Below are 121,896 nucleotides of genomic sequence, written 5' to 3'. Positions count from 1 at the left end.
AAGCTAGACTATCAGATTACTTTGTGATCTCTTAACAAGATTTGTGTGGTTTAATTGGAAAGATCACAAATAAAAATAAAAACATAATTGCAACATTGGATGGCCCAACCATAGTTCAGAGGAATGGTACCAGTCCTTAATGGAAGCAGCTTTGATATCATTAGGTATTCGTTGTGGGGGAGGGGGAGAGCACTTATTACTGAGTGTGAACAACCATGACTTTCATCCAAAATGGTAGTGACCCTCTGGTCAGATGCTAACAGTGAAGAGTTACAGAGCGCAGATCCCACACTATGCATTATAGTTGATTGTTAGCCTCCCAGAAGGCACCAAGATCATGCTTGTAGACTAATGCTGATGTGTATCAGTAAAGGAGTTTAAAATAGTCATAGTCATAGTCATACTTCATTGATCCCGTGGGAAACTGGGTTTCGTTACAGTTGCGCCAACCAAGAATAGAGTATAAACTTAAAAACCCGAACTTAAAAACCTGACTGGGTACAGTCTTAATCCAGTCAGGCTGCTCTCATGCCAGGATTGACCTGAAGTCCCCACAAATTAAAAGAAGTTCCTAAATTTAGATGGTTCCTTTCTCCTGTTCCAAAGTGCTTAAAGCCAGTAAGGTATCATTTGCCTAAACTCCAGCAGGCTGGATCTAATGACCTACTTCCTTGCTGTGAAGTCCATGCAAGCGTTCTTTACCAGAAAAAGTACTTGGAATGGGTTAATTGCACTTTCTGCTGGGTTACTGGAAGTTTGATATCATGTGGGGTAACCATAGAACTCTGGGAGTCAGCAATCTTACAATATAATGGTTTCACTGCTGGCAAACTCAATGCTCATGTACAAGTCTAAAATTCCTCAGATAAAACTTGAAAAAAAAAACTGGAGAGACCCAATGGGTCAGGCATCTGAAATCAAAACGAAAATAATCCTAATAGGCAGTACATCTTTTTCTTCCAGTAGACTTAACAATTGTTTAAACCACACAGTTTACTGATGACTTACAATAAGTATATTTAGCTCCAGCAAGAGAATAATGGAATTTTGACAGACTCCTTGCTGGGACCGCCCTAAGATTTCAAAACATTGGCTTCATGCACTAAACGGTAGATCACTTCTGGGAAATAATTCCATAAATGGTACAGAAAATTTCTATAGTTAAGTGGCGAAAGCCATGGCCTCTAGCTTTAACAACACTTCTCTGACCCTCACCCCAATGAAACGGACTCCACCATTTCAATAATCCAGTAATACTTCATTAGGAGTTTGAAGAGATTTGGTATGTCAACAAATACATTCAAGAACTTCTGTAGATGCACCGTGGAGAGCATTCTGACAGGCTGCATCACTGTCTGGTATGGCGGGGGGGTGGGGGCCTACTGCACGGGACCAAAAGAAGGTGCAGAAGGTTGTAAATTTAGTCGACTCCATCTTAAGTACTAGCCTACAAAGTACCCAGGACATCTTCAAAAAGTTGTGTCTCAGAAAAGCAGCATCCATCATTAAGGACCTCCAGCACCCAGGGCATGCCCTTTTGTCACTGTTACCATCAGGTAGGAGATACAGAGCCTGAAGACACACACCCAGCGATTCAGGAACAGCTTCTTCCCCTCTGCCGATTCCTAAATGGACGTTGAACTCTTGGACACTACCTCACTTTATTAATATATAGTATTTCTGTTTCTTGCACAATTCTGTTCAATATACATATACTGTAATTGATTTTGTTATTTATTTATTATTATTTTTTTTTTTTTTGGTTTTTTTCTTCTATATTATGTATTGCATTGAACCACTCCTGCTAAGTGAACATATTTTACGTCTCATGCCGGTGATAATAAACCTGATTCTGAATTTTTTAATTTCAAAGATAGATTTTATTCATAATAAATAAATAAATAAACAAACAAACAAACAAACAGGGACACACACACACACACACACACACTATACAAGGTGGTTATGGTTCCATCAGAAGCTCTGATCTACAGTTCAAACTACTGGTCTTTGCAAGCTGTGGGTTTTCGGACCAACTGTGAGGCCCAGTGCTTCACTAGATGAAGATGTGTGCCCTCGGGGCTGGGAGGGCAGAAGTTGGGGAGTGACCTGTTTCCTTGCCGATTTCGGCAACTGAACCATGGTGGAAACTGAAGCATCGAGACAGCAGGCGGTGTGTTTGCTCATTGCCACCTGCTGTCGAAGGAAGGCCCCTGTACTTGATCGATCCCCCTCTCTTTCAATTGAGACGCGGGACTTGGAGAGCGATGTGGAAGATCGTAACATCGGAACAGCAAGTTGTTGGTCTGTGCTCTCTTTGTTGTAGGAGCGACCATTCTCCCTGTCGCTGCAGAGAGAGAACCTGTCTGAGATACCAAAGTGCTGGTTTGTAGACTGTAGTTTGATGTACTCTGGATCAACGGACACTTTGGTGCTTCTGCTTCTGCTGGCATGGTGGGTGGTGGGCAGGTGTGGGCGGGGGCTTCTGCTGGCACGGTGGGTGGTGGGGGGGTTGTTGATGCTTTTGCCGCTGCTTGTGCAGACGAACTGGGGTATCAATGCTTCTATCATTTTGTGGGGTTTCTTTGTTTCGTGGATGTCTGTGAAGAAGATGAATTTCAGGCTGTATACATACTCTGATATTAAATGTACTTCAAAACGGTGCAAAAACATTTTACATTCATTACTTTCAGTAGGATAAATTTAAAAAGAATAAAATGAAGTTCAAAGTAAATTTATTATCAAAGTACATATATGCCACCATATACAACCTTGAGATTCATTTTCTTGCAGGCATTCAGAGTAGAACAAAGAAATACAATAGAATCAATGAAAAAGCACACACAAAGACTGACAAGCATTCAATGTGCAAAAGAAGACAAACTACACAAAAACAAAACAACCAAAACAATAATAAATAGATGGATAGATATATCATATTGAGAACATGAGTTGTTGAGTCCTTAAAAGTGAGTCCCTAGGTTGTTTTCAGCGATCATTTCAATGCTGAGTTGAGTGAAGTTATCCACACTGGTTCAGGAGCCTGATTGATGAAGAGTAATAACTGTTCCTGAACCTGGTGGTGTGGTTCACAAGGAACACGAAACAAACATAGCACTATTGCCGTTTACGTGGCCCCCTGAGACGATGTCCATGTGCAGTAGCGGAAAGAGTCGTCGCTAGGGGTTCCCAACCTTTTTTTACAGTGTCACGTGTCCAGCAACAATGAATATATAATTGAGTCAAGTTTTATAAACAAACTTAAAAATTTATTAAACTCTGCTCAACAATAGCGAAAGGTATTCAAATGACTAACTTAACCGGAAGTTAACTGCCATACAGCAACTCTGGAACAGTTCTTAAATTCGAACACAGTCCAAGTAATTTATACAGTCAATAAGGAGAGACTTCTCTAGAAATGGATTTCTTCGAAGATATGATGTTACTGCTCATCCCGTCCAAAGGCTTCACGACAAAGGAAATAAAACGGCTTAAAGGAACTGACCTTTTCTTGGAGAGTGAACATTGCAAAAAACTTTCCTGATCGTACAGGGGTTATCTCAGATGCAGGTCATTATTTCTAAACGAAGTTTCAATAAGGTTGATCCTGTATATAAACTGCTGAACGGCACCAACTTTAATCGATCCTTCGGGTTCCCGTCCTTTAGTAAGGTCTTCACTCTCCAATACTAGAATGTAAAAGGTAAATCAAAGGTACACCAAACAAAACTGGTAGCGATTGGCGAAACTGCCAGCACAACAATTCTGTACCTTACAATAGGAAGTAAAACTCCACTTTAAAACAAAACTGCGTCATGGGACGACTACGCAGCATAACAGAGTAACTGATGAATTAAACAACGAATCAACTGAAAAATTTCGTCACAACAGGGGTTTCCCTTTATAGCTGTTGGGAACATGTCTCCGCGTGACCTCACACTGACGGGAAAATCACATCACCCCACCATCACAAGACCGTTACATCATTCTCACAAGATACTCAATTACATCATGGTCATAAGACAGTCACAAGATACTCACGAGGTATGTAACAACAACATGGACCAATAGCATTAAGCAAGGGGTCTCTGGACCCCGGGATGAGGACCCCTGATCTAGACCGTGGTCCTTTCCCACAGAGCCTTCGCACTGGCTGCACCAAATTTCAGTGCATCCCTCAACACAGCCTGGAATATGCCAGCCTGCAGCATTCCTCTACAGACATCTTACTGTGCTGGAAGACCAACTCATTTTGGGCAAACTTCACCACACTGATGACCTTCCAGCAACACTTGATGTCTGTGTTGGTGTCTGTCCGTGGGAATTTTTTTGTTTTGCAGCCTCTGAAGATGAATTAGGACGCGGAGCCTTGAAACTGCCCACACTCTCTTCACAAATCCACAGCTTACAAGCAGGTAGGTGATCATTTTTTTCCCGACCACAACTACCTCAAGGACTGCAAACATTGATATCTGCAGAGGAAACCACCAGCCAAGTGATATCTTTGTTCATGTTGGCCAGATCTGACGATGCAGCATTCTGCCAGATAATTTGTGCTGTTTCCTCAGTAAACAAGCCCACAGAACCCATAGTGAGCCTCTCCCACAATGTCTGTAGTACATTCCGTGCTGACTACTGTCTGATGGGCTTGTGGTCAAAGATGTTCACTGGAAGTACTCTTCCACAAAGGATCTCTAGTGCAACAACGTCCAGCCGACTGGCACGTTGCACAGTAATTGAGCCAGGCTTATCTTCTGCAACACCAGGGACGCCTTAGCCCTGATTCTCTGGGTACTTGTCCAGCATGACCCGTTGGACTAGCTCCATTTGGACTCCTAAGTAAACTGGAAGCTGTCTCAGATGATTACTAAGGCAGGGTAGTGGAGGAAATGCCACACCTTCAGCAAGAACAGCAGCCTCAGAGCACTTCACAGCTGATAACCACGTTCTACCTAGTTATTGATAGAGAACACCATTTCCACAGACCCAATTTTTGATTTGCTCCAGCCAAATCCTGTTACATGCCTCAGACTTGCCGGGCCAGAACCCCAGCACCTAACGCTGAAGAGTACATCAGATCAGCCAGGCAGGTTATCAAAGAGCATGGACTTGCTCTTATTGTGGTTGCCTCTGGCCTCCAATGCCAGCTCAAAATAATTAAATAGAAAGAGAATGATGCTGTATTACTTTAAAGTCATCTTTCAGTACTCTGCAGCTTTGCTGACTACAGGCCATGTTAAAGTACATGTGAGCTGGTAAAGCAGTGCTAAAGTCAACTAACAGGGCGGCTTAGAACAATTATTGCCTGTACTTCTCCTTGGTACAAGGAAGTGTATCTGTGCAGCTTTTTCCTGTGAAGTTGTAAATAACGTACAAGATTAAAGTGCAAAATCAAGTCAGGCTTGAAAGGGCTTAGGTGAAAGTGAAAACTGTATCAATTATTTTGGACATTCTGGGACAAGAATAAAATATGAGAACTTTGTGGTCTCTCTCCCTCTCTCCCAAGGACCACCTCTCCCTTGACAATTCTTGTTCCCTCTAGCCTCCTGATTTCCATTCCTGTATGCAAAAAAAAAACACAATCCAGGAGATTTTGCTGGGTCATTAGAACTGATCCTCCTCCCTAATCCAGCTGTCTTTTTGATTTGCCTTTAAACAAATTCATGCTTGTTCTTACTGTGCCTGCTCCTGGGACCTTGTCAATTTTGCCTGATTTCATAGAAACCCAGCTGAATCCATACCAGATTTATTATATTTTCTTAAGAACAATCACAAAGAGAATTGGGAAAGTTAGTTGTAAAGAGGACAGAAAAAGTTTGTTGTAAAGAGGCCCTTCTTGTGACTGCGATCCAACGCTTAAAAGTATGCAGACAAGGTCAAGAGTTTCAGTTTTTGTTTAGAACAAACATCAGAATAGGGAGGAAAAATGTTCCAATTGACCTTGACCGAGGACTGATTGTCGGTGCCAGATGGGGTGGTTTGAATATCTCAGAACCTGCTGATCTCCTGGGTTTTTCATGCAAACAGTCTCAATAGCTAACAGAGAATAGTTCAAAAAAAAAACCAAAAATATGCAGTGAGCACTAGTTCTGTGGTTAAAATGCCTTATTAATGAAAGAGGTTGGAGGAAAGCGGGCAGACTAGTTCAAGCTGACAGACAGGCGACAGTAACTCGAATAACCATGCGTCACAACAGTGATGTGCAGAAAGGCATCTCTGAACGTACAACACATTGAATCTTGAAGTGGATGGGCTACAGCAGCAGAAGACCACGAGCATACAAACTCAGTGGCCACTTCATGAGGTACAGGAGGTGATCAGGCAAAGATTAAAACAGAATATAATTTGGGAAAATGTGACTTTGCCCATTGAATAAAAACGCCTTCAATCTGAATGGTAAGAGATTGCCCAACTCTGAGATGCAGAGAGATATGTGTGGCTTTGTACATGATTTGAAAACGATGAATATAAAGTTACTGCAATTGGAAAATTGCAGGTTAAGAGGAAAGGTTGGACAGACTGAGCTTGTAGCTATTGGGGTTTTGAAAAATGAGAGGAGACACTTGTTTGAAATGTATCAGTGTCTTGGTAGGGCAGGTGTTTCCTCCTGTGGATGAATTTAGAACAAGGAGTCAGAATTTAAAAATAAATGGTCACCTATTTAAGCTAGATCATTTAAAACTGATTCTCAAGCATCATGAGTCTATGGAAGCCTGTTATCAAAGGATGGTGGAATCTTTGAATGTTCTTAAGACAGATTCTGTTACGTAAACGTGGAGCAAGAATGACAACAGAGTAATATGATGAAATGTTTTCTCCGAGTCACGTTAGTAAAGGTGCAAGGCGGGCGTGCCAAACCAAGCCCAAGATATAAAACACATGCACATGAAAGCCCATGCCAGAAGAGAGAGCCCCCTGCGCGTAGGAGACACAGTCGATTCACCATGCGATCAATGGGCCACTTGCGCTATTCTCGTAATCAGTCTCATATGGTTCAGGTTCCAGAAAAGCAGGTGGGTGAATGGTTACAACTGGTAGGTCAGTATGCAAGTTGTGTTTTCAAACAGAAATGCTTGTATCTCAAATCTCTTCACAATGACCAAGTAAACTTGTGGCATTGGAGAGGCAGTTCACGAGGATGATTCCAGGAATGAAGGGGTTAACATATGAGGAACTTTTGGCAGCTTTGGGCTTGCACTCACTGGAATGTAGAAGAATGCAGAGGGATCTCATTGAAACCTACAGAAAGTTAAAAGGACCAGATAGGGTGGAAGTGAAGAGGATGTTTCCTATCCTGTGGGCATCCGGAAGTAGAGGGCACAGCCTCAAATCTGAGGGGCGACCTTTTAGAACAGAGGTAAGGAGGAATGTTTTTAGCCAGAGTGTAGTGAATCCACGGAATGCTCTGCCACAGACTGCGGCGGAGGCCAAGTTGTGGGTACATTTAAGGTGGAAGTTGATCGTTTCCTGATCAGTCAGGGCATCAAAGGATATAGCGAGAAGGCAGGTGTATGGGATTGAATGGGATCTGGGATCAGCCATGATGGAATGGCGGAGCAGACTCGATGGGCTGAATGGCCTAATTCTGCTCCTATGTCTTCTGGTCTTAATATTATTCTCAGAGGAAGAATCAAGGCCAATATGGGTAGAATGTGGTTCTGCGTGAATAGGCGCTGGGGAAATTCATGACAATATTGTTAGGCCAAAGGAACTATAGTTATGAGGAAATATTTATCAGGTTGAGTTATTATCTTAGGATCAAAAAAGATTAAGGATAAATTTAATCTGCAAATAACATTGTAAGAAGCTACACAGGGTGAGACTATCTCCTCATAAAATGTCGAGCTCCGCATTTTATAAAGGTCTAAGGCTGCATGAAGTGTTGGTTAGAACTAATTTTTTTGTCGATTCAGTGGAAATAGTGATTCTGAGCAGCACACACAAAATGCTGGAGGAACCGCTGATTCTGTTGAGTTCATGTACTGTGTCTGGTGTGACCTCCTGTATATCAGTGAGACCGTTTCGCTGAGCGTCTATGCTCTGTCTGTCAAGCGGGATCTCCCAGTGGCCATTCGCATTCCGATATGTCCATCCATGGCCTCCTCTACTGTTGTGATGAGGCCGCACTCAGGTTTGAGGAACAACACCTTGTATTTCGTCTGGGTAGCCTCCAACCTGATGGCATGAACATCGATTTCCTAAACTTCCGGTAATGCCTCCCACCCCCCCATTCCTCCCACCTCCTTCTCCACTTCCCATCCCCTTTTCCCTCTCTCACCTTATCTCCTTGCCTGCCCATCACTTCCCTCTGGTGCTCCTCCCCGTTTTCTTTCTTCCATGGCCTGCTGTCTTCTCCTATCAGATTCCCCTTCTCCAGCCTGGCATCTCTATCACCAATCAACTTCCCAGCTCTTTACTTCATCCCTCCCCCTCCAGGTTTCACTCATCACTTTGTGTTTTTCTCTCTCCCCTCCCCCCCACTTTTTAAATCTACTCATCTTTTTCTCTCCAGTCCTGCCGAAGGGTCTCGGCCCAAAACGTCAACTGTACCTTTTTCCACAGGTGCTGCCTGGCCTGCTGAGTTCCTCCAGCATTTTGTGTGGGTTGCTCGAATTCCCAAAGTCTGCAGATTTTCCTGTGGCTTTGTGGCAATGTTTCTGAATCAGTTTGAAACAGCAGTTTCAGTGTTTCTCATTTCTGACTTTCTTGTTCTCCATTGCCTTGTGATCAAAACCAAGTTAACGTGTCCCGTGGTATGGTGGGTTATAAAAACTGAGATATGAAAGAGCGAGACACACACACACACACACACACAGACTGTGGACCCAGACGGAGGGAGAGCAAGTGGCACAAACCAGGGAGTAGACAAAGTGACCACAGCAGCCCAGCTTGAACACTTTTTAGTTTGGCTTTTTAGTACTTATTAGCACAGGAACTTCGCTGACGTGGAGGCAGAGACCATATGGCCCAGGTGATCTGTGAACACGTGGAAACACTGCTGCTTTCTCCTGAAAATGCAAACTGAGTGCTCGGTACATTGGCAACCTTTTACAGACCAATTCGCAATGTTTTACACACCAGTTTAAATGCTCAGGCACCTGTGCGTGCCTTTCTCTGTAATTCTTCTCCAAGGTGGAGAGGTTTGTGCGTTCCTGAGATCCCAAAAGTGATGCCGTCTGGCACTCAGCTCCTGGTAGGGTCACCCACGGCGGCAAGGTCAAGGGAGATGTTCCAGACAAACAGCCATCCAACCAAGTTCTCACACATATGTGGATCCCCGTTCAGCCTCTACAGCCACCTAAGGATCTAATAGACAACTCTTCAAGAAAATATCATACTCGACTCAAGTGATCGACTTCAACTAATTCTTCTGAATCTAATTTCTCTCACTTTCATATTGGAATCAATTCAAAGGGCGAGCTTGGCAATTATAGTGTGTTCCCATCTAGCCTGCAACTGGGAATAAAAGTTTCAATGTACTATGGCTTTTTTCCAGTACCATCAGCTGCTGCTGGATTGTAATCGACTCAGTGAATAAGGTTCTATATCCTCATGGGTTTTAGAGAAGAAGGAAATGCGTGTGCAAACTGGGGAATAGCGAAACATACACATGTAGCTAATTGAAGGAACCAGCACTTGCAACATCACTCTACGGGCAATTTGTGGAAGTGAACGGTCCATGTGACATTGTCGGAATAAAAATAGCTAGCACAATGTATGACTAGTATACAAATGAATTAGCGGCAAGTGTGTAAAATATTCAAGTTTGCATAATTATGCGTCATCTTTATGCTTCCTCTCTGGAGATTTTCCCCTCCTGCTGTTGCCTCAAATTTAAGTGAGATAACCATAGGTGCAAATTTATAGTCATTGAGTCACACAGCATGGAAAAAGCCCTTTGGCACGTTATCAAAATGTCTATCTGCACCTCCTTCTGAGTGCTGTAGCTTGTGTTTTTTTCCCTTTCCCTGCCCATTGGGTGTGTGTTAGTCTTTTTATAATGGGTCCTTTCAGATTTCTCACTTTGTAGCTTCCTGTAAGGAGACTAATCTCAAGGTTGTATAATTTATACACACTTTGAACTTTGGTCCATATCCCTCTAATCAGGGGCCCCAACCTTTTTTATGCCATGGACCAATCCCATTAAACATGAGGTCTGTGGACCCCGGGCTGGGAACCCCTGTTCTAAATCTTTCCCATCCACTTGTCCAAATGTCCTTTAAACATTATTGTACCACCTCTACACTTCCTCTGGCATCTCATTCTGTGCCCCTCCACCCACTATGTGAAAATGCTGTATCTCAGATCTCTTTTAAATCCTCCTCCTCTCACCTTAACTCCATGCTCTCTAATTATTGGCCCCTTCCCCACTGTGAGCCCCTCAGGACGACACCTACAAGGTCACCCCTCAGCCTCCTATGCTCAAGGGAATTTGTCCCAGCCTATCCAGCGTCTCCTTATATCTCAGTCCTCAAGTTCCAGTAACACCCTCATGAATCTTTTCTGCACCCTTTCCAGTTTAATGATATCCACCCTGTCACAATGTGCACTGGCAGTATTGGAACCCAAGTTCGGAGGAAAGACAGACTCCGACGTAGAGACGGTGACCAGAGTTTCTTCGTAATAATTCCAGAAGAACATCGGTGGCTTGGCTGAGCGACACCACGAGCAGTAACATTCTCAAAACTGGGACCTGCAATCAGTGCTAATCAGGCGTCTGCTTGCATCTTACCCTGGGGTGCTCTCATCAGTTACCTGATGAGGGTACTGTAGCCTTTGGCCAGGACCAGATGTCGTCAAGTGGTGCCCAACCTTCATAGAGTGTTTTGACCCTTAATGACTGCACTCTCTAGTTGGTGGGCAGCAGGGGTGACCAAGTCACTACCCACTTGCTCCTGACTTCCAGCTCAACTCCTCTCACCTGCTCCATGTCCAGCAAGAGGCTCTTTCGGCTCCCTCCCCCACCCTGCGAGCTGCTCGGTTCTTGTTCTTCTCATCAAGGCCCAGTGCAGACAGCAACCTCCATGCCAACCTTGCTGGGAACCCTCTACAGCCGATCTCCACGGGGAATAGCCACGTCAGCCATCCTTCGTCCCTGCACTCCTGCACTAAGGACTGGTACTTCAGGGCCTTCCTCTCATGAGCCTTCTTGCATCCTTCCTCCCAAGGTACCGTCAGCTCCAGCAGGATGATTTTCTTGTCTTTGGTGGACCACAGTCGACATCCGGTCAAAGTGTGGTTTGCACCATGACCGGGATCCGCAGCTTCCTCCCCACATCAACCTCATCTCCCATTTGCAGCATAACACGGAATCCCCGAGCCTGTCAAAATAAAATTAACAAGCGTAAACGTAAAGCAGCAGGAGACTGCATTACAAAGAGCAAGTTGCTGGAGAAAAACACAGGGAACTCTAAACGATTAACAACTCTCAGTAAATAACAATTAACAAATTCGGTCAAGTGCACTAAAAACTATTCGGCCCAACACTCTCCGGCACCCAACACGGAACCAAAGAGCTCATTCCAACCCCAAGGCCTCTCTATTCCACAACGCTCTCCAGGATCCTACCAGGTACTGTGCAACTCTTGACTTAGTTTAATTTTCAATCCCACTTGTCTGAGTTATATTTCATTTACCACACAATGGCTCATTTACCACGCAATGGCCCATTTCCCTATTTCATCCAGATCCTGATATAATCTTCGATGTCCGTCCTCACTTTCCACTGCACCACAATTTTCAGCGTCATCTGCAAACTTACTGTTTAACAACGTTGTCATCCAAAAGAGATTGAGATTGAGATTTATTTACCACCCGTACACTGGGACACATTGAAATGCATCGAATGTTTGCGCTAACGAGGAGTGTCACCACGCATTGCAGCCCCGACAGAGCATGCCCACAGTGTTCCGTAGAACACAGCCAGCAACAACAGCAAAACCCACCACTGTCTGTGAGGAGTTTGCATGTTCTGCCCGTGACAGCGTGGGTTTCCTCCGGGCACTCTGGTTTCCTCTCACAGTCCACAGACACACTGGTTGGTGAGCGAATTAGTCATTGCAAATTGTCCCATGATCAGACTAGGGTTAAACTGGGGGTCGCTCGGCAGCTGGAAGGGCCTGTTCCTTGATGTATCTCAATAAATAAATAAAAACAAGCCCCTTTCCCACCCGCTCTCACACACAGATACCCCCACTGGATGATCCCCAAGAAGATCCTCTCTGACTACTGCCATGATGTTCCTAGTCAAAGACTCAACTCCCTCACCCTCTCTTACCTCCAATTCTACCATGTCAGTAGCACCTATGCCCCAGGGGATTGAGCTGTCATTCCGCCCCTCCCTCAACCAGGTTCCTGTTATGCCTGTCACATCACAGTGCTCTGTCCTAATCCATGTCCTGAAATCATCTGATCTATCTGTCAGGCTTCTGGACTTAAACTAAATGTGGTTTTCACCGTCACACCTCCCTTGTTTTGTCTTCTTCCTGCCTGTCCTGTTTCCTGAACCTGTTTGCTTTCACATTCATACTTGTTTCAACTTGCCTATCGGTCACATCACTGACTTCTGCCCCACTCCTTTGCCAGACTAGTTTAACCATCCCAAGCAGTACCAGTAAATCTTCCTCCCATGATACTGGCCTCCCACTCGTTCAGGTGCAAATCATCCCTCTAGTACAGGCAAATTGCTGAACTGGTAACTAGGTTTATTGTTGTCACACGAACCGAGGTACAGGGAAAACTTGTCTTGCACGCTGCTCACGCAGGTACTTTATTACAACAGTACATTGAGGTCATAAAAGTTAAAACATTAACAGAGTGCAAAGTGTGTTAACAAACAAGATAAAAATCTGCAGATGCTGGAAATCCGAGCAACACACACACGGTGTAGGAGGAACTCAGCACACCTGGCAACATCTAGGGAAAAGAGTACAATCAACGCTTGGGGCCAAGACCCTTTGGCAGGACTGGAGAAAAAATGCTGAGGAGTAGATTTAAAAGGTGTGGGGGGGGCGGGGGGGAGAGCTGCGAGAGGAGTGCAAGGTGATAGATGAAACCTGAAGGGGAGGGAAGTTGATTGGTGAAAAGAGATACAGGGCTGGGGAAGTGGGAGTCTGATGGGAGGCCACGGAAGAAAGAAAAGGGGGGAGGAGCACCAGAAGGAGGAGATGAGACGAGGGAGGGAAAGGGAATGGGGAATCGTGAAGTTGGGGGGTGGGGAGGAGGGCATTACCGGAAGTTTGAGAAACCAACGTTGAGGCTATCCAGATGGAATATAAGGTGTTGTTCCTCCAGCCTTAGTGTGGCCTCATCATGACAGTGGAGTAGGCCACGGATAGACATACCAGAATGGGAATGAGAAGTGGAATAAAAATGGGCGGCCATTAGGAGATCCCAGTTTTTCTCGCGGACGGAGAGTAGGTGCTCAGCGAAGCAGTCTCCCGATCTATGTCAGGTATCACTGATGTACAAGAGGCCACACCGGGAGTACCAGACACAGATTATGAACCCAACAGACTAACAGGTGAAGTGTCGCCTCACCTGGAAGGACTGTTTGGGGCCCTGAATGGTAGCGGGGAGGAGGTGTAGGAGCAGGTGTAGCACTTGTTCCACTTGCAAGTATCAGTGCCAGGAGGGAGATCAGTGGGGAGGGATGAATGGACAAGGGAGTTGTGTCGGGAGCAATCCCTGTGGAAGGCAGAAAGTGGGGGAGGGGAAGATGTGCTTGGTGGTGGGATCCCGTTGGTGATGGCGGAAGTTGCGGAGAATTATGCACTGGATGTGGAGGCTGGTGGGATAGCAGGTGAGGACAAGGGAATCCTATCCCTAGTAGGGTGTCAGGAGGATGGGGTGAGAGCAGATGGGATCCCAGCACCAAGCACTTCGTCTACCTACCTCCCTACATTTGTTCTGCAGGACTGCCCTTCTTCCCTGATGACAGGTACCACAGTGCACAACTACCTCTGGCTGCTCAGCCTCGGCCTGAGGATATCCTGCAACCTCATATCCAGGAGGCAACATGCCAACCTGGAGTCTTGTTAGCAACCAGAAAGTCTCATGTCCGTCCGATAACTATTGAGTCTCCTGTCATTACATCTTACCTTGTCTCTACCCTCCCTGCTGTGCATCAGAGCCAGTCGTTAAACAACAGACTTGGTTGCTGCTGCTTCTCATAGTCATTAGTCTAAATCTCATGAGGGAAATGAACAGTTTTAGGCCCAGTATCTCAGAAAGGATGTGCTGGCACTGGAGACTGTGAAGATGAGGTTCACAAGAGTGATCCAGGGAGTGAAAAGGTTAATGTATGATGAGCATTTGATGGCTCTGCATCTTTACTCACTGGAATTTGGCAGAATGAGGGGAGGTATCATTCGAATCTATTGAATAGTGAAAGGCCTAGGCAAGGTGGACATGGTGAGGATGTTTCCAATAGTGGGAGAGTCTAGGACCAGAGGGCAGAGGCTCAGAATACAAAGGTGTCCCTTTAGAACAGAGATGAGCAGGAATTTCTTTAGCCAGAATATGTTGAATCTGTGGAATTTATTGCCACAGATGGCTATGGAGGTCAAATCACTGGATATGTTTAAAGCAGAGGTTAATAGGTTCATGATTATCAAAGACATTAAAGGTTATGGGAAGTAGGAGAATGAATTGAAAGGAAAAATACACTCAGTGGCCACTTTATTAGGTACAGCTGTACACCTGCTCGTTAATGCAAACATCTAATCAGCCAATCACGTGGCAGCAACTCAATGTGTAAAAGCATGCAAACATGGTTAAGAGGTTCAGATGTTGTTCCGTCCGAATATCAAAATGGGGAAGAAATGTGGTCTAAGTGACTTTGACCGTGGAATGATTGTTGGCGCCAGACGGGGTGGTTTGAATACCTCAGAAGCTGCTGATCTCCTGGGATTTTCACGCACAACAGACTGGAATTTACAGAGAACGATGCAAAAAACAAAGAACACACACAGACCCAAAAACATCTAATGAGAGGCAGTTCTGTGGGCAAAAGTGCCCTGTTAATGAGTGAGGTCAGAGGAGAATGGCCAGACTGGTTCAAGCTGACAGGAAGGTGGCAATAACTCAAATAACCACGCTTTACAACAGTGGTGTGCAGAAGAGCATTTCTAAAAGCACACTTATTGAACCTTGAAGTAGATGGGTTACAACAGCAGAAACTGACAAACATACAGTCAGTGGCCACTTTATTAGGTACCGGAGCTACTGAATGTAAATCAACCAATCAGCAGAGCTGGCTCAATGGGCTGAATGGACTAATTCTGCTCCTATGGTCCACTGTCTTATGGAAAGCACCCCCTGCCTACTCACTCTGCCTTTTGCCTGCTCTCTGCACCCACACCTCACTGAAGCTCCATCTATGATGCTCATTGTATCGTGGATGTGACTGAATGAGCACAACTGTTGCATGACAGTGATATTTCCAGCTAAATTCGGCTGTCTACTCCCCACCCTGATTAAAGGTAAAGAGACGTGGCTATCTCAAGTTACTTGGGATTATTGTCATACTCAGGAGCATGGTGAGTAAGAGAGATAAAGGAGATTAATTATACATCAGTTAAACAAGACAGTGGAGAAAAGAACTGCAGACATAATATTGGTGCAAAAAGAAACAAGCCCATTGAAGGACAAGTCCTTGGTGGGGCAAGATGTGGTCTGTAGTGTTCCGTTGCTGGGGTAGGGTTAGTGTTCTGTAGGTCAGTCCAAAAACCTGATTGTAGGAACAAAGCTGTAACTGCACCTGGGGTTGTAGGACTTTTGGCTTCTGTACCTCCTGCCCAGTGGTAGCACCAAGAAGAGGGCATGGAATGGGTGAGAAGAGACTTGACCCCTGAAATTCCACAAGCCTCTACTGATATCTCCCTTCTTCCAGTGTCAAACTGGGGATCAACTGTAAAAGAGCAGTTGTGGGGCTGTGGAAGGTGACTGGCCTCATTGGGTTTTCACATGGAGGGCCGGGGAAAAGAAAGTGAAGAATATGTGGCCATGTATTTTTCAGAGGCTTGACAGGACAGTTTTGGTATTTCTGATGCTTGGGTAGGCGTTGCTGCAGTTGTCACCTCCATCCTCTCACAAATTCCAAGTGTTCCTCGCCTACAATTGACCACAAAATGTGCAGCCACCTTGCTTTCTTATAACACCTTGTGATTAGCGTGCTTGCAACCAGAGTTGGTCTTGCAGTTTTTGCAGAGGCAATTAGCTAGCAAGTGAAAAATAAAACTCTGCAGACATTGAAAATCCAAAAGTGCTGTAAACTTTGAACAGGACAGGCAACATCTGTGGAAAGAGAAACAGGACTGCATTTCTCTTCATCTGAATGTTTTCACCTGAAATATTAACTCTGCCTCGAACTGGTAATGCTGCCCAGCTACAGGGTGTTTTATTTTAATTTGGGGTTTTATTGAGAATCAGTGGGTGAATGGTGTGTAGTCTGTCTGACTTAAGGCAATGTTAATAATATCATTGCAGAAGACCATAACCATCGTGCAGAGAAAGAGGAAATAAAATCACACATCATGCTAACAATAGCATTCCAAACCAGTCTGAGTCCTTAGATCCACTCCCCAAAGGAGCCAGAGCAGTAGGCCCAAGCCTCAATCCCAGTTCATCATATTAGCCAGACAAAACACCCCGAAACCTGCGGAGACAACACCCACCGGAGAGAGGAATGAACATCACAGGGGAGCGAGCGAAATCAGCCTGATCCTTGCCTCCAGTCCCATCTGGCTGGCGTTTAAATTGTATAAGCACCAGGTAGTGCCTCACTCAAGGACCTGGGCCCCAGCACAGCAGAACGTGTGGGCCACACAGCACAAGGCCGGTCTCGATCTCACCAAATCGGCTTGGTGCTTGGAGCGATCCAACCCGTCTTGAGCATGTTGTGTTCCAGCTTTGCAACACACCAGCATGGCTCACCCTTCGAATCAGCTTTGCCTCCCCTTGCATCTTCATTGTTTGCAGTGATAGCTGACCACAATTCACTTCAGGAAAGGTGTAAGCAGTAATGTTTTTAGTCATATCTCTTGCCTTCTGAACTACCAGTGAGCTGTCACACAATTTCAGTAACGCTATCTTAAACTGGGAGATGAACTAGTAGACATGAAGTGCACATACGTGGTATCAGCGTGTTCAGGAATCTCACTGCCTGGGGGATGAAGCAGTTAGTCAGCCTCACAGTTCTTGTTCTCATACTGTGGTACCTTCTGCCCGATGGTAGGAAGTGAAGGAGATGTAGGATGGATGGGAGGTATCCTTGACAATGCTGAGGGCTGTGCGAATGCAGCACTTTTGGTGAATGTCCTGGATGTATGCTATAGATTCATAGATACCGCATGGAAGCACACCCTTCAACTCACCATTCACGCTAACCACCGAGCATCCATTTTTACACTAATCCCGCCCTAACTCATTTTATTCTTTTGACTTTCCCTTCAACTCTCTTCCCTTACATAGATTTTACCAATGAATCTACTAGCCTGCACACTTTTTTGAAATACGTAATCCGCAAGATCCCTGGCAAACTCCACACAGACAGCAACTAAGGTCAGGTCCAAGGCCAGCGACATGATTCCATCCTTAATGCTCACTTATTCAAACTGCGAATCAATTAATCATATGGCCTATGTTGTATGAATTGTCTCTTCTGTGAGAACAATTCAACCTTTTAGAAAAAGCAGTTTATGTACTTAGAGTTGACTAGCAAATGATTCATAAAAAGACAGCAGTCTACTGGAAGAAAATGTTAACCAGTGATTTAATTGGAATTGCTTTGATGTTTTAATTCCCACACCCCAGATCATAGGCTGAAAATTTCCAACAGTGGTGCATGAGGGTCACAATTAATTAAATCAGTCATGAGCTACATATTCCCCATTAATACTTCACTTGTCAAACCTATAAGTTTGTGTTGACACTCAAGAAGAGCTCTCAGGCCACTTAAGGCTCAGTAATAGCAAAACCAAAGTTCAAAGTAACTTTATTGTCATGTATGACACCATATCAAACCCCAAGATTCATTTTCTTGCAGGCATACAATAAATCTTCTTCAGTTAGAGAGTCATGAGAGTGTGGAACAAGCTGCCAGCACAAGTGTTGCGTGTGATTTCAACGTTCAATGAAAGTCTGGATAGGTACATGGATAGTAGGGATATAGAGGGCTCTGGTCCTGATGCAGGTCGATGGGAGTAGGCAGTTTAAATAGTTTCAGCATAGACTGGATGGGCCAAAGGGCCAATTTCTGTGCTGTACCTTTCTATGACTCTAAATCCATGTTAGAGTAATAACCATAATAGAATCAATGAAAGATCACACCTATTCTGGCATTCAACTAGTGTGCAAAAGACAACAATTATACAAATACAAAAAGAAATAATAATAATAATAATAAATAAATAAGCAATAAAAATCAAGAACATGAGATGAAGTGTCCTTGAAAACGCTTTAACTGAAAATAAAAGCTACTCCTAAGTGTTTCAATTCAGAGACGGGATTTACCTCCAGCATCTTCCTTCAATTAGGGAGTCATTTAATTTAAGGAGACAGGAAGGAATTGTTTATTATTCTTTTTAATGACTGCATTCCTGAATTTCCTTTACCCCTGTGGCCAGAGTCACTGCAGATGGGAGGACAGACACCAGCCCTGAATATTGGCCACTGGGAGCATTTTTAGCAGTCTGATGGGACATATCATCCAATGATTTCCCCCCGCCCCCACATCTCACAGTCTCCAGATGGGATGGTGGGGGAGCAGCGTGGCCTCAGTCGTAGCGTGGACCAGGCCTTAAGCCACATTGACCCTGCTCTGCAGCCGCCAGGAGAGTGGCGTCAAAGCCAGTGTGCTCCTCCAGGGGGACGGTGAGGCAGAGCATTCAGGGTGGAGTCAGAGCAGCCCCCCGGTGTTCACTCAGCAGAAGACAAGCTCTATTTGTGGTTGACTGCAGATTCTGGCAGCAAACAAAGGACTCAGGGCCTGAAGCCTGTTTTACAGCCAGGAGGAGCGGTATAGGGCCGCATCCGGGCTGGAGTCGGGCTGCCCCCACGGTGTTCGCTTGGCTGAAGACAAACTCTTTTGTGCTCGACTGAAGTTTGCAATGGAGCAAAGGGTCTGGACGATATACGTGTATGTTTTGTGTGGTTGTAGTTTTACAAATATTCTATATGGGCTTGTATGTGCGATGACTGGACCTCAAGCAGCGGTTTCAGCTGAGGGAGCACGACGAGGATGTTGTAGGTGGTGTGGCATGGTGAGGATGTTGGGGGTGGGTGGTGTGGCACGGTGAGGATATTGGGGGTGGATGGTGTGGCACGGTGAGGATGTTGGGGGTGGTGTGGCATGGTGAGGATGTTGTGGGTGGTGTGGCACGGTGAGGATGTTGGAGGTGGGTGGTGTGGCACGGCGAGGATGTTGGGGGTGGTGTGGCACGGCGAGGATCTTGGGGGTGGGTGGTGTGGCACGGTGAGGATGTTGGGGGTGGTGTGGCACGGTGAGGATGTTGGAGGTGGGTGGTGTGGCACGGCGAGGATGTTGGGGGTGGTGTGGCACGGTGAGGATGTTGGAGGTGGGTGGTGTGGCACGGTGAGGATGTTGGGGGCGGTGTGGCACGGTGAGGATGTTGGGGGTGGTGTGGCACAGTGAGGATGTTCTGGGCGGTGTGGCACGGTGAGGATGTTGGGGGTGGTGTGGCACAGTGAGGATGTTGGGGGTGGGTGGTGTGGCACGGTGAGGATGTTGGGGGTGGTGTGGCACGGTGAGGATGTTGGGGGTGGGTGGTGTGGCACGGCGAGGATGTTGGGGGTGGGTGGTGTGGCACGGTAAGGATGTTGGGGCAGTGTGGCACGACGAGGATGTTGGGTGTGGTGTGGCACGGTGAGGATGTTGGGGGTGGTGTGGCACGGTGAGGATGTTGGGGGTGGTGTGGCACGACGAGGATGTTGGGGGTGGGTGGTGTGGCACGGTGATGATGTTGTGGGTGGTGTGGCACGGCGAGGATGTCGGGGGTGATGTGGCATGGTGAGGATGTTGGGGGTGGTGTGGCACAGTGAGGATGTTGGGGGTGGGTGGTGTGGCACGGTGAGGATGTTGGGGGTGGTGTGGCACGGTGACGATGTTGGGGGTGGGTGGTGTGGCATGGCGAGGTTGTTGGGGGCAGTGTGGCACGGTGAGGATGTTGGGGGTGGTGTGGCACGACGAGGATGTTGGGGGTGGTGTGGCACGGTGAGGATGTTGGGGGTGGTGTGGCACGGCGATGATGTTGTGGGTGGTGTGGCACGGCGAGGATGTCGGGGTTGATGTGGCACGGTGAGGATGTTGGGGGTGGTGTGGCACGGTGAGGATGTTGGGGGTGGGTGGTGTGGCACGGTGAGGATGTTGGGGGTGGTGTGGCACAGTGAGGATGTTGGGGGTGGTGTGGCACGGTGAGGGTGTTGGGGGTGGGTGGTGTGGCATGGCGAGGTTGTTGGGGGCAGTGTGGCACGGTGAGGATGTTGGGGGTGGTGTGGCACGTTGAGGATGTTAGGGGTGGTGTGGCACGACGAGGATGTTGGGGGTGGTGTGGCACGGTGAGGATGTTGGGGGTGGGTGGTGTGGCACGGTGAGGATGTTTTGTGTGGTGTGGCACGGTGAGGATGTTGGGGGTGGGTGGTGTGGCACGGTGAGGATGTTGGGGGTGGTGTGGCATGGTGAGGATGTTGGGGGTGGGTGGTGTGGCACGGTGAGGATGTTGTGGGTGGTGTGGCATAGTGAGGATGTTGGGGGTGGGTGGTGTGGCACGGTGAGGATGTTGGGGGTGGTGTGGCACGGTGAGGATGTTAGGGGTGGTGTGGCACGACGAGGATGTTGGGGGTGGTGTGGCACGGTGAGGATGTTGGGGGTGGGTGGTGTGGCACGGTGAGGATGTTTTGTGTGGTGTGGCACGGTGAGGATGTTGGGGGTGGTGTGGCACGGTGAGGATGTTGGGGTGTGGTGTGGCATGGTGAGGATGTTGGGGGTGGGTGGTGTGGCACGGTGAGGATGTTGTGGGTGGTGTGGCATAGTGAGGATGTTGGGGGTGGGTGGTGTGGCACAGTGAGGATGTTGTGTGTGGTGTGGCACGGTGAGGATGTTGGGGGTGGTGTGGCACGGTGAGGATGTTGGGGGTGGGTGGTGTGGCACGGTGAGGATGTTGGAGGTGGGTGGTGTGGCACGGTGAGGATGTTGGGGGTGGTGTGGCACAGTGAGGATGTTGTGGGCGGTGTGGCACGGTGAGGATGTTGGGGGTGGGTGGTGTGGCACGGTGAGGATGTTGGGGGTGGTGTGGCACGGTGAGGATGTTGGGGGTGGTGTGGCACGGCGAGGATGTTGGGGTTGGGTGGTGTGGCACAGTGAGGATGTTGGGGGTGGTGTGGCATGGTGAGGATGTTGGGGGTGGGTGGTGTGGCACGGTGAGGATGTTGGGGGTGGTGTGGCACGGCGAGGATGTTGGGGGTGGTGTGGCACGGCGAGGATGTTGGGGTGTGGTGTGGCATGGTGAGGATGTTGGGGGTGGGTGGTGTGGCACGGTGAGGATGTTGTGGGTGGTGTGGCATAGTGAGGATGTTGGGGGTGGGTGGTGTGGCACAGTGAGGATGTTGGGGGTGGGTGGTGTGGCACAGTGAGGATGTTGTGTGTGGTGTGGCACGGTGAGGATGTTGGGGGTGGTGTGGCATAGTGAGGATGTTGGGGGTGGGTGGTGTGGCACAGTGAGGATGTTGTGTGTGGTGTGGCACGGTGAGGATGTTGGGGTGTGGTGTGGCATGGTGAGGATGTTGGGGGTGGGTGGTGTGGCACAGTGAGGATGTTGTGGGTGGTGTGGCATAGTGAGGAGGTTGGGGGTGGGTGGTGTGGCACAGTGAGGATGTTGTGTGTGGTGTGGCACGGTGAGGATGTTGTGTGTGGTGTGGCACGACGAGGATGTTGGGGGTGGTGTGGCACGGTGAGGATGTTGGGGGTGGTGTGGCACGGTGATGATGTTGTGGGTGGTGTGGCACGGCGAGGATGTCGGGGTTGACGTGGCACGGTGAGGATGTTGGGGGTGGTGTGGCACGGTGAGGATGTTGGGGGTGGGTGGTGTGGCACGGTGAGGATGTTGGGGGTGGTGTGGCACAGTGAGGATGTTGGGGGTGGTGTGGCACGGTGAGGATGTTGGGGGTGGGTGGTGTGGCATGGCGAGGTCGTTGGGGGCAGTGTGGCACGGTGAGGATGTTGGGGATGGTGTGGCACGGTGAGGATGTTAGGGGTGGTGTGGCACGACGAGGATGTTGGGGGTGGTGTGGCACGGTGAGGATGTTGGGGGTGGGTGGTGTGGCATGGTGAGGATATTTTGTGTGGTGTGGCACGGTGAGGATGTTGGGGGTGGTGTGGCACAGTGAGGATGTTGGGGTGTGGTGTGGCATGGTGAGGATGTTGGGGGTGGGTGGTGTGGCACGGTGAGGATGTTGTGGGTGGTGTGGCATAGTGAGGATATTGGGGGTGGGCGGTGTGGCACAGTGAGGATGTTGTGTGTGGTGTGGCACGGTGAGGATGTTGTGTGTGGTGTGGCACGGTGAGGATGTTAGGGGTGGTGTGGCACGGTGAGGATGTTGGGGGTGGTGTGGCACAGTGAGGATGTTGGGGTGTGGTGTGGCATGGTGAGGATGTTGGGGGTGGGTGGTGTGGCACAGTGAGGATGTTGTGGGTGGTGTGGCATAGTGAGGATGTTGGGGGTGGGTGGTGTGGCACAGTGAGGATGTTGTGTGTGGTGTGGCACGGTGAAGATGTTGGGTGTGATGTGGCACGGTGAGGATGTTGGGGGTGGGTGGTGTGGCACGGTGAGGATGTTGGAGGTGGGTGGTGTGGCACGGTGAGGATGTTGGGGATGGTGTGGCACAGTGAGGATGTTGTGGGCGGTGTGGCACGGTGAGGATGTTGGGGGTGGGTGGTGTGGCACGGTGAGGATGTTGGGGGTGGTGTGGCACGGCGAGGATGTTGGGGTTGGGTGGTGTGGCACGGTGAGGATGTTGTGGGCGGTGTGGCACGGTGAGGATGTTGGGGGTGGGTGGTGTGGCACGGTGAGGATGTTGGGGGTGGTGTGGCATAGTGAGGATGTTGGGGGTGGGTGGTGTGGCACAGTGAGGATGTTGTGTGTGGTGTGGCACGGTGAGGATGTTGGGGTGTGGTGTGGCATGGTGAGGATGTTGGGGGTGGGTGGTGTGGCACAGTGAGGATGTTGTGGGTGGTGTGGCATAGTGAGGAGGTTGGGGGTGGGTGGTGTGGCACAGTGAGGATGTTGTGTGTGGTGTGGCACGGTGAGGATGTTGTGTGTGGTGTGGCACGACGAGGATGTTGGGGGTGGTGTGGCACGGTGAGGATGTTGGGGGTGGTGTGGCACGGTGATGATGTTGTGGGTGGTGTGGCACGGCGAGGATGTCGGGGTTGACGTGGCACGGTGAGGATGTTGGGGGTGGTGTGGCACGGTGAGGATGTTGGGGGTGGGTGGTGTGGCACGGTGAGGATGTTGGGGGTGGTGTGGCACAGTGAGGATGTTGGGGGTGGTGTGGCACGGTGAGGATGTTGGGGGTGGGTGGTGTGGCATGGCGAGGTTGTTGGGGGCAGTGTGGCACGGTGAGGATGTTGGGGATGGTGTGGCACGGTGAGGATGTTAGGGGTGGTGTGGCACGACGAGGATGTTGGGGGTGGTGTGGCACGGTGAGGATGTTGGGGGTGGGTGGTGTGGCATGGTGAGGATATTTTGTGTGGTGTGGCACGGTGAGGATGTTGGGGGTGGTGTGGCACGGTGAGGATGTTGGGGTGTGGTGTGGCATGGTGAGGATGTTGGGGGTGGGTGGTGTGGCACGGTGAGGATGTTGTGGGTGGTGTGGCATAGTGAGGATGTTGGGGGTGGGTGGTGTGGCACAGTGAGGATGTTGTGTGTGGTGTGGCACGGTGAGGATGTTGTGTGTGGTGTGGCACGGTGAGGATGTTAGGGGTGGTGTGGCACGGTGAGGATGTTGGGGGTGGGTGGTGTGGCACGGTGAGGATGTTTTGTGTGGTGTGGCACGGTGAGGATGTTGGGGGTGGTGTGGCACAGTGAGGATGTTGGGGGTGGTGTGGCACGGTGAGGATGTTGGGGGTGGGTGGTGTGGCACGGTGAGGATGTTGGGGGTGGGTGGTGTGGCACGGTGAGGATGTTGGGGGTGGTGTGGCACGGTGAGGATGTTAGGGGTGGTGTGGCACGGTGAGGATGTTGGGGGTGGGTGGTGTGGCACGGTGAGGATGTTAGGGGTGGTGTGGCACGGTGAGGATGTTGGGGGTGGTGTGGCACGGTGAGGATGTTGGGGGTGGGTGGTGTGGCACGGTGAGGATGTTGGGGGTGGTGTGGCACGGTGAGGATGTTGGGGGTGGGTGGTGTGGCACAGTGAGGATGTTGTGGGTGGTGTGGCACAGTGAGGATGTTGGGGGTGGGTGGTGTGGCACGGTGAGGATGTTGTGGGTGGTGTGGCACGGTGAGGATGTTGGGGGTGGGTGGTGTGGCACGGTGAGGATGTTGGGGGTGGGTGGTGTGGCACGGTGAGGATGTTGGGGGTGGTGTGGCACGGTGAGGATGTTAGGGGTGGTGTGGCACGGTGAGGATGTTGGGGGTGGGTGGTGTGGCACGGTGAGGATGTTAGGGGTGGTGTGGCACGGTGAGGATGTTGGGGGTGGTGTGGCACGGTGAGGATGTTGGGGGTGGGTGGTGTGGCACAGTGAGGATGTTGTGGGCGGTGTGGCACGGTGAGGATGTTGGGGGTGGGTGGTGTGGCACGGTGAGGATGTTTTGTGTGGTGTGGCACGGTGAGGATGTTGGGGGTGGTGTGGCACGGTGAGGATGTTGGGGTGTGGTGTGGCACGGTGAGGATGTTGGGGGTGGGTGGTGTGGCACGGTGAGGATGTTGGGGGTGGTGTGGCATAGTGAGGATGTTGGGGGTGGGTGGTGTGGCACAGTGAGGATGTTGTGTGTGGTGTGGCACGGTGAAGATGTTGGGTGTGGTGTGGCACGGTGAGGATGTTGGGTGTGGTGTGGCACGGTGAGGATGTTGGGGGTGGGTGGTGTGGCACGGTGAGGATGTCGGGGGTGGTGTGGCACGGCGAGGATGTTGGGGGTGGTGTGGCACGGCGAGGATGTTGGGGTGTGGTGTGGCATGGTGAGGATGTTGGGGGTGGGTGGTGTGGCACGGTGAGGATGTTGGGGGTGGGTGGTGTGGCACAGTGAGGATGTTGTGTGTGGTGTGGCACGGTGAGGATGTTGGGGGTGGTGTGGCACGGTGAGGATGTTGTGGGTGGTGTGGCACAGTGAGGATGTTGGGGGTGGGTGGTGTGGCACAGTGAGGATGTTGGGGGTGGTGTGGCATAGTGAGGATGTTGGGGGTGGGTGGTGTGGCACAGTGAGGATGTTGTGTGTGGTGTGGCACGGTGAGGATGTTGGGGGTGGTGTGGCACGGTGAGGATGTTGGGGGTGGTGTGGCACGGTGAGGATGTTGGGGGTGGGTGGTGTGGCACGGTGAGGATGTTGGAGGTGGGTGGTGTGGCACGGTGAGGATGTTGGGGGTGGTGTGGCACAGTGAGGATGTTGTGGGCGGTGTGGCACGGTGAGGATGTTGGGGGTGGGTGGTGTGGCACGGTGAGGATGTTGGGGGTGGTGTGGCACGGTGAGGATGTTGGGGGTGGTGTGGCACGGCGAGGATGTTGGGGTTGGGTGGTGTGGCACAGTGAGGATGTTGGGGGTGGTGTGGCACGGTGAGGATGTTGGGGGTGGGTGGTGTGGCACGGTGAGGATGTTGGGGGTGGTGTGGCACGGCGAGGATGTTGGGGGTGGTGTGGCACGGCGAGGATGTTGGGGGTGGGTGGTGTGGCACGGTGAGGATGTTGGGGGCGGTGTGGCACGACGAGGATGTTGTGGGTGGTGTGGCACGGTGAGGATGTTGGGGGTGGTGTGGCACGGTGAGGATGTTGGGGGCGGTGTGGCACGGTGAGAATGTTGGGGGCAGTGTGGCACGGTGAGGATGTTGGGGGTGGTGTGGCACGGCGGGGATGTTGGGGGGTGTGTGGCACGGCGAGGATGTTGGGGGTGGGTGATGTAGCACGGTGAGGATGTTGGGGGTGGTGTGGCACGGCGAGGATGTTGGGGGCAGTGTGGCACGACGAGGATGTTGGGGGCGGTGTGGCACGGTGAAGATGTTGGGTGTGATGTGGCACGGTGAGGATGTTGGGGGTGGTGTGGCACGGTGAGGATGTTGGAGGTGAGTGGTGTGGCATGGTGAGGATGTTGGGGGTGGTGTGGCATGGCGAGGATGTTGGGGGCGGTGTGGCACAGTGAGGATGTTGGGGGTGGTGTGGCACGGTGAGGATGTTGGGGGTGGTGTGGCATGGCGAGGATGTTGGGGGCGGTGTGGCACAGTGAGGATGTTGTGGGCGGTGTGGCACGGTGAGGATGTTGGGGGTGGGTGGTGTGGCACGGTGAGGATGTTGGGGGTGGTGTGGCACGGTGAGGATGTTGGGGGTGGTGTGGCACGGCGAGGATGTTGGGGTTGGGTGGTGTGGCACAGTGAGGATGTTGGGGGTGGTGTGGCATGGTGAGGATGTTGGGGGTGGGTGGTGTGGCACGGTGAGGATGTTGGGGGTGGTGTGGCACGGCGGGAATGTTGGGGGGTGTGTGGCACGGCGAGGATGTTGGGGGTGGGTGATGTGGCACGGTGAGGATGTTGGGGGTGGTGTGGCACGGCGAGGATGTTGGGGGCAGTGTGGCACGACGAGGATGTTGGGGGCGGTGTGGCACGGTGAAGATGTTGGGTGTGATGTGGCACGTTGAGGATGTTGAGGGTGGTGTGGCACGGTGAGGATGTTGGAGGTGGGTGGTGTGGCATGGTGAGGATGTTGGGGGTGGTGTGGCACGGCGAGGATGTTGGGGGCGGTGTGGCACAGTGAGGATGTTGGGGGTGGTGTGGCACGGTGAAGATGTTGGGGGTGGGTGGTGTGGCACGGTGAGGATGTTGTGGGTGTGTGGCACGGTGAGGATGTTGGGGGTGGGTGGTGTGGCACGGTGAGGATGTTGGGGGTGGTGTGGCACAGTGAGGATGTTGTGGGCGGTGTGGCACGGTGAGGATGTTGGGGGTGGGTGGTGTGGCACGGTGAGGATGTTGGGGGTGGTGTGGCACGGTGAGGATGTTGGGGGTGGTGTGGCACGGCGAGGATGTTGGGGTTGGGTGGTGTGGCACGGTGAGGATGTTGGGTGTGGTGTGGCACGGTGAGGATGTTGGGGGTGGTGTGGCACAGTGAGGATGTTGGGGGTGGTGTGGCATGGTGAGGATGTTGGGGGTGGGTGGTGTGGCACGGTGAGGATGTTGGGGGTGGTGTGGCACGGCGAGGATGTTGGGGGTGGTGTGGCACGGCGAGGATGTTGGGGTGTGGTGTGGCATGGTGAGGATGTTGGGGGTGGGTGGTGTGGCACGGTGAGGATGTTGTGGGTGGTGTGGCATAGTGAGGATGTTGGGGGTGGGTGGTGTGGCACAGTGAGGATGTTGTGTGTGGTGTGGCACGTTGAGGATGTTGGGGGTGGTGTGGCATAGTGAGGATGTTGGGGGTGGGTGGTGTGGCATAGTGAGGATGTTGGGGGTGGTGTGGCACGGTGAGGATGTTGTGTGTGGTGTGGCACGGTGAGGATGTTGGGGGTGGTGTGGTACGGTGAGGATGTTGGGGGGTAGTGTGGCATGGTGAGGATGTTGGGGGTGGGTGGTGTGGCACGGTGAGGATGTTGGGGGTGGTGTGGCACGGCGAGGATGTTGGGGGTGGTGTGGTACGGCGAGGATGTTGGGGGTGGGTGGTGTGGCACGGTGAGGATGTTGGGGGCGGTGTGGCACGACGAGGATGTTGTGGGTGGTGTGGCACGGTGACGATGTTGGGGGTGGTGTGGCACGGTGAGGATGTTGTGGGTGTGTGGCACGGTGAGGATGTTGGGGGTGGTGTGGCACGGTGAGAATGTTGGGGGCAGTGTGGCACGGTGAGGATGTTGGGGGCAGTGTGGCACGGTGAGGATGTTGGGGGTGGTGTGGCACGGTGGGGATGTTGGGGGGTGTGTGGCACGGCGAGGATGTTGGGGGTGGGTGATGTGGCACGGTGAGGATGTTGGGGGTGGTGTGGCACGGTGAGGATGTTGGGGGCAGTGTGGCACGACGAGGATGTTGGGGGCGGTGTGGCACGGTGAAGATGTTGGGTGTGATGTGGCACGGTGAGGATGTTGGGGGTGGTGTGGCACGGTGAGGATGTTGGAGGTGGGTGGTGTGGCATGGTGAGGATGTTGGGGGTGGTGTGGCACGGCGAGGATGTTGGGGGCGGTGTGGCACGGTGAGGATGTTGGGGGCGGTGTGGCACGGTGAAGATGTTGGGTGTGATGTGGCACGGTGAGGATGTTGGGGGTGGTGTGGCACGGTGAGGATGTTGGAGGTGGGTGGTGTGGCATGGTGAGGATGTTGGGGGTGGTGTGGCACGGCGAGGATGTTGGGGGCGGTGTGGCACGGTGAGGATGTTGGGTGTGATGCGGCACGGTGAGGATGTTGGGGGTGGTGTGGCACGGCGAGGATGTTCGGGGCAGTGTGGCACGGTGAGGATGTTGGGGGTGGTGTGGCACGGTGAGGATGTTGGAGGTGGGTGGTGTGGCACGGTGAGGATGTTGGGGGTGGTGTGGCATGGCAAGGATGTTGTGGGTGGTGTGGCACGGCGAGGATGTTCTGGGTGGGTGGTGTTCAGGGCATCCAGGCTGGAGGAGACGTGATCTACTGTGGTCAATTGTAGATTGATGGTACGAGTTTTTAAATCTTAGATTGTGTAATTTGTGCTTGCAATCTTGTGCGTGCTTTCTGTGACAGGTGGTACTGCATTTTGCATTTTGACTCTGGAGTCACTATTTCGTTTGGCTGTATTCATGAGTATTCATGTATGGGTGAATGACAATTCAACTTGAATTGAATTGAATTGAATCAGTACTTGCTGGCCAGACAGACTGAGCTGGCCGAAGGATCAGTTTCTGTACTTCACGATTCTATCCCGCTGTACTAAATGTAGATGTGAAGTGACCAGAATCAGAAGTTGCATTCAAAGTTCAAAGTATATTTATTGTCAGAGTACATATCTGTTACCATAGACAACCCTGAGAATCCTTTTCTTGCAGGCAGTCACAGTAAATACAAGAAACACAATAGAATCAATGAAAGACCGCTCCCAACAAGATGGACAAGCAACCAATGTGCAAGCGACAACAAAGTGTGCAAACAGTAAAGAGAGAAAGGAAAAATAACAAACAAACAAATAAATAATTAATTAAATAAGCAATTATTTCATTTTCACTCCTGGCCATTTCTGGCATCTCCAAGCCTGAATGCTTGAAACTGCAGTGAGTTAAACAGTACTGAATTATCTTACTGCTTATGTCTCACCAACTATCAGGGACAAAAGGTCACTGATATTTGAACACAAACACACGTAGCTGATGCTATTTAACAATTGTTGACTCTAAGCACAGCCTAGTGCCTAATGGCCACGCAGATGCACGTGACTGACGCTAGTTAGAACCTGTTCGGCAACAGTCTCCTGTCTCGTTTAAGCAGCATAGAGTTTCAAATGGCGAAGGGAACCCCAGGAGTTTCCTCAATTAGTTTTTCTTCTTTAAGGTTTGTCCTAAATAACTGATGGCCCAATTAACTGGAATCCACTGTATATGTGTTGTCACTCCCACTACACTTTAATGTGAACGGTTTCAGTCTAACTCTGCCATTACTTGATCCTGAGGGGTTTAATAATGAGTTACAGCCTCTCAAATGATTGGTAAGAAACATTGGAGTGGTGAGAGTGGTTCTGCTGATCAAGTCTTTCCTGTACGTTCAGAATATCGCTCTGAATGCACGCTGCCTTGGTGACAACTGCGTTGAGCAGGAGAGAGTCACCCATCTCTTGCAGGTTTGCTAAGAGGATGTGGAGAAAAGCTACCAGGGTCCTTGGCTCAGTTCACCCTGAGCTGCTGTGTAACAGAGGACTCTCCGATCTACAGTATTTTCCCAGGAGGACACATCAACACAGATATTGCCCTGCTGGAACTCGGCCACAAATGGTCTTTGGTCTGTGTGAAGTGTGTAGGTTTTCCAGCACAGCGAGATATCTGTAAGGAGAGGCTGCCAACGAGCTCACTCCAGGCTGCAGGAGTGCATGCTGAAGTGCGCACTGAAGCTTGGTGCAAAGTTCGGTGGGGACCGACTGCATTCCAGAGCCGTTCTGCTGCTGAACGTTGAGGAGCAGTACCTAGTGGGCAAACATTGTAATGATATCACCCCAGGATCCACACGACCTACTGGCAAATATTGCGACATGAATATGTGTGAACGCCACTGGAATGTATGAGCCAAATTGCATTAAGTATGTAAGGAATTTTGCATTGAGTTAATTCTTTTTGTATAAATACTTTCCAGTGAATAAAATCTATTCAAGAAAAACATAAAGGCAGTATTGAATTGATGGTATTATGCAAACAATGACGTGATCCAACTGTATTCACTGTGCATGTTTTAAATACATTTTGGGAAAATATAACACCGTTCCTGTTAAGGCCTGTATTGAGATGGGTAAGAGAGAGGGAAGTGGTCAATGTTTTAAATACATTTTGGGAAAATACAACACCATTCCTGTTAGGGCCCGTACTGAGATGGGTAACAGAGAGGGAAGTGGTCAATGTTTTAAATACATTTTGGGAAAATACAACACCATTCCTGTTAGGGCCCGTACTGAGATGGGTAACAGAGAGGGAAGTGGTCAATGTTTTAAAGCCGGGCTTCCCAACCCGGTGGTCCACGGACCCTTTGGTTAATGGTGGGGGTTCAAAACATTAAAAAAAGTTGGCAACCCCTGTTTTAAAGGAAAACTAGGTGAATTACAAAGTACAAATTAACCACAGGTTGCATGACTAATAACTTACAGTCATTTTTCCATCTCTTTCCTCCACTCTTGCTCCCCTCTTACCTCTTCTCTTCTCCTCTCCTGCCTATCACGTCCTCATGGTGACCCTCGTCCTTCCCTTTCCTCAATGGTCCACTCTCTTATCCTATCAGATTCCTTCTTTTTCAGCCCTTTACATTTTCCACCTATCACCTCTCAGCTTCTTAACTTATAACCCCCCCCCCTCTCCCCCAGCTACCTAGTTTCACCTATCACCTTCGAGCTTGTACCCTTTCCCCTTTCCAACCTTCTTATTCTGGTTTATTTCCCTTTCTTATCCAGTCCTAATGAGGAGTCTCAGCCTGAAATGTCGACTGTTTCTTCATTTCCATTGATGCCGCTGACCTGCTGAGTTCCTGCAGTATTTTATATGTGTTACTTTGCATGACTAAGTTCATGGCATGCAGTGGCAAGTCTAAGCTATAATCAATATTGAGCAGTAGGAATTTGAATGTAAAGACATTTCACTCCCTGGCAATAACAAGAACAAGTGGGAGAATTACTGAATGTGATCATAATCTATTATCATGCATTCTATTTGTTGTAAAAGTTGGTTGTTTGCGGAGACTCTGTTACTAATGCAGAAAATTCTTTTCCCTCTTGACCTAGGTCTTTGTCCTTTCTGTTTGAGAGAAATACAAGCCTTCATCGTACATTTATAGGATGAGGCCAGATTTCAGTAAACCAGCTCATGTTTCTCTTCAGCTTGCCTCACAAGCAAGTTTAACCAGTCTCACTGACAAAACATCCTTTCTCCACTGCGTGACAGAATTAAATTCCATAATTTAATGTATCTGTTCCCCTAACTCACTTCCGGATTGTTACCTCAGTCCTTGGTTTGAAGGAAGCTTGCACCAACGGTAACGAGCTGTGAACTCTGCACAAACAGGACCCAAATGCTGCTCCATCTTGCACACTGAAGCAGGCCTTTGCAGGAAAAGCTGTGCTTTGCTCTGGTGTTACTTGAACCAGACCTGACCTTACCATGGCAACCGAGGAATCTGAGACATTTTCTCTCCTAAACTATAATCTTCTTAAAGAGGTTATTAGTGATGCCTTGAGCAAACAGTCTGAGGTTTTATACCCAGGTCACAACCCCTCAGAATACAATAGTAGGGTGGTCTGTGACTGTGGCCTTTTCTCACTGAGCTGCCACTGTCTGTGCACCGAGCTTCAGTGGGAAGGACTGACTCTTATAGCGTGGGTAGCTCCAGGCTCCAACTAAAACCAAAGCAGGCCACACCCTAATCACATTGTGCTGCTATTTATAATTACAATTCAAGCCTGGAACTTATTTTCAAACTGATGTCTACAGTCAACATACTGCACAGATATAGGGGTAGCACTGTAGTGTAGTGGTTAGCACAATATTTTACAGTACTGGTGATCCAGGTTAAATTCCCGCCACTGTCTATAAGGAGTTTGCACGTTCCGTGTGGGTTTCCTCTGGGTGATCCGGTTTCCTCCCACAGTCCAAAGGTGTACTGGTTGGTAGGTTAATTGGTCATTGTAAATTGTCCTGTGGTTAGGCTAGGGTTAAATTGGAGGTTGTTGAGTGCCAGGGTTCAAAGGGCCGGAAGAGCTGTGTTGTAATGTGAGCATTATTGAAAGTAAGATAATACTATCAGGAAGCTGTTTTTAAAGAGGGTCTGGTTCTGGGGTTGGCGGGGTTTTTATTTCCATTCTTTTAACTTCCGGTGTGCTTTTGTATATAGTGTTCCTGCCATACTGTACGGGTTGTGAAAGCCTCTGTATATAAATATCAGTTTTGCCATTCGAGATAAAGTTGTTCCTTTTTCAAAGTAGAAGTTACCACAGGCTGTATCTCAACAAATGAACACATAAACATTAATTTAAAAAAAGCCACTCCCTGTTACTGTTGAATACACCCAGAGATTAAGAAGTTTGGGCTGAGCAAAAGAGAAACAGCAGGATTTGCTTACATGCTTTCATTTGCAGCGTGGCTCGATTTGATTGGTGGAAGGGAAAGCTTTATTCAGAGATCATTTTAGCTTGTTAACTTATCCCAGTGGCCAATCTACTGGAAGTATTGACAGTTTTATTAAAAATGCTGCTATTCCCAACTGGAAAGGCAGTGCTCGAATTCAACTGTCCTTTGAGACAGCCGTTACCAGGAAACGATTCTTATCAGGCAACACAGCCTAATGACTCTCATGCTTTTACTCTGGGACTTTCCAGCACTTTCTGTTTTGTAATTTTAGTTCAGGGAGATACCATGCTGATCTGACTTTTTTAAATTGAAAAGCACGTAATTAGTACATTTTACTGACAAACATAAGAAGCAGGTTAAGTCCATTCAGCCCATCAACCCTGTTCTTACCAATCAGTAAGATGATGGCTCTTTCACCCCCACTGTCTTTTTCTTGAACTAATCCCATATCCCTCTATTTCTTACTCTTGAGCAAAACAAAACTTTATCTCCATTTTTAATGTATTTTGCAACCAGGCTACATTTCTTTATCAAAGGTATTTGTATTTTCCTCTGCAAGTCCAAATACAACACACCTTCTCATTCTTCTTTATCGCTTCTGCCAGTGATGTCCGCATGATATCCAAAAATTCTCAAGATGCTCAATTATCTGTTGATTCAACTATGCATTCATTTTACTCAGGGTTGTGAAGAAAGAGGTTCTCCTTTCCTAAGTGGTAAGTATCTGAGCTCACATTCAAAACAATCATCGGCCACAGTGCTAACGAAGAAACACTGAAAGACTCCTGCAACAGGATCTCCTTGGTAATGAACCCTCCCAATCATCTGCCAGTTCTGCCCTCTCCCTCTCCCTCTCCCCCTGGCCTGGTGAATCAATGCTCTTTGTACTGCTTTCCCGGAGGAAGCATTGATTCCATATTCTGCTGTCACACTTACTCAGTAAACTCATCATGTTCTCAGTCTAGTGTTGTGACTGGGATCTGAGTTTAGATCCGTGAGCGTGCACTGGTCAGAGTGTCCTGTTCTGGTACCAGTTCCCTTCAGAACATTGTATGCCACTTTGCCTTGCACACAGGCAGAACAATGACTGTGTAGTGAAGGGGCTTTGTCAGAGTTCGAGCTGGCTCCAGTGCTGTATCTGTCTCTTGTGTGGAATGGGAATCACACAGAATTGCTTGTCTAAAAGCACAGATGGCCCGTGAAGACACAGATACTGGGGGGGTTGCAATAATCCCAATTATAATCAAAAGAAGGTAACGTCCTGCCACTTTTTCAACTGTGGAAGTTTAATCACAAAGACAACATCAATAGTTTCTTGCCTAGTTCAAAACAGTATGCTGTTTGGGTCAATTTTACTTCATTGTTCAAAGTTTGAAGTACATTTATTATCAAAGTACAGTATGCATGCAATAATACATATGTTCAGACACTGATCTTTATTATTTTTCTCCTCTACTGTTTAACTAATAGTAAACCAACACTGTTTTGCCTCAGATGGTACTTTTTTAGCAAATTTAACGGCATTCATGATGCCAAAGTACTAACAATGATGCCATTAAGAGCTGAGAATTTATGTTTGCAATTTCAAGCAACATTGTAATGGTTGTGTGAGATGGTCCTATCCTCACTGGAGGGTCAAAGGATGAGTCAGTACTAAAGTGACACAAGGTGGACAAACAAAACAAGGTACACAATTCAGTGAACAACAATGAGGATTGCTGATATTTAAAAAGATAAAAGACAGGAAGGTGATGGTAAATAAGTATTTGGGACTTTGAACTTGATCCTTGGGCACTGAAGGATTCACAGTGGGGTTGTGGGTAGATGGTGTTGGAGATGGAGATAAGAAACATTCCATTCAAATTTGCAGATAAGAGTCAACCAATCCGATAGCCCATATTCAAATAACGCAACACCAGAGAAGCTTCCAGAACTTTTCAGAATATAAAGAATTCTAACCATTAGGGGACACACTGAACAACTGCATATACATACTGTGACCACTAGGAAACGTACTAAACAGTTACATGTATAAATAGTGATATAAAATATAAAGAGGCAATTAATTGTTAAACTGCAAAGAACATAACAATTAAACAGTCTAATCCAACAAGAATGAGAATGGGAGGTGATGGGGGTAGAGAGGATTGGGGGGGGGGGGGAATTCCAGGAAGACGTAGCCACTATCAGAGATGCAAAGGTTAAGGAATGATTCAGAGTATGCAGAATTCTTTAAGGCTTGTTTGTCGAGACCTGATTAGAAAGACAAAGTCCAAAGTAAATCCGTTTTCAAACTATGCATATGTTACCATATACTACGTTGTGATTCATTCTCTGACAGACTTTTCTAGGAAAAATAAAAAACACCGTAGAATTTATGAAAAACTATACATAAAGACTGACAAAAAAGAAGACAAATTGTGCAAATAAGATAAATAATACTAAGAACATGAGTTGTAGAGTTCTTGACGGTAAGTTTGTAGGCCATAGAATCAGGTCCGTGTTGTGCTGAGTTATTCACCCTGGTTCAAGAGCCTGATGGTTAAAGAATAACAACTGTTCCTGAACCTGGTGGTGTGGGACCAAAGGCTCCTGTAGCTGTTTCCTGATGGTGGTAGTGAGGAGAGAGCATGGCCTGCCTGGAAAGTGGAAGTCTTTGATGATGGATGCAGCTTTCCTGTGGCAGTGCTCCACATGAATGTACTCAGTGGTGGGGAGGGTTTTCCCTGTGATGGACTGGAGTGACTCAACCACTTTCTGCAGTCTTTTCCAGTCCTGGGCATTGGAGTTTCCACACCAGGCCAAGATACAGCCAGATCGGAGGCTCTCCGCTGTAAATCTACAGAGGTTTGTGATAAATATTGGTGACATGCCAAATCTAGGAAGGGAGTTGAACACAAGGATGAGATTATCACTTGAGGAGTTGCTGGACTGGACCGATGGCCATGCTGAGGAATGAAATGTGAAAGAGACTCGGTGTGACTTTGGATCCAGTTGGGTGAGTGTCAGAAAAGCATCAGGCAATCAGCACTCTTCACAATGTTTTGCCACTTGACCTGATCATGTTTTAAGAATTTAACTTTATAACAAGAGAGCTATAAACAGTGGTGAACTCAAGTACAGAGTAGGATCTAGAATTAACTCAGACTCAAAGTAAACAAGACCGTAAGACCATAAAATATAGGAGCAGAAGTAGACCATTCGGCCATTGAGTCTGCTCCACCGTTCAATCATGGGCTGATCCAATTCTTTCAGTCATCCCCACTCCCCTGCTTTCACCCCATACCCTTTGATGCCCTGGCTAATCAAGAACCTATCTATCTCTGCCTTAAACGTACCCAGTGAATTGGCCTCCACAGCCACTCGTGGCAACATATTTTACAGATTTACCACACTCTGACTAAAGTAATTTCTCCGCATCTCAGTTCTAAAAGGACATCCTTCAATCCTGAAGTCATGCCCTCTTGTCCTAGAATCCCCTACCATGGGAAAAAACTTTGCTATATCTAATCCGCTCGGGCCTTTTAACATTCAGAATGTTTCTGTGTGATCCCCCCTCATTCTCTTGAACTCCAGGGAATATAGCCTAAGAGCTGTCAGACGTTCCTCATATGGTAACCCTTTCATTCCTGGAATCATTTTCGTGAATCTTCTCTGAACACTCTCCAATGACAGCTTATCCTTTCTAAAATAAGGAGCCCAAAACTGCACACAATACTCCAAGTGTGGTCTCATGAGTGCCTTATAGAGCCTCAACATCACATCCCTGCTCTTATATTCTATACCTCTAGAAATGAATGCCAACATTGCATTCGCCTTCTTCACAACCGACTCAACCTGGAGGTTAGCCTTTACGGTATCTTGCACAAGGACTCCTTTGCATCTCTGCATTTTGAATTCTCTCTCCATCTAAATAATGGTCTGCCCGTTTATTTCTTCCACCAAAGTGCATGACCATACAGTTTCCAACATTGTGTTTCATTTGCCACTTCTTTGCCCATTCCCCTAAACTATCTAAGTCTCTCTGCAGGCTCTCTGTTTCCTCAACACTACCCACTCCTCCACCTATCTTTGTATCATCGGCAAATTTAGCCACAAATCCATTAATACCATCATCCAAATCATTGATATACATCGTACAAGCAGAGGTCCCAACATTGACCCCTGTGGAACTCCACTGGTAATCGGCAGCCAGCCATGATAGGATCTCCTTATTCCCACTGTTTTCTGCCGTTCAGCCAATGCTCCACCCATGCTAGTAACTTCCCTGCAATTCCATGGGTTCTTTTCTTGCTAAGCAGCCTCATGTGCAACACCTTGTCAAAGGCCTTCTGAAAATCCAAGTACACCACATCTACTGCATCTCTTTTGTCTACCCTGCTTGTAATTTCCTCAAAGAATTGCAGTAGGTTTGTCAGGCAGGATTTTCCTTTCAGGAAACCATGCTGGCTTTGGCCTACCTTGTCATATGCCTCCAGGTACTCCATAATCTCATCCCCAACAATCAATTCTAACAACTTCCCAACCACGATGTCAGGCTAACAGGTTTATAGCTTCCTTTCTGCTGCCTTCCACCCTTCTTAAATAATAGAGTAATATTTGCAATTTTCCAGTAATCTGATACAATGCCAGAATCTATCAATTCTTGAAAGATCATCGTTAATGCCTCCACAATCTCTCCAGCTACTTCCTTCAGAACCCAAGGGTGCATTCCAGCAGGTCCAGGAGATTTATTCACCCTCAGACCATTAAGCTTCCTGATCACCTTCTCAGTCGTAATTTTCATTGCAAAGACTTCACGTCCCTGACACTCTCGAATGTCCAGTATACTGCAGATGTCTTCTACTGTGAAGGCATGCAAAATACGCATTCAGTTCCTCTGCCATCTCTGCATCTCTCATTACAAATATCTCCAGTGTCATTTTGTATTGGTTCTATATCGACCCCCGACTCTCTTTTACCCTTGATATACTTAAAAAAGCCTTCAGTATCTTCTTTGAGATTAGTCGCCAGCTTCCTCTCATAATTCATCTTTTCCTTCTGATTGACCTTCTTAGTTTCCTTCTGCAAGTTTTTAAAAGCTCCCCAATCCTTCACCTTCTCACTAGCTCTGGCTTCCTTGTATGCCCTCTCTTTTACTTTTACTTTACCTTCTTCCCTTTGAAAATTTCTTCTTATTTGGAATATATCTGCCTTGCACTTCCCTCATTTTCACAGAAACTCCAGCCATTGCTGCTTTGCTGTCTTTCCTGCAAATCTCCCTTTCCAGTCAACTTTGGCCAGTTCCCCTCTCATGTCATTGTAATTACCTTTATTCCACTGAAATACCGACAGATTGGATTTTATTTTTTCCCTCTCAAATTTCAATGTGAACGTGACCATATTGTGATCACTGTTCCCTAAGGGTTCCTTACCCTTAAGCTCTCTTATCATCTCCAGATCATTGCACAACACCCAATCCAGCACAGCTGACCCCCGGATGGGCTCAACAACAAACTGTTCTAAAAAGCCATCCCTTACATTCTACAAATTCTCCTTCTTGAGGTCCAGTACTGACCTAGTTTTCCCAATCCACTTTCATGTTAAAATCCTCAACGATTATCATGACATTGCCTTTCTGACACACCTTTTCTATCTCCTGCTATAATTTGCAATCCACATCCCGGCTGTTGTTTGGAGGCCTGTATACAACTGCCGTTAGGGTCCTTTTACCCTTGCCATTTCTTAACTCAACCATAGAGACTCTACACCTTCCAATCCTATGTCATCTCTTTCTAATGATTTAATATTATTTTTTATACACAGAGCCATGCCGCCCCCTCTGCCTACTAACCTATCTTTCTGATACACCGTATGTCCTTGGATGTTCAGCTCCCAATGGCAGCCATCCTTTAGCCAAGTTTCAGAGATGGCCACAACGTCATATTTGCCAATCTGTAGCTGAATTTCAAGATCGTCCATTTTATTCCTCATGCTTCCTTAAGACAACACAAACATAATCCAAATGTGAACTCACAAACAGTAGTACTAGCAATGGAACTCCTAAGGCTGATTTATACTTCTGCGTCAAATCAACATAACCTACGCAAGTGGCCTACGCGCGTTGTGAGCATTTATACTTGTGTGTTGGTGTGTCTGCGTCATTCTGCAATTCACCACCAAACCGCGAGTTGGCAGTGGGGTTTCTACGCCACTACGTTGAGTTTCTTCGTGTTGAAACAAAATGGCGACCGAAACTGAGCGCATCGTGTTGGAGTTGGAGCTTACAAATGTCAAACAAGAGTTACTTTTATTGAAATTACAGTGACGCAGAAAAGAGAGAAGACGTCGGAGGAGATGGTGTGTTCAACCATAGAACAGATTGAGACAGAATTTGAATTTGTTGTACTTGTCCACTCACTGGGAGACATGGATGAGGAAATGCATTTTAAATATTTTCGGATGTCAGTAGGTAAATTTGATGATTTGGTTCATCGTCTCCAACCATCTATTTCGCGGCAATGTACGCACAGTATGCTTATAGACATTACTCAGAGACTGGAAATCACCCTTCAAGTTCTAGCTTCAGGTGCAAGTCAACAGGCTGTAGCAGCTAGCTACAAAATGACGTCCAGCACAGTGTCCTCCATAATTTCGGAGATCTGTACAGCTTTGGCTGCAATGCTTTCCACAGAGTTCCTTTCCCGCCCTTCAGTCGCCCAATGGGAAGCTACTGCAGCTGATTTTTGGCGACTGTGGAACTTTCCGAACTGTGTGGGCAGTATAGACGGAAAACACGTGAACATCAAGGCACCGCCGCACGCCGGGAGCGACTACTACAACTACAAGGGCGCACACTCCATTGTCCTGATGGCTGTCTGTGACACCAGGTAAAGGTTTACCATGGTGGATGTAGGGGGATATGGACGGGAAAGTGACGGGGGCTTCTTCAGGGAGAGCAGGTTTGGTTCTGTGCTGCTTGAACACAAACTGAACCTGCCCCCACCAGCCAATCTACCAGGAGCAGGAGTCAAAATCCCGCATGTAATTGTTGGTGATGCTGCGTTCCCCCTACACAACAATCTCACGCGACCCTTTCCAAGTATGTCAGAGACATTAAATTCCATGAAAATTAATTTCATTTAATTTTAAGTAATCCTGCTTACTTTGTGTGATTTACTGTATATATATTTCCCTAAGTGTTTGTAGTGATCACAGCTACATTGGCACACAATAATTTCCCATTTATTGATACTCTGAGTTTTATCTTTTACATTTTGCTAAATAGGGATGAATATGACCATGGAAAAGCAGATGTGTAACTACCGTCACTCCAGGGCCAGGCGGGTGGTCGAGAACACATTTGGCATTTTGGTGGCAAGGTGGAGAATCCTCGGTCGCCCACTAGAATTCCTGTCTGACAAAGCAGTGAACACTGTCAAAGCTTGTATCGCTCTACACAACCTCCCGGCCTACACTGATGAAGCCAACACTCTTGTGAGCAGGTACATCCCTGCTCATTTTGCAGACTCAGACGCTGCAGGGTCACCTCAGCCAGGCGAGTGGCGAAGAGTAGTGTCAGGGGACACAGATCTTTTGGAACCTCCAGGTCCTCATTACCTTTCGAGGCGCCGCTCCACCAGAGCTGCCCTTGGTGAACAGAATGACCTGATAGCCTTCTCTCCATCACCACATGGATTTTTGCCATGGCAGAACAAAACAGGGTGTCGTGGCCAACTTAATCAGTAAATTGTAAGGACATAAAATAAATGAACCTATAAATAATACGTAGCTGTTCGAATAAAAAAAAAGACCTGTTATAAAGTCAAGTTATAAACACAAAATAATCTGCAGAAGCTGTGATGAAAGCAACACTTTCAGTACACTGGATGAACTCTTTAGGTCGGGCAGCACCAGTTAGAAACGATGACTCATCATTTCTAACTGATGCTGCCCGACCCGCTGAGTTCATCCACTGTACTGAAAGTCAAGTTGTTATTTATTTGCAGTACGGTGCACATTATACAAGGTGCAAAGTGTTACATGAAAAAAAGACAACATAATAGATTATGCAATTGTTTATTGTTTCTGCTGCTGCCTCTCAAATAGCATTTTGTAGACAGCGAACGTTGTCTGTGCCCTGTGCTCCTCCGGCAGCCTCCGCATGCTTGCACAAACCTGGAGACCTCATCATTTTCGTTCAGCAGTCTTTGTTCCAGTCCCACCCTACGTTCATCCAACTGGGCGAACTGCTGCTGAAACCAGTCATCATGTCATTTCCTCTTCTTCCTCTGTGCTATCCTTGGGCTGGGGGTCAGAGGAGATGGGTGGGGCAACGGAGGAGCTGCCTCACTATTTGATGATGATTCAGCACGTGAAGATGGAATGTCTGGTGGTTAGTTTTCCTCAGCAACTGAGGAGGTGGACAATAGACAATAGGCAATAGGTGCAGGAGTAGGCCATTCGGCCCTTCGAGCCAGCACCACCATTCACTGTGATCATGGCTGATCATCCGCAATCAGTATCCAGTTCCTGCCTTATCCCCATAACCTTTGATTCCGCTATCTTTAAGAGCTCCATCCATCTCTTCCTTGAAAGCATCCAGAGACTTGGCCTCCACAGCCTCTTGGGGCAGAGCATTCCATATATCCACCACTCTCTGGGTGAAAAAGTTTTTTTTCAACTCCGTTCTAAATGGCCTACCCCTAATTCTTAAACTGTGGCCTCTGGTTCTGGACTCACCCATCAGCGGGAACATGCTTCCTGCCTGCAGCATGTCCAATCCCTTAATAATCTTATATGTTTCAATAAAATCCCCTCTCAGCCTTCTAAATTCCAGAGTATACAAGCCCAGTTGCTCCAATCTTTCGACATATGACAGTCCCGCCATCCCGGGAATTAACCTTGTGAACCTACGCTGCACTCCCCCAATAGCAAGAATGTCCTTCCTCAAATTTGGACACCAAAACTGCACACAGTACTCCAGGTGTGGTCTCACCAGGGCCCTGTACAGCTGCCGAAAGACCTCTTTGCTCTTATACTCAACTCCCCTTGTTATGAAGGCCAGCATGCCATTAGCTTTCTTCACTGCCTGCTGTGACAACCCTGAGGCTGAATCATTTCCATCCTGTGATTATGAAAGAAATTGCAAATAGTTTAAGTTAGTCTTTGTTATTATACATACAGGTAATATATGCATTCAGTGTCTGTACACAGATTGGCAGAGCTATGAAAATGAGAAAACGGCATATGCCTACATTGGCAAAACACTGGCTATTGCGTTTGCTTTATGAGCAAGCCAGATACAATTAAAGCCATTACATTTCTCTCTCACGGAAGAATTATCTTTGTGCAAATCAATGTGCTGTGTTTACAACTAGGCAGTACTGCTCGCTTGCTAGCTAGCCTAAACACAACAACAGAAAGGTTTATGATACAAAGAACATGTTATATTTACCTTGTTGTCATCATAATTTGACTCTGTTTCCCGGTGCTCAATATGTGGTGCCAGCCAAGAAAGAGGCAAATAAAACACAGGTGTTTTTTTTTTCCGCCTGGGTCCCTGCTCCTCTTGGAGAGTTTTTTCCGGGCGCACACGTACCTGCCCCTCAAGTTTTTCCATCTCTTTGTGCATTCCGTGACGTCCAGACCCACGTTTTTGGAAATTTCATTCCACAAATTTGTTGCCATTTGGCAGTCTTTATAGTGTGGCGACAAGGAGTCGTCCAAATGTACATATTTATGGATTTCCTCCATTAACCTCTCCTCGAATTCCAAACTTATGTTCGTCTTCTCTCTTCTCTCTCAATTCTGAAATGGGGGAGAAGAATACGCAACTGGAAATGCGTAGGAGGAAATGCGATGCTACCAAGCGAACCAATCACAGTTGCTGTGGTCTGCGTCGCCGCGACGCGTAGTTACATTTTCAGAGAGGTGCGTGTCAGGCTACGGCATAGGGATCCGCATAGGCTCTGCGTAGGGTTCGCGGCTGCGCCATACGTACGGCGTCAATTTGACGCAGAAGTATAAATCAGCCTTTACAGTTGAGCACTGAGTGCTCAGCACGGGGCCTTTAATCCAGCCTTTCCATGAAGGAACGTGACAGGCAATAATTGATAGTCTGAGTCTTAAAGGGACAGCATCAGCTAACCACACTCTAGGGAATTGGAGGGCCGAAACTTGGATCCCTGCCACTGCTCAATCAGGACCATGACAAACTTGTCTTGAGTCACATACCTACTTTTTTTTAATTTACAAAATAATCCTTATTTATAATAATAAAAAAATTACAAGAATATATTGTACAATGCCTTTTCATTCTTTACATTCATAGTCAATGCTTACAGTATTGCTCTATTAGACCATAAGACACAGGAGCAGAATTAGGCCATTCAGCCCATCGAATCCACTCCGCCATTCCATCCCAGATCCCACTCAACCCCATACACTTGCCTACTCACCATATCCTTTGATGCCATGACTGATCAGGAAACAACTTTCCCCTTAAATATACTCATGGACTTGTCCTCCACCGCAGTCTGTGGCACAGCATTCCACAGATTCACTTCCCTCTGGCTGAAAAAGAACTCTCCTTATCTCTGACTGGAGCAAAGTGTGGTTGAGTGCCTTGCTCAAGGACTCAACACACTGCCTCAGCTGAGGCTCGAACTCACGACCTTCAGATTGCTAGTCCAATGCCCTAACAACTTGGCCATGCACCACACAAAGAGCAGAGTGGCAGTTACAATCTTCCAGTCCTCCGGGACCATGCCAGAATCAAATCTATGACATTCATAGCACAGTTGCCTCTCTCCCTGGCTGCCTGGGATGGTATAGTAATTACTACAGTAATTGAAAGGCTTCCTTTCTCAACCTGGCCCCTCCCTCTCCAGTAGCAGTAAAACCCCACACCATGACCTTCCACACCAAGCCCTTGCGGTGGCTGCACTGAGCTTCAGTGTGTCCCTCAGCCCCTACTGCTGCAGGCTGGAACATGCCAGTCGGGCAGATCAAATAGCTGATGATTTGCCAGCAGCACTTGATGGCTGCTTGTGTGTTTGTGTGTCTGGAATCATCTGGCAGATCACAGAATCCTTTGTCACGCAGCTGCTTGGGGTAAATCGTGATGCAGACCCTTACAGCTTTCTCCACACTCTTTCTGGAAGCCTACAGTTCACAAAGAGATGAGCTACCATTACCCAGTGAACGCCCCCAGCCCATCAGCCCGGAGAGAGACAGCCCTCTTGAATAAACACAGTGCTGGGAACTCATTAAAGAAGAGAAAATCTGCAGATGCTGGAAATCCAAGCAATCAGCAGGCCAGGCTGCATCTATGGAAAAAAGTACAGTCGATGTTTTGGACCAAGATCCTCTGGCAGGACCAGAGAGAAAAAGATGAGGATAAAGGGCGGGGAAGGAGAGAGAGAAACACAGTATTAGATTAAACTGAAAGTTCCTCTACCATTTTGTGTGTGTTGCTGGTGAGCATGCACAGCCAATATCCACAACAGCACCATCTGCTGGATGTTTGCTGCACCATAGCTCTGGCAATTTTCCTGGTGACCCCTTAAACAACTAATCTCCCAGTGGCCACACATTTTAATTCCACATCCCATTCCCATTCTGACATGTCTATCCACGGCCTCCTCTACTGTAAAGATGAAGCCACACTCAGGTTGGAGAAACAACACCTTATATTCCGTATGGGTAGCCTCCAACCTAGTGGCATGAACATTGACTTCACTAACTTCCACTAATGCCCCATCTCCCCCTCGTACCCCATCCGTTATTTATTTGTATACACACATTCTTTCTCTCACTCTCCTTTTTCTCCCTCTGTCGCTCTCACTATACCCCTTGCCCATCCTCTGTGCCTTTCCACCCTGTGCGTCTATGGCTTGATCCCGCGAACAGCCGTCCAAAACTTCCCACCAACTTGTGGAAGACGCACCGCTTCCAGGGTCTCGTTACCTCGGGGTGTCGTGTGTGTTGCCTTAGTGAACCTGTCCCTTTTTATCCCCCTGCTGGAGTATCGCCTGTCCATCACTTCAAACAGTTCAGGGTTCAAAAGGGGAGCCAATCTTGACAGCTCTCCTTCCCCTTCATTAACATCTCCAAATGCTGCTCCATTGTTTTCCTTATCTCTCTTTCTCCTGAAGACAGGTGGCAGACCAACTTCTGATCCCACTGGTGCCAGCCCAGGCCAGCTAACATCTTAATTTATGTGTATTCTCGTCACAATATCAATGGTGCTGAGGTGGAGATGTCTGACAGCTTCGAGTTCCGAGATGCAGATATCATCAACAATTTGTCCTGGTCCAGCAACTTCAGCGCTACAGCCAGGAAAGCTCACCAGTTGTTGCAGTTCCTCGGAAGGGTAAGGAAAATTCAGCATCTCCCAACGGTGGAAAGTAACTCCACCGTGGACGGTGCCAAGCCCGGCTGCAAAATGAGGAGGGTTGCTTATGGGCCTGCAACCCCAGACCGTAAAAACCCAGAGCTACACAAACCACAATGGGAGGGGAGGATCGTAACCTCAGCAATCCCAGACTGTAAAAACCCAGAGCTACACAAACCACAACGGGAGGGGAAGGACCGTCACCTCAGAGTTGTGTGGTGAAAGCAGAAGACTCTGGTGAGTTGCTGATGGTGGCCTATGCCCCAGTAGCAGTGATGGGATAAGAAGGCAACTATAGAAAGCATCCCAGCCAGAGGCAACTCAACAGGGTGTGGCAGCTGCTCTGCCCAAGATCGCAAGAAATTGCAACGTTGTGAGCACAGCTCAGTCCATCACTCAAACCAGCCTCCCCTCTTGTGACACTGTCTGCAATACCCAGTGGCTCAGGAAAGCAGCCAACATAACCAAGGACCCCTCACACCCTGCTCTTTACCCTAGCAACACACATCAAAGTTGCTGGTGAATGCAGCAGGCCAGGCAGCATCTGTAGGAAGAGGTACAGTCGACGTTTCAGGCCGAGACCCTTCGTCAGGACTAACTGAAGGAAGAGTGAGTAAGGGATTTGAAAGTTGGAGTGGGAGGGGGAGATCCAAAATGATAGGAGAAGACAGGAGGGGGAGAGATGGAGCCAAGAGCTGGACAGGTGATAGGCAAAAGGGGATACGAGAGGATCATGGGACAGGAGGTCCGGGAAGAAAGACAAGGAGGGCAGGGGGGACCCAGAGGATGGGCAAGAGGTATATTCAGAGGGACAGAGGGAGAAAAAGGAGAGTGAGAGAAAGAATGTGTGCATAAAAATAAGTAACAGATGGGGTACGAGGGGGAGGTGGGGCCTTAGCGGAAGTTAGAGAAGTCGATGTTCATGCCATCAGGTTGGAGGCTACCCAGACGGAATATAAGGTGTTGTTCCTCCAACCTGAGTGTGGCTTCATCTTTACAGTAGAGGAGGCCGTGGATAGACATGTCAGAATGGGAATGGGATGTGGAATTAAAATGTGTGGCCACTGGGAGATCCTGCTTTCTCTGGCGGACAGAGCGTAGATGTTCAGCAAAGCAGTCTCCCAGTCTGCGTTGGGCCTCGCCAATATATAAAAGGCCACATCGGGAGCACCGGACGCAGTATATCACTCCAGTTGACTCACAGGTGAAGTGTTGCCTCACCTGGAAGGACTGTTTGGGGCCCTGAATGGTGGTAAGGGAGGAAGTGTAAGGGCATGTGTAGCATTTGTTCCGCTTACACGGATAAGTGCCAGGAGGGAGATCAGTGGGGAGGGATGGGGGGGACGAATGGACAAGGGAGTTGTGTAGGGAGCGATCCCTGCGGAATGCAGAGGGGGGTGGGAGGGAAAGATGTGCTTAGTGGTGGGATCCCCCTCCCCCTCCAACTTTCAAATCCCTTACTCACTCTTCCTTCAGTTAGTCCTGACAAAGGGTCTCAGCCTGAAACGTCGACTGCACCTCTTCCTACAGATGCTGCCTGGCCTGCTGCGTTCACCAGCAACTTTGATGTGTGTTGCTTGAATTTCCAGCATCTGCAGAATTCCTGTTGTCTGCTCTTTACCCTGTTGGGCAGAAGATTCAAAAGCCTGAAAGCCCATGCCACAATCTCGAAAAGAGATTGTATCCCACTGTTATATGACTCTGAACAGACCTCTGATACAATAAAGACGAACTGTTGATCTCCCATTATGATTCACCTTGGTCCTCACACTTCATGTTGTTTGCCTGAATATCGCTTGCTCTGTAAAAGTTACATTATATTCTGCAGATATAAGAGAATGCAGATGCTGGAATCTGGAGCAACACATACAGTACTGTGCAAAAGTCTTTGGCTCATATATACTGTATATAACTAGCGTGCCTAAACACACTTGCATATTACTGTAGTAATATTATGTATTGCACTGTACTGCTGCCGCAAAACAAATTTCATGACATATGTGAGTGATACTAAACCTGATTCTGATATGGGTCTCTATTGTGGACTGAGAATGGGAAGGGGGCAGGGAGAGGGGAATCACAGTTGGGAAAAGGGGAGGGGAGAGGGGAGGGAGCAGGAAGCAGCAGAGAGACATTCTGTAATGATCAATAAATCAATTGTTTGGAATCAATTGTTCAGCATTATCAGGGCAGGGCAGGGTGTGTCTACTCCCACACCACCCCACCCGTGGCACTCCCTCTCTGCTACCTGACCCACATCCCTTGCGTGGCACTCCACCCTCACCACTCCCATCATCCTTTGCTCCTGTCTGATTTACAAACTCGCTCTCCGCTCCACGTTGACAGTTACAGTACTTTCTTCCTTTTTCAATCTTTTTATTAATTTTCAAATTCATAAACATAACAACAGTATTAGTACAAAGAGAATGGGATTACATTATTGGTAATTAGCATATGTGAATATAAACTACAGATAACACAAGTATACCAAGCCTCCCAAGCTCTTAATATAAATAAACACGATAAAAAGAAAAATGGAAGAAAAATCAGGAAAAAAACCCAAATTAGAAAAAAATATAAACTGAACGAAACAAAACTTGACAATTACAGTAGTGCGTAAAAGTCTTAGGCACTCTAGTTAAAAACAAAGAACGAAAGACATTCGGACAATATTCAATATCTGTTTACCAGCTGGATGTATTTATGTATGGCATGATCTGCCTTTTTTGGTAAGAATCCAAATGCTGTTCACCGTGTCTCCGCACACAATGACAGAAAACAAACACTCAAACCACAAGCCTCAAGTCTACCCTGCATCTCAACGGCTGAAGTTGAGGGAACCTTGTTGCTGATGTCGAATAGGTTCTTACTCATTCTGCAATGTCAGGGAGAACGTACAAATTTGCTTACAGATGGCGGCAGAATTAAACCCGGACCACGGTCGCTGTAAATAGCATTACGCTGACCACTACCATGACACCCCACCTGTAGAGATGGCATGGAGAATGTTCTTGGTACATGTGACAACAGTAACTCAGATTTGAGAAAGATTGTGCATAATCCCTCGTGACTGAGCCAATGTTGAGAAGGGGGCCCTCCTTTTCCCTTTCAAACTAGAATTCCTGAATTTATTCGGAATCTTCTCGAGGTGCAGACTGATGAAAAGTTGTCACCCCAATGACGAGCTGTGCATTAGCATTTTCAAAGGTTTCTGGAAATGAATCCAGACGTGGAACTCACTTTGCACCTTTTTGGTGGATTTGTAAGACTTGTTACTGGTCAGACTACAGAGGAAACAGTTAAATTCTAACACGTGAGGGGTGACCTCATTGAAACCGATCGAATGCTGAAAGGGCCTCATTAGCATGGATGTGCAGAGGATGTTTCCGATGTTGGGGAGGTCTAAACCTCCAGATGGAGGGGCATCCTTTTGGAACCAAGATGAGGAGGAATTTCTTTAGCCAAAGAAGTGAGTCTGTGGAATTCCTTGCCACAGTTGGCTGAGGGGGGCAAGCCATTGGGTACATTTAAGGCAGAGGTTGACAGATACTTGTTTAGTCAGGGCATGAAAGGATACGGGGAGAAGAACAGGAGCGGAGAGGGAAAATTGATCAGCCATGATGAAATGGAGGAGCAGATTAGATGGGCCAAATGGCCTAATGTCTGATGGTCTTCTGGTCTTGCGTGGTTGGTCACACTCCATCCTGTTTTGTTGGCTGAATAGCGATCAGAGAATTTCCTGTGACTAGCATTTGTTTTAAAAAGTTTATTTGAAGCATCCTAGTTTCTCTTGCCCCACTGAGAAAGAAATGTGTGAATGCATTGAAGCCAAGTTCACAGTACAGCTGCCTGACCCTTAATCTGGGAGGGAGGAGAAGATGGCGGTGCAACGCAGCGTGCGCGGCTGTTCCAAATGATATCGTATGTGTTAACTAGGGGGCCATGCACAATCCTGATTTGATGGAGACAGCCATGAGAAGCACGGAGGAACACCTGGAGAAACTTCTGAAATGCCCGCTTTGCTGCCGCTGCTACTGTGCGATCAAGAATCTCCGGAGACGTAGGCCCCAAATCCTCGGCTTTGCCTATTGCCTGTTGCCGGGGCCGGGGTCGAAGCGCTCGGCAGAGATGGTGCTCGGTGCTCGGTGTCGGAGAGCTGGTCAGAGGCTTGGAGTTTTCGGATGGTCTCGGAGTCGGACTGTGGTCGGATGCTTCCAGGATGCTGCATCGGCAAGTTTGCGGCGCTGGAGGTTCACCGTCTGCATGAGATGATGGGACTTTCGAGAGGCTTTGAGACTTTGAGCAGCCCATGGTCTGTTCTTTATCAAATTACGGTATTGCTTTGAACTGTTGTAACTATGTTTTATAATTATGTGGTTTTTCTCAGTTTTTAATTCGGTTTGTCATGTGTTTCTGTGATATCATTCTGGAAAAACATTGTATCATTTCTTAATGCATGCATTACTAAATGTCAATAAAAGATGACTGCACGTCCTCATAATCTAATCTAATCTAATCTCAGTTTATGCACCTCAGCTACAAGGATGGTTAGTGCAGTCAAAGAAATAGCAAGCATTTATTGTGCTATTGCGCAGTGAAATTTCTGCTGTAGCATGTGGTGGGCGGAACCTCACTGTGACTTAGACAGCAGTTTCAGGACAATCTTTGCAGTGGCTTTAAGAGGAAGAACCCTCTGTATTGCATCAATTACATTTCCTTCCTTTTGGTAGACGCTCACAACTGTCAGATTGTGACCTATTCTCGGGATTCAAATTTACTTGTCGCGTTGACATTGAAACTCAGCGAGAAATGCATTGTTTACGTTAACAACCAGCACGCCCGAGAGGTGCGCTGGGGGCAGCCTGCTGTGCCAACCCAGTATGCCCACAGCGCTCACCAGAACAACACAGAACATCACAAGCAATAGAACTACAGCAAAAGACAAGCCCCATTTCTCCCTCCCTCCCAGGCACATACGTAGTCCTTTAACCCCAGGTCAGGCCTCCAGATCCATCCTCCAGCAGACCTGGACTCGATGCTGCGGACACTGGGCTTCAACCTCCCCCAGTTCACCCCTCGGGTGTGTTGGTTATTACTGCAGACAATGCATTTCTCTCTGAGTTCCAATGTCAATGTGACAAGTAAACTTGGATCCTGAGAGAACATCAGAATCTAACAGTTGTGAGCGTCTCTCAGAAAGGAAGGAAATGTAATTGCTTCAATACAATGGGTTCTTCCTTTTGAGACCACTGTAAACATCGTCCTGAGATTGCTCTCTGAGTCACAGTGAGTTTCTGCCCATCACGGTACAGCAGAAATTTTTTCACTGCACGATAACAACAATAAACTGCATGCTGTTTCTATGACTGTACAAAATTCTCCTTTGAATTTGTCCTCGGCCTCGATCCCAGGGCATGCTGGTCATTGAACACCAGGCCTCCAAAGGCAGGAATCGGAACACTTGTCCTCAAACTCAGGTCTCCATATTTCAAAATGAGGTAAATGTGTACCCCATCCACAGGTTTTGGTACTTCAGCAGGGGAGTCGTTCTCTCCAGGGGTCTTGCAACTTCTCAGGCGTTCACTTCTCCTGTGATGTGGTTTCTGAGGCAACAGACCTTTTGTGACTAGAGTTGTGGTGAGAGAGGATCAAAGAATGTGCTATAGCAGTGGTCCCCAACCACCGGGCCGCGAGGAAACAATATGAGTCAGTTGCACCTTTCCTCATTCCCTGTCACACACTGTTAACTTGAACATAGGGTTGCCAGCTGTTCCGTATTTGCCGGGACATCCCGTATATTGGGCTAAATTAGGGGCCGAGGACAATTCCAATTTGATGGAGACAGACGTGAAAGCACAGAGGAACATCTGGAGAAATTTCTGAAACGCCTGTTCGCTGCCACTGTTACTGAGCGATCGAGAATCTTCCGAGGGAAGGCCTCAAAATCCCCGGCTTTGCCTGCTGCTGGTGACCGAGACAGAGGTCGAATCGTTCAGATAGAGATGGTGCTCGGTACTTGGTGTCGGAGGGCTGATCGGAGGCTCGAAGTTTTCAGGCAACTCAGAGTCGGACTGTGGTTGGGCATGGCAGGGAGAGTTTTCTTCCTCCTCCTGTCTGTGTGAGATGTGGGACTTCCGAGAAACTTTGAACTCTTTTAATGTGCCATGGCCTGTTCTTCATCAAGTTATGGTATTGTTGCACTGTTGTAACTATATGTTATAATTATGTGGTTTTGTTGATCTTTTCAGTCTTGGTCTGTCTTGTGTTTTGTGATATCACACTGGAGGAATATGGTATCATTTCTCAATGCATGCATTACTAAATGACAATAAAAGAGGACCTTGTGTCCTTATAATCTAATCTAAATCACCTGTGTCCCGTATTTCCCCCGCTAAGGTAGAGCGTTCCTGTGAAACTTTTCGTGCCGATATGGCGTGAAGCGAAGAAGCAATTACCATTAATTTATATGGAAAAAATTTTTGAGAGTTTCCAGACCCAAAAAATAACCTACCAAATCACACATAAAACCTAAAATAATTCTAACATGTAGTAAAAGCATTAATGATATGATAAATACACAGCCTATATAAAGTAGAAATAATGTAGGTACAGTGTAGTCAGGAAAATTAAGCCAAAGCTGATTTGTGGAAAAAAAATCGGCACATACACGCATGCACACGTCACATATGCGAATGTCACGATGCGCACACAGGAGCCCGCGCAAGGCTTCATGGTCATGGTAGCCTCTCTTGGGGTAAACACAAGTGTCTCGTCAACACACACAAAAAATGCTGGTGAACGTAGCAGGCCCGGCAGCATCTATAGGAAGAGGTACAGTCGACGTTTCGGGCTGGGACCCTTTGTCAGGATTTGACTGCTACTTTTGTCCCTTATTTGGGAGTGAGAAAGTTGGCAACCCTAACTGTAAAAGACATGTTGAGGTGAGTTTAACCCTACTTAAACACCGACCACCCCCCCCCCCCCCCCCACCGGTCGGCCGGTCCACAAGAATATTGTCAATATTAAACCGGTCCGCGGTGCAAAAAAGGTGGGGGACTTCTGTGCTATAGGCTAGAGTCAGGGGTGCTGTTAACGGGGACTGGGTGTCAAAGTCAATGTCGAATTCATTGTCATATGCACAAGTACATGAATGCACGGCTGTAATGGAAAACATAGTTGTAGCACCTTCACAGTCACATCGCCCTAGAAACACAACATACATAGAAAGAGCATATATTAAACATAAACCATACAAAATTATACAAGAAAGGACATAATTAGAAAAGAAAATAAATAAATGATGTTCCAAGTATTGCTATACAGGGTAATGATTCAGGTTGTACTGGTTGGTTCAAGAATTAAGTGGTTGAAGATGTTAAGTTGTATTGTGGGGTTAGGGCATACAGCAAATATTCCTTTCACCCGTAACCAATCTTCAGACATGAATGTGGATTGGAGATTGAATTTAAAATGCAGCCCTCAACGATAGTTTTCCTAGAGCTGCAGACTGGAGTTGATTGAAACCCAGACAACAATAACTAACATTCATTCTGGGTGTCTGGAGTGTGAATGCAAAGAAGTATGCAAAAACTGTATGTAATTCAAAGGAAGCATTGTAGATACGTTGTAACTAGAGAATTGTCCTGCTGTTACCTTTGATCTTTAGCATATAAAAATGTCATGTAATATTGGGTTGGGAGGCCTCTTCCTGCAAGAGTGTCTCAATTTGATGCCTGCTGCTCATTTTTGTTGAATAAAACACTTCTATATCCACTATCAGGGTCTGTCCAGTGACTTTGTTCATGTCACAACAAAGACAAGTCACTGTCCTTTAACCTGGTAGTGTGGGTACCTCCTGCCTCATGGTAGTTGCAAGAATACAGCGTGGCCTGGATGGTGAAGATTTTTGATGATCGATGTTGCCTTCTTGAGACAGTACCTTGGTGGAGAAAGAATGTGGCAGAGAAGCATTGGCTTAGGTCCAATCCCCTCTGCAGCTTCTCACGCCCCTGTGCATATGAATTGCCGCAACAGACCATAATGGGAATCAGTCAAGATACCTTCGGCAGTGTATCAGTAGAAGTTTCTTTGAGTGTTTAGTGACATGACAAACCTCCTTAATATAAGAAAGATGTTGGTGTCCTTCCTTATGATAACATATATCCACTGTGACCAGGTCAGGTAACTGATACGTTAACATTCAGGAATTTAAAGCTGCTGACTCTCTCCACCACTGAACTATGAATGTAGACAGGCTTAAGCACACCCTCCTTCCCCTTCCTGAAGTCGACATACACTCCTTCAGTTTTGCTGTTGTCGAGGAGAGGTTTTTGTTGCAGCAGTACTCAACCAGGTGTCTGATTTCAGTCCCGTACACTGTCTCATCCCCACCGGTGATTTGTCCAACAACACTGACAACAATTGTGTTGTCAGTGAACATGTACGTTGTGCAAAAGTCCTAGGCACATATATATATTTGTGCCAGGGGTGGGGTTTGGCACGTGTGCAGACACACTCAGACCTGAGACACCAGGCAAGGTCATTGATTCCAAACAACTGGTTTATTGATCATTAGAGAATGCCTCTCTGGTGCTTCCTGCTCCCTCCCCCTTTTCTCACCCGTAATTCTTCTCAACCTGCCCCCTTCCCACCCTCAGTCCACAATAGAGACCCATATCAGAATCAGGTTTATCATCACTCACATACATCATTAAATCTGTTTTTTTGCAGCAGCAGCATTACAGCGTGATACATTAAATTACTACAGTACTGTGCAAAAGTTTTATGTGCCTAAGACCTTTGCACAGTACTTTATGCAGACATCCCACCTCTCCCTGAAGTTCCGGGAGTCTCCCGTATATTAATAGTGGCTCCCTAATGCCACAAATTATATAAAGTGTCCCAGAAATCAATTTTTCGAGAGAGAGAGAGAGGGAGAGTGAGTGCAAGAGAGCGAGAACGAGCGAGAGAGAGAGAGCGAGCGCGCGTGAGAGAGAGAGCGAGAGCGAGCGCGCATGCGCGAAAGAGAGAACGAAAGAGTGAGAGCGACCGCGAGAGAGAGAGAGAGAGAGAACGAGGGAGAGAGAGAGCTAGTGAGAGAGAGAGAGAGCGAGCTAGCGAGCGCCATGGGAGAGTGTTCCAAAAAAGAAAATATGAAACGTACGTCACCCCAGACTACACTAAAGTGTACCCCTGCCTAATAGGGGTCAAAATAATGACAGTGTTGCTCACTGCACTGTTTGCAACAGTGACTTTTCTATTGCCCATGGTGGGTTAAGACTGTAAAAGATGTGTTGAGGTGAGCTTAACAGGTGTCATTCATTCATTAGCATAGCTAACATTATTTAAACTAGCTGGCTAGCTGCTAAGGAGCTACTCTATTGCAGACATCTCACCTCTCCCGGAAGTTCTGGTAGTTCTCCTGCAAATTGATGGTGCTACCTCCCTGAAATGAGTTTTTGCAGGGTGGGATATCCGTGGATGTGACATTCAACCTAGGTTTAGCCACATTTTCATGTGCGTATAGGGAGTAGAGGAGGGATCTTTTGCATCCTTGCTAAGTTCTCTACCGGTTCCATCTCTCAGTAGGATGGATCTTGGGTGATTGGTTTTGGGTTGAGGCCACAGCATCTGGTGTTTGCTGGGTTATCTTTTCATAGCTGCCAGCTGCTCTTTATCGAATGATGTTGCAGTCAGACTTTGTAGGTTGTCACTCTGCATTTCAGGTTATCTTTATCAAACCAGTTTTGGTACTTATTGATTGAGAAATCAAATGATATTTATCGTACACCAGGGCACTGCAGGCCCTTCTGGGTCCTGTTGGTTGACAGACATCAGGTTGCCCGTGAGGAGTTACTGAAATGGGTTCCTGTGCAGGGCCCCTGAAATTGTCAATATTGATTTTCTTGTGGAAAAATCTAGAACTATGCATGTCTTCTCAAACAATAAGGTGCCGGCCATTTAAGTTCAAGTTCAAGATTAAATGTCATTCGACAATGCACAGGGATACAGCTAAATGAAACAGTGTTCCTCCGGGAAAAAAGGTGCAAAACACCGCACACAACACTTATAGAACATAGAGTTATGAAAGCAGAAAAACATACAGTTACAAAACAAAACAAAAAAATAATCTAGCCCAAGTCCCTGAGTGTCATGGTCTGTAGACTGATAGATGTTGTCCTGAAGCCATGTTTCTGCAAGGACAGCCAGAGCAGTTCCTCATATCATGCAATGCACCAGCAGACAAATGTAATCCAGTTTGTCTCCCACCGAGCAAACACCAATGGAAGGGGCCAACCTCCAGCCCGACATGGAACCCAGAGGCACACAGCCGACTCCGGCGTCTCCTTCCTCGATGGCCGCAACAGGCGAACCCGCAACATGGAGCCCTGGTCCGTGCAACCAACAGAGGCAACGCTGTTCCCCCTGGCCAGCAGTCTTGCAAATGAACCAGTGAATCGGACTCACAGTATTCCACATTACCAATATCCAGCAGGGTCTTGTGATCACACAAAGACTCCAAGACAATCACAGAGGCGGTGTGTTGGCTACAACATGGTGCGCAACAAGTCCAGCTCCATCGCTATCTAGCAACTCGCTAGTGGGGTAGACCTGGAGTACTCGACGTTCTTGGTAAACAGCTGTGTGTTGTGAGCGTGGAAACGACGTAAAGGAAGAACAACTTTGTTTGGACCCAGACGGGCTGCTGCAGCCATGCACTCTGGAGGATGGGACTTGGTGAATTTTTTTTCTCTCAGAGAGTTATGAACAATGAATAAACTGCGGTGGAACTATAGTCTTAGAATATTATTAAGGCTGACACAGAGAGCTACTTGATAAGTAGTGGTACGATGACTAGGGTTGGGTACGATGTTCTCCAAAGGAGTTGTCTATTGACTTGATAAGCAAAGGGGGTGGAAGATTAACAAGGGAAGAAAAAAATTCTTAGTTTCAGTTGCAAGTGAATCAATCATGATCTTACCAAATGCCTGAGGGGCCAAACGGTTAGTCCTTGTCCTAATTTTTAGATTTTTTTACATTGTATATAGTGAGGTGGCAGGGTGGGGATAGGTCTCCAGCAAAGGAGGTGTAAAGTGCTCTTTCCCTCCGCCAGCCTGCGGATCTCCCTTGGGCGAGGTGGAGCACCTGCTTAGCCCCCCAGTCAGGGTCACGTGAAGTCATCCATGGGAGCAGGTGGTGGATGGTCGTGTGAGCAGCTGGTGCAGATCACAAGTCCTGGTTATGCGACCACTGACGTCAGGCAGAAAATCTCTAAAGATTATTGATATTGGCTGGGGTCACTCATCTTGGAAAGACACTGCCCAGAAGAAGGCAATAGCAAACCACTTATTTATTTATTGAAATTTATTTCCGGCTCTTTGAGCTGCACAGCCCAGCAATCCCCAACTTAACCCTATTCCAATCATGGGACAACTTACAACGACCCATTAACCTACTAACCGGTATGTCTTTGGACTGGGAAGGAAGGAGGCAAATGCCACAGTAAGGAGGTGGGGGGAGGGGAAGGAGTACAAGCTGGCAGATGATAGGTGAAACTAAGTGGATGGGGGCGGGGTGATGAACTGAGAAGCTGGGAGGTGATAGGTGGGAAAGGTAAAGGACTGAAGAAGAAGGAATCTGATAGGCGAGTGAAGCATGGGTGAAAGGGAAGGAGAGGGGGCACCAGGGGGAGGTGATAGACAGGTAAGGTTGCCAACTGTCCCGTATTAGCCGGGACATCCCGTATATTGGGCTAAATCGGTTTGTCCCATACGGGAGCACCCTGGTCCCGTATTTCCCCCGCTAAGGTCGAGCGTTCCTATGGAACCATTCATAAGCCGAAATTGCGTAAAGTGCAGAAGCAATTACTATTAATTTATATGGGAAAAATTTTTGAGCGTTCCCAGACGCAAAAAAATAACCTACCAAATAACACATAAAACCTAAAATAACACTAATATATAGTAAAAGCAGGATAATAAATACACAGCCTATATAAAGTAGAAATAATGTATGTACAGTGTATCAGAATCGGTAAGATTAAGCCAAAACCTATTTGTAGAAAAAAAATCGGCACGTACACGCATGCACACGTCACGCATGCGCACACACGTGCCCGCGCAAGGCTTCATGGTCATGGTAGTCTTTCTCGGGGTAAACACGTGTCCCGTATTTGACTGCTACTTTTATCCTTTATTTGGGAGTGAGAAAGTTGGCAACCCTATAGACAGGTGAGGAGAAGACGAGGGGAGTCAGAGTGAGAAAATGAAGAAGAGGGAAGGGGGAGGGGAAAAATTTACCGGAATGACAGATCCTTCTAGTTTTCTCTAACTGGGCCCCACGTAAGTTTATAGTTACATCTCTCTTTAGCCTTCTCTGTGCCAAGAAAGCAACCTAAGATCTTGTAGTCCTGAGTTGGGTCTTAACCAGAAACGTGTGTGTGTGTGTCTCTCTCTCTTAAGATTTTGCCGACTGTCCTCAAAGTTACTGGAACAATATGCAGTGACCTCGCTGTGGTTGACAATGTGTTAGCGTGGTTTTGGTATAACCCCTGATCCTATGTTCCATTTTGCATTTTTAACCACATTTGTCCAACAACCTTATAGATTTGTTGACGTACACTCAGTGCACCCTCTTTGGTTCCACCTGTCTCACCATTCTCTGATGTGTTGTGTTTTCCCCTGCCATGTTTTACCTCACACCTCTCCACGTTAAATTCCTTTTGTCACTGTCCATTTCATCCACACCATCCTGAAACCTGATACTTTCCTCCTACCTGCCTACAACCATCGGCAATCTGCATCATCCCACCTCCGGCATCACGTGTTACAAAAGGCAAGGGACTGGAACCGAGCTCTATCGATTCCAGTCACAAAAATGCGACTTTTAAAAATTAAAGATGAGCTTTATTTGTCACGTGTACATCGAAACATTGAAATGTGTCATGTTACGTCAACGATCGACATAGTCTGAGGGGGCAGCCCACAAGTGTGGCCATACTCCGGAGCCAATGTAGCATGCCCACGGTTTACTATCCCTAATCCTAACGCTAACACAGACATCTTTGGGAACACGGGAGAAAACCAGGGCTCCATGTGGACATGGGGAAGTGTACAAACTCCTTATAGACTGAGGCGGGAATTGAACCCCCGACCGGTGATCACCGGTGCTGTAAAGCGTTGTGCTAACCTCTACACTACCGTGCTGACCTGTACCACATGCCAACCGTTCCCCTCCACACCACTGAGAGGATTTACGATCCCTTTTGTCACTCTCCTTTGGATGGCATGGCCTTTCACATTTCTGGCTGATGTGCCATGTGGCACCTTGCTAAAATCCACGTCATTCAGAAGCATTGCCCACATTGACTCTTAGAGTTGTACAGCACAGAAATGGGCCATTCGGCCCACTCATTCGGTGCCAACCTTTCTCTTCATCCCTCCAAGAGGACCACAACTTTGTCGCAGTTTGCAGGCTTGCATACCTCAATGACCCAGAGTCAGGACTTTATGCTTTGGCCCTTGGTAGGGTCAGCCATGCCAAACAGGTCAAAAGGCAGAGGCCAGACTAAGAGTGGTCCATCGGTCTTCCGGATTGGTGGTGGGAGGGGTGGTTTAACAATCCTGACTGGTAAGAAATTGTTACGGAAACAGCAATAAAGGATCCTTATGTATCTGTGAAACATGTTATCATGTTATTCCTGAGTCTCCACCTGGGACTTACATGGCTGACAGTGGTGAAGACTGAAAGGAAGCTACTGGCATGATGGAGGAAGCCAAGACCGAGTTCAGAAAGAAGGCCAACTCCAGCATCAAGACAGCACTTCATTGGACCCCTGAAGGGTGGAGGAAATGTGGGAGACCAAAGACAACTTGGTGCTGCACAGTAGAGGCAGAAATGAGGACCCTGAACCACACCTGGGGCCCAATACACAAGATGGCCAAGGATAGCCAGAGATGAAGGACCCTCATTGCTGCCATAAGCAAACTGCAGCACACCAGGTAGTAAGTAAGTTTCTGATCATCTACTACGCTGTCGGATTAGACTGTTTGCTATTTCCTTTGTGCCTCACAAATAAATGTGTCACAACCACAGACTCGCTGTGTGCTCTACACACTCCCACAGATGGCAGGGTCCGCAATCGTGCTCATGAATATTCACGTCCAGCTAATTACTGTTACATTATGGCAGTATTTAAGTCCCTTCTTTTTGTTGTAGTCTTCTCGTGAATTCGGCAAAAGCACATTCATGCTCCTTGCTTGTCTTTGTCCTTGTGTGGGAAAGACTGACACTGGAAAAGAGCGCTATTCATTTAGTCTTGGGAAATTGCTTTCAGCTGCTGTGTTGGCATTCAAATTTCAGTTTGAGAGTTTTAATTAACGGCCCTGTTGGCCTAGCATTTATTGTTTCCCTTTTCCTTTAAATTCTGCAGCAGTTCTCATTAAAGTCAGTGAACTATTGACCCACTTCAGTCTCTCTCTCTCTCTCTCTCTCTCTCTCCACCCACCATATCCAAACTTTTTGACAATTATCTGCTTGTATTTAGTATATCTAATATACATTTAACTGCTGATGTTTAGTAAGTCCATTAGTGGTTGCAATTCTTTACATTTGGGAAAGATCTTGATGGTTCTCTGGTGTTGCATGATTTCAATCTGATTGGTTGACTCTTATCTGCAAATTTGAACAGAGTGTTTCTTATCTATGGGTATAAAGAACTGTCCAAGCAGCGGTCCCATCTTTTGCTTCCTCTGTCCCATCTACTACTGACCTCTGTCACTACCTATTTTCCAATTTTCATCGTTCTTTTAACGCTTAATAAAACAATTGTGAAGCAATAAGTTTCTTGTCTCTATCCTGACTTCCAAAAGAACCTTGGATTACAAACATCAGAATTCTACAATACTAACCGCACTTGCCCACATTCAGACAGACACAATTACCTGTTAGCCTCCAACCTGATGGCATGAACACGGATTTCTCAAGCTTCCGGTAATGCCCCCGTCTCCATTCCTCATCCCCTTTTCCCTCTCTCACCCCATCTCCCTGGCCACTCATCACCTCCCTCTAGTGCTCCTTCCCCCCGTTTCTTTCTTCCGTGACATTCCGTCTCTTCGCCAATCAACTTCCCAGCTCTTTACCTCATCCCTCCCTCTTCAAGCTTCACCTATCACCTTGTGTTTCTCTCCCCACCCCGCCCATCTTTTAAATCTACTCCTCAGCTTTTTTTTTTCTCTAGTTCTGCCGAAACGTCAACTGTACTTTTTCCCATAGATGCTGCCTGGCCTGCTGAGTTCCTCCAGCATTTTGTGTGTGTTGCTCAGACTGACTCCTTCTACTCATTACCTACTTAAGCGTCTGCTAAATGCCTTTTAAATGTCCAGTGGAAAAATCGTAGGCAATTTTGGAAGGAATAATAGAAGAGCAGATCATTACTTAAATGGTGAAAGATTACAGCATGCTGTTGTGCAGAGGGACTTGGGAGAGCTTGTTCATGAATCACAAAAAGTTGTCTTGCAGGTACAACAGGTTGTTAAGAAGGTAAACGGAATGTTGGCCTTCATTGCTAGAGGGATTGAATTCAGGAGCAGGGAGATCATGCTGCAACTATACAGGGTACTGGTGAGGCCGCACCTGGAGTACTGTGTGCAGTTCTGGTCTCCATACTTGAGGAAGGATATTCTGGCTTTGGAGGCAGTGCAGAGGAGGTTCATCGGGATGATTCCAGAGATGAAGACGTTAACCTATGAGGAGAGATTGAGTTGCCTAGGACTATACTCTTTTGAATTCAGAAGAATGAGAGGGAATGTTATAGAAACATACAAAATTTTGAAAGAGATAGGTAAGATAGTAGGAAAGTTGTTTCCATTGGTAGGTGAGACTAGCACGAAGGGACATTGCCTCAAGATTCAGGGGAGAAGATTTAGGACGGAGATGAGGAGAAACTGTTTTTCCCAGAGAGTGATGAATCTGTGGAATTCTTTAACCAGGGAAGCAGTTGAGGCTTCTTCACTAAATATATTTAAGATACAGTTAGATAGGTTTTTACATAGTAGGGGAATTAAGGGTTATGGGGAAAAGGCAGGTAGATGGAGCTGAGTTTACGGACAGATCAGCCATGATCTTATTGCATGGAGGGGCAGGCTCAATGGGCCGGATGGCCTACTCCTGCTCCTATTTCTTATGTTCTTATGTAGGCACATATATATAGCTAGGGTGCCTAAGACTTTTGTACAGTACAGTAGTAATTTTATGTATTGCACAAAACCACTGCCACAACAAAAACAAATTTCATGACGTATGTGAGTGATGATAAACCTGATTCTGATATGGGTCTCTATTGTGGACTGAGAGTGGGAAGGAGGCAGGGAGAGGAGAATCACAGTTGGGAGAAGGGAGAGGGAGTGGGAACAGAGACATTCTGTAATGATCAATAAACCAATTGGTTGGAATCAACTGACTTGTTATCCCGCACATCCTGCACGCCTGGCATTCCTTCTCTACCACCTCCTGCAGCACTTCCCCCTCGCCATTCCCAACATCCGTTGCTCCCACCTGATTTGTAAATGCGCTCTCCACTCCTCGCTGACAAATACAGTGCTGTGGAAAAGTCTTAGGCACCCTAGCTATATACTTTTGTACTTCAATACCTCAGACTTTTGTATATTACTGAAAGAATTGTATTTGATTCCATCACCTCCTCTGGCAGTATATTTGAGAAAGCAAAAACTCTGTGTAAAAAAAAATCCACCCTTCTGATTCCCTTTACAACTCCTTTGTCTCACTTTATACTTATAACCTTTGGTTTTGGATTTCCTTGTCAAGAGAAAAGGATTTTGCCTAAGGACACTCATAATCTCCCACAAATCTATCACAGCTCAGCCTGTTCTGCACCAGGGTAAGCAACAACTGAACCAGTCCCTCCCGACAACTCAGGTTCTCCAATCCAGACAACCTCCCGGTGAATCTCCTCTGCACCCCTCTCCTGTTCTATCATATCCTTCTGAGAGTGTAGCAATCAGAACTGTATATCATATCACAATAAATATTATACATATGGAGGCCACTTTATTAGGAACAATTGTACTCCTGTTATTAACGCAAATATCTAATCAGACAATCATGTGGCAGCAACCCAATGAACAAAAGCATGCAGACATGGTCACGAGGTTCAGACCAAACACCAGAATGGGGAAGAAATGTGATCCAGATGACTTCAGAATCAGATTTAATGTCACCGGCATACATTGTGAAATTTGTTAACTTTGTGACAACAGTACAATGCAATACATGATAAACAAATATAGAGAAAAATCTGAGTTACCTTAAGTATGTGAATGTCTATTAAATAGTTAAGTTAAAGTAAGCAGGGCAAAAAGACAGAAATAGAAAAAGGAAGTGAGGTAGTGTTCATGGGTTCAATGTCAATTTAGAAATCAGATGGCAAAGGGAAGGAAGCCGTTTCTGCATTGCTGAGTGCGTGCCTTCAGGTTTCTGTACCTCCTTCCCAATGGTAACAGTGTGAAGAGGCACGTCCTGGGTGGTGGGGGTACTTAAAAATGAACACTGCCCTCCTAAGACCCTGCCCCTTGAAGGTTTCTTGGGTACTACAGAGGCCAGCACTATGATGGAGCTGACTAATTTTACAAGTTTCTGCAACTTCCATCTTGTGCAGTAGCTCCTCCCCCACACCAGATGGTGATGCAGCCGGTCAGAATGCTCTCCACAGCACACTTGTAGAAGTTTTTGAGTGTTTTAGTTGACAAACCAAATCTCCACAAACTCCAAAAGAAATATATCCACTGCCTTGCCTTCTTTATAGCTGCATCAATATATTGTGTCCAGGTTAGGTCCTCAGAGATATTGACACCCTGGGACTTGAAACTGCTCACTCTCTCCACTTACAACCCCGTATAAGGATTAGTGTGTGTTCCTCGTCTTATACTTCCTGAAGTCCACAATCAGCTCTTTGATGTTGCTGACATTGTGTGTAAGGTTATTGCTGCAACACCACTCAACTAACTGATATATCTCACTTCTGTATGCCCTTTCCTCGCCATGTGAAACTCACTTGATTGTTGGTGCCAGACAGGGTGGTTGGAGTATCTCAGAAACTGCTGATCTCTTGGGAAAGTCATACACAACGGTCTCTAGAGTTTACAGAGAATGGTGTGAAAAGGAAACAAAATAAAAATCCAGTGAGTGGCAGTTCTGTGATTGAAAACACCTTGTTAATGAGAAAGGCCAGAGGAAAGTGGCCAGACTGGTTCAAGCTGACAGGAAGACAACAGTAAAATGCATTCATCAGGGTGCTCTTCATTGACTACAGTTTGGCATTCAGTACCATTGTCCCCTCAAAACTAATGCATAAGCTTCAAGACCTTGGCCTCGATACCTCCTTGTGCAATTGGACCCTCGATTTCCTCGCTTGCACACTCCAGTCAGCTCGAATTGTCAACATTTCCACAATCTCCAACAGCACAGGTGCACCACAAGGTGATGTGTGGTGGAGAGTATATTGACAGACTGCATGACAGCCTAGGATGGAAACACCAATGCCCTTGCGTGGAAAATTTTACAGAAAGTAATGGAAACAGCCCAGTCCATCAGGGGTAAAACCCTCCCCACCATTGAGCACATCTACACAGAGTGTTGTCACAGGAAAGCACCATCTATCACCAAGGACCCCCACCACCCCAGGTCAGGCTCTCTTCTTGCTGCTGCCATCAGGAAGAAAGTACAGGAGCCTCAGGACTCATACCACCAGGTTCAGGAACAATTATTACCCCTCAACCATCAGGCTCTTGAACCAGAGGGAGTAACTTCACTTTGCTTCATTTGCCCCATCACTGAAATGATCCCAGTACATATTGACTCATTTTCAAGGACTCATCTCATGTTCTCAATAATTTTTGCTCATTTATTTATTATTATTATGTTCTCTCTTTCACATTTGCACTGTTCGTTGTCTTTTGCACACTCGTTATTTGTCCTTCCTGTTGGGTCTGGTCATTCTTTGATTCTATTTGTGTTTCCTGAGTTTACTGTGTATGGCCGCAAGGAAACAAATCTTGGGGTTGTACCTTGATAATAAATCTACTTTTAACGTTGAATGCCCAAAATTTCAATAGCTTCCTGAAAACTAAAAATAAAACTGCAGATGCCAGAAATCTAAAATAACAACTCGAAATGCTTAAAATATACATCAGGTCAAGCTGTCTCTGTGAGATGAGAAACAGAGTGAACGTTTCAAGTCTGGCAAAGAGAATTAATCTTGTTTAGTAATCTCAGTATTTTCGGTGTTTACATTGCTCACTTTCTGCCAATGGCGCTGTAAATGTGAGATGGAGTGCCACTGTCTGGCATCTAGGGGTACTGCAAATACTTTGAAATCGCTGCAAACTGCATTCTTCTGTGGGATATTTAAAAGTCACTGACAGACTTATTGACAGGCAACGGGCTGGTTTAGGAGGTGATTGGGAAATATTTGTTAAGATAAACATGGAGAGGGAGGAAGTATTAAGAGTTCATGATTTGTCGCAGGAGATAAATGGACAAGCCTTTCCCAGTTCAGGGAGGAAAAAGCAGAGGCCCTGAGCATCATATCTCAGTCCCTGATCACAGTTCAAAGTAAGTTTATTATCAATAAGTCAAGGGCTCATATGACAGGAAAGCTGCAAGATCCAAGAAAGACAGGAAATGGGGGTATCATTCAACATCTACACAGAACTCTGTCACAAGAAAGATTCATTTTCTTACAGTAAAACCGGAAAATAAAGAAATAAAATAGAATCAATCAAAAACTACGCACAAAGTCTGACAAACAACCAATGTGCAAAAGAGAACAAACTGTGAAAATAAAAAAAAGCAAATAAATACTACTGAGAACATGGGCTGTAGAATCCTTGAAAGTGAGTCCATAGTTTGTTGAATCAGTTCAGAGATGAGGTGAATGAAGTTCTCCACGCTTATTCAGGAGCCTGCTGGTTGAAGGATAATAACTGTTCCTCAACATGGTGTTCTGGACCTGAGGCTTCTGTACCTCCTTCCCCACGACAGCAGTGAGAGGGGAGCATGGCCTGGATGGTGGGGTCCTTGATGTTGGATGCCTCTTCCTCGTAGATGTGTTCAATGGTGGGAAGGGCTTTGCCCGCGATGGACTGGCCTGTTGGTCACAGTTGTGGTACAGAAAGACTGAAAAAGCAGTTTCATTGTTTAAAATAGCCGATTAAATACAGGTCCACCAGCCTGACCTCGGTCGGTACATGACACAAGCACTTTGGAAACGGGTGGTCATCATTTAGATTGGGTAATCTAAGGGAGCTGGAGTGGATTCAGGAGAGGGAGCCAAATCTGATGTAGCCTGTCCATTTGATCCAGTGCGTGTGGATTTTATGAAGCTTTTAAGGGGAACTGCTTCACTCAGAGGATGGCATAATTGCGCAATGAGCTGATGATGGAAGTGGTAGAGGCGGGTTCGATTGCAACATTGAAGAGAAGTTGATGGAGAGATACAGAGAGATGGCATCTGCCGTTGACCTGATGCTCCAGTAGGCAAATTGCAAAGCATCGAGGTTGACTGGTAGGCTGTGGTTGATGTGTGCCATAAGCAATGGTATGGAAGTTATCCTGTCCAAGACCGAAAGAAGCTGCAGAAGATCGTGAACACAGTGCAGCACATCACACAAACCAATCTTCCGTTTCTGGACTCACTTTACACCGCACACTGTCGGAGCAGTGCTGCCAGGATAATCAAGGACACAACCCACCCAGCCAACAGACTTTTCGTCCCTCTTCCCTCCGGGAGAAGGTTCAGGAGCTTGAAGACTCGTATGGCCAGATTTGGGAACAGCTTCTTTCCAACTGTGATAAGACTGCTGAACGGATCCTGACCCGGATCTGGGCCCAGCCCTCCAAATATCCGGACCTGCCTCTCAGTTTTTTTGCACTATCTTACTTCCCATTTTTCTATTTTCTATTTATGGTTTATAATTTAAATTTTTAATATTTACCAATTTTAACTTTTTAGTATTTATAATATTTAATATTTGTAATCCAGGGAGTGTGAAGCACAGAATCAAATATCACTGTGATGATTGTACATTCTAGTACCAATTTTTTGGCGACAATGAAGTATAAAGTATAAAATTGGGATAAGTACATGGATGGGAAGCGTATGGAGGGCTCTGGTCTGGGTGTGTTCAATAGGACTAGACAGATTAATAGGTTGCATAGATTGGATGGGCTGAAGGGCCTGTTTCTGTACTGTAGTGCTCTGTGACCCTAAGTCAACAGCTCATATGACAGGAAAGCTGTAAGATCCGAGAAAACCAGGAAACGGGGGTATGGTTCAACATCTACACGGAGCACTGTCACAGGAAAGCAGCATCCATCATTAAGGACACCCACCACCCAGGTCATGCTCTCTTCTGGCTGTTGCCATCAGGAAGAAGGTACAGGAGCCTTAGGACTCTCACCACCAGGTTCGGGAACAGTTACTGCTCCCTGAACCATCAGGCTCTTGAACCAGAGGGGGTAACTTCAGTTAGCTTCGTTTACTCCATCACATAAAACACTCGGAGCAAGAAGGCTGCAAGTGAACGGCTGATTTTCGGATTTACCACTCGGGGTAAAAGAGTGGCAAGACTGCGCAGGTGCGTGACGTCAGCCAGTAGAGCGCGAAAGGTTTAAAAAGAAGACCGCCATGTCCAGCAGGTAGTCTTTGGAGTGGGCAGTGGAATGAGATGCAGCAGAGTGATTGGGCTTTGGCTCAACGGGTTTAGGCAGTAACAAGGCGAGGTGGGTTTACCTGTGTTATTTGCGGAAAGGAGGAAGTATGCGTGTGAGGCTGATTTTCTGTGCTTGGTGTCAGGTGTGGGAGGTCCTGGAGTCTCCCAGCCTCCCAGATGGCCATACCTGCACCTGGTGTGTCGAGCTGCAGCTCCTAAGGGACCGCATTAGGGAACTGGTGATGCAACTCAATGACCTTCGTCTGCTCAGGGAGAGCGAGGAGGTAATAAAAAGGTGGGTCACACTGGGGCCACGGGAGACCGACAAGTGGGTCACAGTCAGGAGAGGGAAAGGGAAGAGTCAGGTACTAGAGAGTACCCCTGTGGCTATACCCCTTGACAATAAGTACTTTTGTTTGAGTACTGTTGGGAGGAACAGCCTGTTTGGGGGAAGCGACAGTGGCCGTGCCTCTGGCACAGAGTCCGGCCCTGTGGCTCAGACGGGTAGAGAATGGAAGAGGATGGCAGCAGTGATAGGGGACTCTATAGTTAGGGGATCAGACAGGCGATTCTGTGAATGCAGGAAAGAAACTGGGATAGTAGTTTGCCTCCCAGGTGCCAGGGTCCGGGATATTTCAGATCGCGTCTAAGATATCCTGCAGTGGGAGGGAGAACAGCCAGAGGTCGTGGTACATATTGGCACCAATGACATAGGTAGGAAAAGGGAAGAGGTCCTGAAAAAAGACTACAGGGAGTTAGGAAGGAAGTTGAGAAGCAGGACTGCAAAGGTAGTAATCTCGGGATTACTACCTGTGCCACGCAACAGTGAGAATAGGAATAGAATGAGGTGGAAGATAAATGCGTGGCTGAGGGATTATAGTAGGGGGCAGGGATTCAGAATTCTGGATCATTGGGACCTCTTTTGGCGCAGGTGTGACCTGTACAAAAAGGACGGGTTGCACTTGAATCCCGGGGGACCAATATCCTGGCGGGGAGGTTTGCTAAGGCTACTGGGGAGAGTTTAAACTAGAATTGTTGGGGGGTGGGAACCGAGCTGAAGAGACAGAGGAAGAGGCAGTTGGCTCACAAATAGAGAAACCTTGGAGATAGTGTGTGAGGGAGGATAGGCAGGTGATAGAGAAGGGACACGCTCAGAGGGACCGTTTGAGATGTGTCTATTTTAACGCAAGGAGTATTGTGAACAAAGCAGATGAGCTTGCGTGGATCAGTACTTGGAGCTCTGATGTGGTGGCCATTACAGAGACTTGGATGGCTCAGGGACAGGAATGGTTACTTCAAGTGCCAGGATTTAGATGTTTCAGAAAGGACAGGGAGGGAGGCAAAAGAGGTGGGTCGTGGCACTGTTGATCAGAGATAGTGTCACAGCTGCAGAAAAGGTGGATGCCATGGAGGGATTGTCTACGGAGTCTCTGTAGGTGGAGGTTAGGAACAGGAAGGGGTCAATAACTTTACTGGGTGATTTTTATAGGCCGCCCAATAGTAACAGGGATATCAAGGAGCAGACAGGAAAATAGATCCTGGAAAGGTACAATAATAACAGAGTTGTCATGATGGGAGATTTTAATTTCCAAATATCAATTGGCATCTCCCTAGAGCGAGGGGTTTAGATGGGGTGGAGTTTGTTAGGTGTGCTCAGGAAGGTTCCTTGACACAAGATGTAGATAAGCCTACAAGAGGAGAGGCTGTACTTGATCTGGTATTGGGAAATGAACCTGGTCAAGTGTCAGATCTCTCAGTGGGAGAGCATTTTGGAGATAGTGATGATAACTCTATCTCCTTTACCAGCGGTCCCCAACCACCGGGCCGCAAAGCATGTGCTATCGGGCCGCGAGCCACAAGGAAATGATATGATTTGGCGATATGAAATGATATGAGTCAGCTGCACCTTTCCTCATTCCCTGTCACACCCACTGTTGAACTTTAACACACGCGAGGTCATCAGTGACCCAAGACACAAATGACCCAAGACGTGCAAAGGAATGGGTCCGTGACCTATTTGTGAATGTTTCTGATGAATCTTCCATGTCAGCGCAGGAAAAGGATCAAATCCTCGAGCTTGCAAATGACGGTGGGCTGATAAGTATGTTTGACATAACATCTCTGCCAGCATTCTGGATCAAAGTCAAGGCTGAATATCCTGAGATAGCCACGGAAGCACTGAAAACGTTGCTTCCATTTCCAGTATATCTCTGTGAAGCGGGGTTTTCTGCAATGAATGCAACGAAAACTAAATCACGGAATAGACTGGACATAAGGAACCCCCTTCGAGTATCGCTGTCTCCCATCACCTCTCGATGGGACTGTCTTGTTGCAGGGAAACAAGCCCAGGGATCCCACTGATTCAGCAATATTGGTATGTTGCAATGATTTTATATGTTCATACGGGGAAAATATGCACTGTGTGTTTAATATCCAAACGTTACTTAAAATGTTATGATGCTATTGACTGGTAAGTGACTTATAATTCAGTTGGGCGGAACACTCCCAGCACATCTTTAAGAAAAAAAGCCGAAATAAACAAGCTGATTGATTAGGTGCCGCCCGGCACATAAATGTCGGCCCAGATCAGAGGTGATTGCCGATTGCGTTGCCCCTGATCTGGGCCGGCATTTACAATAGCATTGGAGAGAGGTAGGGACAGACAAGTTAGAAAAGTGTTTAATTGGAGTAAGGGGAATTATGAGGCTATCAGGCAGGAAATTGGAGGCTTAAACTGGAAACAGATGTCAGGGAAAAATACAGAAGAAATGTGGCAAATATTCAGGGGATATTTGTGTGGAGTTCTGCATAGGTACATTCCAATGAGACAGGAAAATTATGGGAGGGTACAGGAACCATGGTATACAAAGGCTATAATAAATCTAGTCAAGCAGAAAAGACACAGACATGAGGATATTTGCAGATGCTGGAAATTCAAGCAACATACACAAAAAATGCTAGTGAACGCAGCGGGCCAGGCAGCATCTATAGAAAGAGGTACAGTCGACGTTTCGGGCCGAGACCCTTCGTCAGGACTAACTGAAAGAAGAGACAGTAAGAGATCTCGGATTTCCCCCTCCCACTTTCAAATCTCTTACCGTCTCTTCTTTCAGTTAGTCCTGATGAAGGGTCTCAGCCTGAAACGTCGACTGTACCTCTCTATAGATGCTACCTGGCCTGCTGCATTCACCAGCATTTTTTGTGTGTGTTGCTAGAAGAAAAGAAAAGCTTACAAAAGGTTCAGAGAGCTAGGTAACGTTAGAGATCTAGAAGATTATAAGGCTAATAGGAAGGAGTTTAAGAAGGAAATTAGGAGAGCCAGAAGGGGCCATGAGAAGGCCTTGGTGGGCAGGATTAAGGAAAACCCCAAGGCATTCTACAAGTATGTGAAGAGTAAGAGGATAAGATGTGAAAGAATAGGACCTATCACCTATCAAGTGTGACAGTGGGAAAGTGTGTATGGAACCGGAGGAAATAGCAGAGGTACTTAATGAATACTTTACTTCAGTATTCACTATGGAAAAGGATCTTGGTGATTGTAGTGATGACTTGCAATGGACTGAAAAGCTTGAGCATGTAGATATTAAGAAAGAGGATGTGCTAGAGCTTTTGGAAAGCATCAAGTTGGATAAGTCATCGGGACCGGATGAGATGTACCCCAGGCTACTGTGAGATGTGAGGGAGGAGATTGCTGAGCTTCTGGAGATGATCTTTGCATCATCATCGGGGACGGGAGAGGTTCCGGAGGATTGGAGGGTTGCGGATGTTGTTCCTTAATTCAAGATAGGGAGTATAGATAGCCCAAGAAATTATAGACCAGTGAGTCTTACCTCAGTGGTTGGTAAGTTGATGGAGAAGATCCTGATTAGCAGGATTTATGAACATTTGGAGAGGTATAATATGATTAGGAGTAGTCAGCATGACTTTGTCAAGGGCATGTCATGCCTTACAAGCCTGATCGAATTTTTTGAGGATGTGACTAAACACAACGATGAAGGAAGAGCAGTAGATGTAGTGTATATGGATTTCAGCAAGGCATTTGATAAGGTACCCCATATGAGGCTTATTGAGAAAGTAAGGAGGCATGGGATCCAAGGAGATATTGCTTTGTGGATCCAGAACTGGCTTGCCCACAGAAGGCAAAGAGTGGTTGGTAGATGGGTCATATTCTGCATGGAGGTTGGTCACCAGTGGAGTGCCTCAGAGATCTGCTCTGGGACCCTCACTCTTTGTGATTTTTATAAATGACCTGGATGAGGAGATGGAGAGATGGGTTAGTAAGTTTGCTGATGACACAAGGGTTAGAGGTGTTGTGGATAGTGTGGAGGGCTGTCAGGGGTTACAGCGGGACATTGATAGGATGCAAAACTGGGCTGAGAAGTGGCAGATGGAGTTCAACCCAGATAAGTGTGAAGTGGTTCATTTTGGTAGGTCAAATATGATGGCAGAATATAGTATTAATGGTAAGATTCTTGACAGTGTGGAGGATCAGAGGGATCTTGGGGTCCGAGGTCATAGGACGCTCAAAGCAGCTGTGCAGGTTGACTCTGTGGTTATGAAGGCATATGGTGTATTGGCCTTCATCAACTGCGGAATTGAATTTAGGAGCCAAGAGGTAATGTTGCAGCTATATAGGACCCTGGTCAGACCCCACTTGGAGTACTGTGCTCAGTTCTGGTCGCCTCACTACATGAAGGATGTGGAAGCCATAGAAAGGGTGCAGAGGAGATTTACAAGGATGTTGCCTGGATTGGGGAGCATGTCTTATGAGAATAGGTTGAGTGAACTCAGCCTTTTCTCCTTGGAGTGATGGAGGATGAGAGGTGACCTGATAGAGGTGTATAAGATGATGAGAGGCATTGATCCTGTGCATAGCCAGAGGCTTTTTCCCAGGGCTGAAATGGTTGTCACAAGAGGACACAGGTTTAAGGTGCTGGAGAGTAGGTACAGAGGAGATGTCAGGGGTAAGTTTTTTATTCAGAGAGTGGTGAGTACGTGGAATGGGCTGCCAGCAACGGTGGTGGAGGTGGATACGATAGGGTCTTTTAAGAGACTTTTAGATAGATATGTGGACCTTAGTAAAATAGCGGGCTACTGGTAAGCCTAATAATTTCTAAGGTAGGGACATGTTCGGCACAACTCTGTGGGCCGAAGGGCCGGTATTGTGCTGTAGGTTTTCTATGTTTCTATATACATGATAGGGAGCAAAGAGGAAATGGTAGATGGAGAATCTACTGAACACAGGGCTGTTTACAGTGTGTTTTTACCGTATATATGTACTGGTAAAGTCACAGTATACAGAGAGTGGTGGTAATAATATCTTCTGGATGATTACTTTATACTTTATACTTTATTGTCGCCAAACAATTGATACTAGAACGTACAATCATCACAGCAATATTTGATTCTGCGCTTTGCACTCCCAGGAGTACAAATCGATAGTAAATATTAAAAATTTAAATTATAAATCATAAATAGAAAATAGAAAATGGAAAGTAAGGTAGTGCAAAAAAAACTGAGAGGCAGGTCCGGATATTTGGAGGGTACAGCTCGGATCCGGGTCAGGATCTGTTCAGCAGTCTTATCCCAGTTGGAAAGAAGTTGTTCCCAAATCTGGCCATATAAGTCTTCAAGCTCCTGAGCCTTCTCCTGGAGGGAAGAGTGTGTTGGCTGGGTGGGTCGTGTCCTTGATTATCCTGGCAGCAATGCTCCGACAGTGTGTGGTGTAAAGTCAGTCCAAGATGGAAGATGGGTTTGTGTGATATGCTGGGCTGTGTTCACAATCTTCTGCAGCTTCTTCCGGTCTTGGACAGGACAACTTCCATACCAGGTTGCGATGCACCCTAGAAGAATGCTTTCTACAGTGCATCTATAAAAATTAGTGAGGGTTTTAGGGGACAGACCAAATTTCTTTAGCTTTCTCAGGAAGTAAAGGTGCTGCTGGGCCTTCTTGGCAGTGAACTCTGCTTGGTTGGACCAAGTCAGGTCATTTGTGATATTGACCCTGAGGAACTTAAAGCTTTTGACCTGTTCCACTTGCGCACCACCGATGTAAATGTCGTGTGGTCCGCTACTCCTTCTGAAGTCAACCAATTCCTTCGTCTTGCTGACATTGAGGGATAGGTTATTGTCTTCGCACCATGCCACCAGGTTCTTAATTTCCTCTCTGTACTCAAACTCATCATTACCCAAGATACGGTCTACAATTGTGACTATGGTGATCTGTGTAATCCCCATCGCTGAGCACATCCTACAAGGAGCGATGTCGCAGGAAAGCAGCATCCATCATCAAGGACCCCCACCAGGCCAAGCTCTCTTCTCACTGCTGCTGTCAGGAAGGATGTACATGAGCCTAGATCCCATGCCACCAGGTTCAGGAACAGTCAATATCCTTCAACCATTAGGCTCCTGAACCAGCTCCTGAACTTCACTCACTTCGACACTGAACTGATTCCACAATCTACAGACTCACTGTCAAGGACTCTACAATTCCATGTTCTCAATATTATTCATTACAGATTTATTTATTATTATTATTTCATTTTATTTTTGTATTTGCCCAGTCTTGTCTTCTTTTGCACATTGGTGGTTTGTCTGTCTTTGTGTGCAGTTTTTCATTGATTCTATTGTGTTTCTTTGTTCAACTGTGAATGCCTGCAAGAAAATGAATCTCAGGGTTCTATATGGTGACATATGTAGTTTGATAATAAATTACTTTGAACTTTAAACTCAATTTTCTTATGATGGTCTTACAGATTGAGTGGTGTAGTGGTTTCAAAGCTTCAACATTGCGGATGGAGAATTTAAACTCAAATTAATAAGTACATTCAAAATGTAAAACAAAGAGTTAATTTCAGCAATGAAGCTGTCCACTGACTGGATTGTCATAAAAACTTGGGGAGAGAAACATGGCAGGTCAATGCCCCATGATTCAAGAGATTCTGCAGATGCTGGAAGCCTTGAGCAACGCTCACACACCATACTGGAGGGAGGCACAACAACGGAGGGGAATAAGCAGTCGTCACTTCGGTCTGAGACCCTTCATCAGGTCAATGCCCTTGATCAGAACAGAAAAAGTGGAAAAACTAAACAGTTGAGACCTGGGATGTTAAATCTGGTTCTCTTCCTGTGGACAATCCATTATCTGGGATGTTGGTCTATTTCTCTCCCTGTGGATGATCTGTGACCTGCTGATCTGGCACATTTTGCTTTTATTTCAGATTTCCAGCAAGTTTGGTTTTTATTGGTAAACTCACACTCAGTGGCCACTATATTAGGTACACCTGTACACCTGCTCCTTAGTGCAAATATCTAATCAGCCGATCAGGTGGCAGCAACTCAATGCATAAAAGCATGCAGACACAGTCAAGAGATTCAGTTGTTGTTCAGAGCAAACATCAGAATGGGGGAGAAATCTAACCTAAGTGACTTTCACCATGGAATAATTGGTGCCAGATGGGGTGGTTTGCGTATCTCAGAAACTGCTGACCTCCTGGGATTTTCATACACAACGGTCTCTAGAGCTTACACAGAATAATGCAAAAAAACCCAAAAAAAAACTTCCATTGAGCAGCAGTTCTGTGGTTGAAAACACTTTGTTCATGAGTAAGGTCAGGGGAGAATGGCCAGACTGGTTCAGGCTGACAGGGAGGCAACAGGAACTCAAATAACCACACATTACAACAATGGTGTACAGAAGAGCATCTCTGAAGACACAACAAGATGAATCTTGAAGTGGATGGGCTACAGCAGGAATGAACACTCAGTGGCCACTTTATTAGGTACAGGACATACCCAATAAAGTGGCCGCTTCGGGTCTACTCTCTTAATGTGACACTTGTAAATTATGAATGAAAGGAAATTATTTCCTGGGCCAGCAATTGTTCAAAGGCATCACTAATTCATGCTGCTTTACTGCCCTGACGGCACTAGAGCACCATCTGTAGCAGTGGGTGATATTTAATTTAAACCAATCTCAGCGGCGATTTGTGTTATTCGATGCCATTACAAATATTCACAATAATAAAATTAATACTTAGATCATAACAAAATATTCTTGCTGATACAGCTGTTGTAAGCGTAAGATTTTAATGCTTAGTGAACTCTGGGACCACCGTCTGCAACTCAATTGCCCCATAGTCAGTTGTAATAACATCCACACGACCCAGTCAATGCAGAACCTTCAATTTGGATTTCGGTGTGCGATGGGAGATTGTTCAAGGGAGGAGCTGGGGGAATAGTCTGGAGACTGGATGGAAGGAAGGAAGGATTGGGCAGCGGGAGCAGCAGATATCAGAGGGAGGAAGAACGGACAAAAGGAAGCAAAAATGCAGGATATCAATAACTTCCTGAAAATGAAAAACAAAACAGCGGGTGCTGGAAATCTAAAATAACAACTTGAAATTCTGGAAATACTCACCAGTATTCTGTGAGAAGAGAAAGAGAGCGAACGATTCAGGCCTGACAAAGAAACTTGATTTTGCCTAGTCATTTCGGCACTTACTGTACTAACATTGCTAACTTCCTTGCAATGGCGCAGTAGATGTGGTCTATAGCGCGACCTCCTGGCAGCCAGGGTACTGCACTGACTTTGAAATCGCCACAAACTGCAGTTTTCTGCAGGAGATTTAAAAGTCACTGACAGACTTATCGACAGACTACAGGCTGCCGTCAGGAAGGAGGTATAGGAGCCAAGATCTCCATCACCCGATTCGAGAACAGTTATTAACCTTCAACCATCAGGCTCCTGAACCAGAGTCGATAACTTCACTCACCTCATCACTGAATGATTCCACAATCTATGGACCCACTTTCAAGGACTCTACAATTAATGTTCTCAATAATATTTATTTATTATTTTTATTTATTTATGTTAGTATTTGCACAATTTGTTGTTCTTTGCGTGATGGCTGTCTGTCTTTTTGTGTAGTTTTTCATTGGTTCTATTGTGTTTCTTTGCATTGACTGTGAATGCCCAGAAGAAAGTGAATCTCAGGGACATATGCAGTGTCTAGAAAAGTACAGATACTGCTGTGTTTTTGTTGTTCCTCTCTGTGCCTTGTGGCACATCGGGTGGCAATCTTGTCATTTCTTTAGCATTTTGTTTGTTTTTTATGAGGCTGAGCTGAGGTGCGAGTTCAGTGCTGCACCCAGCACAGATGGAAAGCGTGCAAGGATCCAGTCAGATTCTAAACAGCAACCACTCGCCTAGAAGTCCAGTGTGAATGACCCTCCATCACCGGCTGGCATAATACCACTTAGAGGCAAAAAAAAAAATTCTTGTTTGTCTCATCAGCACCAAACTTCTTGGTGTTCACCTGGCGGAGAACCTCACCTTGTCTCTCAACACCAGCTCCATAGCAAAGAAAGCCCAGCAGCATCTCTACTTTCTGCGAAGGCTGAGGAAAGTCCATCTCCCACCCCCATCCTCACCACATTCTACAGAATTTGTATTGAGAGCATCCTGAGCAGCTGCATCATGGCCTGGTTCGGAAATTGCACCGTCTCGGATCGCAAGACCCTACAGTGGATGGTGAGGTCAGCTGAGAAGATCATCGGGGTCTCCCTTCCCGCTATTACAGACATTTACACCACACGCTGCATCCATAAAGCAAACAACATTATGAAGGACCCCACACACCCCTCATACAAACTCTTCTCCCTCCTGCCATCTGGCAAAAGGCACCAAAACATTCGGGCTGTCACAACCAGACTGTGCAATGATTTCTTCCCCCAAGCCATCAGACTCCTCAATACCCAGATCCTGGACTGACACCAACCTACTGCCCTCTACTGTGCCTATTGTCTTGTTTATTATTTATTGTAATGCCTGTGTAAGGAGTTTCTTTTTTTTTGTCACTGCATAGTCTAATTAAAATGGCTTCTTTGTTATGTTATAATTGAAAGGGCTTCTTTGTTATGTTAACTGCTGAGAAAGTCCTTCCCGCTAGCAGTTAGTTTTGGATTATCTATTGATAAGAGGACGAATGAACCAATTGCGATAGTTGTTATGATTTTGGTGTGTTTGTAAGATATTGTATGCACGGGGTTTCGGGGCAGAAGGCGGGAGAGAGAGACAGAGGATGGACCAGGTACTGTGAGTCCACTAACGGGGTCGGACCCTGAGCGGGGCATTCGGCGTGGAGAGGAGACGGAGATGGACTCATGTGGAGCGTCTGGTCGACCACCGTTGTTGGTCCCAGGCAGCCGGTCGAGGTGGTCCGAGGGGTCGCAGGGTGAAGAAAAAGGGTCCTGAGCTCCAACTGTTTGTGCACGAAGAGATTGAACTTTGATAAGTGTGGTGCCTTTTATTTTCCTTTTATATTTTATTCTCTATTAATTATATAGTTCCAGTAATATCTATAAACAGTAAATCATTTAATCGTATCTGGTGTATTGTCTGTTATTTGGGCGGGGTGGGGTACATCACACAGCATCCACACAAACTAATTACCCAGTTTGGCGGGGCCGAGGGCCGTTTCCCTAGACAACAGCGAGCCGAGTGACCCTGAGGTTGGCCGGGGCGTGGGCGGGAGGGGGGCTACACCTGCACTGTTTTGTGCATTTTATGCAGTCCTGGGTAGGTCTGTAGTCTAGTGTAGTTCTTGTGTTGTTTTACGTAGTTCAGTGTGATTTTTGTATTGTTTCATGGTCCTGAAAAACGTTGTCTCATTTTCACTGTGTACTGTACCAGCAGTTATGGTCGAAATGACAATAAAAAGTGACTTGACTTGACTTGACCACAAGATCTTCGTCTTCATCTTTACAGTATCTTCTAAACGGCACTTCGCAAAGTCTTTACAAGCAAGGCATTACAACAATGGTGTGCAGAAGAGCATCTCTGAATGCACAACACGTCAAACCTTGAAGTGGACGGGCTACAGCAGCAGAAGACCACAATGGGTTGACTACAGCATCAAATAAAGTGGCCACTCAGTAAAGTTCATTAGCGATCTCTAAACTGCTTACCTGTAATTGACTACAGCCCTACCAATGTTATTAAATCCTAATAGCCTCTTTAGATCAGAGACAATGAGTGATGTTCAATAAATGTGGCTTTGCCTTTATTGTTCATATTCCTCACATGAAAAAGAAAGCCAATAGTATATTAAATATTAATTAACTATAACAGAGCTTAACTGTTCCTGTAAAATGTATTTTCAGATAAAGACGTTGAATGTACTTTCCCCCCTGAATTTCTAGAGCTCTATATTGCAGAGGAGATGTGCAGGTAACAATGGTTTATCAGAGAGATACACTCAGTAGCCACTTTATTTAAAGTGCTTCCTGTACTGAATAAAGTCGCCATTGAGTGTATGTTCGTGGTCTTCTGTTGCTGTAGCCCGTCCACTTTAAAGTTCGACATGTTGTGTGTTCAGAGATGCTCTTCTGCACACCACTGTTGTAACACGTGGTTAGTCGAGTTACTGTCGCCTTCCTGTCAGCTTGAACCAGTCTGGCCATTCTCCTCCGCTTGAACCAGTCTTCCCTGATCTTAATAAAGCACTTTCGCCCACAAAACTGCCACTCAATGGAATTTTTTTTTCATTTTTCACACCATTCTCTGTAAACTCTAGAGACCGCTGTGTGTGAAAATCCCAGCAGGGCAGCAGCAAGTGTTTAGTCTGAGTAACAACTGAACCTCTTGACCATGTCAGCGTGCTTTTACGCATTGAGTTGCTGCCATATGATTGGCTGATTAGATATTTGCATAAATGAGCAGGTGTGCAGGTGTACCGAATAAAGTAGCCACTGAGTGTATTAGGTGGTGGAGGGTGGGCACACCTCTACCAAAGAAGGTGTAAGGTGCTCCTTCCCTCCACTAGCCTGCAGGTCACCTTTGGTGCAAGGTGAAGTACCTGCTTAGCCCCTCCCCATCGCCAGTCAGGGTCACATGAAGCCATGGGAGCAGGTGGTGGATGGTCATCTGAGCAGATGGCGCATGTCACAAGTCCTGGTTATGCATCCGCTGGCACCAATCAGAATAATGGCTGGGCTCTCCCATCTCGTAAAGACACTGCCCTGAAGAAGGCAATGGCAAACTACTTCTGCAGAAAACTTTGCCAGGAGCAATCATGGTCATAAAAAGACTACGATCACCCACATCATACGACACGACCCTCTCTCTCTGACTATCCATCCCATAGGATGATGATGGTTCCTTTCAGTCAGTTAGTAGGGTGGTACCCCACTCCTCAGAAAGGAACAGCGTGTGCGTGAGTGGATTTTAGGTGAGTAGGGGGTTGCACAGGTCCAGACCCACCCTCTCGACATCCCCTCCTGGATCCAACATCATGGTGAGGTCCAAGACGGCTGGGGGAAGTTCTGTTGCAGTGAACGACCAGACCAAGCTTCGATGCAAGGGATGCCCTTTCCGTGCTTCACAGCACGTGTTTGCTAGATGGCCGTTGACCCTACGAGAGGGTTCATCCACCCTTTGACAGGTCTTGTTTTTCACCCTGCAGGGTGTCTACCCACCCTCCTCACCAGGCAAGCTTGGTGGGGGAGCCAGTTCGGTTTAGTCGCCGACCACCCGACCGTGTGACAGGTAGTACTGGGTTACATGGTACCAGTAGCACTCAGACACACAACGAACGAATGGAGTGTATATAGAACAGGTAACGAGTTTTGGGTTGATTACTACTAATTCCAAGTAAAATGCGGTCAATATGAATAAAGCATTAACAGAAGCTGGTTTTTCTAAACTGCCTTTATGAATTGTGGGAAAGATTAGACCAGCCATGTTGTGCAAGGCCATTTGCAAAGAAAAGCCACCTTCCTCCAGTGATTTATCAACAGCTCCATAAGTATTTGAACGGCCCAAACCGCCTGGACTATTGTAATGAGGGAGCTCATCTTTTCCTTAGAAATAATTTGATATCCATTTAGAAGGTGTTTCTACCAGAATCATTGGTCATTCTCGCCAGATGTTCTGGGTATAAGGGCTTTGTTCTGAGTAAGGGTTTTATTGCTGGGGTGTACAGCTGACGTCTGTTCCAGCTTTGTTTGCCTCATCACTGCACGTTAAGTCCTCACTGGGACTGGGGACCAGGATGCAACACAGCTGATCCTCGCTGAAGCCAATCTGGCAATTGGAATGGATCCTTACGACGTTGTACATGGGCTGACAGCCAACGACTGACAAAAGACCTGCATTTGGGGACTTTAGAGCATCACCACTGCCGCGACCTTCTAAGTAGTGTCCTGTTATATTCATTCTCATTCTTGCTGGAGGAAGATTTCATGTTGCTCGGCGTGAGAGGTGACAATCCCAGGGATCAGAAACAGTTTTCTCACTGCATCCTGAGGGAGCGTTTGGCATCAAGCGGTCCCAGCCCAGATGTTTAAGCAATTCTCAGAATTCCCCAGCAATCCTGCTTAAAACCTCACAGTATAATGCACCACAGCTGGAAGATCCTTCAGCCCATCGTAGCTGGGCTGGTTCCAATTGCATAGTAAAAGAGAACAGTACAGCACAGTACAGGCCCTTCGGCCCACAATGCTGTGCTGACTCACTTCATGATCAATCTAACCCCTCCCTCTTCCACGGACCATCCATGTGCCTATCTAAGAGTATCTTAAATGTCCCAAAGGGGCTCCTGTGCCTGCTCCGGTTTCCTCCCACATTCCAAAGGAATCCAGGTTATGTTGGCACCAGAAGTGTGACAGCACTTGCCGGCTGCCCCTACGCACATCCTCGGACTGTGTTGGTCGATCATAATTGACCGATTTCACCGAATGTTCATGGGACAAACAAAGTTAATCTTTATCTATTTTTCCCACATTATTCCCCATTTGCCACATCTTTGCCCACTCCCTTGGCTGAGTTTTAACCCCTTGTGCCCCCCATCACACCTTTCCCGGTGTCATCAGCAAACCCAGCCACTCCACTTATGGTATCGCTGTTATATAAATTGTAAAATGCTGGGGCCCAGCACGAGTCACTGTGACACATCAAACCTTACAACCCGAGTCAGGGGGTTATGAGTTTGTGCCTAAAAGTGGGCCACTAAAATCTTTTGTTGATAGTGCTGAGCTGTGAGGGAGAAGAGATGCTGAAGCCCTAGCGTGAGAAGATTTGTCCCCAAGGACCTGGACAAGGGTTGTTCTTAATCACCAGCATTATCTGGCCACTACTTGGAGGAAACTTGCTGTGTAAGTTTTGTATTACCGCAGAGACCGGTGTCAAAATGGTTGTTGTGACGCGTCCAGTGTGGTAGTGTAGTGGGTAGTGCTTGTCGCTCTCACTTTCAACTTCCACCGCTGACTAGCAGTCTCGCAAAAAGGAGAGTTGAATGTGTAAGTCTCTCCCTGCCAGTACGTAGCCTCTCCAACAGCAAACCTCGTGTAAGTCTTAGGACATAGGAGCTGAATTAGGCCATTTGGCCCATCAAGTCTCCTCGCTGATGACACATGGAAACTGAGCTCCTTTCGGACTCGGGCTGAACTACAGAGGACAGGGAGGAGATCTGGCCCCTGCACACGTAGCACGCAGGCCCATTGGTGTGTGTGTGGACACTATATGATGCTCGTGAACCAGACCCCCAGCCATGGGTAATGGCCCCACTGCCTTGAGGGCAGCCTCGGGAGAGATGAAGGCTACGGGAGTAAACCCAGACAGCAAATCCCGAGGGAAGCCCCTAAGGCGGCTGGACATCATTGAACATCCTTCCAGCAGCTCCTGCAGCCAAGCTGGTGCCAAATGTATTGCTTCATGAGTTTTCCTTTGAACTACATTGGTGAGGCCGAGAGGGCGATCTCGATGACTGGGCATCTCAGGATCTCCATACCTTCCGCCCAGGCTTGTGATGATGATCGTCATCATCCATTGTCCTTCAAGACAGACGGATGCCAATCACCACCTCAGTGGCTGCACCTCGACAGTACTGTGAGGGCCTTGGACTCTGGAATCTGTCACAGATTCTTGTCATCTTTTTGTATTAATACCTGGCTACTCTAGTCCTGTTATGCATGGACGTTAGTTTATGGCAAAATTTGTCAATGATTATTGTTAACAAGTGAAGCCGGGGTACTGTTGCCTCCCTGTGGATCTGATAAGAAGACTAATAATAGGGAGACCTGGCCCCTGTGCCTTGAAGAACAGGAGATTGCAGATGCTGGAATCTGGATCAACACAAAAGGCGCTGGAGGTACTCAGCAGGTCAGGCAGTATCCATGGAGGGAAACGGACTATCAAGGTTTCGGGTCGAGACTGAACTTCTGAACTCCATCCCAGTCCAAACGAAGGGTCTCAACTCGAATCGTCACATTGCATTCCCACCCACCCCTCCCATCAGGTAGAAGATACAAAAGCCCACCACCAGGCTCAAGAACAGCTTCCATCCTGCTGTTACAAGACTATTGAATGCTTTCTTTTTATGGTAAAATAGACACTTAACCTCACAATCTACCTTGTCATGACGTTACACCTTATTGTTTACCTGCACTGAACTTTCTCGGTAAACATGTATTCCGCACTCTGTTATTGTTTTACCTTGTACAACCTCAAGACACCACGGATCTGTGTGCAAGACAATACCTCAGTCATCGTCATCAGCATTATGTGTCGTGTCGTATGATGTAGATGATCATGGTCTTTCCATGACCGTGATTCTACTTGGTAGATGTTTCTACAGAAGCGGTTTGCCATTGCCTTCTTCTGGGCAGTGTCTTTACAAGACAGGTGACCCCAGCCATTATCAACACTCTTCAGAGATTGTCTGCCTGGTGTCAGTGGTTGCATAACTGGACTTGTGATCTGCACCGGTTGCTCATACAACCGTCCACCATCTGCTTCCATGGCTTCACGTGACCCTGATCGGGGGGCTGAGCAGGTGCTACACCTTGCCTAGGGGTGACCTGCAGGCTGGTGGAGGGAAGGAGCGCTTTACACTTCCTTTGGTAGAGATGTATCTCCACCCCATCACGCTGCACCTCAGTACATGTCAATAATTTACCAGTTTACCAATATGCCTGCCTAGCTGAGTTCCTCCAGCACTCATTGTGCCTTGAAGACCAGATGCATCTCAACACTTGTGCTCCCCACCCTTGTGTTTAACTGCAATCATTTCCCACACTGTACAGTCATGTTTAACGCTGGCCACCAGTGCTGTCTTCCCTATCCAGCTGTTGCATTATAATTACATCATTCATTGTCACAATCCATAGTCCGAGTCTTGTCAAGGGAGGGAAAGTCAGGACTGAGGATGCTGGGGACGAGGTGGAACATCTCAGGTTAATTCTCCCTACTCCTTCGCCCTTGAAATTCAGTGGTGCAGCTCCTACCTAAAATATCAGGCAGCGTCCAGATTAAAACGGGATGATTTCCTGGATTGGGTGACTTTACAACAGCTGGCCTATGACCGCTCCCGAATTTTTGGTCTTTTAAGTCATCGACTGCACAGCTGAGGAATGTGACAGACATAGTGCTGGTCTTTCAGATTGACATCCCACAACCAGCTGCAGGCAGGGAATCTTCCCTCCACCAAGTAAGATAGCCTATTAGGGCAGCACGCTAGCGTGGTGGTTAGCGTAACGCTGTTGCAGTGTGAGCGATCAGCAGTTGGACTTCAATTCATGTTGCTGTCCAAGAGGAGTTTGCACGTTCTTCCCGTGACCGTGCTGGTTTCATCCAGGTGCTCCAGTTTCCTCCCACGTGACAAAGACGTACGGGTTAGGGTTAGTGAGTTGTGGGTTCTGTGACATGAACAAAGTTACCAGAAAGACACCGAAGCTAGTGTTTTGTTCAGCAAAAACGAGCAACAGGCATCATTTTGAGACACTCCTGGAAGAAGAGGTCTGCTCGACCCAATATTACGTGACATTTTTTATATGTTGAAAGTCAAAGGTAACAGCAGGGCAATTCTATAGTTACAATGTATCCACAATGCTTCCCTTGAAATACATACAGTTTTCACACACCTCCTTCTTCACACCCACACTCCGGACACCCAAAATGAATGTTAATCCCCTCCGACTCCGGGTAGGATTCATGCATATTCCGGCTTCTGCCGTCAAGTGGAAAGCCATTGTTCAGAGCTGCATTTTAAATTCAATCTACAGTCCATGTTCAGGTCTGAAGATGGCTGCTGTTAGAATCAATATTTGCTCTGTACCATAATTCCAGAATACGCCCTAACGGTGGGCAGGCTATGTTGGCACCGGAAGCATGGCACTTGCAGACCGTGGCCGGTGGACTGTGTTGTTCACTGGTGCATAAGACGCATTTCACTGGATGTTTCCGTGTACTGTACGTGTGACAAGTAAGCTACCCTTATCTTAGCTTGAGGGAGTTGAATGTTTGGAATAATGACACAATCAGATCAGCAGCTCTAAAAGTCTCAGACTCTAACCATGGACGATGGTAGACGTGTCACCTCACCGCTCCAATGATCCCGGTTAAGTACTGATGTCTGGTGTTGCCTATAGTGTTTGCCTCATCTTCCTGTGACCAGATGATGTTCCCGCCGAGTGATACAGGTTCTTTCCACACCCCAAAGAGGGTTGCAAGCTAACCGGCTGATATAACTTGTCCCAGTTTGCAGGTGACCGGTTGAATAAGGAGGCTGGAGGGTGGGAAATGAGTCGGAAACAGGTTACAGGGAAAACTGATGGTGATTGAGATCATTAAGGTTCCCCCATCACCCAGGACACGCCCCCTTCTCATTGCAAAGGGCCCGGAGGATCACTGGGGAGTCCCGCCACCCCGACCACAAGCTGCTTCAGCTGCTACTGTCCGGCAAATGGCATCGCAGCATGAAGGCCAGGACCAACAGGCTCCTGGACAGCCAGATTTATCAATACTCATTGATCGGATTGCGTATCTGACAGTGCATACATGTATACAAAAGAAATTATAGATACAATCGTAGCATTGGGGCAATATCTTTCCATGTTTCCCCTCTTTATTGCTTATACATTGCGACGGAGACACAGCATAAATATTTCTTCTCCTTGGTCGTAAGAAATAAAATGAACACAAATACCACCAAGGAAGAGGTACAGGAGCCCGAAGAGACTCACTCAACATTTTAGCAACAGCTGCTCCCCACTGCCGTCAGATTTCTGAATGGACAATGAACACTGCCTGACTATTTTTTATTTCTTTGATCTCTTTTTTCACTACTTATTTAATTTTCTTATATATTTCTTATTGTAATTTATGGTTTTTTTGTTATGTATTGCACTGTTGGATATGATTCTAAAAAGGAGGTGTGAAGTGCTCTTTCCCTCTGCCAGTTTGCAGGTCACCCTTGGGCAAGGTGTAGCACCTACTTAGCCCCCCCCCCCACCCCCATCAGGGTCATGTGAAGCCATGGGAGCAGGTGTGGGGGTGCTGGTGCATATCGCTAGTCCTGGCTTTGTGACCACAGACACCAGGCAGACAATCTCCGAAGAGTATTGATAATGGCTGGGGTCACCCGTCTTGTAAAGTCACTGCCCAGAAGGCAGCAATTTCAAACCACTTCTGAGGAAAAATTTTCCAAGGGCAATCATGGTCACAAAAAGTCCATGGTGTCACACGTCATGCGACACGGCACGTGATACTTACGATTGCAATGTACTACTGCGGCAAAACAACATATTTTATGACCTGTGCCAGTGATATTAAACGTGATTCTGCTTTGCGAATCAGCATCATCTCAATGGACCGAGCAGTCTAGTTTGTTGACCCGGTTCCTGCGCTTGAAACTATCAGGACTCCCCTGCCTTGTTCTGTTGTGGCCACGTGGACGGAGATGCCAGAGCTGGCTACGTGCTGCTAGATTACGTGCTGGGTCGGGGCTGACCCCTTCCATTGGTGCTGCCCTCCAGTGTTCGCTCAGGGGAAGACAAGCTGGACTGGATTTGTCTGCAACTGCAAAATGAGGAACTGCTGTCGGCTGTTCTTGCAGAAACGTGGCTTCAGGACAACTCCCAAGCACCATCAATCAACACTCAGGGACCAGGGCGATAGTTTTTTTCCCTCAGTATTATTATTATTATTAATTATCTGCCATAGTTGGATGCATCAGCAAGGGAGATGAGGCTGAGTACAGGGCTACGGTAGGAAACTTTGTCACATGGTGTGAGCAGAATTATCTGCAGCTTAATGTGATAAAGACTAAGGAGCTGGTGGTAGACCTGAGGAGAGCTAAGGTACCGGTGACCCCTGTTTCCATCCAGGGGGTCAGTGTGGACATGGTGGAGGATTACAAATACCTGGGGATACGAATTGACAATAAACTGAACTGGTCAAAGAACACTGAGGCTGTCTACAAGAAGGGTCAGAGCTGTCTCTATTTCCTGAGGAGACTGAGGTCCTTTAACATCTGCCGGACGATGCTGAGGATGTTCTATGAGTCTGTGGTGGCTAGTGCGATCATGTTTGCTGTTGTGTGCTGGGGCAGCAGGCTGAGGGTAGCAGACACCAACAGAATCAACAAACTCATTCGTAAGGCCAGTGATGTTGTGGGGATGGAACTGGACTCTCTGACGGTGGTGTCTGAAAAGAGGATGCTGTCCAAGTTGCATGCCATCTTGGACAATGTCTCCCATCCACTACATAATGTAGTGGGTGGGCACAGGAGTACATTCAGCCAGAGACTCATTCCACTGAGATGTAACACAGAGCGTCATAGGAAGTCATTCCTGCCTGTGGCCATCAAACTTTACAACTCCTCCCTTGGAGGGTCAGACACCCTGAGCTAATAGGCTGGTCCTGGACTTATTTCCTGGCATAATTTACATATTACTATTAACTATTTATGGTTTTATTACTATTTATGGTGCAACTGTAACAAAAACCAATTTCCCTGGGGATCAATAAAGTATGACTATGACTATTATTATTATTTGTTGTAAATGTATATTTTTCTGCTATCATAATTACATGTGCTGTGTGCGTGTCTGTTGGCTCTGTGTCTTCCACCTGGAGGACCATTGTTTCGTTGGGCTGAATACATGTTGTATGTTTGAATGACAATTAAACATGACTCAGGACGGCAGGAGGATCTTCAGAAATGAAACACAGAAAATACAGTGCCTTCTCTGGTGGAGGCTGCCGTCATCTCTTACCACAGTGGCTCCACCTACCGGAGTCTTGTAATAAGATACTCTCCGTGGAGAGAATGGTCATTATAGATCCTGCTCGGGAGAGGAAAAGGTTCTTGATTGCCAGATGCTGGAAATCCAATGCCACTCACGCAAAATGTTGGAGGAACTCAGCAGGTCAGGCAGCGTCCATGGAGATAAAGAAATGTCGGGATTTCGGGCTGAGACTCCTCGTCAGGGCCTTCTGAGTTCCTCCAACATTTTAGGGTAGGGTTCTGTTTCTGAGAACTGTTTGTAAGTCGCTAATGTGACCACTGACAGTAAGTTTAAGTGTATGCCCTTCTTTTGACTGCAAGACCCTGCTTCAACTTGAATTTGAACAAGGTTCCCACACAGCTGGGAAATACGCCCCGCAGTTTTCTCAAGCGTTTCCTCGTATGTATTGGCCGTACGTATGAGAGGTGCTTGCAACCGGGGGAGGAGGTCAAACCACTCATTGGAATACCATCCACTGCAAATAATCAAACACCTCTAAAAGCACTCTTATTATCCACAAAAAGCCGCTGTAGCTACTGTGTGTGCCACAAAGCAGTGCCTCGAAAAGGGTTAATTAAACGCTGCGTGGACCAGTCGACAGTGACAGGAAACTGTATAGGGGGAAGGTCGGAAACAGGAGCAAGGTCTAAACTCAGTGCAGTTCAGAGAAAAAAAAAGCGTGCTTCCTATGCTTTGCTGTGTTTATCGAGTTTGTCACTCTTACGTCTGATCGGGGTTGGTTTAGGGACTTGGGGGGCAATTAAAGACGTCCCACCCTGCAAAATCTCACTTCAGGAAGGTAGCACCCCCGCCCCCCGCAACCCCATATCCCCCCCCCCCGGTCGACCTCCAAGGGTGTATGTAATACTTTGTTTAGTGATTTTGTCTAATCTGTAAACTAAGTTGGGTATATGCAGAAAACGTGACATTAAAATATGTACTTATTTTATATTATCATGTTTATTCTATTACAACTTTCAGCAAGTCTACAGGGAGTTTGGCGTCATCATTTAGGACATCAATAGAGTAGCTCCTTAGCAGCCAGCTAGTTTAAGTAACGTTAGCTACGCTAATGAACGAATGACACCTGTTAAACTCACCTCAACATGTCTTTTACATTTTAACCCGCCATGGGCAATGGAAAAGTCACCGCTGCAAACAGTGCAGCGAGCAACACTGTCATTATTTTTGAGGCCGACTGTAAAGCCCGCCCATAGAGCAAACTGATAGGTCTACTTAGCACAAAGGGAGACCAATCAGGATGCTCCCTATCACACTCCCTCTCAAAAAAATCGATTTGCGCGATATTGTGTATAATTTCCGGGCATCAGGGAGCCGCTATCAATATGTGGGAGACTCCTGGAACTTCCGGGAGAGGTGGGGTGTCTGCAATTAAGCGGCTCCACGGCCACCTCCGGTGGCTCCCTCATTATTAATCAGAATGGAAATGGCCTCCTCTGCCGGCTTGTTATTACAGCACGTGACCGAGCAGGATTGTTACAATGGGGGGAATTGTCATCAACAGTACCTGTGGCATGACATTCACTGTTACCTCGTATAACTGCTGTGCATTTATTATTGGAGTAAAATCAATCTGCGAATTAACAAGATAGCTGCACAAAACACCAGCACTCTGGAGCATATTTTTAAATATTGGGGAGGTGACGTCTGAAAGTCTTGGCAGGAGACTGATAGATGGAGGGGACAGAGAGAGGAAAAAAAACAACAGATGGAGCACTCCTACCTGGCAGAGTTTCGATCTGAAACGTTGACGGTTCCTTCCCTCTCACATCCGCTGCTCGGCTTGCCGAGTTCCTCCAGCAGATTGTATTGTTTCTAGCTCATCACAGGTTTGTCACTTCCTCCCATCCAGCCCATCCTTGGATCAGGCAGGCTGACATTTATCCGATGCCTGCTATTCCCTTTCCTGCCTTCTAGGAGTAGACACAGAGCCTGGGAGCCTGGCTGGCCATAATCTTCTTCCCCATCGCTGTCAGATTTCCAAAACAGCAATTTCATTCATTTCCTGTTCCTGGGAGCATTGCGGTCAGCTCAACCTCTTCCGTTATTGTCAAACTTATTAAATTACGTATATGTCACCAAATACTACCCTGAGATTTATTTTCATGCTAGCATTTACAGGAAAATATTTTAAAAATCTATGTATATACAAAGATTGATAAACAACCATAGTGCAAAAAAGACAAATTGCAATAGATAGGTAGACAGGTAGATAGATAGACAGACATAGATAGGTAGACAGATAGATAGATAGATAGATAGGCAGACAGACAGATATATAGACAGATAGACGAATAGATGGATAGATAAACATAGATATATAGATAGGTAGACAGATTGACAGATAGATAAACAGACAGATAAATAGACAGACAGATAGATAGATAGATACACATAGATAGATAGACAAATAGGTGGATAGATAAACATAGATATATAGATAGATGGATAGATAGGTAGATAGATAGACAGATAGATAAATAGAAAGGCAGATAGATAGATGGAGAGATACTGAGAACATAAACTGTAGAGCATTTGAAAGTGAGTCCTTAGGTTGTGGAGTTAGCTCTGTGTTTGAGGTGAGTGAAGTTGTCCCCTCTGGTTCAGGACCCTGATGGTTGAAGGGTAATAACTTTTCTTGACCCTGGTTTGGGACCTAAGGTTCCTGTACCTCCTTCCTGGTGGTAGAAGTGAGAAGGGAGAATAGATAGTGGGGAACTTTGATGATGGATGCTGCTTTCTTGTGGCGACGCTCCTCGTAAATGTGCTCAGTGGTGGGGAGGGCTTTGCCTGTGATGGACCCCAGTCTCCAACACTTTCCTGTAAACTTTTCCATTCCTGAGAATGGGTGTTTCCATACCAGGCTGCGATCCAACTACTAAGGATACTCTCCACTGTGCATCAATGGAAGTTTGTCAAAGTTTTAGATGACACGCCAAAACTATGCAATCTTCTAAGAACGTAGATGCGCTGTGGTTCTTCTTTGTGATGCCACTTAAATGCCGGTTCCAGCACAGAACCTTTGACATGATAACGCCAAGGAATTTAAAGTGACACTATCCACCTCCAGTCCCCTAATGAGGACTAGCTCATGGACCTCCAGTTTCTACCTCCTAGTGTTGATAATCAGCTCTTCGGTTTCATAAGCTCCTGTAGTGGTAGCACCTATACCTACTAAAGTGGCCACTGAGTGTATGTTCATGGTTGTCTGCTGCTATAACCCATCTGCTTCAAGGTTTGACATGTTGTGCATTCAGAGATTTTCTTCTACACTGTTGCACTGGATGTTGTAATGTGATTGTCACCCTCCTTTTGTCATGGTCCAGTCCGTGAAGTCCACATTCTGGTTCACGGTCCGGTCCGTGGACTCCGGGTCTTCCAGCTGTTCCTTGTTTCTGTTGGGCTTAATCATAGGCACCTGATGCTTGTCTTGGGGCTGGGAATATAAGTGGCCCTGGATTTGAGTGTGGGTGCTGATTTGTCTTGTCAGTCTCCTGTTCTTACCTCTCTGGGGTAAGTCAGGCTGTTTTTGCTGTTACCCTGTGGTTGGATCTGACCCTTCCTATCTTTGCCTCTGTTGAGTAAGCCAGGCTGTCTTTGCTGTTACCCTGAGGCTGGACTGTTCTCTTCTCTTCCCCTTCCTTTTGAAGCCTTGCCTGTTTTGCCATCAAGCTCTACTGCTGGAGTGAGACCAGAGCCTTGCTGTGTTAAGATAAGAAACTGTCTATTGTTGTTTGGAACTGTCTCTTTGTGTCCTTGCCTTTACTAGGTAGGTCCAGCTATTTGCTGCTACTTTGTGTTGGGAACCGTCTCTGTGTCCACGCCTTTGCTAGGTAGGTCTGGCTGTTTGCCGCTACCTTGTGTTGGGAACTGTCTCTGTCCATGCCTTTGCTAGGTAGGTCTGGCTGTTTGCCACTACCTTGTGTTGGTCCTGCTTTCCTAGCCAAAGTCCCAACCCAAGTCTGTGTTCCTGTCCCAGCTCCTAGTCTGTGTCCTGTCCTGTCCCTAAGCCTAGTCCAGTCCAGTTCCTAGTACTTCACTTTCTGTGTCTTGCATTTGGGTGTGCTGCCAGTGCTGCCCACCCCCCCATGACACCTTCAGCTTGAACCAGTCTGTCCACTCTCCTCTGATCTCTCTCATTAACAAGGTGTTTTCACCCACTGAACTGCCACCACTTGATCTTTTTGATTTTTGCATCATTCTCCGGAAACTTTAGATACTGTTTTACATGAAAATTCCAGGAGATCAGCAGTTTCTGAGATTCTCAAACCACCCTGCCTGGCACCAGCAATCATTGCATGCTCAAAGTCACTAACCGGTACATCTTTGGACTGTGGGAGGAAACCAGAGCACCCAAAGCAAACCCTCGCACACACGGGAAGGAAGGCGCAAACTTGCTCATAGAGGACGCTGGATTTCAACTCTGAACTCTGGTGCCCTGAGTTGTAATAGCATCACTCTAGCCGTTACGCTACCACAATGCCTCATTCTGATCAGTGAGTCCTCCCCACACTCCTCAGTGAAGTCTCTACAACAATCAGTGGCATGTTCCTGCATTTCTCAACTATTTTGCTTTGCCATTTTTCCAAGTCATTTTTCTGATTGTGGATGTTGCTGTTTATTGCCAGCATTTATTGCATAGCCCCAGTTGACCACGAGATGGTGCTGGCGAGCTGTCTTTCTGGTGAAGGCTTGGTTCTACTGGATTTGGACCCAACAGCAATGAAGGAGCAGTGATGTTTTCGAGTAAGGATGACATGTAACTTAGAGGGGAATTCCATGAACCTTCTGCCTTTGGTCTAAATGTGTGGCATTGCATTAAATTATCCTTCTGAGCTAAAAAATAAGAGTGCATATTTAATGGATGAATACTGTAAGCCTGATTTATACTTCTGTATACGGGCTACACCGTAGGCCTGATTTATACTTCTGCGTAGCTCTACGTCGTAGCAAGCATGCGTTGTTGTGTCTGCGTCGCTCTGCAATTCACCGCCAAAACGCTAGTTGGCGGCGGGGTTTCTATGCCACTGTGTTGAGTTTCTTCATGACAGACATGGATGAGGAAATGCATTTCAAATATTTTCGGATGTCAGCAGCTAGATTTGACAATTTGGTTCATCGTCTCCAACCATTTATTTCGCATCTGTGTACAGACATGGTGGAGAAAAGCAACCGGAAATGCGTATGAGGAAATGCGATGCTACCAAGCGGACCAATCACAGTTGTTGCAGTCTGCGTCACTGTGATGCGTGAGTTACTTTTTGAGGAGGTGCACGTCACCCTATGGCATAGGGTACGTGGTACCTATGGCATAGATTTGATGCAGAAGTATAAATCAGGCTTAAGTCAGTTATGTTCTAGAGTTAGTGCTTTTCACTGCAACATAACAATTATTTGAGGTCTTGATCCTTTTTAGTCCATGACACTAGGATGGAACCACTAATGCCTTTGAACGGAAAATCCAACAGAAAGTATTGGATTTGGCCAGGTCCATCATGGGTAAAGCCCTCCCCATCATTGAGCACATCTACATGAAATACTGTAGCAGGAAGACAGCATCCTTAATCAAAGACCCCCACCACCTAGGTCATGCTCTCTTCTCGCTGCTGACATCTGAAAGGAGGTACAGGGGCCTCAGGACTCACACCACCAGGTTCAGGAACGGTTATTACCCCTCAACCACTAGGCTCTTGAACCGAAGGGGATAACTTCACTCAACTTCACTTGCCCCGTCTCTGCAATATTCCCGCAATCCTTGGACTCATTTTCAAAGACTCTGCACCTCATGTTCCCGACGTTTATTGCTTATTTATTTATTAGTATTAGTTCTTTCTTCTTTGTACTTTCACAGCTTGTTGACTTCTGAACTCTGGATGAATGCCCAAGTCGGGCGTCTCTCATTGATACAGTTGTGGTTATTATTCTGTGGATTTATTGGGTATGCTGAGGGTGGCAAGGTAGTGTGGTGGTTAGCACAGGCAACCCGGGTTCAATCTCCCCTGCTGCCTCTAAAGAGTTTGTACGTTCTCCCCGTGACCGCATGGGTCTCCTCCAACTGCTCCGGTTCCCTCCCACAGTTGTAGATAGGTTAATTGTCCCATCCCTTGATTAGGCTAGGATGTAGGTAGGATGTAGGTAGGTTAATTGGTCATCGTAAATTGTCCCATCCCTTGATTAGGCTAGGACGTAGGTAGGCTAATTGGTCATTGTAAATTGTCCCATCCCTTGATTAGGCTAGGATATTGGGGGATTGCTGGGCAGCGTGGCTCAAGGGGCCAAAAGAACCAATTCCACGCTGTATCCCAATAAATAAATGAATGGAAGACAATGAATCTGAGAGTTGCATATGGTGATATATATGTATTTTGATAATAAATTTACTTTGAACTGTGAACACTGGAAGATGCCAACCCACTGATTTTGCCTGTCTGTAAATTAGACAGATACCACAGAGGAGCAGAGGAGGAGCGGTTCCTTGTCACACACTGAAGTGAGCATCAATACAGTGTAGTGACCACATCACCGGTTCACCTCCAAGAACGCTAAATTTGTAGTTAGGTTCAGAAAGGAATTACACTTCTCTGAAACTGTGACATAGATTTCTTCTCAGGTTTTATGGATATTCCCCATCTCTGAGCAATAAGGGGACCAGGAGCAATGTTCCCTCTACGGTGTGGGCGTGCACATGTCTTTTGCCACTAGCACACAAAGGAATTTAAACTGCATCTCCCTCTGCCTTGTTGGCATAGAAACATAGAAAACTTACAGCACAATACAGGCCCTTCAGCCCACAGTTGTGCCAAACATGTCCCTACCTTAGAAATTACTAGGCTTACCTATAGCCCTCTATTTTACTAAGCTCCATATACCTATCTAAAAGTCTCTTGAAAGACCCGATCGTATCCACATGTTAAGTATTATTCATGATCATACACAATCACATGTCCTTACCTGGTTTCTGATGTGGATGGTGTTGACCACGTGGCGATTGCAATGATTTGTCTGCAGATTTTAAAACCGGCTTATTAATACTGTTTTTATTGAAGAAATTATATCAGTGTGCACTTGTTGTTGTCACTGGGTAAAAAAAATTGCACAGCACAAGATTTTTGCGCACACTGGTCATTAAAAATTGGAGGGAACATTGGCCAGGAGTTGGGTTACAGCTACACAACTGTTGCCAAATGGAGCTGCTTCTACCTGGGGCTAAAGGTTCGGTGGATTTAGTTTCCTTCCTCTTGTAGACCATCTAAACCAGAATTTGCCAAAGGTACGAGTCCATTTATAGGGTGTTCACAAACTATCTTAGTCAGCAAATGCTTGCTCTCTTATACAGTATGCACTATATGTGCTTTGTGATGTGTGTGACTGTTGGTATTGTGTGCTGCTCCTTGGTCCCGGAGTAATGTTTCATTTACCTGTATTCATGTATGATTAAATGACAATTAAACCTGAACTATAAACTATGGACCATTACCTTAGCAGAAAAATTAACGAAGGCAAAGATCAGCTCTATGTTTCACATCAAAACATACAATAAAATGGGCCTTTTGCATCAAAAACCAACGCAGTCCAAGGATGTGCTGGGGGCAGCCAGCAAGTGTTGCCACGCATCCAGCCCCAACATTGCATGCCCACGACTCACTAACCCTAATCCATACAATTGTTGTCTTGACTGATTGTTTTGACATCTGACTGGCATTTACTCTGTATTGCGAGCTCAGTTTTGGAATTCAATTGAGGTTGTAGCCCCTGTTCAATAGCAGAATTCATTCTGTACAGTTTAACCTGGACAACACAGACACTAGCAAACTGGTCTAAAACGTAATGTTCTGCACCCCTTAGCACCCCTGTTCCCCACCCCCGCATCTTACAAATGAATCAGCAGAATCCAACTTCAACCTTTCTGCTACTTGTGTTTTCGAGATGTGGAATTTGGAGTAACTGGTATCCAAAACAAGCAAGTTTTTGGGTGTAAAATTCCTATAAATAATTAATATTCTTCCCTCAGATCTTTCTCTTCCTCTCGTGACGAAGATGTAACCTTTCTTCTCCTTTCCTCTACTTTCTCTCTTCCATTTCATTTGTTATGTGCCATGTTGTATGACGTGGGCGATCATGGTCTTTCCATGACCATGATTGTTCTTGGCAAATTTTTCTACGGAAGTGGTTTGCCGATGCCTTTTTCTGGGCAGTGCCTTTACAAGAGGGGTGACCTCAACCATTATCCATACTCTTCAGAGATTGTCTGCTTGGTGTCAGTGGTCGCGTATCCAGGACTTGTGATATGCACCAGCTGCTCATACGAACATCCACCACCTTCTCCCATAGCTTCACATGACCCTGATTGGGGTGGGAGGGGTGCTGGTGCTACACAGATGTCCAAGGGTGACCTGCAGGCCAGCGGAGTGAAGGAACGTCTTACACCTCCATTGGTAGAGATAGATCTCCACCCTCCCACCCTCTTCGATTTATTCTCCTAATATTACCCCTCCTCTTCTCCCCTTCCCTCCTCCCCACCCTCTTCCTTCCACTCATCCTGATTTTTTTCTCTTAATAATCCCCGATCTCTTCTCCCATTTCTCACTCCCCACCCTCTACCTTCCACTCGTCCATCCTTCTCTCAGACTCAACTCGAAGCACGGACAGTTCCTTCCCCACCCCCCCTCCCCTTCCCCCACAGCTGCTGCTCGAGCTACTAGCTGGTGGCTTTTTGCTCTAGGTTTCTGGATCTGCATTCTCTCATGACAGGGACAAGTACTGATGTGGCAGTATTTCACTGGAGTAAAGAAAATTACAATGGTATGAGAGAGAAGTTGGCCAAAGTAAATTGGAAGGAGATGCTGGCAGGGTGATAGCAGAGCAGAAATGGTGTGAGTTTCTGGGGAAAAGTGAAGAATGTACAGAATAGATGTATTCTAAACACAAAGAAATACTCAACTGGCAAAATAGTACAACCATGGCTGACGAGGGAAGTCAAAGCTAATGTAAAAGCAAAAGAGAGGGCATACAACAATGCAAAAATTAGTGGGAAGACAGGGGATTGGGAAATTTTTACAGATCTACACAGAGCAACTAAAAGAATCATTAGGAGGGAAATGGTTATATATGAAAGCAAGCTAGCAGGCAATATCAAAGTGGATAGCAAAAGTTTTTTCAAGTATGTAAAATATAAAAGAGAGATGAAAGTGGATATAGACCTGCTAGAAAATGAGGCTGGAGAAATAATAACAGGGGACAAGGAGAGGGCAGATGAATTAAATGAGTATTTTGCATTAGTCTTCACCATGGAAGGCCAGATGATTGAAAGGTGAGAGGGAAGAGAAGTGGGTGCAGTCCTGTTACAAGAGAGAAGGTGCTCAAAAAGCTGGAAGACCTACGGGTACACAAGTGACTTGGACCAGATGAACTGCACCCTAGAGTTCTAAAAGAGATAGTGGAGGCATTAGCAATGATCTTTCAAAAATCATTGGACTCTGGCCTGGTGCTCGAAGACTGGAAAATTGCAAAAATCACTCCACTTAAGTAAGGAGGAAGGCAGCAGAAAGGAAATTATAGACCAGTTAGCCTGACCTCAGTAGTTGGGAAGATGTTGAAGTCAATTGTTAAGGATGAGGTCATGGAGTACTTGATGACACAGGAGAAGATAGGACAAAGTCAACATGGTTTCCTTAAGGGAAAATCTTGCCTGATGAACCTGTTGGAATTCTTTGAGGAGATTACAAGTAGGATAGATAAAGGGGTTGTAGTGGACGTTGTATATTTGGACTTTCAGAAGGCCTTTGACAAGGTGCCACACATGAGGCTGCTTACCAAGTTAAGAGCCTGTGGTATTACAGGAAAGTTACTGATATGGTTAGAACATTGGCTGATTGGTAGGAGGCAGTGAGTGGGAATAAAAGGATTCTTTACTGGTTGGCTGCCAGTGACTAGTGGCACTCCGCTGGGGTTGGTGTTGGGACCACTTCTTTTTATGCTGTAGATCAACGATTTAGATGATGGAATAGATGGCTTTGTTGTCAAGTTTCCAGATGATATGAAAATTGGTGGAGGGGCAGGTAGCATTGAGGAAACAGGCAGGCTGCAGAAGGACTGAGACAGATCAGAAGAATGGGCAAGAAAGTGGCAAATGAAACACAATGTTGGAAAATGCATGGCCATGCACTTTGGTAGTAGAAATAAATGTGCAGACTATTTTCTATACAGGGAGAAAATCCAAAAATCTGAGAGGTAAAGGGACTTGGGAGTCCTTGTGCAGGACATCCTAAAGGTTAACTTGCAGGTGGAGTTGGTGGTGAGGAAGGCAAATGTAATGTTAGCATTCATTTCAAGAGGTCCAGAATACAAGAGCAGGGATGTGATGCTGAGGCTTTATAAGGCACTGGTAGGGCCTCAGCTTTAGCATTGTGAGCAGTTTTGGGTTCCTCATCTAAGAAACGGTGTGCTGGCCATTGTGTCTTCTGTGCAGTTTTATGCTGACTCTTACCTCTCAGGCACTATGTAGAGGTGGGGAGTGACCTGATTCCACCAGTTATGAGCAGCAGAAAATGCCATTTTGGGTGTTCTTTTAACGTGGGATAACCTTAGCTCATTAACAACCACACGGACTTGAGTCAGTCCACCACAGCTGGAGATCTGTCTCTACACACACACACACACACACACACACACACACACACACACACACGCGCGCGCGCGCGTAACGGATAATGTAACGCTGTTAGCCAGCTGTAAGCCTGGGATTCAATTCCTGCCACTGTCCTGTGAGAAGTTTGTACGTTCTCCCCGTGACCGTGTGGGTTTTCCCCGGGTGATCCGGTTTCCTCCCACCCTCCAAGTACATACGGGTTAGGGTTAGTGAATTGTGGACGTGCTACCTTGGTGCCGGGAGCACAACTTGTGGGCTGCCCCCAGTACATCTCAGACTATGTTGGACATTGATGCGAACAATACACTTCAATGTTTTGCCGTGCATACAACAAATAAAGCCAATCTAAATACATCCACATACACACATACACTTTTTTTTGTTCTAATAGTGCTCTTTCTTATAAAAATTACATATAATCCATGTTTAATTGATTTTTTTCTTATAAACGCTGTTTATTTATTTTTTTAAATTTTTGAGATAACAGGCTCTACTGGCCCGACAAGCTCGCACTGCCCGATGTGACCAATTAGCCTACTGACCCATACATCTCTGGAGTGTGGGAGGAAATCAGAGTAACCGGATGAAATCCACGCGGACACGGGGAGAACATACAAACTCCTTACAGACAGTGGAGAGAATCGAACACGGGCCGCCGACACTGTAATAACGTACCACTAGCCACCACACTACTCCACCACCTCAAACTCATCTGAAACGGTGTGCCTGTGGTGCTGCTGCAAGTAAGCCTTTTCATTGCTCCTGTACACACGTGCAGACGACAGTAATATCAACTCTGACTTTAAATCCACCCACATTCACGGGGTTAGATTCCAGTACAGTCAGTTCCGGTTTGTCATTATTACTTGCGTGTTTAACCAAAGATCCCAGAAGATATTAAGATACACTCAGCGACCACTTTATCAGCCAATCACGTGGCAGCAAGGCACAACAGTCTCCAGAGTTTACAGAGAATGGTGCAAAAAGACAAAAAACATCCAGTGAGTGGCAGTTCTGTGGGTGAAAAAAATGCCTTGTTAATGAGAGAGATCAGAGGGGAATGACCAGACTGGTTCAAGCTAACAGGAAGGCGACAGTAACGCAAATAACCACATGTTACAACAGTGGTGTGCAGAAGAGCATCTCTGAACCCACAACATGCTGAACCTTGACGTAGATGGGCTACGTTAGTGGAAGGCCGCAAGTGTACACTCAGTGGCCACTTTATTAGGTACACTTATACTCCGCCTCGATAACGCAAATATCTAATCAACCAATCATGGCAGCAACTCAATGCATAAAAGCATCCAGACATGGTCAAGAGGTTTAGTTATTGTTCAGACCAAACATCAGAATGGGGGAGAAATTTGATCAAAGTGCCTTTGATCACGGAATCATTGTTGGTGCCAGACAGGGTGGTTTGAGTATCTTAGAAACTGCTGACCTCTTGGGATTTTCACACACAGCAGTCTCTAGAGCTTACAGAAAATGCTGTGAAAAACAAAACAAAACAAAAAATCCAGCGAGCAGCAGGTTCTGTGGGTGAAAACGCCTTGTTAATGAAAGAGATCGGAGGATAATGGCCAGACTGGTTTAAGCTGACAGGAAGGCAACAGTAACTCAAATAACCACACGTTCCAACAGTGGTGTGCAGAAAAGAATGCATAACGCATTAAACCTTGAAGTGGATAGGCTGCAGCAGCAGAAGACCGCAAACACACATTCAGTGGCTGCTTTATTAGGTACAGGAGGTATCTAATAACTGGCCACAGAGTGTACTTATCTATAATTATGAGGCACAGTTTCTAGAAATGTTTGTTTGGCAGAAGTTCTGAGAGGAAGAAATGGCAGCAGGCTCAAGAGCAGATTCTCCAAGCACATTTAGTGGAAGTAATGCAGTGACAAGCAGCCCATTGTCTGAATCCTCTGTCGGCTGATTTCTTCAAGATGGAAGGGGTGGAGTAACACAGGCCATTATCTGGATAGAAGACCTCTCCAGAGTCCCTGCTTCTCTCTGTGCACATCCAGTTGATGGGAGAAATCATGGCAGGATACGAGGCTATGTTAGTTTCACAGGGTTCACTGAAACTCTGGAGCAGTAATGAAGCCCTGTGGTCAAGTCAAGTCACTTTCTATTGTCGTTTTGACCATAACTGCTGGTACAGTACACAGTAAAAATGAGACAATGTCTTTCAAGACCATGGTGCTACATGAAACAATACAAAAACTACACTGAACTACGTAAAACAACACAAAAAACTACACTAGACTACAGACCTACCCAGGACTGCATAAAGTACACAGAACAGTTCAGGCATTACATTAAGTAATAAACAAGACAATAGGCACAGCGGAGGGCAGTAGATTGGTAGTCCGATGGCTTGAGGGAAAAACTGTTACATAAATAAACAGCTGTATTCCCGCCGAGTATTTCATTGGAGTTGGATGTGGTCCAATTTGATGTCCATTGGAGAGCAGAATGGATGGGACAGTCGGCTGGCTAGGGTTTGCTTTTTTCCTGGCACAGACTCCTGCCCACTCGCCTCGCTTCCGCTTCCTCGCACACTGCTTATGACGTCCCCACCTCCGGCCACTGGCATCAGGCGACTCTGAGGACTGCAGGCCCAATTCTCTCAGCAAGCCGAGGTCGCGCAATTTAACCAGCAGATCTTCATGAAGGTTTGTTTTTGGGCAATCTCCGTATTGTAGCAATATCAGGCGATGGTAGATAGCCGCTTTGTTATCCATTGCCCCAAACCCTAACAGTGCCTTAAAATTAAATTAAAAAACTAAATTAAAGTAGCACCAGATCCGAAAGGCCGCTGCTGCCATGCCGCGCTGCCTGCTGGAGTGTCCTGTATTTTGGGATTCAGTCGGAGTTACCTCATTGCCAGAAGCCTGCACAGATAACACAATTGATGACCAGAGGATAATGAAATCAACGTCTTTAACTCTATTAAAGTTCTTGTGTCCTTCCAGGTGGGAAGCAAGATCAAGCATAATCATTAGGCGAGGAGGGATTAGGCAAGGGGATAATTGGATGAAGACATACAGGAGACATTTATATCTAACTTATCTCCTCTGTGCTTATGATTAACATAGTGTTCTCATTTAAAATTATGTCCAATTAAGCATCAAAATTGGCAGCAATGCAGAAAGCAGAGAGAGATTCACCTTAATGGAGCAAAAATTATGAGTTAACACAGGAGAGCAGAACTTAGATAACGAAATGGAGATTTTACGAGAAAGTATAATGAATAAGGTAACAAGATTATCACATCCATGTGGCATATTAAAGATAAGTGCACTAATCCTTTGTATGAGTTAAATTCTGTTTGGCTCCATGGACTTCAGTGGAACTGAGTAGCACACACAATGTGTTGGAGGAACTCAGCAGGTCAGGCAGCATCAATGCAAAAGAGTAAACAGTCAATGTTTCAGGCAGACACTCTTCATCAGAACTGAGGGGGAAGGGGGAAGATGCCTGAATAAAAAGGCAGGGGAATGGGAAGGCGGAGAGCTAGAAGGTCATAGGTGAAGCCAGATGGGTAGGAAAGGTAAAGGGCTGGAGATGAATCAATCTGATAGGAGAGGAGAGTGGAACATAGGGGAAAGGAAGTGGAACTGAGTGTCAGGAACTGATTCCAGCTGGGGCCCATAAACCCGGATGCAGGTGATTGCTACAGTATATTTGTCCCCAGTTGAGAAACAACTTCTACTCCTCTGCCATCAGATTTCTGAATGGACATTCAACCCATGAATACCACCTCACTACTTTTTTATTTCTATTGCACTACTTATTAAATACAACTTAAAAATATATACAGCTCACTGTAATTTACAGTTTTTATTATTATCTATTGCAATGCACACGTGCTGCAGAACAACAAATATCATGACATATGACGGTGATATTAAACTTGATTCTGATTCTGATTTTGATAATTTTTTTAGTGAGGATCAGTGCAAAAGTAAGTGAGGTATTGCACAGTGGAAGTATCAATGACAAGCAGGTAACCTCCTGTGGGGGTTGACCCTTTCTGGAAGAGAAAGGTGCAGTGAGGAAGGTTGTGAAAAAAGGAGATAGTGTACACGTTGGTGTAACGCTTTTCAGCGCCGTAAATCAGGGTTCAATTGGCACCGCTGTCCGTAAGGAGCTTGTACATTCTCCCCATGACCGCATGGGCTTTCTCCGGCATCTCTGGTCTCCTCCCACATTCCAAAGACACAAGGGTCAGGGTTAATATGTTGGGGGTATACGAGATTGGCTCTAGAAACATGGCGACACTTGTGGGCTGCTCTAACACATGAGACCATAAGATATAGGAGCAGAATTAGGTTCTCACCTCCACCCCGCTGACTCTCAACACAGGAGCCCCTCAGGGCTGTGTACTAAGTCCCCTCCTTTACTCCCTGTATACCCATGACTGTGTCACCACCCACAGCTCTAATCTGCTAATTAAATTTGCCGTCGACACTACATTGTTTGGCCTGATCTCAAACAATAACGAGGTGGCCTACAGGGAAGAAGAAATCTCTCTGATACAGTGGTGTCAAGAAAACAACCTCTCCCTAATGTTGCTAAAACAAAGGAGCTGGTTGTCATTTACAGTGGGAATGGAGATGGGCTAACCCCTATTGACATCAACGGATCTGGGGTTGAGAGGGTAAACAGCTTTATGTTCCTTGGCGTCCACATCACTGAGGACCTCACATGGTCAGTACACACCAGCTGTGTGGTGAAAAAGGCACAACAGCGCCTCTTTCACCTCAGACGGTTGAGGAAGTTTGATATGGGCCCCCAAATCTAAGAACTTTCTACATGGGCACAATTGAGAGCATCCTGATTGGCTGCATCACTGCCTGGTATGGGAACTGTACCTCCCTTAATCGCAGGACTCTGCAGAGAGTAGTGCGGACAGCCCAGCGCATCTGTAGTTGTGAACTTCCCATGATTCAGGACATTTACAAAGACAGGTGTGTAAACAGGGCCCATAGGATCATTGGGGACCCGAGTCACCCCAACCACAATCTATTCCAGTTGCTACCATCTGGGAAATGGTACTGCAGCTTAAAAGCCAGGACCAACAGGCTCCAGGGCAGCTTCTTCCATCAGGCCATCAGACTGATTAACTCACACTGATCTGATAGATTTCTATGTTACATTGACTGTTCTATTTATTGTAAATTACTATGACTGCACATTACACATTTAGACAGAGATGTATTATAAAAACTTTTACTCCTCATGCAAGAAATAGTCAATTCAATTTAACGGAGTCTGCTCCACCATTTCATCAAGGCTGATCCATTTTCCCTCTCAGCCCCAAATTCCTACCTTCTCCCTGTAACTCTTCATACCCTGATTAATTTGTTGTTCTGTGAGGGGGGTTGGGGAGTTGATGTTATTGTTGCTGTTTTTCTTGCGAGTGAGGGGGGTTGAAGTTTGGGGTTTCTTCTTCCAGGTGCCGTTTTGCGTGTGGGCGATCTGTTAGCTTTTGGGCAAGGGAAAGTCTGGTCAGTTTGGGGTTTGCAAATGTTGTTACTTTTTCCTTTTCGTGCGGGGAAGGGATTGATGTCTTTTCTCTTTTCTGTATTTCATGGCTATCTGGAGAAGGTGAATATCAGAGTTGTGCTGTACATAGATACTTTGACAATAAAACTAACCTTTTTGAAATAAACTTCCGGAGACAAGTCCTCATCAGTGCCAATAATCTACTATAACACAAGGTGGCGATGTTGTTCTATAAAGTTCTGTTCACTGCACCCAATCTTAAAGTGAATGCTTTGTCCTTGTACGTTCAGAGCCACTAGGTCACACCAACCACTATGTGTTGTCGCAGAGATTCTTGTACTCTGATGTGTCAGAACCCAAAACTCCTAAAATGTACTGATGATGGAAAAGCAGGACAGCGTTACCAAATAGAACGTAGAACAGCACAGCGCATTATAGGCCCTTCAGCCAAAAATCAGAAGCGGAATCAGGTTTAATCTTACTGGCATATGTCAAGAAATTTGTTGTTTTGCAGCAGCAGTACAGTGCAATACATAAATTGCAATAAGTAAACATAAAAAAGAAAATTTAATTAAATATGTAGTGCAAAAAGAGAGGATAAAATACTGAGGAGGTGTTCATGGATTCATTGTCCATTCAGAAATCTGATGGTAGAAGCTGTTCCTGAAATGTTAAGTGTGTGTCTTCAAGCTCCTGTAACTCCTCCTAGACCGTATCAATGAGAAGACAGATTGTTCTGGGTGATGGGGTCCTTTTCGAGGCAACACCTCTCGAAGATGTCCAGGATGCTGAAGAGGCTAGTGTTTTCTTTATACGGAGAATGATCGAGAACATGGTACTGTAAGAAACGTGGTTTGGTTGTTGCTGTAAATAAAAGTTCTATGTCTTCCAGAACATGATTCTTTACTAGTAACCTATGGTACATATAAAGAACACAACATGGTGTCAGAAGTCAGTCTGGAAAAATAATACGTTTCCGAACACAGGAGAGTTGAAGATAATCGAAGATAATTTTCTGAAAAAAGAGTTCAAAAATGGAAAGTTTGCAACCTCCACCATCACTTCAATTTTTTGGGAATGTAGCTGAGAACTGGAGGAAATTTAAACAGTGTTTTGAATTGTATCTATCGGTGATTGAAGCGGATAAAAAACCAGAAAAAACAAAAGCTGAGCTTCTACTCCACATAATAGGTGACAATGCAATTGAGGTATATAATCATTTTATTTTTGAAAATGGAGATAATTTAAAGTTGGAATCGACAATGGACAAATTTGAAGCATTATGTATACCGAAGCATAATGTGACATATGAGTGGCATAGGTTTTTTACATGTGCACAGAGACCTGCTGAAACAATTGATCAATATGTTACTGAGTTGAGACACCGGAGTAAAACATGCGAGTTTGGAGAACTGATAGACTCTCTCATTAAAGACAGAATTGTTTGTGGCATTGGGGATAATGGTCTGAGAGAAAGACTGTTAAGAGAACAAGACTGCAGAGATTGCTCCCTACGTGACTCTCTTGTCCATTCATTCCCCCCATCCCTTCCCACCGATCTCCCTCCCGGCACTTATCATTGTAAGCAGAACAAGTGCTACACATGCCCTTACACTTCCTCCCTCACCACCATTCAGGGCCCCAGACAGTCCTTTCAGGTGAGGCAACACTTCATCTGTGAGTCGGCTGGGGTGATATACTGTGTCTGGTGCTCCCGATGCGACTTTCTATATATTGGCGAGACCCACGCAGGCTGGGAGACTGTTTCGCTGAACACCTACACTCTGTCCACCAGAGAAAGCAAGATCTCCCAGTGGCCACACATTTTAATTCCATGTCCCATTCCCATTCTGATAGGTCTATCCACGGCCTCCTCTACTGTAAAGATGAAGCCACGCTCAGGTTGGAGGAACAACACCTTATATTCCGTCTGGGTAGCCTCCAACCTGATGGCATGAACATTGACTTCTAACTTCCGTTAATGCCCCACCTCCCCTTCGTACCCCATCCCTTATTTATTTATTTCCCCTCTTTTTTTCTCTCTCTTTTTTCTCCCTTTGTCCCTCTCATAATAACTCCTTGCCATCCTCTGGACTCCCCTCCCCCTTTCTTTCTCCCTAGGCCTCCCATCCCATGATCCTCTCCCTTCTCCAGCCTCATATCCCTTTTGCCAATCAACTTTCCATCCCTCCCCCTCCTGTCTTCTCCTATCATTTCGGATCTCCCCCCCTCCCCCTCCCACTTTCAAATCTCTTACTACCTCTTCTTTCATTTAGTCCTGATGAAGGGACTCGGCCCGAAAAGTCGACTGTACCTCTTCCTATAGATGCTGCCTGGCCTGCTGCATTCACCAGCACTTTTTGTGTGTGTTACAAGTCTTTCCTTGTTGCTGGGCATAAATCCCCAGAATTTATTTAATATATATTTTATTTTTTCCCCTTTTCTCTCTCTCTCTTTTTTCTCCCTCTGTGCCTCTCACTATAACTCCTTGCCTGCTCTCCACCATCCAGGCTCCCCTCCCCCCTTCTGCCTCTCCCCAGGCTTCCCATCCCATGATTCTCTCCCTTCTCCAGTCTGGTATCCCTTTTGCCAATCACCTTTCCAGCTCTTAGCTTCATCCCTCTCCTCCTGTCTTCTCCTATCATTTCGGATCTCCCCCTCCCCCTCCTACTTTCAAATCTCTTACTATCTCTTCTATCAGTTAGTCCTGATGAAGGGTCCCGGCCCAAAACGTCGTTTGTACTTCTTCCTATAGATGCTGCCTGGCCTGCTGCATTCCACCAGCATTTTGTGTGTGTGTTGCTTAGATTTGGAAAAAGCTTTGATGCTCTGCAAAGCTTCAGAAACCATGTCGTCACAGGCTAAAGACCTTTTTGTTGAAAGCTGCAAGGTAGGCGCTGTAAAAAAGCACAAACATATTAGAAAAAAATAATAAAACAAAAAGCAAACCACGTTTCTTACAGTACCATGTTCGCAGTCATTCTATCATTTCTGCGAATGCTCAGAACTCTTTCCAATCACGTTCTGACACGTCATATCACCACAGCTAGTGCCCACGATGGAGCTGGCTGAGTTCACAACTTTCTGCAGCGTTTCCCAATCCTGTGCAGTAGCCCCTCCATACCACATGGTGAAGCAGCCAGTCAGAATGCTCTTCACGGTACATCTGTGGAAATCTGCGAGTGTTTTTACTGACATACCAAATCCCCTCAAACTCCAAATGAAATATAGCCACTGTCGTGCCCTTTTTGTAATTACATCGATTAGTTGGCTCAGGATAGATCCTCAGAGATGTTGACACACAGGAATATGAAGCTGCTCACCCTTTCCCATTGCTAATCCCTCAATGAGGACTAGTTTGTGTTCTCTCAGCTTCCCCCCTCCTGGAGTCCACAATGATGAACTCTTTGGTCTTACTGATGTGGAGTGCAAGGTTGTTGTTGCGACACCACTCAACCAGCTGATCTGTCGTGATCCTGTGTGCTTCCTCGTCACCATCTGAAATCCTGCCAACAGTTGTGTCACTGGTAAATTCATATAAGGCATTAGAGCCGTGCCGAGCTGCACAATTCCGGGTGTAGGGAGAGTGGAGCAGTGGGCTGAGCACGCATCCTTGCGGTGCACCAGCATTGATTGTCAGCAAGGAGGACCCGCTATTTTCAATCCACACCGACTGTGGTCTCCTGGATCCAGTTACAGAGGGAGGTACAGAGGCTCATGATGTTGTGCTAACCTATATGAACCTACTTCATGACCAATTCTGAAAGGCCCTTAGATCACCTGGATAATACAAATACCTATGTCAGGATGTTGTTTATTGTCTATAGCTCAGCCTTTAACACCATCATTCCTACAGTCCAGATCGCTAAGGCTCAGCACCTGGGTCTCTGTACCTCCTTCTGCAATTGGATCCTCGACTTCCTAACCGGAAGACCACAATCTGTGCAGATTAGTGTTGCTATCTCCTCCTCATGGATTATCAACACTGATGAACCTCAAGGATGAGTGCTTAGCCCATTGCTCTACTCTCTCTATACCCATGACTGTGTGGCTAGGCACAGCTCGAATGCCATCTATAAATTTGCTGAGGATACAACCATTGTTGGTAGAATCTCAGGTGGTGACGAGAGGGCGTACGGGAGCAAGACATGCTAACTAGTGGAGTGGTGTCACAGCAACAACCTGGCACTCAGTGTCAATAAGACGAAAGAGCTGATTGTGGACTACAGGAAGGGTAAGATGAAGGAACACATACCAATCTTCATAGAGGGATAATAAGTGGAGAGAGCAAACAATTTCAAGTTCCTGGGTGTGAAGATCTCTAAGCATTTGACCTGGTCCTAACATATCGATGTAGCTATAAAGAAGGCAAGACAGCAGCTATACTTCATTAGGAGTTTAAGGAGATTTGGTTTGTCACCTAAGACACTCGAAAACCTCTGTAAATTTACCATGGAGAACATTCTGACTGGCTGCATCACTGTCTGACGTGAGGTGGAGGAGTGGGCTACTGCACAGGATTAACAGAAGTTGCAGAGAGTTGCAAAATTAGTCAGCTCCATCTTGGGTACTAGTCCCCATAGTATCCAAGACATCTTCAAGGAGCGGTGCCTCAGGAAGGTGACGTCCATCGTTAAGGACCCCCAACACCCAGGACATGCCCTCTTCTCACTGTTACCATCAGGCAGGAGGTACAGAAGCCTGAAGACACACACTCAGCGATCAGGAACAGCTTCTTCCCCTCTGCCATCCGATTCCTAAATAGACATTGAGCCCATAAACACTACCTCACTTTTTCAATATTATCTCTAATACTTTCTCACTTTCTCTCTCTCTCTCTCTCTCTCTCTCTCTCTCTCTCTCTCTATCTATCTATCTATCTATCTATATATATATATATATATATATATATGTGTGTGTGTGTGTAAAAGAGTAAACAGTCGACATTTTGGGCCAGGACACTTCATCGTGTCCTGCTGAACGGTCTCAGCCAGATACATTGACTATTTACTCTTTTTCATAGATATTGCCTGGCCTGCAGAGTTCCTCCAGCATTTTGTGTGCATTGCTTTGGATTTCCAGAGTCTGCAGATTTCCTCGTATGGTCTAGCCAGAGTTTTATAGAGCTGCAATATTACCTCATGACTCTTGTACTCCCTGTGACTGCGTAGGTTTCCTCCAGAAGCTCTGATTTCCTCTCACATTCCAAAGACATACAAGTTAGAGTTAACGAGTTGTGGGCCTGCTACATTTACCCGGAGCCTTGGTGACACTTGTGGGCTGCCCCCAGCACAATCCTCACTGATTTCATTTGAAGCAAATGATGCATTTTACTGTAGGTTACGATGTTTCAATGTACATGTTACAGATAAAGTTAATCTTTCTTCAAGTTTCAAGGAAAAGCCACCGACGCTCATTGGAATTATGAAAAATTATTTTGTGTGCAAGTATAAGAAATTTCATGCCACTGTAAAAAAATCATCATATAATTTCATGTTTGGTTTACTTCAGTAAATCAGCCACTATTAACTATATATGTTGTCAACACAACTGATCTTAGCGATTGTATGTTTGATTTCAAAATCTACAGACGTGTTTGTATCATTTTCTGTGCAAAACTTTCTTGATGTTTTTCTGATAATGCTTACTGTATAATTCAACCAGGTGCAGATTTTTTAAAATGTCTGGACATGAATGTTCTGCCACAGATTCATATTTATATTTCAGGAAACTTGGTTTCTATAAATTGATATCCATTCCATCTCTTAAAAAGTCAAAGGTCAGGGACTGTGAGTTAAACTTTGTTCACTGATAGTTCTGTCAGAAACAATGCCATTCTCAACAGAAAGAAAAATAAATAGGACCGTGCACAGTGAATAAGAATCAGGAAAACCAACTCAAATGCAACATGTTGTAAAGCAGAAATAAAGACCAAGAATGGAAATACTCAGCAGGTTAGGCAGCATGTGTGGAGAAATACAGAATCTGTGTCAAACATGGCATTCTGCAGATGCTGGAAATTCAGAGTAACAAACACAAAATGCTGGAAGAACTCAGCAGGTCAGGCAGCCTCTGTGGAGAAGTAATAAAGGGCCTACGTTTTGTCCGAGATGCTTCATTCCTGAAAACAAATGTGACAAGGTAAATTAGGGATAGTATCAATTCCAAAGAAGAAGCATACAAATTAGCCAGAAAAGCGGCTCACCTGAGGACTGGGAGAAATTCAGAGTTCAGCAGAGGAGGACAAAGGGCTTAATTAGGAAGGGGAAAAAAGATTATGAGAGAAAACTGGCAGGGAACTTAAAAACTGACTGTAAAAGCTTTTATAGGTATGTGAAAAGAAAAAGATAGGTTAAGATAAATGTAGGTCCCTTACAGTCAGAAACAGGTGAATTGATCATGGAGAACAAGGACATGGCAGACCAATTGAATAACTACTTTGGTTCTGTCTTCACTAAGGAGGACATAAATAATCTTCCGGAAATAGAAGGGGACAGAAGGTCTAGTGAGATGGAGGAACTGAGGGAAATGCATGTTAGTAGAGAGGTGGTGTTAGGTAAATTGAAGGGATTAAAGGCAGATAAATCCCCAGGGCCAGATGGTCTGCATCCCAGAGTGCTTAAGGAAGTAGCCCAAGAAATAGTGGATGCATTAGTGATAAATTTTCAAAACTCTTCAGATTCTGGACTAGTTCCTGAGGATTGGAGGGTGGCTAATGTAACCCCACTTTTTAAAAAAGGAGGGAGAGAGAAACTGGGGAATTATAGACCGGTTAGCCTAACGTCGGTGGTGGGGAAACTGCTGGAGTCAGTTATCAAAGGTGTGATAACAGCACATTTGGAAAGCGGTGAAATCATCGGACAAAGTCAGCATGGATTTGTGAAAGGAAAATCATGTCTGACGAATCTCATAGAATTTTTTGAGGATGTAACTAGTAGAGTGGATAGGGGAGAACCAGTGGATGTGGTATATTTGGATTTTCAAGAGGCTTTTGACAAGGTCCCACACAGGAGATTAGTGTGTAAACTTAAAGCACACGGTATTGGGGATATGGTATTGATGTGGATAGAGAATTGGTTGGCAGACAGGAAGAGTGGGAATAAATGGGACCTTTTCAGAATGGCAGGCAGTGATTAGTGGGGTACCGCAAGGCTCAGTGCTGGGACCCCAGTTGTTTACAATATATATTAATGACTTGGATGAGGGAATTAAATGCAGCATCTCCAAGTTTGCAGATGGCACGAAGCTGGGCGGCAGTGTTAGCTGTGAGGAGGATGCTAAGAGGATGCAGGATGACTTGGATGTTAGGTGAGTGGGCAAATTCATGGCAGATGCAATTTAATGTGGATAAATGTGAGGTTATCCACTTTGGTGGCAAAAGCAGGAAAACAGATTATTATCTGAATGGTGGCCAATCAGGAAAAGGGGAGGTGCAACGAGACCTGGGTGTCATTATACACCAGTCATTGAAAGTGGGCATGCAGATACAGCAGGCGGTGAAAAAGGCGAATGGTATGCTGGCATTCATAGCAAGAGGATTCGAGTACAGGAGCAGGGAGGTACTAATGCAGTTTTACAGGGCCTTGGTGAAACCACACCTGGAGTATTGTATGCAGTTTTGGTCCCCTAATCTGAGGAAAGACACTCTTGCCATAGAGGGAGTACAAAGAAGGTTCACCAGATTGATTCCTGGGATGGCAGGACTTTCATATGATGAAAGACTGGATCGACTAGGCTTATACTCGCTGGAATTTAGAAGATTGAGGGGGGGGGATCTGATTGAAACGTATAAAATCCTAAAGGGATTGGACAGGCTAGATGCAGGAAGTTTGTTCTCGATGTTGAGGAAGTCCAGAACGAGGGGTCACAGTTTGAGGATAAAGGGGAAGCCTTTTAGGACCGAGATGAGGAAAAACTTCTTCACACAGAGAGTGGTGGATCTGTAGAATTCTCTGCCACAGGAAACAGTTGAGGCCAGTTCATTGGCTATATTTAAGAGGGAGTTAGATAAGGCCCTTGAGGCTAAAGGGATCAGTGGGTATGGAGAGAGGGCAGGTACAGGGTTCTGAGTTGGATGATCAGCCATGATCATACTGAATGGCGGTGCAGCCTCGAAGGGCCAAATGGCCTACTCCTGCACCTATTTTCTACGTTTCTATGCACAAACGCGTATATTAGCACTGTAAGGAAGAGGGGGAAGAAGTTGGGGGGAGGGGGACGAGTGAAAGATAGGTGCTAGGTGAAACTAAGTGAGGGGGAAAGTAGGTGGGTGAGGGAGGGGGGATGAAAAGAGAGGCTGGGAGGTGATAGGTGGAAAAGGTGTTGAAGAAGATAGAATGAGATAGGAGAGGACAGTGGACCACGGAAGAAAGGGAAGGAGGAGGGGCACCAAAGGGAGGTGATGGGCAGGTGAGAAGTAGTGAAGGGCTGAGAGGAGAGCCGGAATGGGGAATGGAAAAAGAGAGAAGGTATAAGGGAAGAAATAAAGGAAGTTAGAGAAATGCCATCAGGTTGGAGGCTACCCAGATAGAATATGAGATGTTGCTCATCGCGGCAATAGAGGAGGCCATGGTCAGACATGTCAGAATGGGAATGGGCAGTGAGACCTGCCAAAGAGTTCAGCCTGAAATGTCGACTATACTTTTTTCCATAGATGCTGCCTGGCCTGCTGAGTTCCTCCAGCATTTTGTGTGTGTTGCTCGGATTTTCAGCATCTGCAGATTTTCTCTTGTTCGTGGAATTAGAATGGTTGGCCACTGGGACGTTCAACAAGCAGAGTTAATGTTACATCAGAACTGGGAAAAGAGAGAAAACAAACTTGTTCGAGTTGCAGAGAAGGGGGAAGGGTGTGTGAAGAGAAAAGAGAGTATGTCTGAGAGAGGGTTATGACCAAGAGAATTCATGGAGGTGTGTGTGTATATGTGTGTGTGAGTTTAAATTTGGTGGGAGTAAAGAATGCTGTGAATGTGGAGGGTGCAGCATCACAGGATGGGTGTAGGACAGGTTCAAGGTTCAAAGTTCAAAGTTGATTTATTATCAGACCATGTATAAATGATACAACCTTGCTCACAGGCAGCCACAATACAAGAAACACAAAAGAGCCCAGTTTTTAAAAAAAAATATGCAGAGAGAGAAACAGAAAACATGACAACAATAAACAAGCGTCAGCATTCAGAATGAAATTCAGTCCATAAACTCGAAGTCTGGAGCAGCTGGAGGAGGAATGTCGGGGCGGGAGTGGTGGGGTGGTGGGGGTGGTGGGGGTGGCTCAGGTGTAGACACACCCAGCCCTGAGGCACCAGGCAAGGTCATTTGATTCCAAACAATTGGTTTATTGATCATTACAGAATATCTCTGGTGCTTCTCACTCCCTCCCCTCTCCCTTCCCCTTTTCCCAACATGATTCCCCTCTCCCTGCTCCCTTCTCACTCTCAGTCCACAACAGAGACCCATATCAGAATTAGGTTTATCATCGCTCACACATGTCATGAAATTTGTTTTTTTTTGCAATACATAAAATTACTACAGTACGATACAGAAGTCTTAGGCACCCTAACTATATTTATGTGCCTAAGTCTTTGGCGCAGTACTGTATGCAGAGAGAGGTAAAAACATTGCTGGAAATATGTGAGATTCATAACCCAAAACTTACTGGAAATCTGAAATGGAACAATTTATTATTTCAATTCATAATTCAAGTCAGAATAACTGATGCCAAGATAAAGAAGGCATTTTTGTTGGTCCACAAATCAAACAGGTCATCAATGACCGGCAATTTGAAGAACTTCTAGTGGGACCAGAGAAAATCGCATGGAAGGCATTCATGGATGTTGTTAAAAATGTTCTTGGCAACTACAGAGCACCAATCCATGTGCAGCTGGTTGACAACATGCTTCAAGCATACAGAACCATGAAGTGCAACATGTCACTAAAGATTTATTTTCTGCATTCCCACTTAGACTTGGTCCCTGCAAATCCTGGCGCTCTCAGTGACGAGTATGGTGAAAGATTTCACCAGGACATTGCAGTCATGGAGAAACGGTATCGGGGCAACTGGAATCCATCAATGCTGGCTGATTATTGTTGGATACTTAAGTGAGAAGCCTCAGACTGAGTACAAATGAAAATCATCAACAAACATCTTTAGCTTAGTGGAACTATTGCAAAACAGCAGCACCATTATGCAATTAAACGTATCCTATTCAATAAAAGTTAATTTCACGTTTCCCCAAGTTCCTACATGATGTAAGTAGTCTGAAGTTACATTAGTGTTCAGCTTCAAGCGGTCTATCCTAAACAAACAAAGTTTTGAGGAAGCAACATTTTGAAAAAAAATCATTGTTCAGTGTTAATTAGAAGTTAGTGAATTCAGAAATAAAAACAGAAAATGCTCTAAATCCGCAGCAGCTGAGATTATCTGCAGATTTCCCACCTTTAGACACTCTAGCATAAGCCCCCTGGGATTCTGCATCGTAAAGACCCTCTGCAGGCAAAACAGAGTTTACAAGAACCACAAATCAGCCCGTGGTCAAAGCATCTTGTCCACCTCTTTCACCCCAGCATCACCACTACGTCCTGAATCTGAAGTAACAGGGAAAGAATGGAATTTAAATGGTTTAGTGGTATCATCTGTGGAGGTCAGTATAAATCACACTGACAGATTAACTGCAAAAACTAGATCAGTTTTAATGCTCTTGGATCATTGGCTTCAAAAGCATGAGATTCAGCATTGGAACTCCAATTACTGTTGTATCTAATATGTCAACTTCAGTCATGTCTACAAAATTAAATGAAGGAGACGTCTCCAGAGCCAATGCAACTTATCACAGGATCTCTGATCTGAAAGAGTAAATGTTTTCAACTGTTCTGTCTAAAGTAGCCTTTACAATGATAAACATGCCATCCGATAACATCTGCACAGCTGAGACTGAAATGCAAAAAGCTGTCACGGAATCTAAACCAGGGCTATTAATTGCCTCTGTTTCAACAGCAGGCATACTTGATGTACAAGTAGGTGTGACAGCTGAGGTGTCACGGAAACATAATCTCATTGATAGCCAAACCCCTCTTGGTTAGGGTTACTTTTATCTCAGTCCTGAAGAAGGGTCTCGGCCTGAAATGTTGGCAATTTATTCATTTCCATGGACACTGCCTGACCTGCTGAGTTCCTCCAGCATTTTGTGTGCGTTCCTTTAGATTTCCAGCAGAACCTCTTGTGTTTATGGTTTCCAAATATCAGGAGGAGAGAATTAGGTTGAGTGTTCTGTCCGAGCCGATTACCTGCCCCTCTTCTGGGGTCATGTCTGTACTCAGGCATCATTGGAGAAGGAAGTCACGGTGTCCTTGAATATGCTGGGGTCCTTCCAGGAACATGGGAGCTCAAGTGCATTCTAGATAAAGATCACATTGCTCCTCATCTCTGGATAAGGAATAACGTAATGCAAAACTGGAGATGACAACAATGTTACTACCCAGTGTGCAGTCGACTTCACTAATCTAAAGATGCCAAAACATTCTGCAGTAGAACCACAAGTGTGGGCACGTGGCCAAGTGGTTAAGGCATTGGACTAGCAACCTGAAGGTTGTGAGTTCGAGCCCCAGCCAAGACAACATTTTGCGTCCTTGAGCAAGGCACTTAACCACACTTTGCTCTGTGACGACACTGGTGCCAAGCTGTATGGGTCCTCATGCCCTTCCCTTGGACAACATTGGTGTCGTGGAAAGGGGAGACTTGCAGCATGGGCAACTGCTGGTCTCCCATACAACCTTGCCCAGGCCTGCGCCCTGGAGAGTGAAGACTTTCCAGGTGCAGATCCATAGTCTCGCAAGACTAATAGAGAATCACAAGCACAATAGTCAGTGTGACTGTTGAAGCAAACAGTACAGTATCATTATAACTTGAAGCCATTGGTAAATTGTGTGAATGGTGGAATACTGAAGTCTTGTAACAACATGATGATGTAATCCCTTGATAAAGATAAAATAAACAGGATGGCATTTGTAAATCAGAGTTCTGAACCATTGGACACACTTGGCCTGTAGAACAGTATCCACTTCTCCATGTGGAAATTCAACAGTCAGTGTGCATCAGGTGTTGGATCCTAATGCTTCTGCGTCCAAAGGTTTCTCAGACGTCAAGAATGAGGCATGCCACTTGTCGCTCATGGTCATTTCATGAAATGTTACATGAGTGAAAAGCGAACAAGAGAGAACAAAGAAACAGCAATGGAAAAAACATTCATGGTCATCTCAAACTCGGATTAGTGATAAAGAAAATTCCAGTGATAACAACTAACCCATGAAATTTCCAGGTTTAAGTAGCGTGACACTGAGAAGTTTCTAGAAAAATACAGAAGCAACTGTTTCATAATACTGGAAATTTCACTGAATGATTACATGCACCGTACATACAGTTGGAGACAATAGAGAAAGCAAAGGAAAGTTAAACTAGTTGAAAAGTAAGAATTGCATCACCCAGATCATACTTTCTTCATGCTGCCATCAGAACCCACACCACCAGGTTCAGGAACAGTTACTACCCCTCAACCATCAGCCTCTTGAATCAAAGGGGATAGCTTCACTCAACTTCACTTGCCCAACCATTGAAGTATTCCCACAACACATGGACCCACCTTCAAGGTCTACTCATCTCATGATCTCGATGTTTACTGCTTATTTATTTATCATTATATCTTTCTTTTTTGTATTTGCACAGCTTATTGCCTTTTGCGGACCGGTTGATTGCTCAAGTTGGTGTGGTCTTTCATTGATTCTATTATGGATTTATTGAGTATGCCCGCAAGAAAATGAATCTCAGGGTTGTATATGGTGACATATATGTACTTTGATAATAAGTTTACTTTGAACTTTGAACAATTCTAAAACCCCATCAAACAGAGGGAATCAGTGACAGAACCAGGGCATTAAATATTTTCTAATGGTTTATCATAAGGAACAATGTGATGCAAAATTGGACGACAAAGATTTTAATATGTAGTATCCAATTAACTTCACTGATGTAAATGATGCCAAAAAACTCTGCACTAAATGATCATAAGACCAGAAGATACAGGAGTAGAATGAGGCCATTTGGCCCCTCAAGTCTGCTCTGCTATTTCATCATGACTGATACACTTTTCCTCTCAGCCCCAATCTCCTGCCTTCTCCCCATGTCCCTTCATGCCCTGACCAATAAAGAATCTATCAACTTCTGCCTTAAATATATGTAAAGTCTTGACCTCCACAGCTGCTTATGGCAATGAATTCCACAGATTCACCACTCACTGGCTGAAGAAATTCTTCCTCATCTCCACTCTAAAATGATGTCCTCTATTCTGAGGCTGTGTCCTCCGGTCCTAGACTCTCCCACCATAGAAAACATCCTCTCCACATTCACTCTATCAAGGCCTTTCACCATTTGATGGGTTTCAATGAGGTCACCCCTCATTCTTCTGAATTCTAGTGAATTCAGACCCGGAGGCAACAAACGCTCTTCATATGGAATTTCAAACCTGGAATCGTTTTCATGAACCTCCTTTGAGGTTCAAAGGAGGTTTGTGAGTTCAAACCACAAACACAATAAGGATTCAATAGCCAGTATGACAGTCAAACCAAACAGTACAATATCATTGAACAAACGATTGGAGAAGTTACATAACGGCATCCGAACCATTCTTAATTGCTCTATTGTGAGAAACATAAACCAAATCACTTACTTTTGTCAGTGAGAGAGATTCAATCTTGTAATCCGTGACAGTTTTGGTATCTATTAGCACCATTCTCAAATGTGAACAGGTAAACTAATAGGAAAATAGAACACATCAGTGATGACAAAAGACATTTTATCACCAGTATCATTCAACACACTGGCGTGAGGGAGATCCCTCGATCAATATCACCTTGAGAGACAATTCCAAAGTTAAGTGTAATAAATGCCTCAAGATCTCCAACACTGTTCCTTTTGAGTTCAGAAATAAATAGTATTATTAATCAAGAAAACTCTTCGGAATGACATCTCCTCTATTCGATAACTTTCACAGCATGAAGCAATTTGTGGCTGTAAGTTTGTTTCAGTTTTCTTGCTAGTTACAGTTCCTCTGTCCGACAAGTTAGAGAACAATAAACACAAGAGAGTCTGCAGATGCCGGAAATCCAGAGCAACACACACACAATGTTGGAGGAACTCTGCAGGTCAGGCAGCATCCCTGGAGAGGAATTTTGGCTTTCCCCCCCTTCCTTTTCAATCCCGAAGAAGGATCTTGGCCCGAAATGTCGACTGTTTATTCCCTTCCATAGATTCTGCCTGACTTGCTGAGTTCCTCTAACATTTTGAGATGGGACACAACCTTTGACCTTCTCCTGTGATGTCACATCAGAAATGCCAAATAATGTATTTGTCTAAGGAAAGACCAAGTTTCATCAGGTGTTACAGTATCAGCTACTGATATATTCGCAGTGGGACAAACTGAGCTGAAACAGTACAATAGACTGAAGTTTAATGGGGAGTTCCTGATTCAGTTGTTTTTGTTGTCCCACTCCCATCAGGGAGAAAGTTACATAGCATCTACACCAGGACCACCAGACTCAAAAAAATTACTTTCCCCAAACAGTAAGGCTGATCGATACCTCCACCCACTAACTCACCCCTCCACACCCCCAATCACCATTACTTTATCATTTCCTGTCAGTCACCTTCTGTACAGACACTCCTGTGCCCAGCGTCACTTTATGGACATACCGTCAATCCATGTATATAAACTCTTATATAGTTATATTTATTGTGTTCTTTATCTCATTGTGTTCTTTTTTTCTGCCACATCAGAGCTGGAATTATTTTGTTCTCATTTACATTTGTGTACTGGAAATCACATTAAACAATCTTGAATCATGTTCATAACTTACTTAAGTTAATGATCACATTTAACACAAAAGCATGACATATTTTACAAAGTACAGTACTGTGCAAAAACCTTAGGCACATACTCATGGCTAGGGTGCCCAAGGCTTTTGCACAGTACTGTAGTAATTTTATGTATTGCACTGTACTGCTGCAAAAAGAAAAACAAATTTCATGACATATGTGAGTGATGATAAACCTGATTCTGATATGGGTCTCTATTGTGGACTGAGAGTGGGAAGGGGACAGGGAGAGGAGAATCACGGTTGGGAAAAGGGGAAGGGGGAGGGAAGCACCAGAGATTTATTCTCTAATGATCAATAAACCAATTGTTTGGAATCAAGTGACTGCCTGGTGTCTCAGAGCTGGGTCTGTCTGCATCCGCACCACCCCCCCACCCCTAGCTCTCTCTCTCTCTGCTACCTGTCCCACATCCCTCCCGTGATGTTCCACCCTCACCATTCCCAAAATCCTTTGCTCCCGCCAGCTTTACAAACTTGCTGTCCTCTTCACGTTGCAAATATAGTAACGTGCAAAAGTCCTTAGGGCCCTAGATATGTATACGAGCCTAAGACAGTACTGTACTTTCAATGAATGAATGTTAAAGGAGCCAGTAATCAATAAAATCATCAACATTTATTCACTCTACGTCACACTAATTTCAATAGCAGCTAAAAACATCATCAGACATATGCAATTCTACATTTCCTGTCATATGGTAGGAGAGAGAGCAGCGCGCCGCGCGTGCGCAGCCCTCCGATGAAAAATGATATCGTATCCATTAAATAGGGGCCGTGGACAATTCTGATTTGATGGAGACAGATGTGAAAGCACAGAGGAACATCTGGAGAAATTTCTGAAACGCCTGTTTGCTGCTGTTGTTACTGCGCGGTTGGGAATCTTCTGGAGGGAAGGCCTCAAACTCCCCGGCACTGCCTGCTGTTGGCAACCGAGATTGAGGTTGAATCTTACGGACAGAGATGGCGCTCAGTACTCGGTGTCAGAGAGCTGATTCGGAGGCTCGAAGTTTTCAGATGGCTCAGAGTCGGACTGTGGTTGGGCATGGCAGGGAGAGTTTTTCTTCTTTCTCCCGTCTGCGTGAGATGCGGGACATTTGAGAGACTTTGAACTTTTTACTGTGCTCATGGACTTCTTCATCAAGTTATGGTAGTGTTGCACTGTTGTAACTATATGTTATAATTATGTGGTTTTGTTAGTTTTTTCAGTCTTGGTCTGTCCTGTGTTTTGTGATATCACATCGCAGGAAATATTGTATAATTTCTTAATGCATGCATTACTAAATGACAATAAAAGAGGACTGCGTGTCTTCATAATCTAATATATATCAAAATTTAAGTTGAACTAAAAACTATTACGCGCTGCAGGCAAAAAAGGTATTGCTATGTGAAGAGACCAGCGATCTGCTGAAGGAACTGAAATCGTCGAGCAGCATCTACTCGGGGAAATTTTGGGTCAAGACACTTCATCAGTTGCTGCAGGGTTTCAGAGTCCTGATGCAGGGTTTTGATCAGAAAGGACAATTCCTTTCCTCCCTCAGAAGCTGCTTGATCCTTTGAGTTCCTCCAGAAGATTGTGGCTCCAGATTCCGGTGTCTAAAGATTAAAGATTAGATTTATTTACTTCTGCATCACAACATACAGTGAAAATTGTCATTTGGCATCAAATCAAATCAGCGAGGATTGTGCTGGCAGCAACCCGCAATGTTGTTACATTTCTAGTGCCAACATGGCATGCCTACAACTCACTAACCCTAATCCAGGGGTTCCCACACCTTTTTTATGCCATGGACCATTAACCAAGTGGTTTATAGTTTGCAGGTTAGGAAGCTCTGCCCTAACCATACATCCAAAAGAAACTCATGTGGTCACAGGAAGAACGTACAAACTCCTTACCAACAGTGGTGGGAATCGAACCCCGACCTTTACAGCTGGTGCTAACCGCTACGTTACTGTACCCCCCCCCCCCCCACTGCAGTCTGTAGTGTTTCTACTGATAAACGTAAACCCACTGAACAAACAGGCTCATTTTGGGCAGCCTTTCTAGTCCAGCGGAGGGAGATTCCCTCTGGCAGTGTCGCCACCTTTGCTGAAGCTGTCTTTGATGACTTTGGCCTTAGAGATAAAAAAAAAAGTGAGTTGTTGTCGTAAACTTTGACACATGGTGCGAGCAGAATTACCTGCAGCTTAATGTGAAAAAGACTAAGGAGCTGGTGGTAGACCTGAGGAGAGCTAAGGTATCGGTGACCCCTCTTTCTACCCAGGGGGTCAGTGTGGACATGGTGGAGGATTACAAATATCTGGGGATACGAATTGACAATAAACTGGACTGGTCAAAGAACGCTGAGGCTGTCTACAAGAAGGGTCAGAGCCGTCTCTGTTTCCTGAGGAGACTGAGGTCCTTTAAATTCTGCCGGACAATGCTGAGGATGTTCTACGAGTCTGTGGTGGCCAGTGCAATCATGTTTGCTGTTGTGTTCTGGGGCAGCAGGCTGAGGGTAGCAGACACCAACAGAATCAACAAACTCATTCATAAGGCCAGTGATGTTGTGGGGATGGAACTGGACTCTCTGAAAAGAGGATGCTGTCCAAGTTGCATGCCATCTTGGACAATGTCTCCCATCCACTACATAATGTACTGGTTGGGCACAGGAGTACATTCAACCAGAGACTCATTCCTCCGAGATTCAGCACAGAGCGTCATAGGAAGTCATTCCTGCCTGTGGCCATCAAACTTTACAACTCCTCCCTTGGAGGGTCAGACACCCTGAGCCAATAGGCTAGTCCTGGACTTATTTCATAATTTAATGGCATAATTTACATATTACTATTTAACTATTTATGGTTCTATTAGTATTTATTATTTATGGTGCAACTGTAAAGAAAACCAATTTCCCCCGGGATCAATAAAGTATGACTATGACTATAACTAAACGTGACATTCGGTGGACTACAGGAAAGAGTTCATGAGGGAAACTCTGTGTCAGGGCCGTTAGAGTAACTGTCCCACTGCTCCTGTGCCAGGGTTCAATCCTGGTCTCAGATGCGGAGTTTGTGGAGCTCAATATTTCCCCCAGGACCACATAGATTCTCCGGTCCTCTCGCACGCCGTTTGGAATGGGTTACTTGGCCAATTATGGGTGGGAAGAAGGGGGGATGCAGTGTGAAGGTGACTGACATAGAGTTGTTGAGACATAGATCACTGCAGACCCTTCAGCTCACCTAGTCCATGCTGATCTGTTATTCTCCCTATCCCCATTGACCTGCACCTGGACTATCACCCTCCTTACCCCTCCCATCCATGTACCTATCCAAACTCATTCTGAAATTGAGCCTGCATCTACCACTACCACTGGCAGCTCGTTCCACACTCACATTGAAGAAATTCCCCCTCAGGATCCTCTTAAATATTTCAATTCAGCCTCAGCCCATGACTTCTAGTTCTAGACTCGCCCAACCTTGGTGGAAAAAGCCTGCCTGCATTTAGCTTATCTGTACTCCTCATCAATTTGAATGCCTCCAATAGATCTCCCCTCATTCTCCTACACTCAATGGAATGAAGTCCTGACCTATTCTCCCTTTCCCTATAACTCAGGTCCTCAAGTCCTGGCAACAACCTTGGAAATTTTCTCTAAGGTTATGTGAGATAG

General features: G+C 46.1%; 1 long non-coding RNA gene and 1 pseudogene across 4 annotated transcripts; both read right to left on the bottom strand.

Annotated features, from left to right (window-relative positions):
- Positions 1-2,945: 2,945 nt before the first annotated feature.
- LOC140188745 (uncharacterized) lies at positions 2,946-89,140 on the bottom strand. 4 transcript variants are annotated; one of them, XR_011883372.1, is made up of 3 exons: positions 88,894-89,140; positions 10,922-11,321; positions 2,946-3,689 (listed from the first exon to the last, which is right to left on the bottom strand). It is a non-coding gene; the product is annotated as an uncharacterized lncRNA (long non-coding RNA). The 4 variants fall into 4 exon arrangements; XR_011883374.1 differs by lacking the exon at positions 88,894-89,140 and adding an exon at positions 75,502-75,623; XR_011883373.1 differs by lacking the exon at positions 88,894-89,140 and adding an exon at positions 31,853-32,233.
- Positions 40,890-42,761, bottom strand: LOC140188744 (uncharacterized; annotated as a pseudogene).
- Positions 89,141-121,896: the final 32,756 nt, after the last annotated feature.

The sequence above is a fragment of the Mobula birostris genome, chromosome 27 (genome assembly GCF_030028105.1).
Source record: "Mobula birostris isolate sMobBir1 chromosome 27, sMobBir1.hap1, whole genome shotgun sequence".
In the NCBI taxonomy this organism is placed as follows: Eukaryota; Metazoa; Chordata; class Chondrichthyes; order Myliobatiformes; family Myliobatidae; genus Mobula; species Mobula birostris.
Note: the sequence above shows the minus strand (reverse complement) of the source record. Positions and strands in the feature narration are given on the sequence as shown.